Source organism: Giraffa tippelskirchi, chromosome Y (assembly GCF_054371585.1).
Source record: "Giraffa tippelskirchi isolate mGirTip1 chromosome Y, T2T-mGirTip1v1.2.pri, whole genome shotgun sequence".
Classification (NCBI taxonomy): domain Eukaryota; kingdom Metazoa; phylum Chordata; class Mammalia; order Artiodactyla; family Giraffidae; genus Giraffa; species Giraffa tippelskirchi.
Window position 1 is genome coordinate 13,678,650 of NC_137290.1, and position 144,179 is coordinate 13,822,828.

The 144,179-nt window shown below is 45.3% G+C and overlaps 2 protein-coding genes and 1 pseudogene across 2 annotated transcripts; all 3 read right to left on the bottom strand.

Moving 5' to 3' along the window:
* Positions 1 to 6,720: 6,720 nt before the first annotated feature.
* Positions 6,721 to 43,479, bottom strand: LOC145537712 (zinc finger imprinted 2-like). Its single transcript, XM_081568555.1, has 9 exons — positions 43,395 to 43,479; positions 40,067 to 40,156; positions 19,687 to 19,797; positions 19,610 to 19,654; positions 15,109 to 15,212; positions 14,456 to 14,503; positions 10,974 to 11,100; positions 10,687 to 10,779; positions 6,721 to 9,269 (listed from the first exon to the last, which is right to left on the bottom strand). The coding sequence occupies exons 1-9, from the start codon at positions 43,477 to 43,479 to the stop codon at positions 8,317 to 8,319; spliced, it is 1,656 nt and encodes a 551-aa protein (XP_081424681.1). The 3' UTR covers positions 6,721 to 8,316.
* A 3,571-nt stretch (positions 43,480 to 47,050) lies between these two features.
* LOC145537713 (uncharacterized) lies at positions 47,051 to 66,605 on the bottom strand. Its single transcript, XM_081568558.1, has 4 exons — positions 66,575 to 66,605; positions 57,284 to 57,796; positions 53,008 to 53,097; positions 47,051 to 48,043 (listed from the first exon to the last, which is right to left on the bottom strand). Exons 1-4 carry the CDS (start codon positions 66,603 to 66,605, stop codon positions 47,994 to 47,996), a joined length of 684 nt encoding a protein of 227 aa, XP_081424684.1. The 3' UTR covers positions 47,051 to 47,993.
* A 9,162-nt stretch (positions 66,606 to 75,767) lies between these two features.
* On the bottom strand, positions 75,768 to 89,157 carry LOC145537714 (zinc finger imprinted 2-like; annotated as a pseudogene).
* Positions 89,158 to 144,179: the final 55,022 nt, after the last annotated feature.

Here is a 144,179-nt window from a genome sequence, read left to right on the forward strand (position 1 = left end):
TCTGTTGTTCACTCGTTAAGTCGCGTCCAACTCTTTGTGGCCCCATGGACTGCAGCACGCCAGGCTTCCCTGTCCTTCACTATCTCCCAGAGTTTGCTCAAACTCATGTCCATTCAGTCGATGATGACATTCAACCCCCTGATCCGCTGTCACCTCCTTCTCCTCCTGCAATATCTGGATCTCCTTATATTAAGTGATGGTCCACTGAAGAGAGTGATGGTCCTTTTTTCTAGGCAAAGGACCTAGGAGGAAGTTCCAAGTAGGAAGGCCTGGAATTTTGTAGTGAACCGGGTTGGCTTTTTTTTTTTAATGTGGCTTAAAACTGTAAACCTAATTTTTGATTTGCATTCTATAATAGATTGAAACTACAAGAAAGCAGGAGACAGTGCTTCCCTGTGAGGCACCACCCTCTGGAGCACCGGCTGGCTTCTACAATTGGTAGGGAGAACTAAGATCCCGTAGGTCATGTGGTATGGCCAATCCTGCCCCACCCCACAAGAAAAACCAAAGCCCAAGTAAACAAACGATGAAGCCTATGGTCAACTGATCCAAACCAGTCTTTTATCTGAAAGGCTGAAGTGGGCCAGGTATCATAGTAATGAGTCCTGTACTTCTTCCCTCTTTCAGGGTCCCCCCTGGAGGAGACATGATAATCAGATGGCCTAGGTCCCAGCCCTGGAACCAGAGTGAGAGGAGATTTAAAACTGAGGCTGGGAGCGGGATATGGGGGTGGTATTTATAAGTTGTATGTATACATGTGCTCACATACTTAATGCTATGCTTTTTCTGCATTTTTCTTTGGAGAACATGTGGCCCCCACCTGCTTCTGGAAGCACAGGGTTTGGCTAGCTTGAGTGCATGCAGTGGGGCAACAGTAGGAATAGTAACCCCATCCCTAGGATGCTCGCATTTGAAGAAATTATAACCAACAAGAAAAAAGCCTACACAATGAAGCCTACAACTGCAACAGTATGTGGGAATAACTAAGGAAAACTTGTGAGAAAAACAAAAGCTTTGTTGAAAGAACAAAGCTTTACCACTTGATACAAATGCTTGAATATATAAAAGAACATCATATTCCTGGATGGTAATAAATGTAACAATGTCAATTCTTCCTGATTTGTAAGTTTACTTCAATAACCATCAAAAAGCTGTTTTTAATTGGTAAATAAATTTTTTATCCAGAAGAGTAACCATCATGTCTTTCTCATATAAGTACACATACATAGAAATACACTTTTTAAAGGTACAATGACAGAAAACTCACATAAGGCTATATACAAGTTAAAAATATAGATCTAGGATATGTAAAGGGTGACAAAACAAACAATTTGGATGATACAGATATAGAACTGCATTATAAAATAACATATTATGACTTGATGTGTCATTTATTATAATTGATATCAGGGCAGTTAATGGGAGACCATTTTTATTTTTACATAATACATTCAAATTAAATTCAATAATAGTTAAAGTATATTTTATAAGTAATAAAACCTGCAGAATAAAACATTAATGTTTAGAGAAGGTTAGATTTTGTAGGTTTAGCAAAGGTATCAGAAGAATTGAGCTATATTAAAATTTTAACCTTGTGAAAAAAATTATCCAAACAAACTGGGGAAGATGTTTATTGCCAAAATGAAGACAGATAATATCCTTATTATATAAAGAGACTGCTCAAATTGATTGGAAAATATTAAAGCCACACAATGAATGCAAAGAGGAGAAATATAATTGCTTAAGAAGCTCAGAGGAAAATATTCAGTGTCCTTAAAAACTAAATAAATACAATTAAAATTAGATGTCCTTTTCCTTGTTAAACTAGCAAAGGTGAAAAGTACTCTTAGTACATAATGCTAGCAAGAATGTGTGGAAAGCACCGTCATGAGTTAATGGTGGCAGTGCAAATTGATTTCTTTTCGAAAGAAAACTTAAATGTGTATCAGGAACCTTACACAAGTATACCCTTTCCAATACAATTATTCCCCTTCTGATACAGGAACTCCCCTTTGGCAAAAGCTTAAAGAATCCTAAATTTAGAAAAGTATTTTAAGGACCAAAGTGTTCATCACAGTATTCTTTACAATTGTGAAAATCCAGAACTAAATTAAACATTCAAACAGAGGGAGGGCCACACAGATAAATCTCTGGGCATACTGTGCAGCTATGAGCAAGGTAAAAACGACTGAACGGGGTGACAGAGAAGTATGTGAGGTGTACAATTACATGGAAAAGACATGCCATGCACACATGGGATGATCACAGCTAAATGAAAACTATGAATATCTTAAAATAGGTAATACGGCCACATGTGTGAGTAGGTAAGACAGAACAGAGGTACCATGGAAACCAGACTTCCTCCCCACTACTCCCTAGAGGCAAGCACCTCCATAGTCTGGTGATTATTTTTAAATTATAAGAAAACAGAGGCCTTCCCTGGCGGTCCAGTGGTTAAGACCCTGCGCTTCCCAACACAAGGGGCTCAGGTTCAATCCCTGTTTGGGAAACTAAGATCCCGCATGCAGTATATGCAGCCAAAAAAAATTATGAGAAAACCAACCAAAATGACCAAAATGTTAATGCTGTTTATGGTGTATTGCAGTTGGGGGTGAGGGACAGCAAGGCAGAGAGAGAGAGAGATCTACCTTTTCATAAAATTGAAATTGTTTTTAAAGAGTCAAGTACTGCTCTCAAATGAACAATAGGAATCCTTTTAAAAAAAGGAAATTCAGTTTGTGCAAATCAGTAAAAAATAAAAAAATCACAGACACAATCGTAAAATGGGCAAAAGGCCTAGATTATACACAGAGAAGTTTAAAAGCATACACAGGCAGGAGGGAATTCATGAGTGATTCAAGAATCACTTTTTTGGCTTATCAGGCAAACATTTTCTTAGTTTAAGTAATAAATATCCAATGCTGGCCAAGTTGTTCAAATGCTTATTCATAGCAGGCATGGCAAAGACATTTCTTTGCAAATATGAACTGCTCAGTCTGTCTGATATGGAGTGCTATGCTGAGAAAGGTTGTGAGCTATTCTGCAGGTTCAGGGCCAGTGTGACTGATTAGCTATACACATCCATGCCCACCTCCCTCCTGCCCTGCCCATAGCTGGCGGCTGTGAGTGCTGCCCCTCAGGAAACAAATTCTGCACCATCTTTTGAGAATCACAGAAATGCTTTTCATGTCTCATCTGGTAATACCACTTTTAGGAAATCTATCTTCAGAAAACAACTACAAATACAATGCTTTATGATCTGTTCATCGAACCTTTATATCACTGTCATTTTTAAATTATCATTACAAATTAGTGAGAAAAAGAAAACTCCAAATCTGTAATTATACGAAAAATGTTTACTCAGAAAAGTTATTTTAAGTACAGTGAATACTCAAATACGCTAAGGTGTGGTTGTATCTGATGTATGGTTGTGGTCTAGAATTCTGTGGTTTAGCAACTGTCACTAAGAGAACTTTAAGACCACCCCCTGAGTGCCTACTATGTACCAGGAACTGTTAGGCTCTGTTGTACAGACGAGCTCCAAGCCTTTCAAGAGTTCCAAGGGGAGGCACTGTTACCGCATTTCCTGAGAAAGTGAGGTTAATCAGCTTTGAGGAGGGGGCCGGCTCTGGCTTCAGGTTGGCCTGGCTCCAAAGCCCACACTCTCCCTGCCCTGCCAAGGGGGCTCCTCAGCCAGGGAACACAAGCATGGTCCTGGGTGTGTGCTCTGATGAGAGCACCCCAGAGTGGAGTTATTAGCCTGTTGTGCTTCTGAAATTTTATTTAAGAAGGTCTATTGCTGGGAACTTCTCCTTGGGGAACACAACCACATGCAAAGACATCAGAGCAAGATGCTGATGGAAATTCCAAGACTCAGGAGGTAGTGGGGAAGCAGTGCACATGTACGAGATAAGTTTCAGGTGTACAACACAGGGAGTGAGCATTCTTATACATTCAGCAACAATCACCACAATCAGCCCAGTTACCATCTGCCACCACAAAGCTGTCACAACAGTACTGACTATATTCCCTATTTGTACATTACATTCCTGTGACTTATTTTATAGCTGGAAGTTTGTACTTCTTAATCCCCTCACTTTTCCGGTCTATCCCCCCATCCTCATATAATACAATATGTTAATTATAAGTAAATAAAAAAAAATTAAAGGCTCGCAATGGAATAAAAAAAGAGATAAAGAACAGTAACCCCATTTTCCAAACCTAGAAGTCTAGTGAAATAAACTAGGCCACATCTATGCAACCAAGTATGAGGTAGTCCTGAAAGATGAAACTGGGGGATACATTTAGGAATGTGGGAAGATGTTCATGATATATTACAAGAAAAATTGCCACCTTTAAAATAGTATGTATTTTCTTTAAAAATCTATAGAAACCTATACACAGGAAAAAATGTCTGAACAGTGTATACCTCTTCTGGCAGCAAGTATATCTAAGACAGGGAAATACAAATATTAAAAAAACAAACAAACCAAAACCTCAAAGATGATAGTATTTTCTCATCGTCTTCAACAGATATGTATTACTTGCATAATCAAAGAAAGCTTAAAACATGAGTGTTTCTACATTAAAAAACATAGCCTGAGTATAAGAGCAGTGCTCACACTGTCTGATGTATCAGGAATTTTCTGGGAAAAGCCACAAATAGCATTAACCTTGAGGGCCCACTAGAATAGCAGCAAGAAACACAGCAAGGTGAAAGATAACAGGCTGAGGTTGCTGCCACCACAGGCAGCTAGAGTTCAGCTTGAAAAGTATGGAGGCAGTGGCTTGTGCATATTTTATAAATTCCAACTAGTCCAGGGATGACCGGCAGAGTTAACTATCCATGTTGTCACCGCTGCCATCTGTGGTATGAAAGCAGCATCGGAATAGAGTCAAGTCTGATGCTCCCTGGCTTTCTAGAGTTAAGGTCTCTTAAGAAGCCTTGGCCCAGGGCCCTCGACAAATGGCCCACAGCAGACCCCCTTGAGGAGTCTCCATCATCTCTTAATCCAAATATCTAAAGACCTGGATGGAGTAATGGGGGGAGGCACATAAAGAAAAGTCTAGAAGAGGTGGTGAAGAAGGAACATGCAGCTGGATCATGAAGAGTCCACGGATGGTGAAAACTCTGAAACCTTCCTGCCTGTGAATGATGCAGTGGTTTGCAGAATGATTTCAAGAGCCTAGACCTTTGGCAGGGCAAAAAACTTGACCGGGATATGATATAAAGTACACAAAACCACCTACGAGGTATTCCTGCCAAAGCAGCTGAAGATGAATCAAACTAAATTCTCCAGAGTTTAGCACTAACTTCCATTTACAGAAAATACAGGGAGAGAGGGACAAGGATACCACAGGAAGCAAACAGACACATTTACAAGGGGGAACATTCCACAGGACAACTGACTTAGTTTCTTTCAGGACTACTGGCTTAATCACACAAAGCTTTAAAAAAAATGAGAGCTAGAATGATGGCTGCCATGGCTGGAGGGACGGGGAAATGGGAAGTTCTTGTTCCATGGATACAGAATTTGAGTTTTTCAAGATGAAAAGTCCTGAGTATCCACTGCACAATAATGTGGCTCTACTTAACACTACTGACCACTTAAAAATATCTGAGATGGTTAATTTTATATCTTGTGTTTATCAGAATTAAAAATAAATTAAAAATGAGGGCTTCTAAATTTAAACAGTTAAACCTTAACATAAGGAATATAAAAGCTGTTAGCTATACTAGGAATTGGGTGGAGAGAGGGGGGAAATATATTTCTACATTATTCTTGGGGTCACACAAGGCATTAAAAAAAAGTGAGAAGAGATTGCTTTAGATTAAGAGAAACTTGAAATCAGACAACCAAATGCAATCAATAGAGCACATTTGGATCCAGGTTCAAACAAGCCAGCTATAAAAGCACATCTCGGCAATGACTAGGAAAATTTGATTACGGTCTGGGTAAGACCCTTTGTTTGAGTTGATTTAAAATTTTCCTTTTTAGGTAGATATACTGAAGTTTAAAAAACAGAGATGACACAATTGAAAGAAAGTGTGTTAAGCTAATAATAATTGAGGCAGTATGGAGATTTAGCAAAAATGGTGAAAGAAGAAATGCGATGGCAGACTGATAAGGGTGTGAGTAAAGCTATGATCCCAGGGAAAGCAGCAGATCTCACAAGGTAGTGGTGAGGTAGAAGTCATCATAAAGAAATGACAGGATCTTCCTGGAGTGCATGGAGGTTACAGTTACAACCATTGAGAAAAGGATGAGGTCTTGTTGAAAAGTCACAGGAGCCAACTCAAAAGGACTCCCAGTGGCCAGAGCTGGAACAATTCTAAAATAAGTAATGGTCATGTTGAATTACAGCCCGTGCCACAAATCCATGCTATATAAATAAATTACTGAATAAAAATCTAGGGGAGCAACTTTTCCTCACAGAATTCTAATTACTAAATGCAGAAGGGATGAGAAAAGTGAAAAAATCACCAGTACGACAGAGTAAAAACGGCTGTAGGTAAAACCCACTTGCTAGATTCTAGAATTCAGTAGGTAAAAGTTGGAGGAGAAATTGGAAGCTCTCCTGAAAGTTTCTCCTGAGAGATATTTATTAATCACCAAGAGAAACAAATGAAGGTTGATTAATAACATCAACAATAAGCCATACTGACATTATCTTCCCTTCAGGTAGTGGTGGCAGGATCAGAAACAAATATACAGTGAGTGGGAGGGTGGTCCATGGGAGGAAACAGGGCCAGTCAGTGAGGGCTGTTCCACCAGGAACTTGGGAAACAAGGACGAGGGGCTGTGTAGTGAGCACTCATGTGGATCAAGTGCTCATTTGGCTGGTGCAGGCCCTAATGACTCATGTTGGTTTTTAAGTTCATGACTTTGGAGCCACACATCATAGGTCAGAAACGGCAGGATGAGAAAAAGCACGGCAGTGAATAACGACAGACACAACCCACCCTGCCAGGCCAGGAGTCAGATTCTGAGACACTAGGTCACCTGGTTCCCAGGTGTGTTTGCATCTGACCATCATTCAAGTCAGTGATGCAAAACCTTTACATTAGAACACTATGGCATGAAAGAGATTTTTAGTGCAATTCATGGCTCATACTTTTGAGTGAGGTCTGCTCAGTACAGAAATAGGACTTTAGGTGAAGCTGGCTGTGCTGATGATGCCAGAGTCCAACAACAGAAACCGTTTTCAAATACTCCTTCTTTTTTCAAAAATACAAAACCCCAAGCCCTCAAATATAAAACTACAAAAAATTCTACTTGATCAGTAGCAGATTTATGATCTACAAGACCAATTATAACAAAGTGTTTAGCAAAAATATACTTCCCTGATCAGTGTCCCCAAAATTCATCTAATCCTAAATTGTAACAGAAATGGCTATGAGAACTTCACTTTAAAAATCTTTTTGACCCCCTAATACCACAAGTGTCCCCATCTGATTTAACATGAAACAACACTGAAATTACTAAAAAGAAAGGTGGCTTCGGTCAGTACAGATGTTACTTTTCTTCAGAGAGAATGTGGCAGGAATAAAACAAACCTGGGTTGAGCATCAAGATTTAAAATAAGTATCTCAGGGACTCTCAAAAACCAACGATCGAACCAAACCAAGCTGGGGTTCTGTTTTTGCCCCATCACTTACAACCCAGGTCAAATCAAATGACAACCTCGAGTTTCAAGTTTGCTCTATCTGTACATATGAAATAAATATCCTCAACACAGGTGCGGTGCAGCATTCCTTAACAGATCAAATAATACACATGGCAATGTTTTCAAAATTATGAACGTCTATGTAAGTACATTACCAATTACTTCAGCTTTGTGGATTATCACCATAGGTACACCTCACACACCTTTTTACGATGCCCTTTGCTGATAAATCCCATGTGGTAAAGATATTGTAGGTCAATACTTCTGTAAAAATTCAGGCAACAGAGTTCCTGTCTGGAGCACACCTGCCAGTCACACATTTTTTGTCAGGATGTCAAAATCGAGGTTCTCTATTCTATGGACACCACCAGAGAAGGACAAAATCTATCGGCTTCTTTCCCATGTGACAAAAATACCCTGTAAGGTTTTCTGCTTCAGTGACTGGCACACGTGCTGACTGTCCGTCTGCAAAAAGACTGTTCTATTCCCTTGCAACCGCTTGCTGTTTTCTGACTACAGCATGACACGTTTTCAAGTTGTTAACAAGGTGGGAGGGCTGGTGCAAGACCTTCTTTCATTCAGAGTGCTCCAAGGGTCTCTCTCCAGGAGAAAGCCTAAGAGGTTGAGAATGTTCTGACTGGACGTGTTTCAACAGTAATGGCACTCCAGGGGCTTCTCTTGAGAATGGAGTTGGTAATGTTGAGTGAGGCAGGAGGATCTGCTGAAACACTTCCCACACAGCTGGCACTGGTAAGGCCTCTCCTGAGCGTGAATCCTGTAGTGCTGGATGAGGCGTGAACTTTGACGGAACCTTCTGCCACAGTTGCAACACTGACGGGCTCTTTTTCCAACGTAGTTGTGCTGCCGCTTATATCGAATCAAATACATCTTGTCTCGGGGTAACTCACGTGGAAGGGCTCTTGCTGCTTCGTGGGCTTTGAGATGCTGGAGACGATGCACAGCCTGGATGAAAGCTTTGCCGCACTCGAGACGCTCATGGCAGTCCTGCCTCTGAACGCTCATGCGGCCGTAGACATCTGCACGCTGGGTCAAGGACTTCCCGTCCCAGTGAGTCTTCTGATGCCTGCTGAGGTGCGGCATGAGGTAGAAGGCCTCCCCACACCGTTTACATACAAAGGGCTTCTTCCCCGTGTGGATTTGCTGGTGCTTCTCCCGGCCTCCTCGGGTACTGAAGTCTCTCCCACAAAATTCACATCTGTAGTGTTTGTTCTCTCGGAGGAAAAACGAGTTGTGGGCCAGGCAGGACCTGGCGCAGACTCCAAGAGTACTGTGTTCCTGGGGACCCTCTCCTAGCAGACTCCCCGATGGTTTCTTAAGTTCTGAGCTTTTCTCTAGTTGATCACCCTCGTGGCTTCCTTCCTGAGTGAGGGTCTTGGGGTCACTCATATTTGTGGGACTCAAAACTTCTGCCGGCTTGACCTGGTGTGACTCCAGCAGATCATCAGCACAAGACTCTCTCGTGTGGGCACACAAGGAGTCACCTGCCTCCAAATCCTCTATTCTTGCCTCCGAGGATGATTTCTCTACAGGCGGGCTTTGCTCTGGAGTTAGATCTTTGGTTTTAGATTGGTCCTCGCAACCTAAAAGAAATGTAAAAGATCCTCTACTATTTTTTACTCAGAGAAAAACATCATTATAGTAGAAACAGAAGAAAGAGACCTCTCATTACAGACGCGTTCGTACAGAGGTTTGAGAGTTTTCCAGAAACCTAAGGAGAGAGTGGGAGAAGGATGCAGAGGACAGCAAGCAAGGATAGGTGAGGGTGAGGCAGAAAAGATCATCTAGGAGGACTGAACATTGACAAAGATTCCAGAGGCACTGACAAGAGAATGAGAAGGAAACCAGAGAAAGAGGGGGGACTGGGGTTTGGCTGCAACTTCCAGACCATGCTTGGTACATCACTGCGGTTTGGAGGAACTAGTACAACTGTGGCCATAAAGGGATTCTATTGTCAGGTCAATCCGGGAGATACCGTACGATGCAAGTCAGCTTTCACTTTTGTAGGACTCTTCAGATCCCTTAACCAGCATCTCAGATCTCAAAGAGGGGAAATGTAAGAGGTAGCATTTCTCGAACTGATCTTGTTAGGCAACACTTTTGGGTTTTTATTTTTTTGTAAAGAACCCCGATTATCATAATTCTGTAGGACTATTGGGGAAACACTGGAGTACACCGGTCAACACTTTCTCACTCAGAATAAAGCAACAGAATTCCAACTCTTTTCTTGGCTCCCAATCTCTTGTTTTACCCATTCAATTCAACATTTACTAAATGCTGATTCCGAGCAAAGCATTATCCACCTGGATGTTCGTAAGTCTGTACAAAGACTCTAATCAGGCTATAAATGTACAAAAGGAGAGTTTGGGAATTTCATCTGGGAACGGAAAAAGATCAGGCAGGGGAAGGCATTAGGGCTCAGAAAGCAGTGAAATGGGCGGCAATCTTATTCTGAGCAGACACTGACTATGGAAGTACACAGTCCTGGGGAGCAGCAATACAGGGTTCTACTAGGAGTATCTATGAGAGATGAAGCTGGATGTGACTTTTGGGCCAGACTGGCACGGATTTAAATGTTTTGCTAGAAGTCTGGATTTTCTTTTGGGAGTGGTAAGAACCTGATGTGTGCTTTATAACATCAACTCCCTGAGGGCTGGAAAGAGCAGTGGTATCACACCAAGGTTTTCGCTTGTCTCAGTGACAGAGGAAAGACCTCTGATTTCTAGCTGTCAGGGGAAAGGCACAAATGAATGCAGGGGCTTGAACATTAGAGGATAGGGAAACTGGCCTCCCTGGAGCTGAGCAGGAGAGGAAGAGATGAGCTTCAGAGAGGAGACAAAAGAAGTACTGAGTGAGCATGATGTGGCGTGGCCACACGAGCCCCTAAGGTGAAAGCACCTACTGGCCCTCTCCCTAAGCTGAGTGGGCTCTGAGGACCAGCTCCCAGCCCCTGCTCACTGAGCAGGGTTGTCTCCCCAAGATCCCGGTCTCACTGCTCACCTTGACATGTCACTGCACTCCCGTCTTCCTCCCTAGCATGTGACTCCTCCTCTTCCAGCTGTGAGATAATGTCAGGTTTAGGGAACTGGTACCCTGTTGAAGAAGGAGACTTATAACTTGGGGGTTCTGTCCTGTACCCTCAGGAACTCCCAGACTGGTTTCTAAAGGCTCTGAGATAACAGGCAAGTGCAAATTTACACACAAGAAAAATAAAGCCTGTTTCCAAAGATTCTGCCACTAGGGACATATGCCAATGTCTGGAAACAATTTTGGTCATCACGGCTTACCGAGGGAGACCAGGTTCCTGTAATTTTCCAGCATCACCTCCCGGTAGAGCTTCCTCTGAGAAGCACTGAGGTAGGGTAATTCCTCTGGACTGAAGTCCACAGCCACATCCTTGAAAGTCACCAATTCCTGAAATACCAGATATACTCCTAAATGATTGAAACCCGGAATTATCCCAAAGAGGGGGAAAGGTATCTGATAAGAGGGGACTGACCATGAAGCATACATTCAGACAAGCAGAAAGACTCTAATCCAAAGGTTTCAGGGACCTACAAGGGTTTCTTTCCTTTAAGTCTTTCTCATTAAAATGTTTTCTTCTCTGCAATCACCCTCTTGTTTTTTTCAGTCTTCTAACTTTATAGAGGCTTTCAATGGCTAAGTCAAAGATCTCTCTTGGGAAACGTCACACTGCACTTGAAAATATGTGGGTTATTTTCCAACATCTTTTGGTATTAACTTCTAACATAATTCCACAGTGATAAGAGAACAGACTGTATATGATTTCAATACCTTCAGGCCATGAAATTTTTGCACTTTATCTCCCTGGATATGTTCCAGTGTCTCCTAGTTTATAGTCTATGGGAACTTGAACAGAATTTGGATTCTCTTGTTGTGTGAAAACTATATAAATCTGAAGTATGTTGAATTTGTTCATACTGCTTTCAGATCTACCACAGACTTCTACTTTTATTCATCCTATTAATTTTGAGTTTGATATTGAAAGTCCAACTAAAAACCTTAATTTATCTACTTAAACATTAATTGTAATTTACAGTAGAACTTCCCTCATAGTTCCCTCATAGCTCAGTTGGTAAAGAATCTCCCTGCAATGCAGGAGACCCGGGTTTGATTCCTGGGTCGGGAAGACCCCTGGAGAAGCAAATGGCAACCCACTCCAGTATTCTTGCCTGGTCAGAGGAGCCTGGCAGGCTACAGTCCATGCAGTCACAAGAAGTCGACATGACTTAGTGACTAAACCACCAACCACCACTTAGTGGAATTATATGGAACTTTGTTGTGAACTCTCCAAGCCTCCTGTAAATGTGTTATCATATTTTCATAATTTAAAACATAGAAAAGAAAGAAAAAATAAGTATATCTGTCTTTTGTCTTGAAGTCTGAGAGAAGTGGGACTATTTCTAAGACAGCTCCTGCTGCGAATTTCTAGAGATCTGTGTGGGAGGAGAAAGATCCTTTTAAGTTCCTTAATAAAGAGAGAAAAATGCAAATAAAAGTTGAGCAGTATACCCCAGTCTCAGGAAAAAGAGACAGTTGGGTTTACGTTCTGGTTCTCTCTCATAGCTCAGTGAGTGTGGCTAGGTTAAGCCTCAGTGACTCATCCACAAAACACAAACAGCGCATAAATATGCAGAGATAGACAATCTTATCATAATGAGAAAATGCATTTCAAAATGACACAGTATGACTTTACACCCATTCAACTGACAAAAATTAAGAAGTTTGACAATATCAAATACTGTCTAGAATGGGGACTGTTGGTGGTGGTGGTGGTGTAGTTGCTCCGTCGTGCCTGACTCAAAATTTTGAGACCCATCCACTGTAGCCAAGTTCTTTTGTCCATGGGATTTCCAAGGCAAGAATACTACACAGTGGGTTCCCATTTCTTTTCCAGGGGATCTTTCTGACCAAGGATTGAACCTCCATCTCCTGCACTGCAGGCAGATTCTTTACTGACTGAGCCACCAACGAAAATCTTAGAATGTGGGCTTTTGAGACCTCTTAAAAGATGCTAAAAGTGAAGTTGCTCAGTTGTGTGTGAGCTCAGTTGTGTGTGACTCTTTGCGATCCCATGGACTGCAGCCTACCAGGCTCCCCCATCCATGGAATTTGCCAGACAAGAATACTGGAGTGGGTCGCCATTTCCTTCTCCAGGGGATCTTCTCGAGCCAAGGATTGAACCCAGGTCTCCCGTGTTGCAGGCAGATGCTTCATCGTCTGAGCCACCAGGGAAATGTAAATTGGTAAACCACTTTTGGGTCCAGAAAGATACCTATTCCTAGGTATATCTGCTCATGTGTACAGTCTTATAACCTCCAAAATCTAGGCAAGACCCAAACACTCATTTATGGTAGAAGAGATAAATGTATGATGATATTGGGGCTCCCCTCGTGGCTCAGATGGTAAAGAATCTGCCTGCAATGCAGGAGACCCAGGTTCAATCTCTCAGTCAAGAAGATCCCATGGTATAATGAATGGCAACCCACTCTAGTATTCTCACCTAGAGAATTCCATGGACATAGGAGACTGTCAGGCTACAGTCCCTGCGGTTGCAAAGAGTCAGACACAACTGACTCACTCAGTTCAGTTCAGTTCAGATCAGTCACTCAGTCGTGTCCAACTCTTTATGACCCCATGAACTGCAGCACACCAGGCCTCCCTGACCATCAACAGCTCCCAGAGTTTACCCAAACTCATGTCCATGGAGTTGGTGGTGCCACCCAAACATCTCATCCTCTGTCGTCCCCTTCCCCTCCTGCCCTCAATCTTCCCCAGAAACAGGGTCTTTTCCAGTGTGTCAGCACTTTGCATCAGGTGGCCAAAGGACTGGGGTTTCAGCCTCAACACCAGTCCTCCCAGTGAACACCCAGGACTGATCTCCTTTAGGATGGACTGGATGGATCTCCCTGCCATCCAAGGGACTCTCAAGAGTCTTCTCCAACACCACAGTTCAAAAACATCCATTCTTCGGCACTTGGCTTTCTTTACAGTCAACTCTCACATCCATACATGACTACTGGAGAAACTATAGCCTTGACTAGATGGACCTTTGTTGACAAAGGAACATCTCTGCTTTTCAATACGCTGTCTAGGTTGCTCATAACCTTCCTTCCAAAGAGTAAATGTATTTTAATTTCATGGCTGCAATCAACATCTGCCGTGAATTGGGAGCCCCCAAAAATAAAGTCAGCCACTGTTTCCACTCTTTCCCCATCTATTTGCCATAACGTGATGGCATCAGATGCCATGATCACTGGGCGACTAACACACACATAATCACACCTCAGAAAAATCCAGTAATACAAACTAATTAATTACAATTACATGCAACATTCTTGGTAACAGAAAGCTGGATGTAAAAAGCAGGTATTGGAAGACTACCGAAGACCATGATACCTATTTTACTAATATACGTCTTTTGTGTTTTCACGGAAACGTTATGCAGATCAATGAACTAGAGAGCATGTACTGACTGCCCAGCTTTTATACAGGGGTTTATTTGGCTCACATGTGTTCTTTATTCTTTCTTCAAAATTTGTTAGTTGCCAACACCAAAATATTAGTATAATTCATATTATTAGCTGGATTTTTTGACTTCACTTTAAAAAATCAGAAGATCTAGGGATCAGGGTCCACATTCTCACATGGCACCATCAGCTGAAGCTGAGTCATAGCTGCCCCTTAGATGGGGAAGATGCCCCCCAGTTTGTCACAATATACCCACTTACAAATTCTCTTTTATTACCTCAGTCGTCTCTGTGGGCATCTTCACTTGGGATCCTAGACACGGACACTGCAGGGACAGAGGGCTATTCTCAGGAACAGATCATCTAGAACAACGTTTCTCAACCCTTTTCCCCTTAGCTCTTCCTCAAGGAGCATTTTTTAAACACTTTCTTTTCCTAATTGTCAAACGCCTTCCCCCCACCCGTGAATTTTTTTCTAAAGGAAGTGCAGCACATTAGCTTCTTCTAGGTTTCAAAACATGATTTAACAAGAACATTAAGGAGCAAATTTTTAAAAATTCACAACAGTTATTTCTTATACAAAAAGGAGCATAATAATAGTACAAATCACACGAGGGTTGCTTTGACTAAGTCAAAAGTGGAGAGAAAATGGAATAATAAACAATGAAAAATTAATTCAAGAGATAGGAAGAGAGAAAATATTAAAGATGTGGTATGTGGTGGTGACAATAAGTGTGAGAAAAAGCAGGAAAGCAAATACAAAGAGTCAGAAGAAAATTCTGATACAGAAGCCAGGGAAAGGCTCAGTTACGTAAAGTTTACATAAAGACTTTAAGGAAATGAGGAAGTTTAATTAGATAGAGGAGGTCTAGAAATCAGAAAGGGGAGCTCCTCACACTGCAGAACTAAGTCAGAAGAAAACCTGACTCACCTGAGATCTAACAAATGGCTTCCTGTCAGACATCTTTGTGTCCTTCTTTTGGTGGTGTTTTGTGTTTCTCTCTTCTGCAAGGACACAGTTCGGAGCAGAGAACCCTAGAAGGGAGAAGGAATAACCACAGAGTTGAGTCCAGTCTGGCAGCACCCACAGACACAGAGAGTAGCCTGCCAACCCCTCACCTGCCATGGGCAGAAGCAGCACTTCCTATGACAAGAGAAAGACCAAAAAAATCATTTCTCAGCTCAGTGTGGCAATTCCAGAAAAGAGGTTTGGTTATCTCTCACCTCTAAATGCTTCCATGGATTTTCAGTGCCTTCCAAATAAAGCAAAAGTTCCCTCTTTATTTCTATCAATGGTCCTAGTTTCACCATCCATTTAGTCACCAGAGAACTTCAGTTTCTCAATTGTAACATGAAAATTACAATAATCTCTAGTTCTATGGGCGCCTGTAAGGGTTAAACATTACATATGTGGAGCACAAAGCAGGTATTAAAAAAAAAAAAAGACCACAACTCTTATTACTACATCTTTTTCACTCAGGGATCTAGAAGACAACCACCACCTTCCCTTAGGAAACCTGAAGTCCTTCCTTGTTTGTGGTCTCTTTCCAAGAGTACCTTTCACTATTCTATAGATTCTTTCTCATACCCTAGCAAGCTCTTTCCCTTCTCTTGAATTTCAGCTCCATCAAAGGCTCTGCCTTTGACCAAGTTTAAAAATTCTGTGGGACCATATGCCCTATGTCCACTGGAGGCAGTATTAACAGCCACGATTAATAAGATGACAGACTCTGGAGCCAGCCACGGAGGTCTGAATCCTGACTGCCAATTACTATTAATAATTGTGGACCACAGGCAAGTTGGGCTTCCCTGGTGGCTCAGACAGAATCCCTTGGAGAAAGAAATGACAACCCACTCCAGTCTTTTTGCATGGAGAATTCCACTGGCAAGGAGCCTGGCAGGCTACAGTCCATGGGGTCAAAAAGTCAGACACGACTGAACAACTAACATGTTCACAGGTTAAGTTATTCAACCTCCCTGTGCCTCTGTCTTCTCATTTGTGGAAGGAGGGTAATACCTATCTCAAGAACTACTAAGAGAAGTAAAGCACTGTTATAAAATATTTACAATGTAGTACATTTTAAGTGTCCAGCATGTTTACTATTAGCATCTTCAAAATTCTTTTAATGAATGCAGGTGCACAAAACTGGACTAATCATAATCCTTGATACATCACCATTCAGCCATACATGACCCTCATGTTTATTTCAAATTTACTTCTTTATATTTTTCAATGTAATCAACCCATCCCACTGGTCCACTTCCCCGTCTTGTGCCCTTGCCTTTCTCCCCTTGTCTATTTTTATATATGTGTATATATATATATATATATATATATATATATATATATATATATATACACACACAATGCTTTGCTTTTAGTATCAGTTTCATTCAAAGGGCTATTAGGAGTGAATGGCTTTCTTCTATCATCAGTGAGATGCCCTTAGTTCCAATCTAGTAACTTTGAGTTTCTAAGAGACCAGTCAAATTTTGGCAGAATTTAAATTTCAGGCCTCGTATCTCCCACACTGCATGCCTTTTTTTTTTTTTTTTTTTGACTGTGTATTTGTTTTGACTCCATCATCTGCTCCATGGTGCGGATCTTTGGCTGCAGCCATCGCCGGCAGAGATCCGGGATTTGGCTCACATCTTGGGGAGGTCCTGTAACCGACAGGGACTGAAAAGACCTAAAGTTTTGATGAGAAACTCTTGGAGCCTCTGGGTTTGTTTTTGGAGTGGTTTCTGGATTTTTTTTCTTGATTACATAGATGAACAAGCTGGGGATTCCTCGAGATATCCAAAACCTCTTTCACGTGGAGCATTTTTACAGCTTGACCCTTCAAAGGATGGAGATACTCTAAAAGGCAGGCTGCTTCAAAGCACACTGTTGTGGAAGATGGTGGGCTGAGTTTTATCAGATGAAGAAGACAGTCAGAAACCTTCAGATCTGCAGAAATTACACAGAGAGACTCACAAATGGCTTGCAGAGTTTAACTGGACAGTAGAGGTTATGTGAATCAAAGGAAGTTAGCTCATTTCACACAAATGCCTAAATGAATATTCACACAGATTTGCACATCTACAGAACGGTTGTTGCCTCAGTCAGTGTCAGGTCTAGAAGATTCACAGACACAGGCTGGAAAAATCTCAGAAATGGCACTGAAGGGAAGAGACTTGAAGCCCAAACCATAACGAACTGAACAAATTGATGAACCACCTAAGAAGATCCTTTTAAAAATGAGTTCATACAAAATGAGGAAAGATCATTACAATACATTCATCCTACAAAGGACTGGATCCCTATGCAAAACATATAAAGATATCATACAAATCTGTAGAAAAAGGCAGAGATCACTTAAATATTCGAATATATTTTCTTATTTCTTTATTTAAACATTTTAACTCTTGAGCTAGAAGTTAGTCTGGAATAACATATGCTGCTGCTGCTGCTGCTGCTAAGTCGCTTCAGTCGTGTCCGACTCTATGTGACCCCATAGACGGCAGCCCACCAGGCTCCCCTGTCCACAGGATTCTCCAGGCAAGAATACTGGAGTGGGTTTCCATTGACTTCTCCAGTGCATGAAAGGGAAAAGTGAAAGAGAAGTCGCTAAGTCGTGTCCCGGGATAACATATGAGAAGACTATAATTTTTTCTTAACACTTTTCCGCCTACCATGAATTTAAAATTTGCTATTACTTCCTTTTTTTGCATGTATGATACCCCCACTGAATTTCTATCTCTATAGGCTGCAGCGTAAGATTCTGAGAAAGGAGTAGCAGAAATGACTGTGAAATCCTGGCAGCCTGCTTCTCTAGGCTAGCCAGGTCCCAAGCTAGAGCAGAGAGTCACAATCCCTTCTCCTTGCCCAGAGAGGGAAAAGTAGGCATAAAAGCAGCTAATGTTAAATACTTGGGGGGAAAAAAGCCAAAGAGTCCCTAAAAAACGTGAGTGGTGGTAGGTTCCTTGATTTCAGAGTAGGGAAGAAAGTTCAGAGAAATGGGGATGAGTGCTGGGAGAAGGGAGTGGAGGCCAAGAGATTCCAGGTGAGCTGAGGCTGTGGGAGGAGGGAGCAGGGACTGAAGGGAGCCACCAAAAGAGAAGTGCGGAGGAATGGGGAAAGGAGGAAAGCAAGGCCAGGCAGAATGCAGAGCTGGACCAGAGGAGGAGGAGGGGGGCAAGGTAAAGAGGAAGAACCAGTCTGGGCTAGGAGAGGTGTCCAGGGAGTAGGTGCCCAGAGAGAAGGGGTGGGACTGAGGCAGAGGAGCAGAAAGGAGAGGCAGAACTAAGGAGAGGACGGGGGCCAGGACTGAGCGAAAGGATATAGAGAGGAGAGGTGTGATGGAGGGAGGAGGTCTGAAGCAAGAGGGGCAGGAAGGAGGGACCAGGGCCAGGGCAGAAGTGGGGGACCGCAGAGAGGCTGAGGGAGGGTAAGGGCTGGGAGAGGAGAGGTGGGCCAGAGCCAGGGGGAAAACACAGAGGAAGGTGGGACAGGAGGTAAAGGGGGAGCTGAACGAAGCAGCACCTCTGACATAAAGGGGGTGGAGCTCGGAGAGAGGCAGGAGCAGGACAGAGGGGAGGGATAATGGCAGGGCCAAGGCTGAGGGCACTGTGTTGAGGGGAGAGGAGGGGTCCTAAGAAAAAGGGGGAGTTTGAATGTGGGGGAGGCTGGGGGGAGGGGACAGGGGGTCTGGAGAGAAACGGGGGTCTTCAAAGGGGAAGAAGGGTGGTTTTGGTGGGGGACAGCGAGAGTGGGGTCCTAGAAGAAGAGGGCTGAGGGGCATCCTCGAAGGGGAGGGTGGAGGTCCTCATGGAGGAAGGAGGGTGTTCTGAGGGGAAGGCAGGAGGTCTCTGAGGGAGTAAACTGGGGGGATCCTCCAAACGGGGGGGGGGGACGGGAAGGGAAGGGAGGGGTCCTCAGCGGGGGAAGGAGGGTTTTCTAGGGAGGGAGTCCTTGAGGAGGCCCGGGTGTGTCTGAAGGAGAAGGCCCGTGGGGGTCCTCGACGGAGAGGGCAGGGATCCGAGAGGAGGACGGGGAGGGTCCTCAGGGACCAAGGAACGCGTTCTTGGGGGTGAGAGCGGAGAGGCCCTAAAAAGGGAGGGGCTGTGGGGTCCTGGGGCGGGGAGGAAGGTGCGACGCGGGAGGAGGAGGGCGGGTGGAAGGCCTTCCGGCTGGGGAAGCATTGGCAGGAAGCCGTGAGCAACAGGGAGGCCGCCGCGTCCTCCTCAGAGCTGACTTGGCCCGCGCGTCCTCCCGCACCCCTTCCCCTCAGGGCCGCTACTTCGCGCCTCCCTTTCCGTCGACTTCCCCGCCAAGAGGAGCGTGTGCCCCGGCGTCCCTGAGGGGACGCCCGCGCCTCCTTGCCCGCGAGCCGGGCCCTCACCCCCAGGGCTCCTCCCTCGCGTCCGGGCCCTGGACGCCGCGCGCTCACCTCGCAGACGGACACCCTCGCCTGACCGAACCTCTGCACCTCGGTCTTGCAGAGCAAACACGCCAGGCAGGCGCTACCAGCGGTCTGCGCATGCGCCCTGTGGGACGGCCGGTGCAGAAAGCGCCGCGCAGAAAACGCAGGCCGCTTCTGGCGGGCTCCGCTGGGCAGGCCCGCGAGGACCACGCGGCCTAGAGAGGGCTGGGAGGGGCCGGAGGACTACTTCCTTTAGATGCTTTACGAGTTTTGGCAGTAGTTAGCACGTGGTTTAAAACGGTTTCAAAATAAACAGTATGCAGTGAAAAGCCTTCTCACTTTGTGTGTGCCACCGACCAAATTCTCATGCTATAAAACCACGGAACACTCAGGTGACCGGTGCAATTATTTGAATATGTATGAATAATTATACTGAATAATTATGAAAGCGTGAACATGATTTCAGTGTCCTTCCACAGTGTCTTTATGTATATGTAAATAGAGATATGTGCGTATATACATATGTGCATTATACACACATACATGTGATTATCATTGATACATATTATAAATATCTATACTATAAATTCGGTAGATATTTATCTGTAATAGATATAAATATTTTAAAATATAAAATATATTTTCTAAATAAGAAATGTGACGACGTAACACAACCTATAATGTGACACAATGTGGTATATGCTGTAGCTTAAAATGTACTTAAGTGATATTAGTACTTCCTTGATAGTAATATAAGGCTTCCCTGGAAGCTCAGTTGGTAAAGAATCCGCCTGCAATGCAGGAGACGCTGGTTCGATTCCTGGGTCAGGAAGATCCACTGGAGGAGGGATAGGCTACCCACTCCAGTGTTCTTGGGATTCCCTTGTGGCTCAGCTGGTAAAAAACCGCCGGCAATGCAGGCAGACCAGGGTTCGATCCCTGGGTAGGGATGCTCCCCTGGAGATGGGAACGGCTATCCACTCCAGTATTCTTACCTGGAGAATTTCATGGACTGTTGAGTCCATGGGGTCTCAAAGAGTCAACTATAACACATATATCATGATGACACACAGATTCATATTATATGTAACTATTTGTTTGTACAAATACAGTAGAAATAGTTTTAGTTTGCAAAAATACTCATAGTCTCATTTCCTACTTTTTTTATACAAAAAGTGGCAGACTGTACCCATTGTTCTATGCCTTCATTTTTTCCTATCTTGGAGACCTTTTTATATCAGTACAAAGAGAATATGCCTAGTGTTTTTGAACAGCTATTTGAATTCTGTTGTACTGTTGTTGTGACTTGATTTACTTAACCCATTTCTGACTACTGGGTGGTTGCGTTGTTTTCAGCCCTTTGCTTCCAGTATTCTGTGCACAACTAGGAGCTTCAGCAGTTCTGCTGGTGTGTGGAATTGTTGAGTGGAATTGTTGAGCCACAATGCAAATGTGTGTGTCATTTTTACAAAGATTTCTAAACTGCCTTCCATAGACGCTTGCATATCAGACCCCCACCAGCCTGTGTGAGCAAACCAGCATTCTCAGTGTTATAGGATGCTTTTTCAGTTTTTCCAAAACTAGGATTGAGAAAGTTTTCATGAGCAAGGTAGAATATGTTTTCCTGTGTTGAGGAGCCATTTGTATTTAACTAAAGAACATGTATCAGGGCCTCGAGATATGTAGGGAAAGTATAGTGAAACGTGCAATAATTATGTTATGCATTGTGATGTTGATTATGATGATGATGGCATAATGGTTAATATTCTTGACACTGGCCTTATACCTGTGACAAAAATTAACTCAAAATGGATCACACACCCAAATGTAAAACCAAAACTAGAAAACTCCAGGAAGAGAACTTAAGAGGAAACCTATGACCCGAGATTTGGTGATGACATTTTAGGTATACACATGCAGCTCACAAACCCCTGGTGTTGGGGATTCCCCAGAAGTGCCCTTCTATGCATTTTATCTGAAAACCTACAATTTGGAGGTCATTCAAGCTCCCTGAGCCTCAGTTTGTCCTTCTACAATAAAAGGAAAGCAAGTTATTAAATGTAAGAATCAAAGTATGTATAGGTGGAAAATCTTTATTTCCACGTGCTGAGGGTCGCTGTGTGGGTCTGAAAATGAATCAGCAAAGACAGATTAACAGGAGACAAGCTTACAACTTATTTTAATATGCTTTGAGTGACAGAGGAGCCTTCCTAAGGAAATGAAGACCTAAAGAAACAGACCTGAGTATTTCAAGCTAGGTTTGATGAGGTGTGGACAGTTGTGGAAGAATATGATAGGTTAAGGAACAAGAGGTGAGTGTAATAAGAAACTTATTACAGAAACTTAGCAAGGCCTGTGTGTTAGGCTTCCTCTTGGAAGTGTTCCTCACCCTTTGGAGATAAGAACGCTCCTTTCCTCCTGCTATAGGGAGGGTACCTCTCCCATGAGGGGATTATGGCTTGTTTCATGGAAGAAGGGGGAAGGGGAAGAGAGTGAACCTCTTCCTTCTGCTGTTTTCTCAAACTGCTTCACCTTCAATATGCCAGGTGCCATATTTTGGAGTGAGGTATCCTGAACCCCATCACATGTCAAATGATTAAAGTGGTGTCTGAGATCCACACAGGCAGTTTATATATGTTGGCTACAATTCTATTCGAAGACTCTTGAGAGTCCCTTAGACTGCAAGGAGATCAAAGCGGTCAATCCTAAAGGAAATCAACTCTGAATATTGATTGGAAGGACTGACATTGCAGCTGCAGCTCCAATACTTTGGCCACCTCATGCGAAGAGTGGACTCCTTGGGAAAGACCCTGATGCTGGGAAAGACTGAAGGCAAGAGAAGAAGGAGGTGGCAGAGGATGAGATGGTTGGATGGCATCACCAACTCAATGGACATGGGTTTGAGCTAACTTCGGGAGATGGTGAAGGAGAGGGAAGCCTGGCGTGCTGCAGTCCATGCGGTAGCGAAGAACTGGACGTGACTTGGTGACGAACAACAACAGCAACCCAAAAAGTAAGAAATAACAGTGGTTGAGGGAGGAATGGAGGTAAGGGGGAAGCAACAAGGACATTTCCAACAGGGATCACTGATTCCTGATTAGAAGTCATCGAGGAATTAACACAGCTTGGGGTCCAGAGGAAAAATAGGTCAACAACCCAGCTTGGAGGGTCCCAGGGAGTCATGCACTAAATGTCAGACTTGATGCAAAGCTCTCTGTGGTTGTGTATATTTCCATCTAATTAAAGAAGCAGACATTTTTTCTCAGAATCCACATGAAACATCCAGAGGTCAGGAGACTCCCATCTCTAAGTCAGACACATACCTTAAGTGCACGTCAACTTCTTGGAAATTCATATCTTGTTCTGGATCTTGTTTTTCTCCCTTGTTCTTATTTTCTAGGCTGAAGGTAAGTCACAAATATTTTCTTATGTGTGGGTGTCTTGTCCAGGGTGCCTGGACACAGAGTCAAGTGTTGAAAAGCTGTATGTTCAGCTTATGGTTGCTGAGGGGAAGGATGCAGGGAAGGGATGATCAGGAGGTGTGGGACAGACATGTACACACGGCTGTATTTAAAATGGAGAACCAACAAGGATCTGCTGTAGAGCACAGGGAACTCTGCTCAGTGTTCAGTGGCAGCCTGGATGTGAGGGGAGTTTGGGGGAGAATGGATACATGTGTATCTGTGGCTGAGTCCCTTTGCTGTCCGCCTGAAACTATCACGGCATTGTTAACTTGCTATACTCCAATATAAAATAAAAAGTTAAAAGCTTCATGTTCGATTTATTAGTGGCACCTCTTAAGAGAACATAAGTAGGAGGTTACATTGTCTTAAAAGGTTTTCTAACTCCTTATGTTAAAATCAGAGCAGCGAGAGTAGATAAAGGGATTATATACTCATACATATTTAAGATGTCACAATATGTAATCATATAAAAGCAATTTATGCACATTTTAATCTTGATTTTTATTTGCTAAAAGAAACTATTATTAAGACAAAAGGGAAAATCATCCCCCTGAACATGATATCACCCCCGTTGTTCTTGCTCCCATGCAAATATTTCACTCAGTCATCATATCTTTATACAACTTAAAAAAAAAAAAAAAACTTTTTGTTTTGTATTGAGGTATAGCCAATTAACAATGTTGTGATAGTTTCAGGTAAACCACGAAGGAACTCAGCCATATGTATATATTTATCCATTCTCCCCCAAATTCCCCTCCCATCCAGGCTGCCACATAACATTGAGCAAAGTTTCCTGTGCTATACAGTAGGACTTTGTTGGTTATCCATAAGTTTATCCATAAGAACACAGCATAAGTTTCTTCTCTAAGTCCGAGAGTCTTTCTGTGTTGTAACTTCATTTGTATCATTTCATTTTAGGTTCCACATATGAGGGATGCCATATGATATTTCTCCTTCTCTGTCTGATTTACTTCATTCGGTATGACAGTCTCTAGGTCCACACATGTTGCTGCAAATGGCATTATTTCATTCTTTTTTTTTTTTTTTCATGATGTTCACATATACAAACACACATTTAAAGCTTTTCTTTTTTTTTTTTTAATAAATTTATTTATTTTAGTTGGGGGCTAATTACTTTACAATATTGTAATAGTTTTTGCCATACATTGACATGAATCAGCCATGGGTTTACATGTGTTCCCCTTCCCGGACCCCCCACCCACCTCCCTCCCCATCCCATCCTTCTGGATCATCCCATTGTCCCGGCCCTGAGCCCTTGTCACATGCATCGAACATGGAATGGTGCTCTGTTTCACATATGACAATACACATGTCTCAATGCCATTCTCCCAGAACGTCCCACCCTCACCTTCTCCCTCAGAGTCCATAAAATTGTTCCATGCGTCTGTGTCTCTTATTCTGTCTCGCATATAGGGTTATCGTTACCATCTTTCAAATTCCATATATATGCATTAGTATACTGTATTGTTGTTTTTCTTTCTGGCTTACTTCACTCTGTATAATGGGCTCCAGTTTCATCCATCTCAGTAGAACCGATTCAAATGTATTTTTTTTAATGGCTGAGTAATATTCCATTGTGTATATGTACCACAGCTTCCTTATCCATTCGTCTGCTGATGGACATCTAGGTTGCTTCCATGTCCTGGCTATTGTAAACAGTGCTGCAATGAACATTGGGGTACACGCGTCTCTTTCAATTCTGGTTTCCTCGGTGTATATGCCCAGCAGTGGGATTGCTGGGTCATATGGCAGTTCTATTCCCAGGTTTTTAAGGAATCTCCACACTGTTCTCCATAGTGGCTGTACTAGTTTGCATTCCCACCAACAGTGTAAGAGGGTTCCCTTTTCTCCACACCCTCTCCAGCATTTATTGCTTGTAGACTTTTGGATAGCAGCCATTCTGACTGGTGTGAAATGATACCTCATTGACGTTTTGATTTGCATTTCTCTAATAATGAGTGATGTTGAGCATCTTTTCATGTGTTTGTTAGCCATCTGTATGTCTTCTTTGGAGAAATGTCTGTTTAGTTCTTTGGCCCATTTTTTGATTGGGTCGTTTATTTTTCGGGAATTCAGCTGCAGAAGTTGCTTGTATATTTTTGAGATTAATTGTTTGTCTGTTGCTTCATTTGCTATTATTTTCTCCCATTCTGAAGGCTGTCTTTTCACCTTGTTTATAGTTTCCTTTGTTGTGCAAAAGCTTTTAATTTTAATTAGGTCCCATTTGTTTATTTTTGCTTTTATTTCCACTATTCTGGGAGGTGGTTCATGGAGGATCCTGCTGTGATTTATGTCGGAGAGTGTTTTGCCTATGTTTTCCTCTAGGAGTTTTATAGTTTCTGGTCTTACGTTTAGATCTTTAATCCATTTTGAGTTTATTTTTGTGTACGGTGTTAGGAAGTGTTCTAGTTTCATTCTTTTACAAGTGGTTGACCAGTTTTCCCAGCACCACTTGTTAAAGAGATTGTCTTTTCTCCATTGTATATTCTTGCCTACTTTGTCGAAGATAAGGTGTCCATATGTGCGTGGGTTTATCTCTGGGCTTTCTATTTTGTTCCATTGATCTATATTTCTATCTTTGTGCCAATACCATACTGTCTTGATGACAGTGGCTTTGTAGTAGAGCCTGAAGTCAGGCAGGTTGATTCCTCCAGTTCCATTCTTCTTCCTCAAGATTGCTTTGGCTATTCGAGGTTTCTTATATTTCCATACAAATTGTGAGATGATTTGTTCTAGTTCTGTGAAAAATACCATTGGTAGCTTGATAGGGATTGCATTGAATCTGTAGATTGCTTTGGGTAGAATACTCATTTTCACTATATTAATTCTTCCAATCCATGAACACGGTATATTTCTCCATCTGCTTGTGTCCTCTTTGATTTCTTTCATCAGTGTTTTATAGTTTTCTATATATAAGTCTTTTGTTTCTTTAGGTAGATATATTCCTAAGTATTTTATTCTTTTTGATGCAATGGTGAATGGTATTGTTTCCTTAATTTCTCTTTCTGTTTTCTCATTATTGGAGTATAGGAATGCAAGGCATTTCTGTGTGTTAATTTTATATCCTGCAACTTTACTATATTCATTGATCAACTCTAGTAATTTTCTAGTAGAGTCTTTAGGGTTTTCTATGTAGAGGATCATGTCATCTGCAAACAGTGAGAGTTTTACTTCTTCTTTTCCTATCTGTATTCCTTTTATTTCTTTTTCAGCTCTGATTGCTGTGGCCAAAACTTCCAAAACTATGTTGAATAGTAGTGGTGAAAGTGGGCATCCTTGCCTTGTTCCTGACTTTAGGGGAAATGCTTTCAATTTTTCACCATTGAGGGTAATGTTTGCTGTGGGTTTGTCATATATAGCTTTTATTATGTTGAGATATGTTCCTTCTATTCCTGCTTTCTGGAGGGTTTTAATCATAAATGGATGCTGAATTTTGTCAAAGGCTTTTTCTGCATCTATTGAGATAACCATATGGTTTTTTTCTTTCAATTTGTTAATGTGGTGTATTACATTGATTGATTTGCGGATGTTAAAAAAACCTTGCATTCCTGGGATAAAGCCCACTTGGTCATGATGTATGATCTTTTTAATATGATGTTGGATTCTGTTTGCTAGAATTTTATTAAGGATTTTTGCATCTATGTTCATCAGTGATATTGGCCTGTAGTTTTCCTTTTTTGTGACATCTTTGTCTGGTTTTGGAATTAGGGTGATGGTGGCCTCATAGAATGAGTTTGGAAGTTTACCATCTTCTGCAATTTTCTGGAAGAGTTTGAGTAGGATAGGTGTTAGCTCTTCTCTAAATTTTTGGTAGAATTCCGCTGTGAAGCCGTCTGGTCCTGGGCTTTTGTTTGCTGGAAGATTTCTGATTACAGTTTCGATTTCCGTGCTTGTGATGGGTCTGTTAAGATCTTCTATTTCTTCCTGGTTCAGTTTTGGAAAGTTATACTTTTCTAAGAATTTGTCCATTTCTTCCAAGTTGTCCATTTTATTGGCATATAGCTGTTGGTAGTAGTCTCTTATGATCCTTTGTATTTCTGTGGAGTCTGTTGTGATCTCTCCATTTTCATTTCTAATTTTGTTGATCTGATTCTTCTCCCTTTGTTTCTTGATGAGTCTGGCTAATGGCTTATCAATTTTGTTTATCTTCTCGAAAAACCAGCTTTTAGTTTTGTTGATTTTTGCTATGGTCTCTTTTGTTTCTTTTGCATTTATTTCTGCCCTAATTTTTAAGATTTCTTTCCTTCTACTGACCCTGGGGTTTTTCATTTCTTCCTTCTCTAGTTGCTTTAGGTGTAGAGTTAGTTGATTTATTTGATTTTTTTCTTGTTTCTTGAGGTACGCCTGTATTGCTATGAACCTTCCCCTTAGTATTGCTTTTACAGTGTCCCATAGGTTTTGGGTTGTTGTGTTTTCATTTTCATTCGTTTCTATGCATAATTTTATTTCTTTATTGATTTCTTCTGTGATTTGTTGGTTATTCAGAAGCGTGTTGTTTAGCCTCCATATGTTGGAACTTTTAATAGTTTTTTTCCTGTAATTGAGGTCTAATCTTACTGCATTGTGGTCAGAGAAGATGGCTGGGATGATTTCAATTTTTTTGAATTTACCAAGGCTAGATTTATGGCCCAGGATGTGATCTATCCTGGAGAAAGTTCCATGTGCACTTGAGAAAAAGGTAAAATTGATTGTTTTGGGGTGGAAACTCCTGTAAATATCAATTAAATCTAATTTGTCTACTGTATCATTTAAAGTTTGTGTTTCCTTGTTAATTTTCTGTTTAGTTGATCTATCCATATGCGTGAGTGGAGTATTAAAGTCTCCCACTATTATTGTGTTATTGTTAATTTCCCCTTTCATACTTGTTAGTATTTGCCTTATATATTGTGGTGCTCCTATGTTGGGTGCATATATATTTATGATTGTTACGTCTTCTTCTTGAATTGATCCTTTGATCTTTATGTAGTGTCCTTCTTTGTCCCTTTTCACATCCTTTATTTTAAAGTCTATTTTATCTGAAATGAGTATTGCGACTCCTGCTTTCTTTTGGTCTCCGTTTGCATGGAATATGTTTTTCCATCCTTTCACTTTCAGCCTGTGTGTGTCCCTAGTTTTGAGGTGGGTCTCTTGTAGACAGCATATATAGGGGTCTTGTTTTTGTATCCATTCAGCAACCCTTTGTCTTTTGGTTGGGGCATTCAACCCATTTACATTTAAGGTAATTATTGATAAGTATGATCCCGTTGCCATTTCCTTTGTTGTTTTGAGTTCGTGTTGAAACATCCTTTCTGTGTTTCCTGTTTAGAGAAGATCCTTTAGCATTTGCTGGAGAGCTGGTTTGGTGGTGCTGAATTCCCTCAGCTCTTGCTTGTCTGTAAAGCTTTTGAATTCTCCTTCATATCTGAATGAGATCCTTGCTGGGTACAGTAATCTGGGTTGTAGATTATTCTCTTTCATTACTTTAAGTATGTCCTGCCATTCCCTTCTAGCCTGAAGGGTTTCTATTGAAAGATCAGCTGTTATCCTTATGGGGATCCCCTTGTGTGTTATTTGTTGTTTTTCCCTTGCTGCTTTTAATATTTGTTCTTTGTGTTTGATCTTTGTTAATTTGATTAATATGTGTCTTGGGGTGTTTCGCCTTGGGTTTATCCTGTTTGGAACTCTCTGGGTTTCTTGGACTTCTGTGACTATTTCTTTCCTCAATTTAGGGAAATTCTCAACTATTATCTCCTCGAGTATTTTCTCATGGCCTTTCCTTTTATCTTCTTCTTCTGGGACTCCTATGATTCGAATGTTGGGGCGTTTCATATTGTCCCAGAGGTCCCGGAGGTTGTCCTCATTTCTTTTGATTCTTTTTTCTTTTTTCCTCTCTGCTTCGTTTATTTCCATCATTCTATCTTCTACCTCACTTATCCTATCTTCTGCCTCCGTTATTCTACTGTTGGTTCCTTCCAGAGTGTCTTTTATCTCCTTTATTTCATTATTCATTCTATATTGATTCCTTTTTATTTCTTCTAAGTCCTTGATAAACATTTCTTGCATCTTCTCAATCTTTGTCTCCAGGCTATTTATCTGTAACTCCATTTTGCTTTCAAGATTTTGGATCATTTTTATTATCCTTATTCTAAATTCTTTTTCAGATAGATTCCCTATCTCCTCCTCTTTTGTTTGGCTTTGTGGGCATTTCTCATTTTCCTTTACTTGCTGAGTATTTCTCTGTCTTTTCATCTTGTTTAGATTGCTGTGTTAGGCGTGGCCCTTCTGTATTCTGGTAGTATGAAGTTCCTCTTTGTTGTGGAGGTTTCTCACTGCGGTTGGGGTTGGACAGGTGGCTTGTCAAGGTTTCCTGGTTGGGGGAGCTTGTGTCGGTGTTCTGGTGGGTGGAGCTGGATTTCTGCTCTCTAGAGTGTAATGGAGTGACCAGTATTAATTTTTGAGATGTCTATGGATTTGGTGTGCCTCTGGGCAGCCTGTATATTGATGCTCAGGTCTATGTTCCTGTGTTGCTGGAGAATTTGCGTGGTATGTCTTGCTCTGGAACTTATTGTCTCTTGGGTGGAGCTTGGTTTCAGTGAATTTATGGAGGCTATTGGATGGTCTCTTATTAATTAATGTTTCCCCTGGTTTTCAATCTTATTCTTGCAGTAGCCTCAAGACTTCTCCTTCCATACAGCCTCAATAATAAAACTTTTAGGTTAATGGTGAAAAGATTCTCCACAGTGAGGGATACCCAGAAAGGTTCACTGAGTTACATGGAGAGATGAGGTGGGGGGGGTGGGTTGAGGTGACCAGGAGGGGAAGAGGGGAATTCAAATGTGGAGAGAGCAATCTAGCCAGTAAGCACTTCCCTCTGTGCTTTCCACAGTTTGGAACCCTCAGAGTGATTCACAGAGATACATAGAGAGGGGGGAGGAAGGTAACAGAGGTGAGCATGAGTAGAAAGGGAGGAATTAAGAGGGGAGAGAGAGATCTGGGCAGTATCCTGTTCCTGAAGTGTTCTCCGGTACCCAGAACACCCTCAGAGATTCACAGAATTGGGTTGAGAAGAGAAGGAGGAGGGTGGGAGATAGAGGTTCCCTGGGGGAGAAGAAAGAGCATCAATAGGGGGAGAGAGTGATCAGGCCAGTGATCACACTCCTGAGTAAAAATGGATCCTAAAGATTGGGTTCTTAAATGTACAAAGTTGATATCAAATATGTAAAACAAAGATTAAAAATCTAGAGTAGAGGTTAGACTCTTATAAAACTTACAATCTAAAAAAAAAAAAAAAAGAAAAAAGGAAACAGTGTAAAAAGAAAAAAAACAGTAAAACAGTAAAAAAAGAAACAGTAAAAAAATGTAGAACAGGAAAAAAACATTAAAAAAAAAGAAAACACAAAAGGTATAAGATACATGTATGTAGTTTGCTTCAAAAATAGGGTTGTTTTTTTTTTTTTGCAAGTTAATAGTGGGTTATGAAAATGAAAGTTAAAGGTGTAATAGAGGACTTGAAGAAAAAGGAAAGAAGAGAAAAAAGATTTTTTTTAATTAAAAAAAAAAATTAAAAAAAAAATAATAATAATAGTAAAAAATATATATATCCCGGACTTTCTCTGGAGCTGTTGTGAGCAGTGTGGGATCTGCTCAGTTTTAGATAGATCCTTATTCCTGCTTATACTTTTCAAGATCTATAGGTCCTTTTTAATGCAGTCGGTATTAACTACAGGGATCTTAATCTGTTGGCCTGTCCCTTCCAAAGCGCTTCCCTCTGTTTATTTGGCTTCTGTTTGGAGATCTCTTCGGTATCTAATTTCCGCCCTGCAACAAAGCGGTGGAGGTGATCTCTTTAGGTTCGCTTGTTCAGTCGTGCTGTGGGGAGGAAGGAACACTGCAATTCTGGCGTGTGTGTGGTAAGCTCGCAGTGTCTCGGCCGCACTGGGTTCGCCCCCGCTCACGGCGTGTGTGCTTTCCCCGTCTACCCTGCTCAGGCTTCAGGTTACTCGGCCGGGGAGCGGGCCCTGAGCTGCGTGCACTTCCCAGGTCTAAGCCGCTCAGGTTCAGGCTCCCGGTTACTCCACAAAGGCGCAGACTCGGTTTCGCCCGCGGCTTGTGCCGTTCCCGGTCGGAGCTGCCCAGGCGGCCAGGAGTTTGGCGAGGGCGCTGTCCCCTGTTGGGGCGGTGCGGCTTATCACCTCCCTGGTCCCCGCCTCGGTTTACGCGCGCGCCCGGCTCCGGTGTGCTTTGTGTCGGTTCTGGGGAGCTGGTCTCTGGCTGCGACCCTCCCGGCGGCTGTCGACCCTCCGGGATCTCAGGCAGTCTTTGCTTAGAAACTGGGAGCCTGATTGCAGTTTGGTAGGGGGTGCCCTCTCTGGAGCCGAGTTTGCCCCTTTCCGGCTCTGGCGGGCCCCGCCTGCCCGCTGTGTCCGGCGGGGGATGGGGCGGTCCGCAGCCGGCTAGCTCTCCTCTGGTATCGCTCAGTCCTTTGTTCTGTGAGCGGGCCGGCAGTGCCTTAGAGTTGGGCTTTTCGCGGGATAGTTCTCTCTCTCTCGCTGTCCCACAGTTTAGGTTACTATCTCACGTTAGTTCCCTCAGATTGCCCTCGGGGCACTCGGGCCGGTCCTTACCCTAGGCAATGCCGCCCGCTCCTCTCCGTTCAGCCCCCACTTGCTGGTGGCGGATGATGCGAGCGTCTGGGGTTCTTTGCTGGGAGTTGCTTTAGGCACGTAATCTGTGGATTTTATTTATTTTTTCCCTCCCAGTTACGTTGCCCTCCGAGAAAAAAAAAAAATCCTCCCCCACACCCGCTGGTGAGAGGGTTTCCTGGTGCTTGGAAATTCCTCCTCTTTTACGACTCCCTCCCCGGGACGGGTCTCCGTCCCTAACTCTTTTGTCTCTCTTTTTATCTTTTATAATTTCTCCTACCTCTTTTGAAGATAATGAGCAGTTTTTGTGAAAGCCTGACGTCCTCAGCCAGCCTTCAGAAGTAGTTTTGTGAAGTTTGGTCAGCGTTCAGATGTTCTTTCGATAAATTTGTGGAGGAGAGAGTGGTCTCCCCGTCCTATTCCTCCGCCATCTTAGCCCTTCCTATTTCATTCTTTTTAATGGCTAGTATTCCATTGTACTGTGTACAACTCTTATTGTATGTGTATATTTTATGCTTTGCATAATTTATTATGCTGTCTATTTAAAATTAGTATACCTAAGATCTACTAAGAATACATCATGAGGAATGCCGGGCTGGATGAAGTACAAGCTGGAATCAAGATTTCTGGGAGAAATATCGATAACCTCACATATGCAGATGACACCACCCGTATGGAAGAATGTGAAGAAGAACTAAAGAGCCTCTTGATGAAAGTGAAAGAGGAGAGTAAAAAGTTGGCCTAAAGCTCAACATTCAGAAAACAAAGATCATGGCATCCGGTCCCATCACTTCATGGGTAATAGTTGGGGAAATAGTGGAAACAGTGTCAGACTTTATTTTGGGGGGCTGCAAAATCACTGCAGATGCTGACTGCAGCCATGAAATAAAAAGACGCTTACTCCTTGGAACAAAAGTGATGACCAACCTAGACAGCATATTAAAAAGCAGAGACATTGTTTGCCAACAAAGGTCTGTCTAGTCAAGGCTGTGGTTTTTCCAGTATTCATGTATGGATGTGAAAGTTGGACTATGAAGAAAACTGAGCACCAAAGAACTGATGCTTTTGAACTATGGTGTTGGAGACGACTCTTGAGAGTCCCTTTGTCTGCAAGGAGGTCCAGCCAGTCCATCCTAAAGGAAATCAGTTCTGAATGTTCATTGGAAGGACTGATGTTGAACCTGAAACTCCAATTCTCTGGCCACCTGATGGGAAGAGCTGACACATTTGAAAAGATCCTGATGCTGGGAAAGATTGAAGGCAGGAGGAGAAGGGGATGACAGAGGATGCAATGGTGTGATGGCATCACCGACTCAATGGACATGAGTTTGAGTAAACTCTGGGACTTGGTGATGGACAGGGAGGCCTGACGTGCCTGGGGGTAACAAAAAGTCGGACATGATTGAGCGACTGAACTGAACTGATGATCTAATAAATACCCAAATCCATAGAAAAGCTGAATGTTCAAGTGAATTGTAGAACGCATCCCACTCAGTCTACTGGAGGCCTCCTTAAGTGCAGAGCGTTGTTCACGGGGGCCTGGGTGACTGGGGGGACGGCCTGGGCATCCCAGGCTGCTGGAAACAGCGTCTTCTGCCTCTTACCCACGGATGCCCTGTCCTGAAACTGTGATCAAATGCTGCCAGGCACCCTCCGGGGACAGACAACCACTCCCAGCTGAGACCCAGTGGGCTGAGTGCTATGCAGCATATGCTTTTGTACAGTGTGATAGTCTAGTGCATATCTTTGAACATGTATGAGCCCGAGCACGTACACAAACACACAGCACATCTGAAGGGCCGTGAGCCTAGGGATTGAGAATGTTCGTGCTGCTGCTAAGTCACTTCAGTTGTGTCTGACTCTGTGCGACCCCATAGATGGCAGCCCACCAGGCTCCGCCGTCCCTGGGATAATCCAGGCAAGAACACTGGAGTGAGTTGCCATTTCCTTCTCCAGTGTATGAAAGTGAAAAGTGAAAGTGAAGTCGCCCAGTCCTGTGCGACTCCTCCCGACCCTGTTGAGCGGCTGATAAACAGCACCCTGACCTCCGGTAAGGAGAAGGCGGCACAGGAGATGGAATTCAATCATGTCGCAAATGATTCAATCAACCAAGCCTCCATAATGAAATGCTAACAAAGACCCGGGACCCCCATAATGAAACACTAACAAAGACCCTGGACCCTCAATGCTTGAATGAGCCTCCCTGGAGACACTCCTGGATGTGCAGGAAGACGAGGCGCCCCGAGGACCACAAAGTGCAGTGCATCTCTGCATTGGAGCATCGCAGCGACTTCTCTGGTGGTCCCGAGACGGGGCCTCCCCGCTCCCAGTGCAGGGGGTCCAGGTTCAATCCCTGCGCAGGGAACTAGATCCCATATGCTGCCACTGAGAATTTGCCTTCTACCACTTAGACCGGGAGCAGCCAAATGAATAAAAATTGCTATTAATGTATATATCCATATATATACTATTACATTGTGAGCACGGCACTTTTCTGAATTCTGTGAGCCCCTCTAGTGAATAGCAGAACTTGAGGGAATTGAGGAATCCCAAACTTGTAGCCAATAGATCAGAAGTGTCGGCAGCCTGAGAATCCACAGAAAACTTGTCTGGTGTCTAGAGAGAGGGGAGTGTTCTGCCCTCCCCCAAATAAGTTAGGTAGATAGACCCCAACTTCTGTGAAAGAAACTGAGCCAAGACAGGTGAATGAAATCCAAATCAACAAAGATTTATTAGCATGTGTTTTGTCTAGTGTGAGACACAGGGAAGCACCCAGAGGTGAGTGCCTCAAAGAGGGGCTAGGATTTGCAGTCTATGTACCTAACTTGCAGGCTTCCTTGGTGGCTGAGACATTCAAGAATCTCTCCCTGGGGAGAGATTGGCTGGCTGGGGAGGCTGGGGATTGTTGTGCAGGTCTGTGCTGTGGATCAGCTTCAGGTGTACAGCAAAGGGCCTCAGTCAGACAGATACGTGAATCCATTCTCAGAAAGGCCATTTTGATACCTGGCCCAAAGGTGGCAAACATGAGTTCCTTTTTCCCTCTCTTGGACACACCAAACCCAGACTGCCAGGAGGCTGGTGAAAGGAGTCCCTCCCCGGACTCCCCGGGGAGAGGAGACCGGTAGGTTCTGCAGGAGGGAGACCTGCGAGCATGTGAGCCCAGGCCCTCATCTCCCCCTCGGGCCTCATTCCTCCCGAAAGCAGAGCGACATCATTTCCGAAGGCCCTCGAGGATTTCCCCAGTCGTGACTTCACATTCATCTCAGGAGGCTGTGCCTCTAGGTGACTTGAAACCCTGCACTGAACACCACCGTGAAGCGGATGGCATTGCTGAAACCAGAAGTCCATAGTCCCTGTTTAAAAATACACACGCGGCAGCTGACTCCTGACGTAGGTTTTGCACCCTCTCTGCTTCCCTCGCCACCCTGTTTTCTGCTCCTCAGGGGGTTCAGCTCAAGGATTCAGGGTCCCGCTTTGGGTGACTGCACCTGGAACATCTCCAGCAGGAGTTAGAATCCAGCCGCAGTTCCTTCGCCGCCAATCCCTTTGCTGCCCCCTCCCGGCTTGGGAACAGAAACAGTGTGGCGCTGCGCCCACCCCCGCTGCGACGCCCTGGGGGATTTCAGAGCCGCCTCTGCTTCTTTCATACCTAATTGCAAAAGTGAAAACTTCTTCCTGAGTCCGTGTCACTCAGGCTTCGCCTGTGGCACGGGGCTAAAGACCCTGCTGGCTAATGCAGGAGACGCGGGCTTGGTCCCAGGGTGGGGAAGATCCCCCGCAGGAGGGCATGGCCACCCGCTCCAGTATGCCTGCCTAAAGGAGCCCCTGGGCAGAGGAGCCTGGGGGGCTGCAGTCCACGGGGGTCGCACAGAGTGGCACACGACTGAGCGACTACACGGCAATTGTATTGTTCTCAGGGGATGAGGGGCGGAAGACCTCGTCCACCACCCGCTCCGCGGGGTCTCCGAGTCCCGGCTGTGGCCCCGGCCCTGAAGCCCGCGCTGGCCGCTGGCCGGGAAAACACAGCCGCGAGGGCCCCTCCGCGCCGGCCGCCGCGGGCCCGGCCCCCACCTCCCGCCGCTAGGTGGCAGCAGGCCTCCAGGCGGCCGGCGCGCCAGACCGGCCGAGAGACGCGGGCCTTCCCGCGCGCCCGCCCAGCCGGCCGGCCCCTCCCAGGCTGCCGGGCCGCGCCCCCTCGAGACCACCCCGCACCCGCAGACGCGCTCCCAGGGCGCCCCCTCGCCTTCGCTCTGCGCCTGCAAGCGCCTCCCCCTGCATCCCCGGTCCCCTCGGTCCCCCAGCCCTGAGCACCGTCCCCTACCCTTCAGAGCCGCGGCGCGGGACTGCCCCCCGCTGCCCCCAACCCGGCTGTGACTTGGCACGGGTGCCCAGGGGCACGGAATCGGGGTGGCGTGGGGCTTGGCGCAGTGCTGGACCGGGGCGTCCCGCGTGGGGCGGGGGTCCTCCAAACGTGCCTGGGAGCCACCAGGGCAAAAGCGCGGAAGGAGCGGCTCACGACCCCCTGCACACGGGTGCTCAGATCGAGCGCTTAAAACTGCCTGCAACAAGTTTGTTGTCATCAGGGTCGGAGGACTGGAAATTCTGGCCTCACACCCCCTCTGTGAGCCTAGAGTCCTGGCATCCCTGACTCCCTGGCGGGTCGTTCCCCCTGGTACCCAACCCCCACCCCTCCCCTCCTCTCCCCCACCTGGTCCCCGCCCGGACCCAGGGCTTCCAGGAAACGGGAGGTGGCCTTGCCAGGGAAGAACCGTGTTCTATTCGTGAGCTGCAGAGACACAAGGGCCTGGACGCCAGGGGGTGGGGCAGGGAGGCCCGGGGGCTGAGGTCCCGCCCTGCAGACTCACCAAATGCACAGTGACACCCAGGCTTGCGTGGACCCCTCTCCCAAACACCCACACACTCACTTCGGCTCACAATGGCCCACTCGCAAAACCCCCAAGATGGTGGCAAGCGACAGTCTTTTGGAATGGGCACACACTTGTAGTAACACACCCCACCTGGCCTGTTTATTGAAGATGGTCCTTACCCTTCAGGATAGACTCTCCTCAGAACTTAATCAAATGGAGTCCCAGCACAAAACCTGAGAAATGCTGCAGGTATTTGGGTAGCTGGCACTTTGGGCCTGTTATGAATGGACCTGTCAGGAACATTCTTTATACATATGCAGGTATATATGTAAAGTTTATACACACACACACATATATATATACACACAGACACACACATATATATGATTCATTGGAAACATCGATGCTGAAGCTGGAACTCCTATACCTTGGCCACCTGATGTGAAGAACTGACTCATTTGAAAAGACCCTGATGCTGGGAAAGAGTGAAGGTGGGAGGAGAACGGGACGACAGAGGATGACATGGTTGGATGGCATCACCAACTGGATGGATGTGACTTTGAGTCAACTCTGGGAGTTGGTGGTGGACAGGGAGGCCTGGTGTGCTGCAGTCCGTGGGGTCGTGAAGAGTTGGACATGACTGAGCAACTGGCCTGAACTGAACTGAGTCTATATATATGAGTTAATCTATAGTTTTGCAGGCAGATTCTTTGCTGTCTGAGACATGAGGGAAGCCTATATATACTGGTAGGCTGCAGTCCATAGGGTCGCAAAGAACAGACACTACCGAAGCGACAGCACGTGTATATATATGAGTTAATTTTTGGTTTTGTTTTGTAGAAGTATAGTGGATTTACGACAATGTTGTATTAGTTTCTGGTGCACAGCAAAGTGATTCGGATAGAAATATGTATGAATTTTCAGATTGGTTTTCATTACAGGATATCAGATAGAGCTCCCTGGACTATGCAGCAGGACCTTATGTATTTTTGTATATAGCAGTTTGTATCTGCTAATCCCAAAGGCCTAATTTATCCCTTCCCAAACCCCTTTCCCTTTCAGTAAGTATAAGTGTGTTTCCTATGTCTGCGAGTCTGTTTCTGTTTCCTAAGTCCATTTGTATGAATTTCCACCTATAAGTTATATCATAAGGTATTTGTCTTTCTCTGCCTGACTTCACTCAGTATGATAATCTCTAGGTCTATCCATGTTGCTGCAAATGGCATAATTTCATTCTTTTTGATGGCTTAGTGATACTCCGTTGTGTATATGTACCACATCTTCTTCATCCGTTCGTCTGCTGATGGACCCTGAGGTTTCTTCCATGTCTTGGCTGTTGTAAACAGTGCTGCTCTGAACATAGGGATGCATGGATCTTTTCCAAGTAGAGTTTTCTTCAGGTACGTGCCTGGGAGTGGGATTGCTGGCTCATACGATAGCTTTATTTTTAGTTTGTAAGGAACCTCCACACTGTTCTCTAGAGTGACGGCACCAGTTTATATTCCCACCAACAGTGTGAGAGGTGTCATGAAACATCATCGTACACACCCTCTGTTAGCTTAATACACATTTCTACTGGGAGTATACCCAAGAACGGGGTTGTTGGGGTTGGACATGCATATGTGCAGTTATGCCAGCCACCAGTTTTCTTTTCTAAAGAGCAGCACCAATTCACACTTCCATAACAATGCACAAGAGTTCCAGGGGTTTCACCGCCTCACCGACTCTCCTGCTTTTCCTTTAATCAGTCGGAGGATATGTGCTTGTACCCCTGGAATCTGGTTTTTGAAGGCAAAATTTTGAAAGAAATTTCTCAAGATGAATAGATTATAAATATCCACAAAATTAAAACTTCAAAAGTAGAAGGTAGAGAAAAAGAGATAAACTTTTTGTTTGTTTGTTTTAATGAATACACCTTGTTATGACTTGGGATTCTTGTGAAATGCATGCGTTATCTTAAAGAGAAAACTCACTCTATAGTCTTCCAAATTGTTGAAGTGCTGAAGCTCATGGGTGATCATTTGACTTCTCAGAAATGAGTGGGTGCTTTCCTAAGTAACAGAGGGCTGGAAACTGGTGATAATCTTAAAATCAGCCAGCACCAAAGAACTGTCATAAATATCTCATAAGCGGTGAAGTCAACAATACCTGCATGCAAGGAAGAACTGGAAAAGATGCTGATTGAATCAACAACAGAAAAACCCTGGAGGAAGGGCACTGCAGGGGGAGGAAACAGCCAGTGCAAAGGCCCTCAATCAGGGTTTCTGTTGCTTGCCACCAAAGGAGTCTGATACAGAGGCTTGTTGTTGTTGTTTAACTGCTAAGTCCTGTTGCCACAGTCTCTAGAGTCAGCCTCCTTGGATTTGAATCCTGGCTTGGCTCCTTATGTTCTGTGTGACCTGAAGCAAGCAACAGGAACTCTGTGCCTCTGTTCTCTTATCTCAGAAAGAGACAAAATAACAGAATTGGCCACGTGGTCGTGAGCATTAAGGGGATCGACATGTGTAAAGACACTGGGTTGGTGCCTACCGCATGGTCAATACCCAAGAAAACGTCCTCATTCTAATTATCTGCATAAAAAAACAGAGGAGAGGAGATTCTGGCCCATGGAGGAGAAATACAGAATTGAAGAATACATTTATTCACTCATGTGTTCATCATAACACGTGCTGGGGACAAATTAACGTAACACCCCCAGTCAGAGGTGGACACATTATTCATTCTCCTTTGCGATAGTTACAGAAGCTACTGGATGGCTAAGGACTACAGTTCCCAGCATCCCTTGCAACTAGCTGTCGCCATGTGACCCTCTCTGGCCAAGTGAGGAACAGTGATCCGGGCTTCTTGTAGGAGTCGCCCTTTGAAGGACTGAAGCGTGTCTTCCCCTCTCCTCATCCCCCACCTTGCCCCGAATATGGACTGGGTGTATGGGGGAGGGTGAGCCCTCTCCAGCCACGTGGCACAGAGCACCGAGGTCAAAGGACCCTGGCTGCCCAACTGCACCAAGCTGCACTGCCCCAGCCCTGGGAGTTTCACACACAGCCCACAGTCTTGAGAGAGACAGCAGTTGGGTTTATTGAAGCTGCCATACTTGAGACACTCAGTATGTTTATCATGAAGCCAGTGACAGACACTAACATGTGCTGAGTACCTGCCATGTCCAGGCACTCTCCTATTTTACATGTATTAGCTTAACTGATCGTTCATAATGACTCTCTGAGATGGATACTATCATTGTCCCGCTTTAGAGATGAGGAAACTGAGGCACAGAGAGGTGAGGACAGCTGCTCCAGGCTGCAGACTCTGAGCAGAGGAGTGAAAGACACACTGACATGAGGTGATGTCAGTGACTTCCATCCTGGGTGTCCTCAGGGCCCCCCACCCCAGGAGGAGACACGAGGAGACACTTGGGACTGGTCCAGTCTCCAGGGTCAACCCCTCCTCATCACCCTTGCCCTAGACCCTCCCCACTCCCACCGGCCTATACTTTCCACCCCACGTGTGTCTCACCTCCTTTCTCTGGAGGCTTGATCTGCGCCTCCTTGGTCTCCTTGTCCTCGATGTTGCTCAGAGGCAGCAACATGACGTGGCAGGCCCTGCCTGCAGACAGGAGAGAGAGCAGTCAGTGCCTGGGCGGTGGAGCCAGGGGGCCTGGGTCTGGACTCAGAGGTCAGGTGGACTCAGACAGCTCCATCCCCTCCCCATGTCTCCAGGTCCCCAATATCCAAGGGGACATGTTGACAATGCCTGTCTGCTGGTTCCTTCCAATGCTGAGCTTGTGATCTGGGGTGAGCGATTGTCATGGTGCCTGGCAAGGACAAGGGCAGGGCTCATGGTACCTGGGGTTTACCCCCCTCTAAAACTAGAAAACCTGTGACACCGAGTGCTGGGACCGGGAAGCTGCCACTCGGCTAACTGGGTATCAAAAGGACCTCAGGAGTCTGGCATACAGTAGGCACACAGTAAGTGCACTCAAGGAGCATTCCCAGGGCTGTCTTTCAGCTCCGTCAAAGGGCTACCAGGCAGCCTGACCAAGGGTTTCAGACAGGCCTGTCCCTCCCTGTCCTCGGGGCCGTCCAGGTACAGGGGGCATCTGTCCTGTCCTCAGGACTGCGGTGAAGGGGAGAGACCAGGTCCCAGACCCCCCAGTACAGCCCTGGGGAGGGGCCAGCATGCAGGGAGGGTGCTCGGCACAGGCGCAGTGTGGGGTCCTCACCTCTGCCCCAGCATAAACTCGGGCAGGATGTGTGCCAGCCTGTCTGAGAGTGAGTACTGCAGGGGATTCCAGCCTGCCAGTCACTAGCTGAGAGAGCTCGAAATTTAACAACAGGAACAAGAAAGACACAGCACACTGAGATTTGAGTTTCAGACACACAGATCTTTTTTTTTTTTTTAGTACACATCATATTCAAACACTACATGGGTCGTGTCTACTAAAAACTAATATTTTTAAATTTATTTGGCTGGATGATGTCTAAGTATATATGCAGGTCCCACGATATAGTTGGAGCAGTGGCAAGAATGTACAGAAGGACTGCATAAAAAAGATCTTCACAGCCCAGACAATCACCATGGTGTGATCACTCACCTAGAGCCAGACATCCTGGAATGTGGAGTCAAGTGGGCCTTAGAAAGCATCACCACGAACAAAGCTAGTGGAGATGATGAGATGATGGAATTCCAGTTGAGCTATTTCAAATCCTGAAAGATGATGTGAAAGTGCTACACTCAATATGCCAGCAAATCTGGAAAACTCAGCAGTGGCCACAGGACTGGAAAAGGGCACTTTCCATTCCATTCCCAAAGAAAGGCAATGCCAAAGAATGCTCAAACTATCACACAAATGCACTCATCTCACAGATTAGTAAAATAATGCTCAAAATTCTCCAAGCCAGGCTTCAGCAATACGTGAACCGTGAACTTCCAGATGTTCAAGCTGGTTTTAGAAAAGGCAGAGGAACCAGAGATCAAATTGCCAATATCCGCTGGATCACTGAACAAGCAAGAGAGTTCCAAAAAACCTTCTACCTCTGCTTTATTGACTATGCCAAAGCCTTTGACTGTGTGAATGACAATAAACTGGGAAATTCTTAAAGAGATGGAAATACCAGACCATCTGACCTGTCTCTTGAGAAATCTGTATGCAGGTCAGGAAGCCACAGCTAGAATTGGACACGGAACAACAGACTGGTTCCATATAAGCAAAGGAGTACGTCAAGGCTGTTTATTGTCACCCTGCTTATTTAACTTATATGCAGAGTCCATCATGAGAAATGCTGGGCTAGAAGAAACACAAGCTGGAATCAAGATTGCCGGGAGAAATATCAATAAGCTCAGATATGCAGATGACACCACCCTTATGGCAGAAAGCGAAGAAGAACAAAAGAGCCTCTTGATGAAAGTGAAAGAGGAGAGTGAAAATGCTGGCCTAAAACTTAACATTCCAAAAACTAAGATCATGGCATCTGGTCCCATCACTTCATGGGAAATAGATGGGGAAACGGTATAAACAGTGCCAAGACTTTATTTTTCTGGGTTCCAAAATCACTGCAGATGGTGCCTGCAGCCATGAAATTAAAAGACGCTTACTCCTTGGAAGGAAAGTTATGACCAACCGAGATAGCATATTTAAAAGCAGAGACATTACTTTGCCAACAAAGGTCCACCTAGTCAAGGCTATGGTTTTCCCAGTAGTCATGTATGGATATGAGAGTTGGATGGTGAAGAAACCTGAGTGTCGAAGAATTGATGCTTCTGAACTGTGGTGTTGGAGAAGACTCTTGAGAGTCACTTGGCCTGCAAGAAGATCCAACCAGTCCATCCTAAAGGAGATCAGTCCTGGGTGTTCATTGGAAGGACTGGTGTTGAAGCTGAAACACCAATATTTGGCCACTTCATGTGAAGATTTGACTCACTGGAAAAGACCCTGATGCTGGGAAGGATTGGGGGCAGGAGGAGAAAGGGATGACAGAGGATGAGATGGCTGGATGGCATCACCGACTTGACGGACATGGGTTTGGATAGACTCTGGGAGTTGGTGATGGACAGGGAGGCCTGGCGTGCTGCGATTCGTGGGGTCACAAAGATCGGACACGAGTGAGCAACTGAACTGAACTCTACCAGAAGATAATTCATTATTTATATGACATTCATATTTAAACAGGTGCCCTGTATTCTACCTGCAGCTCCTGATTCAGGTGTTATTTAACCTCCAGTGTTGTCAGCTATCCCCTCATGAAAACGAGGACTCTAAATGATTAAACATGAAAATTAAGTATAATTACATAGACACACAAACTCAGAACACTCTGGTAATGTAGAGTCAAACCTCTTCCTTTAAGGCTTTTAAAGAATCCTTTGACCCACCGCAGACTCTCACACATTAATTGTGCAAAAGCCAGGTGCAGAAGTGGGAACAGTCGACTAGTTACACACACCGAAAATTGTTAGTGATACACATTTTCACATGCAGACTGCGGAAACCAGGGCTTCATGACACAAACACACCTGAAGACAAGTCCAGGGAAATTCAGAAACCCCTACCACTCAGGTGGGCAGGCCTGCTTCTCAGAACTGAGCACACTCCTCACAGGCAGTCCTACACACACACACACACACACACACACACACACACCCTCCAGACAGGCACAAAGGCAGGTGCACACACACACACACACACACCCTCCAGACAGGCACAAAGGCAGACCCACAGACTGAAGGGACCCCTCACCCTCCCCAACACAACTTCCCTCTGGCGGACACCCAGGCCCACCCTCAGCCTCGCTCCAGCACCTCCCCCAGGGGCTGCCCCTCAAAACCGGGCCCTCCCAGCCCCCACCTGCAGCCATGCAGGTGCACAGAACCACCGGAGGCGCAAAAGCTGTTTCCCACGTGCCCTTCTCATCTGCAAGCCTCTGATGCATCTCAGCGCACCTGCAAACACGTCCAGAGGGCCTGCCTTGCTCCCTACCCCCCAAAGTGCCCCCCAGACTCCCCACAACATCCCCACGCCATCACTTCCCGAGGTCTACTTGGCTCATTTGCTCCCTGACCCCTGACACCCAGCTGGCTTCCCAGGTTGAGAGCAGCCCCGGTACCTCCTCCTCCTCCATCAAATTGCAAAGTCCCCGGGTCTGCCCCTCCCACCCCCAAAACCTCGGGACCAGAAAGCAAAGTCTGTCACTGTTTCCCCATCTATTTCCCATGAAGTGATGGGACCGGATGCCATGATCTTTGTTTTTGGAATGTTGAATTTGAAGCCAACGTTGTCACTCTCCTCTTCCACTTTCATCAAGAGGCTCTGTAGTTCCTCTTTGCTTTCTGCCATAAGGGTGTTGTTATCCGCGTATCTGAGGTTACTGATATCTCTCCCGACAATCTTGATTTCAGCTTGTGCTTCATCCAGCCCGGTATTTCGCATGATGTACTCTCCATATAAGTTAATGAAGCAGTGGGGCTATATACATCCTTGACGTATTGCTTTCCCAGTTTTGAACCAGTTCGTTTTCCCATGTCTGGCTCTAACTACTGCTTCTTGACTTGTATACAGATTTCTCAGGAGGCAGGTCAGATAGTCTGGTATTCCCATCTCCTGAAGACTTTTCCACAGTTTGTTGTGATCCCCACAGTCAAAGGCTTTAGCATAGTCAATGAAGCAGAAGTACATATTTTCTGGAGTTCTCTTGCTTTTTCTATGATCCAACAGATGTCAGCAATTTGATCTCTGCTTCCTCTGCCTTTTCGGAATCCAGCTTGAACATGCGGAAGTTCTCAGTTCATGTAGTGCTGAAGCCTAGCTTGGAGAATTTTGAGCATTACTTTGCTAGTGTGTGAGTTGAGTGCGATTGTGTGATAGTTTGAACACTCTTGGACTTTGCCTTTCTTTGGGATTGGAATGGAAACTGACCTTTTCCAGTCCTGAGGCCACTGCTGAGCTTCCCAAATTTGCTGGCATATTGAGTGCAGCACTGTCAGAGCATCATCCTTTAGGATTTGTAATAACTCAGTAAGAGGGAGTAGTAGTCCTAAACTTGTGCTTAGAGTGTGAAGAAATTCCACACAGGTAGAAACACATGTATGTGTTAATAGCATGTGTATTGGACTCAAACACAAAATATCTTTTACAGTGTGCCTCAGGGTCACGGTAGTTCAAGAGTTTCCCTCCTTTTTCTAACCATTCTCACACCCTCAGCCATATTGATTTCAGTTTGGCCTCCAATCATTTTGGGGCCAGTCACCTTTTTTGGCCAGGGTGTGTGGCAGGTATTTTGGAATCCTGGGCCATCAGGCCTGTGTCGCAGCTGCCCCTCTTTTGCCTGAAAGCATCCCAGACGGTGCCTATGGATGAGTGTGGCTGTGTCAACATGCCCTCATTTACACAAACAGTCTCTGGGCTGGATGGTCATAGTCTGCCCACCTCTGACCTGGAGAATTTTCTGTACCAGCCCCTGCAGTACATAAAACCAAGCTGCTCTCTGGCAAAAGGACAGTTTGTGAAGAAAAGTGAACAGATAAAATGCTTTAAAGAAAGAAATATTTTATGAACATTTGAATCCTATGAATTGAAAGAATGTAATACACAAATAGGCATATAGTGCGGAATTTGGCAGAAAATTTAAAATGGTAGTGTTTTTAAAAAGCTCCTCTGAGCCGTGTGTTTCTCTCCAATAAATTGGGGATCATATTAGCTCGTATTTCACAGGGCTCTGGTGACAGGTCCATGAGAGCATCTCCGTAAAGTGCTCAGCACCATGTGGGACAGGCGGAAGCTCTCAGGACATATTACCATTTATCTATCATCAGCAGTCGCCGACTGGTTAATCTGGCCCAGGCAGAGGAGGTGTCCTGTGGGCAGGGCACTGGCCACCGTGAGACTCAAAGTGCCCAGAGGGCCCTGCATGGACCCAAGAGTCCCCAAGATCCACCGATGAAGATGCTCCATAAGACTGTGCTCCTTCAGGCTCTCCCAGCAGCAAGCCCACAGCCTCACTTTCTGGGGCTACAGTGTGGGATCATTCTGATAATCTAAGAGACCTACAGGGTTTCCCTGGTGGCTCGTTGGTGAAGAATCTGCCTGCAGTGCAGGAGACGCAGGAGTCACGGGTTCGATCCCTGGATCAGGAAGATCCCTGGGGAAGGAAATGGCAACCCACTCCAGTATTCTTGCCTGGAAAATTCCATAGACAGAGGAGCCTGGCAGGCTACAGTCCATGGGGTCGCAAAGAGTTGGACACGGCTGAGCGCTCAGCACAGCACAAGCGGTCTAAGCCAGTCCTGACACCGATCCTTTAGTGACCACGGAAATGCTCTGTGTCTGCGGCGTCCAGTGCGGTAGCCACTGGCCACGTGGGGCCGCTGAAATGTCCTGGATTCCTTTACATTGAAGGATCTGCAGGAAGCTATTGTGCTGGAGGCAAGAAAACTAAACCTGGATCCCTCTCCAATGCAATTCTGTGGTCACTGAAAGGTCTGTGTCATGATTGGTTTCCTGGGCACTTTCCTTCTGTCAGGTGTGGTGCTGAGCACTGGACATGGACGAGCTCAAGTAACCCTCACCAGAGTCCTATGAAATAGGAACTAAAATGACCCCCAATTTGTAGGAAATTACCCAGGCTCATGAAAGCTGTTTTTAAAGGTGGTTGTTTCAAATTTTGCACATATATCAAGAATATATTATTATTTTCATATTACACTTCACAGGATTAAAGTTTTCATACACTATGTTTTTTACAAAAAGCATATCTGTTCACATTTCTGCCCAAACTGCACGTTTTACTTAGAAAAGCACTACAGTCTTTAATGCAGATGTCCACGCAACATAACCAACATGAACCTTGCAATGAGGGGTGCATGTGATCGCGTGGACCCCTTTTGCAAAAATTCCTTATAAACAGATCTCATACCGACCTGTTTGGAGCAGTTCCTCACCACTCTCTGAGAGGCTGTCAACTGGGCTATAAATCCCCCAGATAAAATGGGAACTCACAGCGCGCATGTTGTGCGTTTTCACCTCAGTGAACACCTTCTATGGATTTTGTGGTGGTGGTTGTTAACTGGCACTATTGTGGCTACACATACGTGCTACACACAATATTCCAAGTATTTCTGCAGCATCTGAAGAGGTAAATGAAGGGAGTGTTGGAAGGTCTAGGTGTCGAAAGAGGCTTTTTGACTCACAATTGTGTGACCGTCTGGGAATCTCCCCCCATGCACCTCTGTGAGGTGGATACCATGAAGGTTAAGGGCATAGACTCTGGAGGCAGCCTGCTCCAGAGGGCTTGAAAGTTGGCTTGACTCCTTCAGATCTGTGTGACCTGAAGCAAGTGACGTGGACTCTCTGTTCTCTTATCTCAGAAAGAGGGAGAATAATAGAATGCAACTAAGGGAATCAAAATGTGTAAAGACATCAGCTCAGTGCCTCCCACATGGACGGTGCTCTAAATATTCTAAATATCTGTGTAAAACGGGAGGAGATCCTAGTCAGTGGGAGAGAGATACAGAACTAAAGAATAACTTTATTCACTCCTGGATTCAGCACAGCCTGGTGGCTGGTGATAAATCATAACAGATCAACATAAACATGAAACATAACAGATCTCGTCAGTGGTGGAAACCGTAGCCATTCTCCTTTGCTATAAAAGGGCTTCCCTGATGGCTCAGTGGGTAAAGAATCTGCCTGCAATGCAGGAGACACAAGAGATGCAGGTCCAATCCCTGGGTCGGGAAGATCCCCTGGAGAAGGGGATGGCAGCCCACTCTACTATTGTTGCCTGGAAAAACCCATGGACAGAGGAGCCTGGTGGGCTACAGTCCACAGGGTCGCGGAGTTGCACTAAGTACATACACAACTTTCCTCTAGTGATGGCAGCTATTAGGTGACACAGGATTGCCGAGCTAGGGACTACACTGCATGTCGCCATGTGACCCGCTCTGGCCAACGAGAGGTGAGGAACAGTGATCTGGGCTTCTTGTAGGAGTCGCCCTTTGAAGGACTGAAGCATGTCTTCCCCTCTTCTCATCCCCCTACTTTCCCTGGAACCAGAAGCTGGACTGAGTGTAGGGGGTGAGCCCCCTCCAGACACGTGGCACAGAGCACCAAGGTCAAAGGACCCTGGCTGCCCAACTCCACAGAGCTGCACCGCCCCAGCCCTGGGAGTTTCACACACCGACCACAGCCTTGGGAGAGACAGCAAGTTGGGTTCATTCAAGCCGCCATATTGGGGGTTTCACATGACAGTAGCCCAGCATGCATGATAGGGGGGCATGCGGGTGGCCTGGAGTGGGAGGCCGGGGGGACCTCAGGTTTCAGGAGATGTAGAGGACGTTGAGACCGCACAGGGGACACTCCCAGGCCTGGATCTCCTGATACTTTGCACGAGGCTTCGAAGGGGAGGTGTACTTCGAGCCAGCTCTCGAACTTCCAGGAGAAGGTTGCGAGTCAAACTCGGAGTCGTTCGAATCCATGTAGAAGGTGAAGCAAAAACCCAGCTGGAAGGAAAGAAAGACCACAGAGAGGAGAGAGAAGAACTTTAGTGCCCAGGGGGGAGAGGGCCCCCCCCCCTTAGTTTGAGGAGCTGAGCATGGACTTCAGGGGCGACCCACCTGGGGTTGAATTCCTTCTTCGCCCAGTACAGCTGGGGATCCTGAGGCAGATAACCTGACCTTCCCTGGCCTCAGTTTGCATTTCTGTATAATGGACTATAAGTAACCGATCCCTCACAGAGGTGCATAAGGACTGATCAAAGTAATCCAAAAATGGATCATTAAATGTAACAAAGTTTGCCGCTTTGTGAGAGCTGGAAAGCCGTCAGCTGTGACAATGTTTGCTTTGCTGATTTTCTTAAAACCATCTGCTTTCCTAAAAAATTAAACACTTCTTCCCAACAGAAAGCTTCACCCACAGTGCTGGCAGTATTGAAGCTGTAGTAATTTCTGGGAGGACTACTATTTCCATCCCGCGGTTTTTGAGCATTTAGGACGCTTCAGCCTGAATGACATGTCAGCTCCCATTTAATCCTCATGAGGTGGCCTCTGATCTTATTTCTCCATCCTGCAGATGAGGAAATAGGGGTAGGGAGGCCCTGGTAAGCATTCCCACTCTGACATTTGATCAGACGTATAGGTTGGGAGCATGTGGCACTCAGGATTAGAAGTGAGTACATAACCTTCTTGATTCTCCAGGCAAGGATACGGGAGCGGGTTGCCATGCCCTCCTCCAGGGGATCCTCCCAACCCAGGGATCAAACCTGTGTCTCCTGTACTGGCAGATGGGTTCTTTACCACTGGCACCACCTGGGAAGCCCATTTTTCCAGGTAAGCGCGGCACAGATGTGAATTCATTTCATTTTCCTAGTAATCCCATGTGGGGTTCCTACTGCCCTGTTTCACAAATGAGGAAACTGAGCCACAGAGGAGTTCAGGAACTGGTCCCGGGTCCCACAGCTGGTAGTGGCTGAAGCTGGGTTTGAACCCAGCGCTGAGACCCTGGAGTTGGGGCCCTTAGCCTCAGAGGGCTGGGATGCCAGCTGGGAGGCTTGGGGTGGGCAGGACAGCATTCCCTCCACACGGTGCCCTCACCTCTGCAGAACCGGCCTTCTCCTGTTCCCAGGTTACCAGCCCTTCCCACTTGGGATATTTGGGGTCCAGATCCTTCTTGCGATGGGTGGGGCAGGGGTGTCCTGAGCATTGCAGAAATGCTAAGCAGCATTCCTGGCCACTGGATGCCATTAGCACGACCCCTTCAATTGTCACAAACAAAAATGTTTCCAGACATTGAAGGCGTCCCCTGAGGGGCAAACTGCCTCTGGAGGAGAATCACCACCTCATCCCTTCCTTGTGTTCTCCAGGTTTGGGGAAAGGGAGGGATCGTCTTCCCATTGCATTCCCATGGTCAGCTGACTTGGCCTGGGGCCATTAGGGTCCTGCATCACCTCAGTTCATGACTGGTTCTGTGGAGGACACAGGTGAGCAAGAGCCTGGAAGGCACAGTCAGAATTCTCTCTGCTTCTAGGTTATTTAGTGCATCTACAAGTGTCTCTCCAATGAGTCCCTATTAGAAAGGGGAAAGTCAGATATTATTCAGCAAAGAACTGGGACAAGCATCTTGGCCCAATGGCTCAAAATTCACATCACCAGTGATGGCGCACAGACCTCATGTGCATCAAAATGTGATGTTCTGAGAAGGACACGGCATCACTTAGGTGGTGCTCCAGAGATCAGAGCTTATCCTGAATCTCATTCATAGGGAGATGGCCAAAAATACAACCAATAAACCACAATATGGGATGGGGGTGACTCTGGACTTCAAAATGCCTTCATAAAAGGCAAACAAGGCTTAGGAGACTGTCTAGCGTAAAGAAAACTACAGATACGTTACTAAGTACAACCCCTGCATACACAACTAGACCTAGTGTTGGAGGGAAAAGAATGCCAAATGGACAGTATGTAGCATATTATTAATATCAAAACCGATACAGGGATAAGATGAAGTGTGTGTCAGGGCTGAATGCAGGAAGGTGACCATAGCCCCACCCTTAAATAACAGAATATTGTATTTCTCAGGCGATACACACTTAGGTATATTATGTGCAGATATACTGCAATAAATATACATATATATTACATTTTGTTAAAGAAAATACATAAACAGAGAAAATGTTAGCAATTGGCGAATTTGGGTGATCTTTACACCGTCTGTGACTCTCACGTTCTTTTCCAATGTGATTTCTAAGGAGTCCTTCCCAGGAGTGCTACAGGCACTAATAGGAAAGACATTCTCGCAGGCATCTGACACAGGGCCTCCCCTCACCCCACCTCACGGCTGCCCCTGGTTCTCACCAGGGTCCCTCCAGGCTCCCTTCTGGCCTGTTAAGAAGCCCAAAGACAGAGCAGACACCTCGTTGGCCAAGGGTGAGTCACGTGCCCAGCCCAGGTACAATCACAGGGAAGCTTGGCACCGCCGGCTCTGATTGGTCGGGGCGGACCTGGAGCTGGTCTGAGGATGGGATCAGATCCATCCAAAGAGCATGGAGACACGTGGTCTCCCCGGAAATGTCAAAGTGGTTAGTAGGAAAAAGAAGAATGGTACCCAGGTAGACAAGGCCATGCTTGCCTCCACAGGAGGGACCGTTCCCTAATTCATTCCTTCATTTAATCAGCCCGTGTGTATACAGAGCCTGACACTGGTTACACCTGATCTAGACAGGGGATGTGTCACTGAACAACACGGGGGTTCCTGCTGGCATCCTCCCCCTGAACTACTCTCCTAAGGGAGACAGATTAGGAGCAAATAGATACACAGTGTAATCTCAAGTAGCAGTAATAGTGCTGAAGAAACTCAGCAAGGCAAGGCATCGGGGAGGCAGTGTCAAGGGTGGCTTCATGAAGGAGGTGACACAGGAGCAGAGGTTGGAATCAGCAAAGAGAAGGAGGCAGGAAAGAGGGCAGCACCCTCAAGGAAAACCATCCCCTCCACAGGAAGGGGTCCCATCTGAGACGGCGGAGGGGCACAGGGCACCCAGGCACCCAAGGGTCTCTGCTGGGCGGAGAGGCTGGCCAATAAGCCTGACCTCTCAGGCCCAGGGTTCTCTGGGCAAAGGAGAAAACAACTAGACCCACCATGCCACACGTCGGCGCCCGTTTGGCTGACACTCTTGCATTCTTTCCGGTGGGCCCCCTTTGCCGACCGGTAGTGCTCTCAAAAGGCAGGGCTGAGCGAGGAAGAAAGAGGCATGAGGCTATCTCGCCCGCTGAGGCTTGAGAAACTCGATAATAATAAGATGTTCATCAGGAAACCAGTGAAGACGGCTAATACCTGTGGAGTACCTGTTATGTGTCATGTGTGCTTTTAAGTGTTTTTGCAGGCATTAGCTTGTTTGGCTGTTCATAATAACTCTCTGAGATGGGCACTGTATTCCTCCAACTTTAGCAATAAGGAAACAGAGAGCTTAGGACACTTGTGGGAGTTTGCACAGCAGTGCCTGCAGAGATGCATGAAGTTGCATCCTGAAGGTCCCCAGGGAACAGACAGGGCTTGTCAGTGAGTGGGGAGGCTAGAGTTAGACAACAGGAGCTCTGGAGATAGTGACACCCTGGGCGCCCGTGCCCAGGAGGAAGGCACAGCTGATACGCAGGTGCCAGTGGGGCACATCTCTCCAGAAAACACTAGGGTTTCCTCGAAGAAGACAGACATGTCAATTTGGAGTCAAAGTTCCTGCTATTTCAAAGCTGTGCACAAATCCATCTATTTCCTTATACACTCCTCCACTCCTGGCCTCTCTCTGGAGGAGCATCCAGGCCACCTGTGCAAACGTCCCCTCGGACACTGCCATCTCCCTTTCTAAACATATGGTCCTGGATCCACTCCCCTGTGTAATGTGACCCAAGTAGAGTCCTGTTTCTACTTGCATATATTGTCATCATCAAACACTGGGAATAACCCAAATGGCCACCTGCACGAACCTGGTTAAGCTTCCCTGATGGCTCAGTGGTAAAGAATCTGCCTGCCAGTGCAGGAGACACAGGAGACCTGGGTTCAATCCCTGGATCCAGGAAGATCCCTGGGAGAAGGAAATGGGAACCCACCCCAGTATTCTTGCCTGGAGGATTCCATGGACAGATGACCTTGGCAGGGTTACAGTCTGAAGGGTAGCAAAGAGTCGGACATGACCGAAGCAACTGAGCACACACACATAGCACAGAGAGACTGTGGAATCCCAGGCAGCTGGAACACAAACCAGGCATCCTGAGGGGGAGAGTCCTCGAGATGGACAGGGGACACAGTGCTTAAGGTCAAAGACTCCCAGGCCAGATGGCCAGGGTTCCGATCCCACTGTGAGCTGATTATTCACACTTGTCACCCTTCAGATTTCCCATCTGAAAAGGCGGTAATTCCTGTCCCTCCCTCACTGTGAAGCATGTGTGACTGGATGTGTGGAAAGACTTGGGACTGTGACTGGAAGATTCTCAGTGTCAGATCAGAACTAAATGAAACAAGACCCAGTATGAATGAAAGTGGTATGGGTGGTATGCACCCGTATATCAGACATAAATACACAGTAACAGATACATACACATCCTTGTCTCCATGAGTGAGCATAGAACATTCTAGAAGACTGGACAAGGAGCTAGAAAGTAGCTATGTCTGGGGAAGGAACTACAAAGCTGAGCGACGGAGAGGCATGCCTGTTGTTTTGTGTGATGGTTATAGGCTCCGACAGATTTGATAAAATACGTGGGGAAAGACACGGTGGATTGCGGCAATATCTGGCGTACCATCATCACGTCAGCTACAATGACTGGGTGTCCCCAGCCACCCCTCCTCCTTAAGAGGAGCCAGTGGGAGATACTTGGGTTTGGGGCCAGTCTTCAGGGTCATCCCTTCCCCATCAGCCTTTCCCTGAGGCCCTCCGCACTCCTGCCTGCCCACAGTTTCCGCCCCACGTGTGTCTCACCTGGTCTCTGTGGAGGCCTGGTCTGCACCTCCTCCCTTTCCTGGCCCCTGCTGGTGTTCAGAGGCAGCATGGTGACTCCACTGCTGCTCCCTGTGAACAGGAGAGACAGAAGTCAGTGCCTGGGTGGCAGAGCCAGGAGGCCCGGGTGTGAACCCAGAGGTCGGGTGCACTCAGACAGCTCCATCCCCTCCGCACGTCTCCAGGTCCCCAACATCCAAGGAACCAAGGGGACGTGTTGACAATGCCTCCCTCCTGGTTCCATCCAAAGCCCAGCATGTGATCTGGGGAGACCGGTTGTCATGGAGCATGGCAAGGAGAGGGGCAGGGCTCGTGGTACCTGGGACTTACCCCCTCTAAAACTAGAAAACCTGTGACATAAAGTGCTGGGGACAGGAAGCTGCAGTTTGGCTAAGTGGGAATCAAAAGGGCCTCAGGAGTCTGGCATACAGCAGGCACTCAGTAATTGCACTCCTGGGGCATTCCCAGGGCTGTCTTTCAGCTCCTTCCCAGGGCTACCAGGCAGTCTGACCGAGGGGTTCAGACAGGCCCTCCCCTCCCTGTCCTCGGGGCCATCCAGGTCCACATCAGGACTGTGGTCAATGGGAGGGGCCGAGCCCCAGACCCCCCAGCACAGCCCGGGGGAGGGGCCGGCCCTTCAGGGAGGCTTCTCTGCACAGGCTCAGTGTGGGGTCCTCACCTCCGGCCAGCATTGCCCTGGGCAGGACTTGGGCCAGCGTGTCTGGGGGTGAGAACTGGGGGGATTCCAGCCTGCCAGTCACTAGCTGAGAGAGCTCAAGGTTTACCAACAGCACAAGAAAGCACAGCACACTGAGATTTGAGTTTCAGACACACAGATCGTTTTTTAGAATAACTATCTCCAAACACTGCATGGGTCATGTCCTACATTACATAAAAATTCATTTTGTACTTATTCTGCTAAATTGTGTTTCAGTATTGGCATGTCCCATGGACTACTTTTGATGTACTTGTACTAAAAGGTAACTCATTGTTTACCTGAAATTTCAATTTAAGTATTTATCATGTATTTTACCTGGGATGCCCCAGTTTGGGGGTATTTAACCTCTTGTGCTGTCAGCTTTCCCATCCACAAAATGAGCAGAATGATGAAACGTGAGGATTAAATAGAATTAAATGCATGTCAAGTGTTGAGAACACAGTCTGACCCAGACTCAGGCAGTCCCGTGTCAGATCCAACTTTATCGCTGTTGGTGGCGGGGGGTGGGTCAGGAGGCCTCCCCCCCACCATCTCCCACTCACCTTCCCTGGATCACTGTCTCTAACCCTGGGACCCTCCAGCCTGACCTCTGACCTCTGATCTCTCCCTCATCAGTCCAGGGCCTCGTTCTGGGCCAGGTTGTCTGGGGGAGAGAAACCCTGCGGGAGGGAAAAGGCCCCTGGGTCACCAAGCAGCTGAGGCACAGGGACAAGGTGCTGGTCAGTAGGGCATGTGGGCTTCAGAACTGGGGCAGCCCTCCAGGACCCTCAGAGCTGGGACAACCCCCCAGGGATGGGGAGACCCCCTCGGGTCCTCTCACACACTCTGGCTCTCCATGACGTGCTCCAAGCATCTGGGGCACCAGGTGCGCCCAGAAGTTTATTGGAAAGAACTGAGAGCCGCAGGTGGACACACTGCCCTGCAGCCCCAGAGGGGAAGACACAAGAGCTGTGCGCCCACCGTCCCCTCTGGCTGAGCCTGGCCCCCCAGCCCCGGCGCCTCCCCCGGAGGCCGCCCCTCTGACACAAGGTGCCCTGTGCCCACTGTCCCCGCCCACTGACCCCGGCCCACCCGGGCCTGGCCCCTCCCCCAGAGGCTGCCCCTCAGAGAGGCACCCTGACCCCCAAAACCAGACACGACCCCCCAAAGTCCCTGGAGGTCGCCAAGCCCATTTCCAACGGCCGTAGTTAGCAGCACATCATCACAGCCATCCTCCGAGGACCTCCATATGCCTCCAGAAGTTTCTCTGTCCCTATTTGTCCCAACAGGCTCCCCCCAGACATAATTTCTCAATCTTCTCTTTGGTCAGGGCTGTGCCTGGACCCGTGATTCCCACCTGACCTCTCCTATGTCCTGCACAAAGTCCCGCCTCCTCCCCCAAACTAACAAGTCCACAGGTCTGTCCCTTGCGCTCCCTAAAACCTGGGGACCAGGACCCAGCTCCCCCTCTGCTGTCCTGCGGGTGGTCACCGCCATCCCCTCTTGCAGATACCCCAGCCTCCTCTGCCCACTGCAGTCGTGGCTCCTCCCGGTGACCCCAGAAACCCTCAGACTTGGGAGGGGCCGGGAGGCTCAGAAGGTGAGATGGCCCTCAGGGAGGCCTGGTTCCTCAAGGAGCGCCACCGCCCTCCCCATTGGGTCTCAGTGGCCCCCAGGTTGCGCCCCTGCGCCCCACTCCCCAGGAGGCCCCCGCACATCCTCCCCGGGTGCCCCTACCCCATGCTCCCTGCGGAGACCCCCGCAGCACCATCCTGCCCGAACGTGAAAGGTGGAGACCCTTCAGGACCGTGGCCAAGGAATTGACCTCGAGACTATCACCGCGACCCGGGTCTTCCACCCTGGGCGTAGGCGGGATGGGGCCCCAGTGCCTTTGCTTGATGCCCGGACAGGGCTGGCTCTGGGGATGCCCGCGGAGCCTGTGGACAAACGCAAGAGAATGAATGCGGCTGGGCTGCCCAGTCACACAAGGCCCCCGTCCCTGCCCCAACCCCCAGATATTAAGTCAAGAGGTTAACAGGGTCTCTGACACCCGCACAGGCGTCAGAATGATCACCACAATTCCGTTATTCGTGGGAAGGGTCCCGGGCCTCTTCCTCCAGGAAGACCCCCAGCCTGCCAGCATCACTGTCCCTCCTATGAGCTGTCCCTACTGGACCTCAGCGCCTGGCCCCTCGCCCAGCGCCCCTCCCCCACTGTGGGGCCAGGCCTTCCTGGGAAAGGCACAGAGGCTCAAGCTTCAGAGACCCAGGGGTGGGGGTCCTGCAGGATTACAGACACACAGTGACTCCCTCCCGCGAGCTGACCCCCTGCTCGGGACTCACAGGGGGACACTCTCAACAACTCCCAGCCACACCCCTGGCCCCAGAGTCCCACGTGTGCAAATAAAGACACACTTTGCACTTGTAGATCCTGAAACACACTCAAATGGGCAGTAACACATCGTGAGGTTCAGGAACGCTCAGGCATGCGCGCGCGCACACACACACACAGACGTGCAGATACACACAGCTTCAAATACTGGGCACTTCCAGGCACACACACTCAGGACACACATATTTGCACAATTCAATCTGAAACGACACTCTATGGGACACCCAGACCACCTCTGTCTGACACCCCAGGCTCCACCCCCAGTCTCACCTGGGGACCCATCCCCCAGAGGCTTCCCCTCTCAGACCACCCCCACCCCCGCCCGCAGGTTCACGCGCCTTTACACTCTCTCCAGATGGTGTTTTTAAACATCAGAATCACTGCTTTGGACTTACAGGCTTGGTAAACAGTGAAACCTACTAGGAAATCAAATCACACAGATAAGCAGAGAGAAACCCTGGCGTGTCTCTCTCAGACACTCTCGGAGACACCCAGCCGTGCACACAGACACACACATACCCACACCCACACCGCAGTCACAGACATTCCTGGAAAATCAGAGTCACCGCTTCAGCTCGCGGGCCTTTTGGAAACGCTAAGACCCGCTCACAGATCCACACACACAAACGTTCAGGTTTAGGTTCGTGGAGCTTGAAAGAGCAGACACTCTGGGCAGATACACACACAGACACACGCATGTACGGACTTGCAGAAACACCTATTTTCAAACAGACACTTTGGACACGGGGACATAAAGACACAGACGCCTTGGCAGACACGTTTGCAAAGCCGGAATCGGCCTCCAGACACAGGATCGCCTAGGGCTGGACCCGGGGGCCTACCCTCGGTCTCCCCCAGAGGTCGCCCACCTCAGATGCGCGTCCCCGGCGCGCTCCAGGCACCCGCCGGCCGCAGGCGCGGGCGCGGAGACACACGAGGCTCCATAACGCTCCAGCAAGCACGCTTCTCGCCAGCTAGCTCTGGTGCCCCCGAAAGGCTCCGGAGGGGTTCCACGCCCCTCCGCACTCCCCCAGGCCCCTGTCTAGGCTCTCCCGAGTCAGCCTCCTGAGCTGCCTCTGGCCGTTCCGGAAGGAGGCCCCGGCCCTGCCGCCTCCCCAGAGCGACTCGTCCCCCACGGGAGCCGCGCGGCCCGCAGACCCGCGCTCCTACCTCCTGGCGTCTTCGGGCCGGGCGCCTGCTCCTCCTGCACCTGCCCAGGGAGGAGGCCCAGCCAGGCCCTCACCCATACGGCCCAGTCCTCCTCGCTGCCCTCCAGCCTGCTCTCTTCCCGGCGGCCCTCGGAGCCCTCGGACCACGAATCGCCCGCCTCGCGCCTCAGAAGGGTCTGAGGACTGCGGCCGCCCTCGGGGAGCCCCGGCTCCTCGCGGGGCTCCTCGGCGCGCGCGCCCGCGCCCCGCCGCCGGAACGCACCCGCACCTCCGGGCGGGCCGCCTCCGCCCTCCCCGCGGCGACCTCGCAGCGCCAGCCCGCGGCCCGCCGCCCGCCGCCCTTCGCCCGCCGCCCCGCACTGCGCACTCGCCCAGATGGCGCAGACCCTTCGGAGCCCCGGCAGCGACTCGGCTCTGGGCTGCCCAGAGGCACAGAGTCGGGGCGGGCTTGCCCCGCGCCGCTTCCTGGCGTCCCGCGGGGGCGGTGTGGGCGGTGGGTTCCCGGAAAACCCGCCTGGGGACACCCTGCACAAAAGCACGGAAGGAGCGGCTCCAGACCACCGACCCCGCCCGGGCCCACAGGGACTCAGATCGGGTGGTTACAACAGTGCCCAAAACAGACAGCAACTGCTAGTGCTGGCTGTGGTTTTATGACCAGGGTTGGAGGGTTGGAAATGTTGCTCTCATACCTGCTGTGTGAGCCCAGCGTCCCTGGAATATTGTCTCCCTAGCGGGGGTTCCACCTGGGCCCCCCGCCCCCAGCGCCCCTTCCCCTCTCCGACCTCGACCCAGCTCGGGCCCAGGTCTTCCAGGAGGCAGGTGGGGTTGACAGGGAAGAACCAAGAACCGTGTTATACTGCCGAGCCGCGGAGACCCAAGGGCCTGGATGCCCGGGGGTCGGGGGGGTGGCACTGATGTCTGGGCCCTGGGGGCCCGCCCGGCGCCATCTTCAGATACACAGTGACCCCCAAGGCACGCCCACACATTCACTGCTGCTCACAGTGGCCTACTTTCAAACCCCCAAGATGTATTTCTCCTCCATGGACCAGAATCTCCTCCCCACTTTTTTGTTATGCAGATAATTAGAATGAGGAAGTTTTCTTGGGTATTAACCATGCAGTAGGCACCAACCAAGTGTCTTTACACATGTTGATCCCCTTAATGCTCACGACCACGTGGCCAATTCTGTTATTCTGTCTCTTTCTGAGATAAGAGAACAGAGGCACAGAGTTCCTGTTGCTTGCTTCAGGTCACACAGAACATAAGGAGCCAAGCCAGGATTCAAATCCAAGGAGGCTGACTCCAGAGACTGTGCCAACAGGACTTAGCAGTTAAACAACAACAACATGCCTCTGTATCAGACTCCTTTGGTGGCAAGCAACAGAAACCCTGATTGAGGGCCTTTGCACTGGCTGTTTCCTCCCCCTACAGTGCCCTTCCCCCAGGGTTTTTCTGTTGTTGATTCAATCAGCATCTTTTCCAGTTCTTCCTTGCATGCAGGTATTGTTGACTTCACCACTTATGAGATATTTATGACAGTTCTTTGGTGCTGGCTGACTTTAAGATTATCACCAGTTTCCAGCCCTCTGTTACTTAGGAAAGCACCCACTCATTTCTGAGAAGTCAAATGATCACCCATGAGCTTCAGCACTTCAACAATTTAGAAGATTACAGAGCGAGTTTTCTCTTTAAGATAATACATGCATTTCACAAGAATCCCAAGTCGTAACAAGGTGTATTCATTAAAACAAACAAACAAAAAGCCTCTCTCTCTCTACCTTCAAGTTTTGAAGTTTTAATTTTGTGGATATTTATAATCTATTCATCTTGAGAAATTTCTTTCAAAAGTTTTGCCTTCAAAAACCAGATTCCAGGGGTATAAGCACATATCCTTCCAACTGATTAAAGGAAAAGCAGGAGAGTCGGTGAGGCGGTGAAACCCCTGGAACTCTTGTGCATTGTTATGGAAGTGTGAATTGGTGCTGCTCTTTAGAAAAGAAAACTGGTGGCTGGCATAACTGCACATATGCATGTCCAACCCCAACAACCCCGTTCTTGGGTATACTCCCAGTAGAAATGCGTATTAAGCTAACAGAGGGTGTGTACGAAGATGTTTCATGACACCTCTCACACTGTTGGTGGGAATATAAACTGGTGCCGTCACTCTAGAGAACAGTGTGGAGGTTCCTTACAAACTAAAAATAAAGCTATCGTATGAGCCAGCAATCCCACTCCCAGGCATGTATCTGAAGAAAGCTCTACTTGGAAAAGAACCATGCATCCCTATGTTCAGAGCAGCACTGTTTACAACAGCCAAGACATGGAAGAAACCTCAGGGTCCATCAGCAGACGAACGGATGAAGAAGATGTGGTACATATACACAACGGAGTATCACTAAGCCATCAAAAAGAATGAAATTATGCCATTTGCAGCAACATGGATAGACCTAGAGATTATCATACTGAGTGAAGACAGGCAGAGAAAGACAAATACCTTATGATATAACTTATAGATGGAAATTCATACAAATGGACTTAGGAAAGAGAAACAGACTCACAGACATAGGAAACACACTTAAAATTACCAAAAGCAAAAGGGGTTGGGGAAGGGATAATTTAGGCCTTTGGGATTAGCAGATACAAACTGCTATATACAAAAATACATAAGGTCCTGCTGCATAGCCCAGGGAGCTCTATCTAATATCCTGTAATGAAAACCAATCTGAAAAATCCTACATATTTCTATCTGAATCACTTTGCTCTGCCCCAAAAACTAATACAACACCGTAAATCCACTATACTTCTATAAAACAAAAACAAAAATGAACTCATATATATATATATATATATATATATATATATACATGTATATATGTGCTGTTGCTTCGGCAGTGTCTGCTGTTTGTGACCCTATGGACTGCAGCTTGCCAGTATATATAGGCTTCCCTCATGTCTCAGACAACAAAGAATCTGCCTGCAAAACTACAGGTTAACTCATGTATATATCCGTTCAGTTGAGTCCAGTCACTCAGGCATGTCCAACTCTTCGCAACCCCACAGACTGTAGCACGCCAGGCCTCCCAGTCCACCACCAACTCCCAGGGTTGACTTAAAGTCATGTCCATCCAGTTAATTATGCCATCCAACCATCTCATCCTCTGTCATCCCGTTCTCCTCCCACTTTCAATCTTTCCCAGCATCAGGGTCTTTTCAGATGAGTCAGTTATTCACATCATGTGGCCAAAGTATTGGAGTTTCAGCTTCAGCATCAGTGTTTCCAATGAATCATATATATACAGACACACACATATATATATATATATGTAAACCTTACATATATGCCTGCACATGTATAAAGAATGTTCCTAACAGGTCCATTCGTAATAGTCCCAAAGTGCCAGATACCCAAATGCCCACAGCATTTCTCAGCTTTTGTGCTGGGAATCCATTTGTTTAAGGTCTGATGAGAGTCCATCCTTAAGGGTAAGGACCATCCTCAACACACAGGCCAGGCGGGGTGTGTTTCGGCTAGTGTGTGCCCAATCCAAAAGAGTGTCATTTGCTACCATCTTGGGGGTTTTGTGAGTAGGCCATTGTGAGCAGCAATGAATGTGTGGGTGTTTGGGAGAGGGGTGACTGCGTGCCTGGGGGTCACTGTGCATTTGGTGATTCTGCAGTGTGGGACCCCAGCCCCCGGCCCTTCCTATCCCCACCCCCAGGCATCCAGGCCCTTGTGTCTCCGCAGCTTGGCAGTATAACATGGTTTTCCCCTGTCAGTCCCACTTCTGGCCTCCTGGAAGACCTGGGCCCGGGCAGGGACAAGGTAGGAGAGGGGAGGGATGAGTGTGGGGGCCCAGGTGGAACCCCCGGCCAAGGAGACAGTGATGCCAGGACGTTAGGCTCACAGAGTGGGTGTGAGGCCAGAATTTCCAGTACTGCAACCCTGATAACAACAAACTTGTTTCAGGCAGTTTTAACCGCTCGATCTGAGAAACCGTGTGGAGTGGGGGTGTTCGGGGGTTGTGAGCCGCTCCTTCCCCGCTTTTGTCCTTGTGGTCCTCAGGCACCTTTTAGGAAAAAGGTCCCTTTTCCTAAAAGGTGCCCTTTTCCTAAATAATTGAAGCAGATGTACAATGCGTATCAGTTCAGTTCAGTTCAGTCGCTCAGTCATGTCCGACTCTTTGTGACCCCATGAATTGCAGCACGCCAGGCCTCCCTGTCCATCACCAACTCCCAGAGTCCACCCAAACCCATGTCCATCGAGTCGGTGCAATGCATATAAGGGAGGCCAAAAAGATGCTATTTTAGTGAGTTCGAGTTTGCTCAAACTTATGTCCATTGAGTCGGTGATGCCATCCAAACATCTCATCCTCTGCTGTCCCCTTCTCCTCCCGCCCTCAATCTTTCCCAGCATCAGGGTCTTTTCCAGTGAGTCAGTTCTTCCCATCAGGTATCCAAAGTATTGGAGCATCAGCTTCAGCATCAGTCCTTCCAATGAATATTCAGGATTGATTTCCTTTAGCATAGACTGGTTTTGTCTCCTTGTGTTCAGGGGACTCTCAGGAGTCGTCTTCAGCACCATGTATGAGACCTCGGCAAATTGTTCAACCTCTGTGCCTCAGTTTTTCTATCTGTGAAAGGGGGAATGATAAAATGGGTCCTGCCTCCTGGGGTGGTTGGGAGAATTAAGTGTGTCATGTGTAAAAGAACTCACTCGGGTTGGTATCTGGCTTTCAAGAACCAATATTTATCTTTTAAACATTTTTTAAAATGTGGACCATTTTGTAAATTTTTTATTGAATTTGTTTTACAATATTAGTTCTCTTTTATTGTTTGTTTTTTTTTTTTTTTGGAACAACGTATGTGGGATTTTATCTCTCCGAACAGTGATTGAACCTGCACCCCTGCATTGGAAGGGGCAGTCTTAAGAAACGATATTTAAATCCTCGTTATCATTCTGCTGATGTAGTATCAGGTTAACCCATGTATGAGCCGGAACGGCTTCCCTAGATCTCAATATGTGAAAACTTCTTTATTTCCAAAAGCCACAAGGAAAATGTGAGGCCTGTGAGGCTGAGTTTCTGGATCCCTCCCCTGTCCTGGGGCTTACCCATGTGGCCCAGTGGTAAAGCATCTGCCTGCCAGTGCAGGAGATACAAGTTTGATCGCTGGGTCAGGAAGAATCCTGGAGGAGGAAATGGCAACCCACTCCAGTATTCTCGCCTGGAGAATCCCCTGGATAGGGGAGCCTGGTGGCTACAGCCCTCAAGGTCTCAAAAAGTCGGAGGCCTCTCAGCATGCCCACACACACACACACAAAGGAAACTGAAATCAGCCATCCTCTGTAACATAGGCAGGACTGAATTAAAGATTAGTATGGCTAGGCTCCTAAAAAACAAACAAAAAGAAACAGACAGCCAAAACCACACATGCGTGATTTGTCGTCCCTGGAAGTCTGAAAATCTAATATCTGCAGAGTCTGGGCAAAGACATCCAGTGAATTATTAGTGAATTAGTGAATCCAGCCAATTGATAGAATAGCGAGTGATGGGGGCCCTGGAGAAACGGAATCTGTTGCAATGAGGCGGCCATTCCAAGCTCCTGCCAACTGGTGGTGGTGGACCAAGCACTGCCAGATTCTCTGATACTATTCAAGAGAACCCAAATTCCAGGTTGTTATTTAAACTTCTTGACTTGGCAGTTAACTCAACTATCAAGGGCTTCTCAGGTGGTGGTAAAGAACCTGCCAAGGGCTTCTCAGGTGGTGGTAAAGAACCTGCCCGCCAATGCGGGAAGACAAAAGAGACTCGGGTCCATTCCCTGGGTTGGGAAGATCCTAACCAACCAGAGGGAAGAAGAAAAGGAAATGGCACTGTGCATGTCAAATACCCACCTCCAAGGCTCAATCCTAGCCCAGCCACGTACCAGCTGTGTGACGTTAGGCAAGTTGCTTAACCTCTCTGTGCTTTGGTTTCTTTATCTGCAACATGTAGGTATAACAATGTCCCCTCACCCACCATAGAATTGTCATCCTGCTGCTGCTGCTAAGTCGCTCAGTCATGTCCAACTCATGGACCACAGCTTACCAGGATCCCCCGTCCCTGGGACTCTCCAGGCAAGAACACTGGAGTGGGTTGCCATTCCCTTCTCCAATGCATGAAAGTGAAAAGCGAAAGTGAAGTCGCTCAGTCCTGCCCGACTCTTAGAGAGCCTGTGGACTGCAGCCCGCCAGGCTCCTCCGTCCATGGGATTTTCCAGGCAAGAGTACTGGAGTGGGGTGCCATTGCCTTCTCTGAGAATCATGAGGATTAAGTAAAGTTAGTACAGGTGTAACTGTGAGAATCGTGCCTGGTATGTAAAACCCTGTGTCTCTACTGCTTTCTCCAAATGGGTGAGTCTGTGTTTCTCAGAACTGTGTGGGACGGTCTCTTCATGGATATAAATAACAATACTGCAAACATCACGACTGGGGACTTCCCTGGGTGTCCAGTGGTGAAGAATCCGCCTGACAATGCCGGGGGCCCAGGTTCGATCCCTGGTCTGGGAAGATTCCACATGCTGCAGGGCAGCTGAGCCCGTGCGCCAGCCACGACTGCTGAGCCCGTGTGCTCTAACTACTGAAGCCTGTGGACTCTGGAGCCTGTGCTATGCAACAGAGAAGCCGCCGCCATGAGAACACCACACATCGCAACCCCAGGATAGCCCCCGTTCGCTGCAGCTCGAGAAGGCCCTTGTGCAGCAACGAAGACCCCGTGCAGCCAAAAGCAAATACATAACTTAAGAAGCATCACAATCTGAAGCAGTGGAGAGGAACAGACACCCTGGGTTTGAGCCATCGGCCGATGCGAAACGTCAGCTTGGCTGCTGAGTGGCATGGAAGCATCGCTTCGGGGGTAGGGTGAGATTTTAGCAACTGCCTCTCCATGAGCGCTGCCCGCAGTATTTCCATCCTGCTGTCTCACAGCTCTGGCTTACATGCCTCCACTCACGGGGATCTCACGTAGAACAGTGGTTATTCAGACAAGGATGGCCATGCTCCTCTAAAAGGGATCTGTGGCCCCATCTGGAGACACTTTTGGGTAGAGACAGGGGATATTGGTCAACCTCCTGCAGTGCACAGGACCACCCCCCAGCAAAGACGGATCCAGGTCCCATGCAACAGAAGCACCAAGCTGGCCGCTTTGACCCTTCAGTCTTGAATCCCTGATACTGCATCAGCAGAGTGACAACGAGGATTTAAATATCCTTTCCTAAGAATTCCCCTTCCAATGTAGGGGGTGCAGGTTCAAGGCCTGGTCGGGGAGATACAATCCCACATGCCTTGTGACCAAAAAAACCCCATAAAACAGAACCAATATTGTAAAAAAAAAATAAATAAATAAACAACTCAATAAAAATGATCCACATTTAAAAAATCTTTAAAAAAATAAATAAATATTGCTTCCTGAGAGCCAGATACCAGCCTGAGTGAGTGCTTTTGCATATGAGACACTTAATTCTCCCAACCACCCCAGGAGGCAGGACCCATTTTTTCATTCCCCCTTTCACAGATAGAAAAATGAGGCACAGAGGTTAAACAATTTGCCGAGGTCTCATACATGGTGCTGAAGACGACTCCTGAGAGTCCCCTGAACAGCAAGGAGACCAAACCAGTCCCTCCTAAAGGAAATCAATCCTGAATATTCATTGGAAGGACTGACGCTGAAGCTGACGCTCCAATACTTTGGACATGTGATGGGAAGAACTGACTCACTGGAAAAAGACCCTGATGGTGGGAAAGATTGAGGGCAGGAGGAGAAGGGGAAAACAGAGGATGAGATGGTTGCATGGCATCACTGACTCAATGGACATGAGTCTGAGCAAACTCGAACTAACTAAAATAGCATCTTGTTGGTCTCCCTTATACGCATTGTACATCTGCTTCAATTATTCAGGAAAAAGACACCTTGACCAGAAATAATGTCCATATTAAAAATAAAGATTAATCAGCCATTAAAAAAAATACATTTGAATCGGTTCTACTGAGATGGATGAAACTGGAGCCCATTATACAGAGTGAAGTAAGCCAGAAAGAAAAACAACAATACAGTATACTAATGCATATATATGGAATTTGAAAGATGGTAACGATAACCCTATATGCGAGACAGAATAAGAGACACAGATGCATAGAACAATTTTATGGACTCTGAGGGAGAAGGGGAGGGTGGGACGTTCTGGGAGAATAGCATTGAAAAATGTATATTATCATATGTGAAACGGAACACCATTCCATGTTCGATGCATGAGACAAGGGCTCAGGGCCGGGGCAATGGGATGACCTGGAGGGATGGGATGGGGAGGGAGGTGGGTGGGGGGTCCAGGAAGGGGAACACATGTAAACCCATGGCTGATTCATGTCAATGTATGGCAAAAACTGTTACAATATTGTAAAGTAATTAGCCCCCAACTAAAATAAATAAATTAAAAAAATAAAAATAAAGATTAAAGACCCTCCTTCTGGGTCACCAGTGTTTGTTCTTCTTTGATAGGAAGACTCCCTTCCCAGGTGCCAGGTCCACACTGACTCGATATGTATGTGCTGGTCTCTCTTTTAACACTGAAGAAATATAACCCCCCTGACTCGTTTAATGTTTTTGTTCTGTTGTTTTGCAGTGGCTAAGTTATGTCTGACTCACCGTGACATCATGGACCGCAGCACACTAGGCTTCCCTGTCCACCATCTTCCCGAGTTTGCCCAAACTCACGTCCATTGAGTTGGTGATGCCATCCAACCATCTCATCCTCTGTGGCCCCCTTCTCCTCCTGCCTTCCATCTTTCCCAGTATCAGGGTCTTTTCCAGAGAGTCAGTTGTTTACATCAGGTGGCCAAAGTATTAGAGATTCAGCTTCAGTCCTTCCAATGAATACTGAGGGTTGATTTCCTTTAGGATTGACTAGTTTGATCTTCTTGCAGTCCAAGGGACTCTCACGAGTCTTCTCCAGCAACACAGTTCAAAAGTATCAATTCCTTAGCACTCAGCCTTCTGGCAGCCTTTGTTCTGACAATATATAAAACTGTGCTGAAAACTTGGAGCAGCTTGTCAGAATAATCTGGGAAGATGACTTTCAGGTTGGCCATGTTTGCCTTATAGAAATCAAGACTTTTTTCTATCATAAGTAAACACAACTCTTCTCTCTTCTTATTATAGACTACTATTATTTTCATTGGTGCTGCTTGGCATACACAGCAGGATATCTGAAAAGCCCACCTGAGTTCACCTGGAGTCTACTTTGGACCAGTGCTCGGTACCAAGCTCGGGGCCCTTGAGCCCCTTCGGCATCACAGCGCCCTTAGGTGACTCTGTGAGTTTTCCCTTGTATCTGTTGTTGAGTTGTTAAGTCGTGTCCAACTCTTTGCGACCCCATGGACTGCAGCATGCCAGGCTTCCCTGTCCTTCACTATCTCCCAGAGTTTGCTCAATCTCATGTTTGTTCAGTCGATGATGACATTCAACCCCCTCATGTGCAGTCACCTCCTTCTCCTCCTGCAACATCTGGATTTCCTTATATTAAGTGAGGGTCCACTGAGGAGAGAGATGGTCCTTTTTTCTAGGCAAAGGACCTAGGCAGAAGTTCCAGGTAGGAAGGCCTGGAATTTTGGTGTGAACCGGGTTGGCATTTTTTGTTTTTTTTTTAATGTGGCTTTAAACAGGAAATCTAATTTTTGATTTGCATTCCATAATAGAATGAAACTAAAAGAAAGCAGGAGACAGTGCTACCCAGTGAGGCGCCACCCTCTGGAGCACCGGCTGGCTTCTACAATTGGTAGGGAGAACTAAGATCCCGTAGGTCATGTGGTATGGCCAATCCTGCCCCACTCCACAAGAAAAACCAAAGCCCAAGTAAACAAACGACAAAGCCTATTGTCAACTGATCCAAACCAGTCTTCTATCTGAAAGGCTGAAGTGGGCCAGTTATCATGCCAGTGGGTCCTGTACTTCTTCCCTCTTTCAGGGTCCCCCCTGGAGGAGACATGATAATCAGATGGCCTGGTCCCAGCACTGGAACCAGAGTGAGAGGAGATTCAAAACTGACGCTGGGGGCGGGGTATGGGGTGGTATTTATAAGTTGTGTCTATACCTGTGCTCACATACTTAATGCTATGCTTTTTCTGCATTTTCCTTCGGAGAATCTGTGGCCCCACCGGCCTCTGGAAGCACAGGGTTTGGCTAGCTTGAGTGCATGCAGCGGGGCAACACTAGGAATAGTAACCCCATTCCTAGGATGCTGGCGTTTGGGGGAATTATAACCAACGAGAAAAAGCCTACACAATGAAGCCTACAACTGCAACAGTATGTGGGAATAACTAAGGAAAACTGATGAGAAAAACAAAAGCTTTGTTGAGAACACAAAGCTTTACCAGTTGATAAGAATGCTTGAATATATGAAAGAACATCATATTCCTGGATGCTAATAAATGTAACAATGTCAATTCTTCCTGATTTGTGAAGTTCACTTCAATAATCATCAAAAAGCTGTTTTTAGTTGGTAAACAAATTTTTTATCCAGAAGAGTAACCATCATATCTTTCTCTTATAAGTACACATACATATAAATACACTTTTAAAGGTATGATGACAGAAAACTCATCGAAGGCTATATACAAGTTAAAAGTGCAGATCTAGGATGCATAAAGGGTGACAAAACAATTTGGATGATACAAATATAAAACTGTATTATAAAATAACATATTATGACTTGATGTGTCACTTATTAAAATTGATGTTGGGGCAGTTAATGGGAGACCATTTTTATTTTCACATAATACATTCAAAGTAAATTCAGCAACAGTTAAAGTATATTTTATAAGTAATAAAAACTGCAGAATAAAACATTAATGTTTAGAGGTGGTTAGATTTTGTAGGTTTAGAAAAGATAGCAGAAGAATTGAGCTATATAAAAATTGAAACCTTCTGAAAAAAATTATCGAAACAAACTGGGGTAAAATGTTTATGGCCAAAATGAAGACAGTTAATATCCTTATTATATAAAGAGACTGCTCAAATTGATTGGAAGATATTAAAGCCACACAGACAATGAATGCAAAAAGGAGAAATATAATTGCTTAAGAAGCTCAGAGGAAATTATTCAGTGTCCTTAAAAATGAAATAAATAAAATTAAAATTAGATGTCCCTTCTCTTGTTAAACTAGCAAAGGTGAAAAGCACCATCATGCGTTAATGGCAGCAGTGCAAATCGATATGTTTTCGAATGAAAACTTAGTTGTGTATCAGGAACCTTAAACAAGTATACCCCTTCCAATACAATGAATCCCCTTCTGATACAGGAACTCCCTTTTGGCAAAATCTTAAAAGACTCCTAAGTTTAGAAAAATATTTTAAGGACCAAAATGTTCATCACAGTATCCTTTACAATTGTGAAAAACCAGAACTAAATGAAACATTCAAACAGAGGGAGGGCCACACAGATAAATCTCTGGGCATACTCTGCAGCTATCAGCAAGGTGAAAACGACTTCCCCGGGACAGAGCAGTGTGTGAGGTGTACGGTTACATGGAAAAAACATGCCATGCACACATGGGATGATCACAGCTAAATGAAAACTATAACCATCTTAAAATAGGTAACACACCCACATGTGTCAGTAGGTGAGACCGAACAGAGGTACCACGGAAGCCAGACTTCCTCCCCACTACTCCCTACAGGCAAGCACCTCCTTAGTCTGGTGATTAGTTTTAAATTATAAGAAAACAAGAGGACTTCTGTGGCGGTACAGTGGTTAAGACCCTGTGCTTCCCAACACAGGGGACTCAGGTTCAATCCCTGTTTGGGAAACTAAGATCCTGCATGCAGTATGTGCAGCCAAAAAAAAAAAAAAAAAGATGAGAAAACAAACCAAAATGACCAAAATGTTAACGCTGTTTATGGTGTATTGGAGTCAGGGGCAGGGGACAGCAAGGCAGAGAGAGAGAGAGATCTCAGTTCAGTTCAGTCGCTCAGTCATGTCTGAGTCTTTGTGACCCCATGAATTGCAGCACGCCAGGCCTCTCTGTCCATCACCAACTCCCAGAGTCTACCCAAACCCATGTCCATCGAGTCGGTGATGCCATCCAACTATCTCATCCTCTGTCATCCCCTTCTCCTCCTGCCCTCAATCCTACCCAGCGTTAGGGTCTTTTCCAATGAGGTAGAGAGATCTACCTTTTCATAAAACTGAAATTGTTTTTAATAAGTCAAGTTAGTGCTCTCAAATGAACAATAGGAATCCTTTTAAAAATCCTTTAAAAAAAAGGAAAACCAGTTTGTGGAAATCAGTAAAAAAGAAAAAAAGCACAGACACAATAGTAAAATGGGCAAAAGGCCTAGATTATACACAGAGAAGTTTAAAAGCATACACGGGCAGGAGGGAATTCATAAGGTAGCAAGAATCACTTTTTTGGCTTATCAAACAGGCAAACGTTCTCTTGGTTTAAGTAATAAATATCCAATGCTGGTAATGTTGTTCAAACGCTTCTTTATACCAGGCATGGGAAAGCCATTTCTTTGCAAATATGAACTGCTCAGTCTGTCTGATAAGGAGTGCTATGCTGAGAAAGGTTGTGGGCCAGTCTTCAGGTTCAGGGCCAGCGTGACTGATTAGCTATACACATCCCTGCCCACCCACCTCCTGCCCTGCCTGTAGCTGGTGGCTGTGAGTGCTGCCCCTCAGGAAACAAATTCTGCACCATCTTTTGAGAACCACCGAAATGCTTTTCCTGTCTCATCTGGTAATACCACTTTTTGGAAATCTATCTTCAGAAAACAACTACAAATACAATGCTTTATGATCTGTTCATCCAACCTTTATATCACTGCCATTTTTAAATTGTCATTACAAATTAGTGAGGAAAAGAGAACTCCAAATCTGTAATTATATGAAAAATGTTTACTCAGAAAAATTATTTAAACTACAGTGAATACTCCAATGTGTTAAGGTGTGGTTGTATCTGATATATGGCTGTGGTCTATAATTCTGTGGTTTAGCAACTGTCACTAAGAGAACTTTAAGAACACCCCCTGGGTGCCTACTATGTACTAGGCACTGTTAGGCTCTGTTGTACGGAAGACCTCCAGGCCTTTCAAGAGTTCCAAGGGGAGGCACTGTTACCGCATTTCCTGAGAAAGTGAGGTTAAGCGGCTTCTGAGGAAGGAGCCGGCTCTGGCTTCAGGTCAGCCCAGCTCCAAAGCCCACACTCTCCCTGCCCTACCAAGGGGCTCCTCAGCTAGTGAACACAAGCATGGTCCTGGGTGTGTGCTCTGATGAGAGCACCCCGGGGCAGGGGAGTGTATTAGCCTGCTGTGTTTCTGAATTTTTTTTTTAAATATGCTTACTACTGTTTAATGAGGAAAGTAAACCTAACACAACTGGTAAAATGAGGGTGTGAACAAACTACTTCATCTGTGGATCTTTCCAGGCCTAACATCAGGCCTCAGGTGGGCATCAACCCCTCCCTAAGCGGGGTTAAGAGTGCAAATTCTTCACAGACAAAGTGAGTATAGGGGAGAGTTGAGTAGTTCAGTTGCTCCCAAGAGAAACAAAAAAATCTACACATCTTTTAGACCTTTGAGGAGAGAAGGCCAGGGGTGCTTCAAAAGCCTTCAAGATACATATACGTTTTGGCCCAGAAAGTCTATTGCTGGGAACTTCTCCTTGGGGAACACAACCACATGCAAAGACCTCAGAGCAAGTTGTTGATGGAAATTCCAAGACTCAGGAGGTAACGGGGAAGCGGTGCACATATACGAGATAAGTTTCAGGTGTTCAACACAGGGAGTGAGCATTCTTATACATTATGAAACAATCATTACAATGAGCCCAGTTACCATCTGCCACCACAAAGCTGTCACAATAGTATTGACTATATTCCCTATTTGTTCATTACGTTTCTGTGACTTATTTTATAGCTGGAAGTTTGTACTTCTTAATCCCCTCACCTTTCCGGTCTATTCCCCTATCCTCATATAATACAGTATGTTAATTATAACTAAAAAAAAATTTTAAAGGTTCACAATGTAATTAAAAAAGAGATAAAGAACAGTAACCCCAGTTTCCAACCCTAGAAGTCTAGTGAAATAAACTAGGCCACATCTTTGCAACCAAGTATCAGGCAGTCCTGAAAGATGAAACTGCGGGATACATTTAGGAATGTGGGAAGATGCTCATGATATAGTAGAAGAAAAATTGCCACCTTTAAAATAGTATGTATTTTATTTAAAAAATCTGTATAAACCTATACACAGGAAAAAATGTCTGAACAGTGTATACCTCTTTTAGCAGCGAGTATATCTAAGACAGGGAAATACAAATATTAAAAAAAAAAAAAACCCTCAAAGATGATAGTATTTTCTGATCGTCATCAATGGATATGTATTACTTGCACAATCAAAAAAAGCTTAAAACATGAGTGTTTCTAAATTAAAAAAAAAATAACCTGAGTATAAGAGCAGTGCTCAAACTGTCTGATGTACCAGGAATTGGTTAGGAAAAGCCATGAAGAATAGCATTATCCTTGAGGGCCCACTAGAATAGCAGCAAGAAACACAGCAAGGTGAAAGATAACAGGCTGAGGTACCTGCCACCACAGGCAACTAGAGTTCAGCTTGAAAAGTATGGAGGCAGTGGCTTGTGCATATTTCATAAATTCCAACTAGTCCAGGGATGACTGGCCGAGTTAACTATCCATGTTGTCACTGCTGCCATCTGTGGTATGAAAGCAGCATCAGAACAGAGTCAAGTCTGATGCTCCCTGGCTTTCTAGAGTTAAGGTCTCTTAAGAAGCCTTGGCCCAGGGCCCTCAACAAATGGCCCACAGCAGACCCCCTTGAGAAGTCTCCATCACCTCTTAATCCAAATATCTAAAGACCAGGATAGAGCAATGGGAGGAGGCACATAAAGAAAAGTCTAGAAGAGGTGGTGAAGAAGGAACATGCAGCTGGATCATGAAGACTCCACAGATGGTGAAAACTCTGAAACCTTCCTGCCTGTGAATGGTGCAGTGGCTTGGAGAATGACTTCAAGAGCCTAGACAGGGGCTCTTTGGCAGGGGCAAAAAACTTGACCAGGATATGATATAAAGTACACAAAACCACCTACGAGTTATTCCTGCCAAAGCAGGTGAAGATGAATCAAACTAAATTCTCCAGAGTTTAGCGCTAACTTCCAGTTATAGAAAACAGACAGGGACAAGTTAAGGATACCACAGGAAGCAAACAGACATATTTAGAAGTGGGGACATTCCACAGGACAACTGACCTAGTTTCTTCCAGTACTACTTGCATAACCACAGAAAGCTTTAACAAAAAAAATGAGAGCTAGAATGATGGTTGCCATGGCTGGAGGGAGGGGGAAATGGGGAGTTATTGTTTAATGGATACAGAATTTGAGTTTTTCAAGATGAAAAAGTCCTGAGTATCCACTGCACAATAATGTGGCTCTACTTAACACTACTGTACACTTAAAAATGTCTGAGATGGTTAATTTTATGTCATGTGTTTATCAGAATTAAAAGTAAATTAAAAAATGAGTGCTTCTAAATTTAAGAAGTTAAACTTTAATATAAGGAATATAAAAACTGTTAGCTTTATTAGGAATTGGGTGGAGAGAGGGGGAAAATATATTTCTACATTATTCTTGGGGTCACACAAGACATTAAGAAAAAGTGAGAAGAGATTTCTTTAGATTAAGAGAAACTTGAAATCAGACAACCAACTGCAATCAATAGAGCACATTTGGATCCCGATTCAAACAAGCCAGCTATAAAAGGACATCTCAGAAATGACTAGAAAAATCTGATTATGGTCTGGGTAAGAGGCTTTGTTTGAGTTGATTTTCCTTTTTAGGTAGATATACTGAAGTTTAAAGAACAGAGATAACACAATTGAAAGAAAGTGTGTTAAACAAATAATAATTGAGGTAGTATGCAGATTGAGCAAAAATGGTGAAGGAAGAAATGAAATGGCAGACTGATAAGGGCGTGAGTAAAGCTATGATCCCAGGGAAAGAAACAGATTTCACAAGGTAGTGGTGAGGTAGAAGTTATCATAAAGAGATGACAGGGTTTTTCTGTATTTGCATGGAGGTTATAGTTACAACTGTTCAGAAAAGGATAGGGTCTTGCTGAAAAGGCACAGAAGCCAACTCGAAAGGACTCCCAGTGGCCAGAGCTGGAACAATTCTAAAATGAGTAATGGTCATGTTGAATTACAGCCCATGCCACAAATCCATGTTATATAAATAAATTACTGAATACAAACCTAGAGGAGCAACTTTTCCTCACAGAATTCTAGTTACTAAATGTAGAAAGGATGAGAAAAATGAAAAAATCACCAGTATGACAGAGTAAAAACGGCTGTAGGTAAAATCCACTTGCTAGATTCTAGAATTCAGTAGGTAAAAGTTGGAGGAGAAATTGGAAGCTCTCCTGAAAGTTTCTCCTGAGAGATATTTATTAATTACAAAGAGAAACAAATGAAGGTTAATTAACAACATCAATAATAACCCATATTGACATTATGTTCCTTTGAGGTTGTGGTGGCAGGATCAGAAACAAATATACAGTGGGTGGGAGGGTGGTCCATGGGAGGAAACAGGGCCAGTCAGTGAGGGCCGTTTCACCAGGAACTTGGGAAACAAGGATGAGGGGCTGTGTAGTGAGCGCTCATGTGGATCAAGTGCTCATTTGGCTGGTGCAGGCCCTAATGACTCATGTTTGTTTTTAAGTTCATGACTTTGGAGCCACACATCATAGATCAGAAACGGCAGGATGAGAAAAAGCACGGCAGTGAATAACGACAGACACAACCCACCCTGCCAGGCCAGGAGTCAGATTCTGAGACACTAGGTCACCTGGTTCCCAGGTGTGTTTGCATCTGACCATCATTCAAGTCAGTGATACAAAACCTTTACATTAGAACAGTATGGTATGAAAGAGATTTTTAGCGCAATTTGTGGTTGATACTTTTGAGTGAAGTATGCCCAGTGTAGAAATAGGACTTTAGGTGAAGCTGGTTGTGCTGATGATGCCAGAGTCCAAGAACAAAAACATTCTCAAATACTCCTTCTTTTTTCAAAAATACAAAACCCCAAACCCTCAAATATAAAACTACAAAAAATTCTACTTGATCAGTAGGAGATTTACGATCTACAAGATCAATTATAAGAAGGTGTTTAGCAAAAATATACTTCCCTGATCAGTGTCCCCAAAATTCACCTAATTCTAAATTGTAAGAGAAATGGCTATCAGAACTTCACTTTAAAAATCTTTTTGATCCCCTAATACTATAAGTGTCCCCATCTGATTTAGCATGAAATAACACTGAAATCAGAGAAGGCAATGACACCCCACTCCAGTACTCTTGCCTGGAAAATCCCATGGATGGAGGAGCCTAGTAGGCTGCAGTCCATGGAGTCGCTGAGAGTCGGACACAACTGATCGACTTCACTTTCGCTTTTCACTTTCATGCACTGGAGAAGGAAATGGCAACTCACTCCAGTATTCTTGCCTTGAGAATCCCAGGGACGGTGGAGCCTGGTGGGCTGCTGTCTGTGGGGTCGCACGGAGCTGGACACAACTGAAGCGATTTAGGAGCAGCAGCAGCAACATTGAAATTACTAAAAAGAAAGGTAGCTTCAGTCAGTACAGATGTTACTTTTCTTCAGAGAGAATGGGGCAGGAATAAAACAAACCTGGGTTGAGCATCAAGATTTAAAATAAGTATCTCATGGACTCTCAAAAACCAACCAATCAAACCAAACCAAGCTGGGGTTCAGTTTTTGCCCCATCACTTACAACCCAGGTCAAATCAAATGACAACCTGGAGTTTCAAGTTTGCTCTATCTGTAAATATGAAATAAATAGTCGCAAACTAGGTGCAGTGCAGCATTCCTTAAAAGATCAAATAATACACATGGCAATGTTTTCAAGATTATGAACTACTATGTAAGTACATTACCAATTACTTCAGCTTTGTGGATTATCACCATAGGTACACCTCACAAAGTTTTTTATAATGCCCTTTGCTGATACATCCCATGTGGTAAAGATATTGTATGTGAACACTTCTGTAAAAATTCAAGCAACTGAGTTCCTGTCTGAGCACACCGGCCAGTCACACATTTTTTGTTGGGATGTCAAAATCGAGGTTCTCTATTCTATGGACACCACCAGAGAAAGACAAAATCTGTTGGCTTCTTCCTCATGCGACAAAAATACTATGTAAGGTTTTCTGCTTCAGTGACTGACACACGTGCTGACTGTCAGTCTGCAAAAAGACTTTTCTATCCCCTTGCAACCGTTTGCTGTTTTCTGACTACACCATGACACGTTTTCAAGTTGTTAACAAGTTGGGAGGGCTGGTGCAAGACCTTCTTACATTCAGAGCACTCCAAGGGTCTCTCTCCAGGGGAAAGCCTAAGAGGTTGAGAATGTTCTGACTGAACGTGTTTCAACAGTAATGGCACTCCAGGGGCTTCTCTTGAGAATGGAGTTGGTAATGTTGAGTGAGGAAGGAGGGTCGGCTGAAACACTTCCCACACAGCTGGCACTGGTAAGGCCTCTCCTGAGCGTGAATCCTGTAGTGCTGGATGAGGTGTGAACTTTGACGGAACCTTCTGCCACAGTTGCAACACTGACGGGCTCTTTTTCCAACATAGTCGTGCTGCCGCTTATATCGAATCAAATACATCTTGTCTCGGGGTAACTCATGTGGCAGGGCTCTTGCTGCTTCGTGGGCTTTGAGATGCTGGAGACGATGCACAGCCTGGATGAAAGCTTTGCCGCACTCGAGACACTCATGGCAGTCCTGCCTCTGAATGCTCATGCGGCCGTAGACATCTGCATGCTGGGTCAAGGACTTCCCATCCCAGTGAGACTTCTGATGCCTGCTGAGGTGCGGCATGAGGTAGAAGGCCTCCCCACACCGTTTACATACAAAGGGCTTCTTCCCCGTGTGGATTTGCTGGTGATATTCCCGGCCTCGTCGGGTACTGGAGTCTCTCTCACAAAATTCACATCTGTAGTGTTTGTTCTCTTGGAGGAAAAACAAGTTATGGGCCAGCCGGGACCTGGTGCAGACTCCAAGAGTAGCGTGTTCCTGGGGACCCTTTCCTAGCAGACCCTCCGATGGTTTCTTAAGTTCTGAGCTTTTCTCTAGTTGATCACCCTCGTGGCTTCCTTCCTGAGCAAGGGTCTTGGGGTCACTCATTTCTGTGGGACTCAAAACTTCTGCCGGCTTGACCTGGTGCGACTCCAGCGGATCATCAGCACAAGGCTCTCTCGTGTGGGCACACGAGGAGTCACCTGCCTCCAAATCCTCTATTCATGCCCCCGAGAATGATTTCTCTACAGGCAGGCTTTGCTCTGAAAGTTAGATCTTTGGTTTCAGATTGGTCCTCCCAACCTAAAAGAAATGTAAAAGATCCTCTACTATTTTTCACTCAGAGAAAAACATCATTATAGTAGAAACAGAAGAAAGAGACCAAACATTACAGACACGCTAGTACAGAGGTTTGAGAGTTTTCCGGGAACCTAAGGAGAGAGTGGGAGAAGGATGCAGAAGACAGTGAGCAAGGATAGGTGAGGGTGAGGCAGAAAAGACCATCTAGGAGAACTGAACATTGACAAAGATGCCAGAGGCACCGACAGGAGAATGAGAAGGAAACCAGAGAAAGAGGGAGGACTGGGGCTTGGCTACAACTTCCAGACCATGCTTGGTATATCACTGCTGTTTGGAGGAACTAATATAACTGTGGCCATAAAGGGATTCTATTGTCAGGTCAATCTGGGAGATACCATGCGATGCAAGACAGCTTTCACTCTTGTAGGACTCTTCAGATCCTTTAACCAGCATCTCAGATCTCAAAGAGGGGAAATATAAGAGGTAGCATTTCTCTAACTGATCTTGTTAGTGAACATTTTTTTTTTTTTAAGAACCCCTATTATCATAATTCTGTAGGACTATTGGGGAAATACTGGAGTACACTGGTCAACAAGTTCTCACTCAGAATAAAGTGAAGAGAATTCCAACTCTTTTCTTGGCTCCCAATCTCTTGTTTTACCCATTCAATTTAACATTTATTAAACAATGATTTTGAGCAAAGCATTATCCAACTGGATGCTCGTAAGTCTGTATAAAGACTCTAATTAGGCTATAAATGTACAAAAGGACAGTTTGGGGCATTAATTTCATTTGGGCACATAAAAAGATCAGGAAGGGGAAGGCATTAGGGCTCAGAAAGCAGTGAGTGGGCACCAAGCTTATTCTGAGCAGACACTGACTATGAAAGTACACAGTCCTGGGGAGCAGCAATACAGGGTTCTACTAGGAATATCTATGAGAGATGAAGCTGGATGTGACTTTTGGGCCAGACTGGGACGGATTTAAATGTTTTGCCAGAAGTCTGGATTTTCTTTTGAGAGTGGTAAGAACCTGATGTGTGCTTTATAAAGTCAACTCCCTGAGGGCTAGAAAGAGCAGTGGTATCACACCAAGGTTTTCGCTTGTCTCAGTGACAGAGGAAAGACCTCTGATTTCTAGCTGTCAGGGGAAAGGCACAAATGAATGCAGGGGCTTGAACATTAGAGGATAGGGAAACTGGCCTCCCTGGAGCTAAGCAGGAGAGGAAGAGATGAGCTTCAGAGAGGAGATAAAAGAAGTACTGAGTGAGCATGATGTGGCGTGGCCACACGAGCCCCTAAGGTGAAAGCACCTACCGGCCTTCTCCCTAAGCTGAGTGGGCTCTGAGGACCAGCTCCCAGCCCCTGCTCACTGAGCAGGGTTGTCTCCCCAAGATCCCGGTCTCACTGCTCACCTTGACATGTCACTGCACTCCCGTCTTCCTCCCTAGCATGTGACTCCTCCTCTTCCAGCTGTGAGATAATGTCAGGTTTAGGGAACTGGTACCCTGTTGAAGAAGGAGACTTATAACTTGGGGGTTCTGTCCTGTACCCTCAGGAACTCCCAGACTGGTTTCTAAAGGCTCTGAGATAACAGGCAAGTGCAAATTTACACACAAGAAAAATAAAGCCTGTTTCCAAAGATTCTGCCACTAGGGACATATGCCAATGTCTGGAAACAATTTTGGTCATCACAGCTTACCGAGGGAGACCAGGTCCCTGTAATTTTCCAGCATCACCTCCCGGTAGAGCTTCCTCTGAGAAGCACTGAGGTAGGGTAATTCCTTTGGGCTGAAGTCCACAGCCACATCCTCGAAAGTCATCAACTCCTGAAATATCAGATATACTCCTAAATAATTGAAATCCAGAATTATCCCAAGGAGGGGGAAACATGCCTGATAAGAGGGGACTGACCATGAAGCACACATTCAGACAAGCAGAAAGACTCTAATCCAAAGGTTTCAGGTACCTACAAGGGTTTCCTTCCTTTAAGTCTTTCTCAGTAAAATGTTTTCTTCTCTGCAATCACCCTCTTGTTTTTTTCAGTCTTCTAACATTATAGAGGCTTTCAATGGCTAAGTCAAAGATCTCTCTGGGAAATGTCACATTGCACTTGAAAATATGTGGGTTATATTCCAATATTTTTTAGTAGTAACTTCTAACATAATTCCACAGTAATAAGAGAACAGACTGTATATGATTTCAATACCTTCAGGCCATGAAATGTTTGCACTTTATGTCCCTGGTAGGCTGCAGTCCATGGGGTCACTAAGAGTCAGACACGACTGAGTGACTTCACTTTCACTTTCATGCATTGGAGAAGGAAATGGCAACCCACTCAAGTGTTCTTGCCTGAAGAATCCCAAGGATGGTGGAGCCTGGTGGGCTGCTATCTATGGGGTCGCACAGAGTCAGACATGACTAAGGCGACTTAGCAGTAGCAGTATGTCCCTGCATATGTTCCAGTGTCTCCTAGTTTATAGTCTATGAGAACTTGAACAGAATTTGGATTCTCTTGTGTGAAAACTATATAAATCTGAAGTATGCTGAACTGGTTCATACTGCTTTTCAGATCTACTATATCCTTCTACTTTTATTCATTCTATTAATTTTGAGTTTGATGTTGAAAGTCCAACTAAAAACCTTAGTTTATCTACTTACAAATAATTGTAATTTATAGTAGAACTTCCCTCATAGCTCCCTCATAGCTCAGCTGGTAAAGAATCTCCCTGTAATGCAGGAGACTTGGGTTTGATTCCTGGGTCGGGAAGCCCCTGGAGAAGAAAATGGCAACCTACTCCACTATTCTTGCCTTAGAATCCCATGGACATAGGAGCCTGGTAGGCTACAGTCCATGCAGTCACAAGAACTGGACATGACTTAGGGACTAAACCACCAACCACCACATAGTGGAAATATATATACCTTTGTTCTGAACTCTCCAAGCCTCCTGTAAATGTGTTATCATATTTTCATAATTTAAAACATAAAAAAGAAAGAGAAACAATAAGTCTATCTTTCTTTTGTCTTGAAGTCTGAGAGAAGTGGGAATATTTGTAAGACAGCTCCTGCTGCTAATTTCTAGAGAGGGTGTTGGAGTTCTCCTCCTTTTAAAGTTCCTTAATAAAGAGAGAAAAATGCAAATAAAAGCTGAGCAGTATACCCCAATCCAAGGCCAAAGTTGCCTGTTACGCCAGGTGTTTCTTGACTTCCTACTTTTGCATTCCAGTCCCCTATAATGAAAAGGACATCTTTTGGTGGTGTTAGTTCTAGAAGGTCTTGTAGGTCTTCATAAAACCTTTCAACTTCAGCTTCTTCGGCGTTACTGGTCGGGGCATAGATTTGGATTACCGTGATATTGAATGGTTTGCCTTGGAAACGAACAGAGATCATTCTATAGTTTTTGAGATTGCATCCAAGTACTGCATTTTGGACTCTTTTTTTGACCATGATTGCTACTCCATTTCTTCTAAGGGATTCTTGCCCACAGTAGTATAATGGTCATCTGAGTTAAATTCACCCATTCCAGTCCATCTTAGTTCACTGATTCCTCGAATGTCGACGTTCACTCTTGCCATCTCCTGTTTGACCACTTCCAATTTGCCTTGATTCATGGACCTAACATTCCAGGTTCCTACGGAATATTGCTCTTTACAGCATTGGACTTTGCATCTATCATCAGTCACATCCACAGCTGGGTATCGTTTTTGCTTTGGCTCCATCCCATTATTCTTTCTGGAGTTATTTCTCCACTGATCTCCATTAGCATGACCTGGGGAGCTCATCTTTCAGTGTCCTATCGTTTTGCCTTTTCATACTGTTCATGGGGTTCTCAAGGCAAGAATACTGAAGTGGTTTGCCATGCCCTTCTCCAGTGGACCACATTCTGTCAGACCTCTCCACCATGACCCATCCGTCTTGAGTGGCCCCACACGGCATGGCTTAGTTTCATTGAGATAGACAAGGCGGTGGTCCGTGTGATCAGATTAGCTAGTTTTCTGTAATTTTAGATTCAGTGTGTCTGCCCTCTGATGCCCTCTCGCAACACTTACCATCTTACTTGGGTTTCTCTTACCTTGAGCCTTGGGTAATTCCTCTTGCTGCTGCCACCAGCCACCAGCCCCCAGCCCGGCCTAGCCCCTGTCGGCCGCCGCCCCCGGCTCCTGGCCCCCGGCCTGGCCTAGCTCCACTCGGCCACGCTTCTGCGCTGAGCCGTCGCAGCTGGAGTACAGAATGAAGCAGGGCAAAGGCTAATAGAGTTTTGCCATGAGAACGCACTGGTGATAGCAAACACCTTATTCCAACAACACAAGAGAAGACTCTACACGTGGACATCACCAGATGGTCAACACCGAAATCAGATTGATTATATTCTTTGCAGCCAAAGATGGAGAAGCTCTATACAGTCAGCAAAAACAAGACCGGAAGCAGACTGTGCTTGGATCATGAACTGCTTATTGCCAAATTCAGACTTGAATTGAAGAAAGTAGGGAAAACCACTAGACCATTCACGTATGACATAGATCAAATCCCTTATGAGTATGAAGTGGAAGTGACTAGATTTAAGGGACTAGACCTGATAGACAGAGTGCCTGATGAACTATGGACAGAGGTTGATGACACTGTACAGGAAACAGGGATCAAGAAAATCCTCATGGAAAAGAAATGAAAAAAGCAAAATGGCTGTCTGAAGAGGCCTTATAGATAGCTGGGAAGAGAAGAGAAGTGAAAAGCAAAGGAGAAAAGGAAAGATATTCCCATCTGAATGCAGAGTTCCAAAGAATAGCAAGGAGAGATGAAAAAGCCTTCCTCAGAGATCAGTGCAAAGAAATAGAGGAAAACAACAGATTTGGAGAGACTAGAGATCTCTTCAAGAAAATTAGAGATATCAAAGGAACATTTCATGCAATGATAGGCTCGATAAAGGACAGAAATGGTATGGACCTAACAGAAGCAGAAGATATTGAGAAGAGGTGGCAAGAATACACAGAAGAACTGTACAAAAAAGATCTTCACGACCCAGATAATCACGATGGTGTGATCACTCACCTAGAGCCAGACATCCTGGAATGTGAAGTCAAGTGGGCCTTAGAAAGCATCACTATGAACAAAGCTAGTGGAGGTGATGGAATTCCAGTTGAGCTATTTCAAATCCTCAAAGGTGATGCTGTGAAAGTGCTGCACTCGATATGCCAGCAAATTTGGAAAATTCAGCAGTGGCCACAGGATTGGAAATGGTCAGTTTTCATTCCAATCCCAAAGAAAGGCAATGGCAAAGAATGCTCAAACTACCGCACAATTTCACTCATCTCACATGCTAGTAAAGTAATGCTCAAAATTCTCCAAGCCAGGCTTCAGCAACACGTGAACCGTGAACTTCCAGATGTTCAAGCTGGTTTTAGAAAAGGCAGAGGAACCAGAGATCAAATTGCCAACGTCCGCTGGATCATTGAAAAAGCAAGAGAGTTCCAGAAAAACATCTATTTCTGCTTTAAAAGCTTTTGACTGTGTGGATCACAATAAACTGTGGAAAATTCTGAAAGAGATGGCAATACCAGACCATCTGACTTTTCTCTTGAGAAACCTGTATGCAGGTCAGGAAGCAACTGTTAGAACTGGATATGGAACAACAGACTGGTTCCAAATAGGAAAAGGAGTACATCAAGGCTGTATATTGTCACCCTGCTTATTTGACTAATATGCAGAGTACATCATGAGAAACGCTGGGCTGGAAGAAACACAAGCTGGAATCAAGATTGCCGGGAGAAATATCAATCACCTCAGATATGTGGATGACACCACCCTTATGGCAGAAAGTGAAGAAGAACTAAACAGCCTCTTGATGAAGGTGAAAGAGGAGAGTGAAAAAGTTGGCTTAAAGCTCAACGTTCAGAAAACTAAGATCATGGAATCTGGTGCCATCACTTCATGGGAAATAGATGTGGAAACAGTGGAAACAGTGTCAGACTTTATTTTTTCAGGTTCCAGAATCACTGTTGATGCTGATTGCAGCCATGAAATTAAAAGACGCTTACTCCTTGGAAGGAAGGTTATGGCCAACCTAGATAGCATATTTAAAAGCAGAGACATTACTTTGCAACAAAAGTCTGTCTAGTCAAGGCTATGGTTTTTCCAATGGTCATGCATGAATGTGAGAGTTGGATGGTGAAGAAAGCTGAGCACCTAAGAATTGATGCTTTTGAACTGTGGTGTTGGAGAAGACTCTTGAGAGTCCCTTGGACTGCCAGGAGATCCAATCAATCCATCCTAAAAGAGATCAATCCTGGGTGTTCATTGGAAGGGCTGATGTTGAAGCTGAAACTCCAATACTTTGGCCACCTCATGCAAAGAGCTGACTCATTGGAAAAGACCCTAATGCTGGGTAGGATTGGGGGCGGGAGGAGAAAGGGATGACAGAGGATAAGATGGTTGGATGGCATCACCGACTCGATGGACATGGGTTTGGGTAGACTCCGGGAGTTGGTGATGGACAGAGAGGCCTAGTGTGCTGCAATTCATGGGGTTGCAAAGAGTGGGACACGACTGAGAGACTCAACTGAACTGATACCCCAATCCCAGGAAAAAGAGACAGTTGGGTTTATGTTCTGGTTCTCTCTTATAAGCTCTGTGAGTGTGGCTAGGTTAAGCCTCAGTGACTCATCCACAAAACACCAACAGCTCATAAATATGCAGAGATGGCCAATCTTAGTACAATAAGTAAATGCATTTCAAAATGACAAGTATGACTTTATACACATTCAACTGACAAAAATTAAGACGTTTGACCATACCAAATACTGTCAAGAAGGGGGACTTTTGGTGGTGGTGGTGTAGTTGCTCAGTCGTGCCTGACTCAAAATTTTGATTCCCATACACTGTAGCCAAGCTCTTTTGTCCATGGGATTTCCAAGGCAAGAATACTAGACAGCGGGTTCCTATTTCTTTTCCAGGGGATCTTTCTGACCAAGGATTGAACCTCCATCTCCTGAATTGCAGGCAGATCCTTTACTGACTGCGGCACCAAGGAAAATCTTAGAATGTGGACTTTTGAGACCTCTTAAAAGATGCTAAAAGTGAAGTTGCTCAGTTGTATGTGACTCTTTGTGATCCTGTGGACTGTAGCCTACCAGGCTCCCCCATCCATGGAATTTGCCAGACAAGAGTACTGGAGTGGGTTGCCATTTTCTTCTGCAGGGTATCTTCTCAATCCATGAATTGAAACCAGGACTCCCACTTTTCAGGTAGATGCTTCGCTGTCTGAGCCACCAGGGAAATGTAAATTGGTAAACCACTTTGGGTCCAGAAATATGCCTATTCCTAGGTATATCTGCTTGTGTGTACTGTCTTATAACTTCCAAAATCTAGGAAAGACCCAAACATTCATTTATGGTAGAAGAGATAAGTGTATTATGATATTGGGGCTCCCTGGTGGCTCAGATGGTAAAGAATCTGCCTGCAATGGAGGAGACCCGGGTTCAATCCCTGAGTCAAGAAGATCTCATGGAAAAAGGAATGGCAACCCACTCCAGTATTCTCGCCTAGAGAATTCCATGGACATAGGAGACTGGCAGGCTACATCCCTGCGGTTGCAAAGAGTCAGACACAACTGAGCGACTCAGTTCAGTTCAGTTCAGATCAGTCACTCAGTCATGTCAGACTCTTTACAATCCCATGAACTGCAGAATGCCAGGCCTCCCTGTCCATCACCAGCTCCCAGAGTTAACCCAAAGTCATGTCCATGGAGTCAGTGATGACATCCAACCATCTCATCCTCTGTTGTCTCCTTCTCCTCCTGCCCTCAATCTTTCCCAGCAATAGAGTCTTTTCCAGTGAGTCAGCTCTTTGCATCAGGTGGCCAAAGGATTGGAGTTTCAGCTTCAACATCAGTCCTACCAATGAACACCCAGGACTGATCTTCTTTAGGATGGACTGGTTGGATCTCCCTGCAGTCCAAGGGGCTCTCAAGAGACTTCTCCAACACCACAGTTAAAAAGCATCAATTCTTCGGCACTTGGCTTTCTTTACAGTCAACTCTCACATCCATACATGACTACTGGCAAAACCATAGCCTTGACTAGATGGACCTTTGTTCACCAAGTAACATCTCTGCTTTTCAATACGCTGTCTAGGTTTGTCATAACCTTCCTTCCAAGAAGTAAGTTGTCTCTTAATTTCATGGCTGCAATCACCATCTGCAGTGATTTGGGAGCCCAAAATATAAACTCAGCCACTGTTTCCCCATCTATTTGCCATGAAGTGATGGGACCAGATGCCATGATCACTGGGCGACTAACACACATATAATCACACCACAGAATAATCCAGTAATACAAACTAATTAATTACAATTACACAAGGCTATGGTTTTTCCAGTGGTCATGTATGAATATGAGAGTTGGACTGTGAAGAAAGCTGAGCACCACAGAATTGATGCTTTTGAACTGTGGTGTTGGAGAAGACTCTTGAGAGTCCCTCGGACTGCAAGGAGATCCAATCAATCCATCCTAACAGAGATCAATACTGGGTGTTCATTGGAAGGGCTGATGTTGAAGCTGAAACTCCAATCCTTTGGCCACCTCATGTGAAGAGTTGACTCATTGGAAAAGACCCTAATGCTGGGTAGGATTGCGGGCGGGAGGAGAAGGGGATGACAGAGGATGAGATGGTTGGATGGCATCACCAACTCGATGGACATGGGTTTGGGTAGACTCTGGGAGTTGGTGCTGGACAGGGAGGCCTGGCATGCTGCAGTTCATGGGGTCTCAAAGAGTCAGACACGACTGAGCGACTGAACTGAACTGAACATGTAACATTCTTGGTAACAGAAGGGTGAATGTAAAAAGCAGGTTTTGGAAGACTACTGAAGACCATGATACCCATTTTACTAATATACATCTTTTGTGTTTTCAGGGAAACATTATGCAGATCAACAAACTAGAGAGCATGTAGTGACTGCCAAGCTTCTATAGAGGGGTTTATTTTGCTCACATGTGTTTTTTGTTCTTTCTTCAAAATTTGTTAGTTGCCAACACCAATATATTGGTATAATCCATATTATTAGTTGGATGTTTTTACTTCTCTTTAAAAAAATCAGAAGATCTAGAGATCTGGGTCCACATTCTCACATAGTGCCATCAGCTGAAGCTGAATCATAGCTGCCCCTTAGATGGGGCAGATGCCCCCCAGTTTGTCACAATCCACTCACATACAAATTCTCTTATATTACCTCAGTAGTCTCTGTGGGCATCTTCACTTGGGATCCTAGACACGGACACTGTAGGGACAGAGGGCTATTCTCAGAAACAGATCATCTAGAACAACGTTTCTCAACCCTTTTCCCCTTATCTCTTCCTCAAGGAGCATTTTTAAATACTTTGTTTTCCTAACTGTCAAATGCCTTCCCCCCACCAATGAATTGTTTTCTAAAGGAAGTGCAGCACATTAGCTTCTTCTAGGTTTCAATACATGACTTAACAAGAAAACTAAGGAGCAAGTTTTTAAAAATTCACAACAGTTATTTCATATATAAAAAGGGGCATAATAATAGTACAAATCACACGAGAGTTGCTTTGACTAAGTCAAAAGTGGAGAGAAAATGGAATGATAAACAATGAAAAATTAATTCAAGAGATAGGAAAAGAGAGAAAATATTAAAAATGTGGTATGTGGTGGTGGCAATAAGTGTGAGAGAAATCGGGAAAGCAAATACAAAGAGTCTGATACAGAAGCCAGGGAAAGGCTCAGTTAGGTAAAGTTTATATACAAACTTTAAGAAAATGAGGAAGTTTAATTAAGTGGAAGAGGTCTAGAAATCATAAAGTGGAGCTCCTCACACTGGAGAACTAAGTCAGAAGAAAACCTGACTCACCTGAGATATAACAAATGGCTTACAGTCAGACATCTTTGTGTCCTTCTTTTGGTGTTCTTTTGTGTTTCTCTTTTCTGCAAGGACAGAGTTCTGAGCAGAGAAACCTAGAAGGGAGAACGAATGACCACAGAGTTGAGTCCAGTCCGGCAGCACCCACAGACACAGAGTAGCCCACCAACCCCTCACCTGCCATGGGCAGAAGCAGCACTTCCTATCACAAGAGAAAGACCAAAAAAATCTCAGCTCAGTGTGGCAATTCCAGAAAAGAGGTTTGGTTATCTCTCACCTCTAAATGCTTCAATTGATTTTCAGTGCCTTCCAAATAAAGCAAAAGTTCCCTCCTTATTTCTATCAATGGTCATAGCTTCACCATCCATTTAGTCACCAGAGAACTTCAGTTTCTCAATTGTAACATGAAAATTAAAATAATATCTCTAAATCTATGGGTGCCTGTAAGGGTTAAACATTACATATGTGAAGCACAAAGCAGGTAGTAAAAAAAAAAAAACAAAACAAAACTCTTATTACTACATCTTTTTCACTCAGGGATCTAGAAGACAACCACCACCTTCCCTTAGGAAACCTGAAGTCCTTCCTTGTTTGTGGTCTATTTTCAAGAGTACCTTTCACTATTCTATAGTTTCTTTCTCATACCCTAGCAAGCTCTTTCCCTTCTCTTGAATTTCAGCTCCATCAAAGGCTGTGTCTTTGACCAAGTTTAAAAATTCTGTGGGACAATATGCCCGATGTCCACTGGAGGCGGTATTAACAGCCATGATTAATCAGATGACAGACTCTGGAGCCAGCCACTGAGGTCTGAATCCTGACTGCCAATTACTTTTAATAATTGTGGACCAAAGGCAAGTTGGGCTTCCCTGGTGGCTCAGACGGAATCCCTTGGAGAAAGAAATGACAACCCACTCCAGTCTTTTTGCATGGAGAATTCCATTGGCAAGGAGCCTGGCAGGCTACAGTCCACGGGGTCAAAAAGTCAGACACGACTGAATGACTAACATGTTCACAGGTAAGTTATTCAACCTCCCTGTGCCTCTGTCTTCTCGTTTGTGGAAGGAGGGTAATACCTATTTCAAGAAGTACTAAGAGAAGAAAAGTACTATTATAAAATATTTAGAATGTAGTACATTTTAGGTGTCCAACATGTTTACTATTAGCATCTTCAAAATTGTTTTAATGAATGCAGATGCACAAGACTGGACTGATCATAATCTTTATTTATTTTTTTTTTAATTTATTTATTTTAGTTGGGGGCTAATTACTTTACAATATTGTAATATTTTTTGCCATACATTGACATGAATCAGCCATGGGTTTACATGTGTTCCCCTTCCTGGACCCCCCACCCACCTCCCTCCCCATCCCATCCTTCTGGATCATCCCATTGCCCCGGCCCTGAGCCCTTGTCACATGCATCGAACATGGAATGGTGTTCTGTTTCACATATGATAATATACATGTTTCAATGCTATTCTCCCAGAACGTCCCACCCTCACCTTCTCCCTCAGAGTCCATAAAATTGTTCCATGCATCTGTGTCTCTTATTCTGTCTCGCATATAGGGTACATCACCATTCAGCCATACATGACCCTCATGTTTATTTCAAATTTACTTGTTTATATTTTTCAATGTAATCAATCCATCCCACTGTTCCACATCCCCATCTTGTTCCCTTGCCTTTCTCTCCTTGTCTATTTATATATACATATATATATACAAACAGTGCTTTGTTTTTAGTATCAATTTCATTCAAAGGGCTATTAGGAGTGAATGGCTTTCTTCTATCATCAGTGAAATGCCCTTAGTTCCAATCTAGTATCTTTGAGTTTCTAAGAGACCAGTCAAATTTTGACAGAATTTAAATTTCAGGCCTCCTATCTCCCACACTGCATGCCTTTTTTTTTTTTCTTTGACTGTGTATTGTTTTGTGTTGACACTAAGGTTTAGGCTCAAAATGAAATGTGGAAGGGTAGGGAACAAAGCAGAGGAAAGGCATACTCTCAGAAAATAGCATTAAAAGCAAAAGCCAAATCTCAAGTTTCTTTCATTTCACATAGGATTAGGCAGATTAGACTGGAGATTATGAAATTCATTCATTCATTCATTTAACAAGTTTTTATTTAGCTCCCTCTTACATGCCAGGCATACAGCAAATATTCAAAAAGTCCCTCCTCTCACCTTCCTCCTCACATGCTTGGATCAAGTCTGCCACCAGGTCACCTGCTTCCTTGCTGCTCTTGGGCTGCTTTGACTTCACCCATGTCTGAACCTCCCCTAGCAAGGTGTTCAGAAACTGCTCCAGCACCAGCTGCTCCATCATCTGCTCCATGGTGCAGCTCTTTGGCTGCAGCCATCGCCAGCAGAGCTCCTGGATTTGGCTCACAGCTTGGTGAGGTCCTGTCACCGACAGGGACTGAAAATACCTAAAGTTTTGATGAGAAACTCTTGGAGCCTCTGGGTTTCTTATGGGGGTGGTTTCTGGATTTTTTTCTTGATCATGTAGATGAACGAGCTGGGTATTCCTCGAGATATCCAAAACCTCTTTCATGTGGAGCATTTTTACAGCTTGACCCTTCAAAGGATGGAGATACTCTAAAAGGCAGGCTGCTTCAAAGCACACGGTTGTGGAAGATGGTGAGCTGAGTTTTATCAGATGAAGAAGACAGTCAGAAACCTTAGGATCTACAGAAATTATACAAAGAGACTCACAAATGGCTTGCACAGTTTAACTGGACAGTAGAGGTTATGTGAATCAAAGGAAGTTAGCTCATTTCACACAAATGCCTAAATGAATATTCACACAGATTTGCATATCTACAGACCGGATGTTGCCTCACAGTGTCAGGTCTAGAAGATCCACAGACACGGACTAGAAAAATCTCAGAAATGGCACTGAAGGGAAGAGACTTGAACCCCAAACCATAATGAACTGAACGAATTGATGAACCACCTAAGAAGATCCTTTTAAAAATGAGTTAATACAAAATGAGGAAAGATCATTAAAATACATTCATCCTACAAAGGACTGGATCCCTGTGTAAAACATATAAAGAAATCATACAAATCTGTAAGAAAAAGGCAGAGATCACTTAAATATTCAAATATATTTTCTTATTTCTTTAATTAAACATTTTAACTCTTTAGCTAGAAGTTGGTCTGGGATAACATATGAGAAGCTTGTAATTTTTCCTTAATACTTTTCCGCCTACCATCAATTTAAAATTTGTTATTACTTCCTTTTTTTGGATGTATGATACCCCCACTGAATTTCTGTCTCTACAGGCTGCAGCATAAGATTCTGAGAAAGGAGTAGCAGAAATCACTGTGAAATCCTGGCAGCCTGCTTCTCTAGGCTAGCCAGGTCCCAAGCTAGAGCAGAGAGTCACAATCCCTTCTCCTTGCCCAGAGAGGGAAAAGGAGGCATAAAAGCAGCTACTGTTAAATACTTGAGGAAAAAAAAAAAGCCAAAAAGTCCCTAAAAAACATGAGTGGTGGTAGGTTCTTTGATTTCAGAGTAGGGAAGAAAGTTCAGAGAAATGGGGATAAGTGTTGGGAGAAGGGAGTGGAGGCCAAGAGATTCCAGGTGAGCTGAGGCTGTGGGAGGAGCAAGCAGGGACTGAAGGGAGCCACCAAAAGAGAAATGCTGAGGTATGGGGAAAGGAGTAAAGCAAGGCCAGGCAGAATGCAGAGCTGGACCAGAGGATGAGGAGGGGGGCAAGGTAAAGTGGAAGAACCAGTCTGGGCTAGAAGAGGTGTGCAGAGAGTAGGCGCCCAGAGAGAAGGAGTGGGACGGAGGCAGAGGAGCAGAAAGGAGAGGCAGAACGAAGGAGAGGAAGGGGGCCAGGACTGAGCAAAAGGATATAGAGAGGAGAGGTGTGACAGAGGTGGAGGAGGAGGTCTGAGGCAAGAGGGGCTGGAAGGAAGGACCAGGGCCTAGGCAGAAGTAGGGGACCGCAGGAAGGCTGAGGGAAGGTAAGGGCTGGGAGAGGAGAGGTGGGCCAGAGCCAGGGGGGAAACACAAAGGAAGGTGGGACAGGAGGTAAAGGGGGAGCTGAACGAAGGAGCGCCTCTGACATAAAGGGGGTGGAGCTCGGAGAGAGGCAGGAGCAGGACAGAGGGGAGGGATGATGGCAGGGCCAAGGCTGAGGGCACTGTCTTGAAGGGAGAGGAGGGGTCTTAAGAAAAAAGGGGGGTTTGAATGTGGGGGAGTTTGGGGGGAGGGGACAGGGGGTCTGGAGAGGAACGGGAGTCTTCAAAGGCGAAGAAGGGTGGTTCTGGTGGGGGGAGAGGAGAGTGGGGTCCTAGAAGTAGAGGGCTGAGGAAGGTGTTCTGAGGGGAAGGCAGGGGGTCTTTGAGGGGGAGAACTGGGGAGATCCTCAAAACGGGGGGGAAGGGGGACGGGAAGGGAAGGGAGGGGTCCTCGAGGGGGAAGGAGGTTTTTCTAGGGCGGGAGTCCTTGAGGAGGCCAACAGGTGTGTTTAAAGCGGAAGGCCCGTGGGGTCCTCGAAGGGGAGGGCAGGGATCCGAGAGGAAGATGGGGGGGGTCCTCAGGGTCCAAGGAACGCGTTCTTGGGGGTGAGACTGGAGAGGCCCTAAAAAGGGAGGGTCTGTGGGGTCCTGGGGCGGGAAGGAAAGTGCTCGATGCGGGACGAGGAGGGCGGGCGGAAGGCCTTCAGGCCGGGGAAGCATTGGCAGGAAGCCGGGGCGTAAGCAGCAGAGAGACCGCCGCGTCCTCCTCAGAGCCTACTTCGCCCGCGCGGCCTCCCGCACCCCTTCCCCTCAGGGCCGCTAATCGCGCCTCCCTTCCCATTGACTTCCCCGCGAAGAGGAGCGTCTGCCCCTGTGTCCTCTCAGGGACGCCCACGCCTCCCTGCTCGCGAGCCGACCCCTCACCCCAAGGGCCCCTCCCTCGCGTCTGGGCCCCGGTAGCCGTGCGCTCACCTAGCAGACGGACATCCTCGCCTGACCGAACCTCTCCACCTCGGACTTGCAGCGCAAACCCGCGAGGCGTGCGCTACCAGCAGTCTGCGCATACGTACTGTGGGACGGCCGGTGCAGAAAGCACCGCGCAGAAAACGCAGGCCGCTTCTGGCCGGCTCCGCTGGGAGGACCCGCGAGGACCACGCGGCCTAGAGAGGGCTGGGAGAGGCCGGAGAACTATTTCCTTTAGATGCTTTACGAGTTTTTGCAGTAGTTAGCACGTGGTTTAATTTTTTTTTAAATAAACAGTAAGTAGTGAAAAGCCTTATACTTTGTGTGTGCCACCGACCAGATTTTTGTGCTATAAAACGACGGAACACTCAGGTGACTGGTGTAATTATTTGAAAATTTATGAATAATTTTATTGAATAATTATGAAAGCTTGAACATGTTTTCAGTGTCCTTCCACAGTGTCTTTATGTATATGTAAATAGAGATATATGTGTATATACATATGTGCATTATACACACATACATGTGGGTATCATTGATACATATTATAAATATCTATACTATAAATTCGGTACATATTTATCTGTAATAGATATAAATATTTTAAAATATAAAATATATTTTCTAAAGAAATGTGACGATGTAACACAACCTATAATGTGACACAATGTGGTATACACTGTAGCTTAAAATGTGTATTTAAGTAATATAAATTCTTTCTTGATAGTAATATAAGGCTACCCTGGAAGCTCAGTTGGTAAAGAATCCTCCTGCAATGCAGGAGACGCTGGTTCGATTCCTGGGTCAGGAAGATCCACTGCAGGAGGGATAGGCTACCCACTCCAGTGTTCTTGGGATTCCCTAGTGGCTCAGCTGGTAAAAAAATCCACCCTCAATGCAGGAGGCCTGTGTTCGATCCCTCGGTAGGGAAGCTCCCCTGGAGACGGCAACGGCTATCCACTCCAGTATTCTTACCTGGAGAATTTCATGGACTGTCCAGTCCATGGGGTCTCAAAGAGTCAGACATGACTGACCAACTATATAACACACATATCATGATGACACACAGATTCATTTATATGTAATTATATGTTTGTACAAATATAGTAGATATATTTTTAGTTTGCAAAAATACTCATAGTCTCATTTCCTACCTTTTTGATACAAAAGGTGGCAGACTGTACACATTGTTCTATGCCTTAAGTTTTTCCTATCTCGGAGAGCTTTTTATATCAGTACAAAGAGAATTTGCCTACTGTTTTTGAACAGCTGTTTGAATTCTGTTGTACTGTTATTGTGACTTGATTTATTTAACCCATTCCTGACTATTGGGTGGTTGAGTTGTTTTCAGCCCTTTGCTACCAGTATTCTGTGCACTACTATGAGCTTCAGCAGTTCTGCTGGTGTGTAAACCTTCTGAGAAGATACATCCCCTGGAGTGGAATTGTTGAGCCACAGTGCACATGTGTGTGTCATTTTGACAGAGATTTCTAAGCTGCCTTCCATAGACACTTGCATATCAGACCCCCACCAGCCTGTGTGAGCAAACCTGCATTCTCAGTGTTATAGGATGCTTTTTCAGTTTTTCCGAAACTAGGGTTGAGAAATTTTTCATGAGAAAGGTAGAATATGTTTTCCTGTGTTGAGGAGCTATTTGTATTTAACTAAAGAACATTTATCAGGGCCTCGAGATATGTAGGGAAAGTATAGTGAAACGTGCAATAATTATTTTATGCATTGTGATGTTGATTATGATGATGATGATGACATAACGGTTAATATTCTTGACACTGACCTTATACCTGTGACAAAAATTAACTCAAAATGGATCACACACCCAAATGTAAAACCAAAACTAGAAAACTCCAGGAAGAGAACTTAAGAGAAAACTTATGACCTGAGATTTGGTGATGACATTTTAGGTATACACATACAGCTCACAAACCCCTGGTGTGGGGGATTCCCCAGAAGTGCCTTTCTATGTATTTTATCTGAAAACCTACAATTTGGAGGTCATTTAAGCTCTCTGAGCCTCAGTTTGTCCTTCTAGAATAAAAGGACAGCAAGTTACTAAATGTAAGGATTAAAATATGTAGAGGTAGAAAATCTTTTCTTCCACGTGCTGAGGGTTACTGGGTGGGTCTGAAAATGAATCAACAAAGACGGATTAACAGGAGAAAAGCTTACAACTTATTTTAATATGTTTTAAGTGACACAGGGGCCTTCCTAATGAAATGAAGACCTAAAGAAACAGACCTGAGTATTTCAAACGAGGTTTGATGAGGTGTGGACAGTAGTGGAAGAATATGATAGGTTAAGGAATAAGACGTAAGTGTAATAAGCTGGCAGAAAGAGATGTGAACAGTTGTGGAAGAATATGATAGATTAAGGAATAAGAGGTGAGTGTAATAAGCTGGCAGAAACTTAGCAAGGCCTGTGTGTTAGGCTTCTTCTTGGAAGTGTTCCTCACCCTTTGAAGATAAGAATGCTCCTTTCCTCCTGCTATAGGGAGAGTACCTCTCCCATGAGGGGATTATGGCTTGTTTCATGGAAGAAGGGGGAGGGGAAGTGAGAGTGAACTTCTTCCTTCTGTTGTTTTCTCAAACTGCTTCACCTTCAATATGCCAGGTGCCATATTTTGGGGTGAGGTATCCTGAACCCCATCACATGTCAAATGATTAAAGTGGTGTTTGAGATCTATACAGACAGTTTATATGTTGGCTACAATTTTATTAGAAGACTCTTGAGAGTCCCTTAGACTGCAAGGAGATCAAAGCAGTCAATCGTAAAGGAAATCAACTCTGAATATTGATTGGAAGGACTGACATTGCAGATGAAGCTCCAATATTTTGGCCACCTGATGCGAAGAGTGGACTCCTTGGGAAAGACCCTGATGCTGGGAAAGACTGAAGGCAAGAGAAGAAGGAGGTGGCAGAGGATTAGATGTTTGGATGGCATCACCGACTCAATGGACATGGGTTTGAGCAAACTTTGGGAGATGGTGAAGGAGAGGGAAGCCTGGTGTGCTGCAGTCTGTGGGGTAGCAAAGAAGTGGACGTAACTTGGTGACGAACAACCACGGCAACCTAAAAAGTAAGAAATAACAGTGGTTGAGGGAGGAATGGAGATAAGGGGGAAGCAACAAGGGCATTTCCAACAGGGATCACTGATTCCTGATTAGAAGTCATCGAGGAGTTAACACAGCTTGGGGTCCAGAGGAAAAATAGGTCAACAACCCAGCTTGGAATGTCCCAGGGAGTCATGCACTAAATGTCAGACTTGATGCAAAGCTCTCTGTGGTACACTTCCATCTAATTAAAGAAGCAGACATTTTTTCTCAGAATCCACACGAAACATCCAGCGGTCAGGAGACTCCCACCTCTAAGTCACACACATACCTTAAGTGCACGTCAACTGCTTGGAAGTTCATATCTTCTTCTGGATCTTGTTTTTCTTACTTTTTCTTATTTTCTAGGCTGAAAGTAACTCACGAATATTTTCTTATCTGTGGGTATTTTGTCCAAGGTGCCTGCCAGGGGCACGATACAGAGTCAGTGTTAAAAAGCTGTATGTTCAACTTATGGTTGCTGAGGGGAAGGATGCAGGGAAGGGATGGTTAGGGAGTGTGGGACAGACATGTACACACGGCTGTATTTAAAATGGAGAACCAACAAGGACCTGCTGTAGAGCACAGGGAAATCTGCTCAGTGTTCAGTGGCAGCCTAGATATGAGGGGAGTTTGGGGAGAATGGATACATGTGTATCCGTGGCTGAGTCCTTTTGCTGTCCACCTGAAACTATCACAGCATTGTTAATTGGCTATACTCTAATATAAAATAAAAAGTTAGAAACTTCATGTTCGATTTATTAGCAGCACCTCTTAAGAGATCATAAGTAGGAGGTTACATTGTCTTAAATGATTTTCTAACTCCTTATGTTAAAATCAGAGCAGCAAGAGTAGATAAAGGGATTATATGTTCATACATATTTAAGATGTCACAATATGTAATCATATAAAAGCAATTTATGCACATTTTAATCTTGATTTTTATTTGCTGAAGGAAAATATTATTAAGACAAAAAGGAAAATCATCCCCCTGAACATGATATTACCCCCTTGGTTCTTGCTCCCATGCAAATATTTTACTCAGTCAACATATCTTTATACAACTTAAAAAAAAACTTTTTGTTTTGTATTGATGTCTAGCCAGTTAACAATGTTGCGATAGTTTCAGGTAAACAGTGAAGGGACTCAGCCATATGTATGTATTTCTCCATTCTCCTCCAAATTCCCCTCCCATCCAGGCTGCCATGTAGCATTAAGCAAAGTTTCCTGTGCTATACAGTAGGACTTTGTTGGTTATCCGTAAGAACAAACCATAAGTTTGTTCTCTAAGTCTGAGAGTCTTTCTGCGTTGTAACTTCATTTATATCATTTCATTTTAGGTTCCACATATGAGGGATGCCATGTGATATTTCTCCTGCTCTGTCTGATTTACTTCACTCGGTATGACAATATCTAGGTCCATGCATGTTGCCGCAAATGGCATTATTTCATTCTTTTTAATGGCTAATATTCCATTGTACTGTGTACAACTCTTATTGTATGTGTATATTTTACGCTTTGCATAATTTATTATGTTGTCTCTTTAAAATTAGTATCCCTAAGATCTAATAAGAATACATCATGAGAAATGCCAGGCTGGATGAAGTACAAGCTGGAATCAAGATTTCTGGGAGAAATCTCAATAACGTCAGATATGCAGATGACACCACCCTTATGGCAGAATTTGAAGAAGAGCTAACGAGCCTCTTGATGAAAGTGAAAGAGGAGAGTGAAAAAGTTGTCTTAAAGCTCAACATTCAGAAAACAAAGATCATGGCATCCGGTCCCATCACTTCATGGCAAACAGATGGGGAAACAGTGGAAACAGTATCAGATTTTATTTTTGGAGGCTCCAAAATCACTGCAGATGGTGACTGCAGCCATGAAATAAAAGACGCTTACTCCTTGGAATAAAAGTGATGGCCAACCTAGACAGCATATTTAAAAACAGAGACATTGCTTTGCCAACAAAAGTCCGTCTAGTCAAGGCTGTGGTTTTTCCAGTATTCATGTATGGATGTGAAAGTTGGACTATAAAGAAAACTGAGTGCCAAAGAATTGATGCTTTTCAACTGTGGTGTTGGAGAAGACTCTTGAGAGTCCCTTGGACTGCAAGGAAGTCCAGCCAGTCCATCCTAAAGGAAATCAGTTCTGAATGTTCATTGGAAGGACTGATGTTGAAGCTGAAACTCCAACTCTCTGGCCACGTGATGTGAAGAGCTGACTCATTTGAAAAGACCCTGATGCTGGGAAAGATTAAAGGCAGGAGGAGAAGGGGATGACAGAAGATGAGATGGTTGGATTGCATCACTGACTCAATGGACATGAGTTTGAGTAAACTCTGGGAATTGGTGATTGACAGGGAGGCCTGACGTGCCTGGGGGTCACAAAGAGTTGGGCGTGACTGAGCAACTGAACTGAACTGAAGATCTAATAAATACTCAAATCCATAGAAAAGCTGAATGTTCAAGTGAAGTTTATAACACTCCCACTCAGTCTAGTTCAGGACTCCTCAGAGCGTTGTTCACTTGGGCCTGGATGACTGGGGGGCTGGCCTGTGCATCCCAGACTGTCGGAAACAGCGTCTTCCGTCTCTACCCACTAATCCCCTGTCCTCAAACTGTGATCAAATGCTTCCAGGCACCCTCAGGGGAGAGACAACCACTCCCAGCTGAGACCCAGTGGGCAGAGTGCTGTGCAGCATATGCTTTTGTACAGTGTGATCGTCTAGGGCACTTCTTTGAACATTTACGAGCCTGAGCACGTACACAGACACACACCACATCTGAAGGGCCGTGGGCCTAGGCATTGAGAATGTTGAGCGGCTGATAACAGCACCCTGACCTCCGGGGAGGAGAAGGAGGCCCCGGAGGTGGGGTGCAATCGTGTGGCAAATGATTAAATCAACCCAGCCTGCATAATGAAATGGTAACAAAGACCCGGGACCCTCATAATGAAACACTAACAAAGACGCGGGACCCTTAATGCTTGAATGAGCCTCTGTGAAGACGCTCCTGGATATGCAGGAAGAGGATGCACCCCGAGGACCCCAAAGTGCAGTGCATCTCTGCATTGGAGCATCACAGCAACTTCTCTGGTGGTCCCGAGATGGGGCCTCCCCACTCCCAGTGCAGAGTTCCATACCTGGTCAGGGAACTATATCCCACATGCTGCCACTGAGAGTTTGCCTTCTTCCACTTAGACCGGGCACAGCCAAATGAATACAAACAGCTATTAATGTATATATTCATATATATACTATTACATTGTGAGCATGGCACTTTTCTGAATTCTGTGAGCATCTCTAGTGAATAACAGAACTTGAGGGAATTGAGAAATCCCGAATTTGTAGCCAATTGATCAGAAGTGTGGGCAGCCTGGGAACCCATAGAAAACTTGCCTGGTGTCTAAAAAGAGGGCAGTCTTGTGCACCCCCTCACCAAGTTAGGTATATAGACCCCAAATTCTGTGAAAGAAACTGAGCCAAGACAGGTGAATGATAGCAAAATCAACAAAGACTTACTAGCATGTGTTTTCTCTAGTGTGAGACACATGGAAGAACCCAGAGATGAGTGACTCAAAGAGGGGCCAGAATTTGCAGTCTATGTATCTAACTTATGGGCTTCCCTGGTGGCTGAGACTTTCAAGAATCTCTCCCTGGGGAGAGATTTGCTGGCTGGGGAGGCTGGGGACTGTTGTGCAGGTCTGTGCTGTGGATCAGTTTCAGGTGTACAGCGAAGAGACTCAGTCATTCAGATATATGAATCCATTCTCAGAAAGGCCATTTTGATACCTGGCCAAAAGGTGGCAAACATGAGTTCATTTTTCCCTCACTTGGACACACCCAACACAGATTGCCAGGAAGCTGGTGAAAGGAGTCACTTCCCGGACTACCTGGGGAGAGGAGATGGGCAGGTCCTGCAGGTTGGAGACCTGCAAGCACGTGACCCCAGGCGCTCATCTCCCCCTCGGGCCTCATTACTCCCGAAAGCAGAATGCCATCATTTCCGAACGCCCTCGAGGATTTCCCCAGTCGTGACTTCATATTCATCTCAGGATGCTGTGAGATTCACATTCATCTAGATGACTTTAAACCCTGAACTGAATGCCACTGTGAACCGGATGGCATTTCTGAAACCAGAAGCCCATATTTATTGTTTTAAAATGACACACTTCACAGCTGATGTCTAATGTAGGTTTTGCACCCCCTCTGCTCCCCCAGCCACCCTGTTTTCTGCTCCTCAGGGGGTTCAGCTCAAGGATTCAGGGTCCCGCTTTGGGTGACTGCACCTGGAAAATCTCCAGCAGCAGTTAAAAACCCGCCTCAGTTCCTTCACCTTCAATCCCTTTCCTGCCCCCTCCGGGCTTGGGAACAGAAACAGTGTGGCGCTGCGACCACCCCCGCTGCAACTCCCAGGAGGATATCAGAGCACCCTCTGCTTCTTTTACACAGATTTGTAAAAGTGAAAAATTCTTACTAAGTACGTGTCACTCAGGCTTCGCCTGTGGCACAGGGGTAAAGAATCTGCTCGCTAATGCAGGAGACGAGGGTTTGATCCCTGGGTGGGGAAGATCAGCTGGAGGAGGGCATGGGAACCCGCTCCAGTATTCCTGCCTGGAGGATCTCGTGAGCAGGGAAGCCTGGGGGGCTGCAGTCCACGGGGTCACACAGAGTGGCACACGACTGAGCGACTAAACGACAATTTTTCTTAGGGGATGAGGATCAATAGATGTCTTCCACCACCCGATCTCCAGGGTCTCAGATTCCCTGCTGTGTCCCCGGCCCTGAACCCCGCGCTACCCGCTGGCCGGGAAGACACAGCCGCCAAGGCCCCTCCGCACCGGTCGCAGCGTGCCCGGCCCCCGCCTCCCGCCGCTAGGTGGCAGCAGGCCTCCGCAGGAGCCCAGGCGGCCGGCGTGCCCAGACCAGCAAAGAAACTGGGACCTTCCGGGTCAACCAGCCCGCGCGCCAGCCCAGCTGGCTGGCCCCTCCCAGGATCCCGGGCAGCGTCCCCTCGAAAGCACCCGGCACCCGCAGGCCCGCTCCCAGGGTGGCCTCTCGCCTTCCTCTGCGTCCGAAGCGCCACCCACTGCAGCCCAGGTCCCCTGAGGCTCCCAGCCCTGAGCACCGCCCCCCACCCTTCAGAGCCGCAGCGGGGGACTGTCCCCAGCTCCCCACAACCCGGCTGTCGCTTGGCACGGATGTCCAGGGGTATGGAGTCGGGGTGGGGTGGGATTGGCGCAGTGCTGTACCCTGGCCTCCTGCGCGGGGCGGGGTCCGAAAAAACGTGCCTGCGGACCACCAGGGAAAAAGCGAGGAAGGAGCGGCTCACGACCCCCGCACGCCCCCGGTCCACACGGGTGCTCACATCCAGCAGTTAAAACTGCCTGAAACAAGTTTGTTGTTATCAGAGTTGGAGGACTGTAAATTCTGGCCTCACACCCTCTCTGTGAGCCTAGCGTCCTGGCATCACTGTCTTCCTGGTGGGGGGTTCCACCTGGGCCCCCACCCTCGCCCCTCCCCTACCCAACCTGGTCCCTGCCCGGGCCCAGGTCTTCCAGGAGACGGGACGTGGGGTTGACAGGGAAAAACCGTGTTCTACTGCCGAGCTGTGGAGACACAAGGTCCTGGATGCCTGGGGGTGGGGGAGGGGAGGGGAGGGGGCTGGGGTCCAGCCCTGCAGAATCACCAAATGTACAGTGACCCCCAGGCACGCGGTTACCCCTCTCCCAAACACCCACACACTCACTGCTGCTCACAATGGCTTACTCGCAAAACCCCCAAGATGGTGGCAACTGACACTCTTTTGGAATGGGCACGCACTTGCTAAAACACACCCCGCCTGACCTGTGTATTAAGGATGGTCCTTACCCTTAAGGATGGACTCTGGACAGACCTTAATCAAATGGACTCCCAGCACAAAAGGTGAGAAATTCTGTAGGCATTTGGGTAGCTGGCACTTTGGGACTATTATGAATGGACCTGTTATGAACATTCTTTATACATATGCAGGTATATATAATTCATTGGAAACACTGATGCTGAAGCTGAAACTCCAATACTTAGGCCACCTGATGTGAAGAACTGACTCATTTGAAAAGACCCTGATTCTGGGATATTGCTCTTTACAGCACTGGACTTTGCTACTATCACCAGTCACATCCACAGCTGGGTATCGTTTTTGCTTTGGCTCCATCCTATCATTCTTTCTGGAGTTATTTGTCCACTGATCTCCAGTAACATATTGGGCACTTACTGACCTGGGGAGTCATCTTTCAGTGTCCTATCTTTTTGCCTTTTCATACTGTTCATGGGGTTCTCAAGGCAAGAATACTGAAGTGGTTTGCCATGCCCTTCTCCAGTGGACCACGTTCTGTCAGACCTCTCCACCATGACCCATCTGTCTTGGGTGGGCCCACACAGCATGGCTTAATTTCATTGAGATAGACAAGGCTGTGGTCCGTGTGATCAGATTAGCTAGTTTTCTGTAATTTTAGTTTCAGTGTGTTTGCCCTCTGATGCCCTCTCACAACACCTACCGTCTTACTTGGGTTTCTCTTACTTTTGACATGGGATGTTTCTTCACAGCTGCTCCAGCAAAGTGCAGCCATTGCTCCTTACCTTGGACAAGGGGTATCTACCCACGGCAGCCCCTCCTGACCTTGAATGTGGAGTAACTCCTCTCGGTCCTCCCGTGCCCATGCAGCCACTGCTCCTTGTGCCTGGGGTAACTCCTCTTGCCGCCACCCCCGGCCTCCGGTCTGGCTTAGCTCCTCTCGGCCGCCCCCTCAGACCCCGGCCCCCAGCTCCCAACCCGGCCTAGCTCCTCTCAGCCATGCTTCTGCACAGAGCCGTCCCAGCTGCCTCGCTTCTGTTCGGAGCCATCAAGTGGGCCTTAGAAAGCATCACTATGAACAAAGCTAGAAGAGGTGATGGAATTCCAATTGAGCTATTTCAAATCCACAAAGGTGATGCTGTGAAAGTGATGCGCTCAATATGCCAGCAAATTTGGAAAACTCAGCAGTGGCCACAGGACTGGAAGAGGTCAGTCTTCGTTCCAATCCCAAAGAAAGGCAATGACAAAGAATGCTCAAACTACCGCACAATTGCACTCATCTCACATGCTAGTAAAGTAATGCTCAAAATTCTCCAAGCCAGGCTTCAGCAATACATGAACCGTGAACTTCCAGATGTTCAAGCTGGTTTTAGAAAAGGCAGAGGAACCAGAGATCAAATTGCCAATATCCGCTGGATCATCGAAAAAGCAAGAGAGTTCCAGAAAAACATCTATTTCTGCTTTATTGACTATGCCAAAGCCTTTGACTGTGTGGATCACAATAAACTGTGGAAAATTCTGAAAGAGATGGCAATACCAGACCATCTGACCTGTCTCTTGAGAAACCTGTATGCAGGTCAGGAAGCAACAGTTAGAACTGGACATGGAACAACAGACTGGTTCCAAATAGGAAAAGGAGTACGTCAAGGCTGTATATTGTCACCCTGCTTATTTAACTTCTATGCAGAGTACATTATGAGAAACGCTGGGCTGGAAGAAACACAAGCTGGAATCAAGATTGCCAGGAGAAATATCAATAACCTCAGATATGCAGATGACACAACCCTTATGGCAGAAAGTGAAGAACTAAAGAGCCTCTTGATGAAGGTGAAAGAGGAGAATGAAAAAGTTGGCTTAAAGCTCAACGTTCAGAAAACTAAGATCATGGCATCTGGTCCCATCACTTCATGGGAAATAAATGGGGAAACAGTGGAAACAGTGTCAGACTTTATTTTATTGTGCCCCCAAATCACTGCTGATGGTGATTGCAGCACTGGTGCAATGGTGAAAGCACCATTTCACTTTTAATGAAATTAAAAGACGCTTACTCCTTGGAAGGAAGGTTATGGCCAACCTAGATAGCACATTTAAAAGCAGAGACATTACTTTGACAACAAAGGTCCATCTAGTCAAGGCTATGGTTTTTCCATTGGTCATGTATGGATGTGAGAGTTGGACTGTGAAGAAAGCTGAGCGCCACAGAATTGATGCTTTTGAACTGTGGTGTTGGAGAAGACTCTGGAGAGTCCCTTGTACTGCAAGGCGATCCAACCAGTCCATCTTAAAAATCAGTCCTGGGTGTTCATTGGAAGGACAGAAGTTGAAGCTGAAGCTTCAATACTTTGGCCACCTCATGCAAAGAGTTGACTCATTGGAAAAGACCCTAATGCTGAGAAGGATTGGGGGCAGAAGGAGAAGGGGACGACAGAGGATGAGATGATTGGATGGCATCACCGACTCGTCGGACATGGGTTTGGGTAAACTCCGGGAGATGGTGATGGATAGGGAGGCCTGGCGTGCTGCGATTCTTGGGGTCACAAAGAGTCGGACAGGACGGAATGACTGAACTGAAGTGAGGAGTTTTCAATGGACAAGAAACTGCTCTTAAAAAAAAAAAAAGGAAATGATAACTATGTGACGTGACAGAGGTTTTAGCTGAGGGGACAGTGGTGAGTCTGTTGTGACACATAAATGTATTAGCCCAAGACGTCACCTGCTGTTAACCTATACAAGGGTATAGTTCAGTTCCATCTCAATGGAAAGAAATTTTTAAGTCCAAAGATAAAAAAGAGAAGGTTTTCTGGAATGCAGAAATGTGGTCCCGCGTGCGATCGCTTGTGCAGAGGATGGCGGGAGGGGCTCTGCTGGCGAGCCTAGGCTGGGCTGTCCCCATCCCCGCCAGGCAATGTCATTATCGCTGGCTCTGCTTAGTTCTCCACAGTACCCAGGCGGCCGCGGGCAGGCTTATCGGTCACCATGGAATCTGCCTCCTGGAGTAGGAGGGGCGGGAGCTGGTGGAAGCGGCGGAGAGGAAGCCTCCGAGGCTGGAATTTTCCAGGCTCCGGAGGTAAACACCTTCGTGTTTGAGAAACACAGGCCAGTACGTCGCCGTCACGGCTTTGTGCTTCTTGACAGAGGAGGGGTACGGCCCATCTAATTGCTCGAGGATTAGAATCTTCCTGGGAGGGTCGGCAATCCCGCGAGTGGGCATCTCATTGCAGCAGACAGGCGACTTCCGGAACCGCCCTTTTTAATTGAATTATGGCTGGTAGGAGGCAAAACAATAAGGAGAGCTGTAAACACACAGAGAAAGAAGATGGATGGGCGCGACTAGAAATGCTCGCACTCAGCGAAGCCAGCCAGGTGGGGAAAGACAAATAACCCTGGACGCAGCCTAGAGGTGGAGTCTTTGAAAAATGATAGGGATGAGTTTGTTTACAAAACAGAAATAGATCCACAGATATGGAAGGCTAACTTACCGGGTTACCAAAGGGGAGAGGGGCCAGAAGGAGAAATTAGGGGTCTGGGAGTAACATGAATATGCTAATATACACAAAATACATCACCAACAAGTAATCTGTAATAATCTAGAAGGAAATGTAATCTGAAGTAGGATATATCCGTTCTGTATTTTTTTTTTTTCAAAAAAGAGAAGATGTAAAGCTTTTACATACTTGTTGTTTAGTCACTCAGTCGTGTCTGACTCTTTTGCGACGGTAGCCCACCAGGCTGTTCTGTCCTTGGGACTCTCCAGGCAAGAATACTGGAGTGGGTTGCCATTTCCTCCTCCAGGGGATTTTTCCTACTGGGATCGAATCCGAGTCTCCTGTGTTTCCTGCACTGACAGACAGGTTCTTTACCACAGAGTCACCAGGGAAGCCCCCAGGCTTTTTTATGTAGAATGAGTAAACAACAAGTTTCTTCTGCATAGCACAGAGAACTATATTTGGTATCCTATGATAAGCCACAATAGAAAAGAATATATACAAGAGAATATATATATAACTGAATATATATGAATATATATATGTATACACGTATATATATACATATATATATCTGAATCACTTTGCTCTACACCTGAAACTAACACAACTTCGTAAATCAACTGTGGGCTCCCCTGGTGACTCAGATGGTAAAGAATCTACTTGTATTGCAGGAGATTCATTCAAGTATACTCCAATTCCACTATACTATACTCATTCAATTCTATTCAAATTAAAAAAAAAGAAAGGGGAAGAAAAAAAAAAGAAGAAGACTGTTTACAACAAGTGAAATGAGAAAGTGTTGTTGGGGAGGTGATCAAGAGCATCCATCAGTGATGGCATCATGTTGGGGCTTCATCTCCACAAGCAGTAATTATGTCACCCAAGTACGTTTGTGTGGCAGCTTAGAGCTCCAGTTTATCCATTCGAATGGCTGTGTAGTGTGTGAATATACTCTGTTTTGTTTAACTTATCCATTCTCTCCTTGGTAACATTAGGCTTCCACACCCCCACAAGGTTTTTGCTAGTAGCACCACACGAATCTTCGTCAGATAAATAACAGTTGCAGTGTTCATCCTGGTATTTTTCTCCTTCCTCCACGTGGAGAGTCTCTCCAGGGTGTTTGTCCAGGAAGGGAATTAGTGGCTGATGTTGGAATTCATCATTTCAACGTGTTTATACATTGTGACATGGCTGTCTCAATGCGTGGTTTGTTTTCTGTTAAAAGAAAGCCCCCGGAGGGCAGAGACGTTTTCTATCTTCCCTTTCCATCATGTCAGAACACCAGGTACACGGTCAATACCCAAGACAATTTGTAGACGAATAATGAAAGTGTGAATTTTTTTTTGCCCAAAATTGGGATCATGGCACATACGTGAATTTTAATTTTTCTTTATATAACATGCTCTTACGATATTAAGTATTTTGTTAAAAGTTGTTTTCATTTTTTAAAAGCTTCTTTTCAATTGGAGGGTAATTCCTTTACAGTGTTATGCTGGTTTCTGCCATACATCAACAAGAATCAGCCATGGGTGTACATATGTCCCCTCCCTCTTGAAATTCCCTCCCACCTCCCACCCCATCCCACTGCTCCAGGTTGACACAGAGCTCCCTGTGTTATGCATTAGCTTCCCATTAGCGATTCGTTTTACACATGGTGCTGTATATATGTCAACGCTACTCTCTCAATTTGAATTTGAAAGCAAAAAAGCAGCCAGTTTGTTTCAAAAACACTGATAAATCCGTCAATCTGTAGGAATGCATCTTATGCCCCTCATTCCCTTGATCTTGGCAGAGAAAGAGGCACCTTACAGGGTCTGAGGTTGCTGACTGTCTCCATGTGTTGCCAGAACAGTTACATCTTTACTATCTGGGGCTCTCATCTCATTTTTACCATTTTTAAGTGGTGGAAAAATGCACATCACATGACTTTTACCTTTGAAACCAGCTTTTATGTACAGTTGTGCACTGCTAGATATGTTCACGTTGTTGTGAGGCCAAGGTTGTTATCTTGCCAAACTGAAACTCTGTACCCATTAAACTCTTTACCGTTCACCCCCTAGGAACCACTGTTTTCCCTCTGAATCTGACTCTGGGGACCTCATATAAATGGGATCATACAGCTGTTGTCCTTTTCGTCTAATCATTCTGGAGCAAAATTATTTTCATAAGAAGAGGCAATGCAGCCAAAACCTACAAGCAAACTTGCACAACACACAGGAGAAAAGCATTCCAGGGCTGTGCCAGGCCGTTGATTACTAAAATACTTTATGTCACTTATGTGACACTTTTTGTTATTTGAGCCATTTCATGGTGTTTGGGGGGTGATTCTATGCTGACTTCTACACTCATCTGAGCACAGTTTCACTTGTGTATCAAGTTTTCCTATTTGTTGTTTTGTATTCTCTTCCTCGGGAGAAGGAAATGGCAACCCACTCCAGTGTTCTTGCCTAGAGAATTCCGTGGACAGAGGAGCCTGGTGGGCTGCCATCTATGGGGTCACACAGAATCAGACACAACTGAAGAGACTTAGCAGCAGCAGCATTCTCTTCTTCAGAGAGGCTCCCCACCCACCACCCACCCAAATTGCCAGGCTTCAAAACCCACTCGGCCCGGGTGTCCCCTGGGTCAAGTGCTAAACTGTTCCTCAGTGCTAGCGGAGCTCCCTGTGCTGGACACCAGCTCCTGTTATGATCTGTTTTACATGCAGTGGTGTGTGTATGTCAGTGCTTCTCTCAGCTTATCCCCACTGCACCCATAAGTCTCTTCTCGACGTCTGCCTCTCCACCGCTGCCCTGCATAGAGGTTAAAAGTTATTGTTGAAGTGCGTACTCTGACTCACTTGAGGGTGTATTACATGCCCTTGTTCTTGGTTTCTTTACTGTCAGAGTCAAGGCCTTGCCTCACCCCTGTGTAAGTGGGTGATCTTGTGTGGATGCAGACGGGCAGGGACAGAGTCTCAGAAGTGGAATTATGGGATCAAAGGGTAATGTGCATTCTAAACTCGTTTAATCCCCACCAAAATGTTTGCTAGGAAGGATGAACCAGCCATCACTCTCTGACACCCCTTCCTCCAGTCCCCTGTCAACCTTGGGTGGTATCAGTTCTTTCATCTTTATCTGCCTGATAAGGAGGGAAATGACATCTTCGTTTGGTTTCAAAGTCTGGGTTTTGAAACATAAAAGAGAAATTATCGAACACTTGACCCAGTGGAGATCTGGGCTTAGTGGGCTTTGAAGTTGGGCAGTTGGGGTAGGGTGGGGTGGGGAGTCTCTCTGAGGAAGAGAATGCATGGATTCTTTGTAAATATTACTGAGATTACACTTTGAAGGGAAGAAAACCAAGTTGAATGAAAGATGGCTCATTGCAACAGTTCATGATGAAAGCTCAAAGTCCTAACCAAAATCAGCAATTTTTCTTCCAGCTTATTTTTTTGTTTTAGGTTTTAGTGAGAAATGATTGACATACCTGACTGTCTAAGAAGGACAGTATGATGGTTTGATTTACGTGTATTGTGAAATGATTATCACAGGAGGTCAGCTGACAACCGCCTTCTTATACAGATATGAGAAAGAGAAAAGGAGAAAAGAATAAGGGAGAAATATTCACCTTCTGTTTAGAATTATTAGGATTTTTCTCTTAAGAACTTTCCTATATATCATACAATACTGTTAGCTATGGGCTTCCCTGGTAGCTCAGCTGCTAAAAATTCTGCCTGTAATGAAGGGGACCCTGGTTCAATTCCTGGGTGAGGAAGATCCCCTGGAGAAGGGATAGGCTGCCCACTCCAGTATTCATGGGCTTCCGTGGTGGCTTGGATGGTGAAGACTCGACCTCCAATATGGGACACCTGGGTTCGATCCTGGCTTGGGAAGATTTCCTGCAGGAAGGCATGATAACCCACTGCAGTAGTCATCTTGTATATTATGTCCCTTCCACATATCGTTGTTGTTCAGTCACTAAGTCGTGTCCTACTCTTTGGGACCCTATGGACTGCAGCACAGCAGGCTCCTCTGTGTTCCACTATATCCCAGAGTTTGCTTAGGTTCATGTCCATTGGATCATGTCCCTTCCACATAGTTATAAATGGAGGCCCATAACTTTTGCCCACCTGTCTCTAATTCCTCCTCCTTCCCACTCTGCCTCTGCTAATCACAAGTCTATTGCTTCCTGGTTCAGTCTTGGTAAATTGTATGGTTCTGAGAATTTTTCCATTCCTTCTAGGTTGTACAGTTTGTTGATGTATAGCTGTTCATACAACGTCTTACAACCCTCCGGTGTTGGTGGTATTAGTTGTCATAATCATATCTCCTACAAAATCAGCATAAGTTTATGGAAACAAAGTTATTTCTGACCTCCTGGCCCATTTTTTGGTGACCCAGAAATTGTAGTTTGTATTTGATCTCATGTCCATGTTTTCTTCTGCTTTTAATTTCCTGTTTGGAAGAGTTCTGGGTTCTTGTAATGAGAGGAGGGAAAAAAAAATCTCCTGCAGTTGTTTTCATGACTTCTATTTTTTTGGCTGTCGTAGCTCTGTTTCTTTTCATCATGACTCTTGTCTAACAGCGTTTTCAGTTATCTTCAAATTTGGAAGCCTCTGCCAGACTCTCTTTCTTTCAGACTGAAACTTGGCTTCTACAGGCATGTTTCAATCTCTGGCACATTTGAATTCTGATGTGATTGATAATTCTGAAAAAAAAAAGTATATATATATATGTATGTGTATGTGTGTGTGTATATATATATGTATATATATATATACATATGTATGTATGTATGCATAAATCTTATCTGAAACTAGATCATACCCAAGGGCAGTTCAAATGCTCTTTTAAATTGTCATCGTGTTGTACAGGGTGGTGATGAAAAACCGTGCAATCAGATTACTGTTCCACTAGTGCCGTAGTTGATGGACAGACTGATGAGTGAAGACTTCACTGTAGCTCAGACGGTAAAGAATCTGCCTGCAATGAGAGAGACCCTGGTTTGATCCCTGGGTTGGTAAGATCCCCTGGAGAAGGGAATGGCAACCTGCTCCAGTCTTCTTGCCTGGAGAATCCCATGGGCAGAGGAGCCTGGTGGGCTACAGTCCATGAGGTCTGAAAGAGTCGGACACGACTGAGTGACTAACACTTTCACTTTCACTTTCTGATGAATGAACACATAGAAAAACTAGATCACTGAAGCACTTCCTTCTTTGGTTGTCATCTGTGTTGGAGGGACTTGTATGTAACACTTTGACTGAAACCACCAGACCTCGTCGGGATCACGTGCATCAGACACTCATCTGTACATCTTCACAGATGGTCTTATTTGCTGTTTGTCCATCAAGTCTGACCCAATTAAAGCAGAGATTCTACTAAAAATCTATTCCACAATTCACCAAAATGGCATCATCACAGACACTGCCCTGAAGAGGGGCAAGCGGCTGGCAGGGAGTGACTGGTGTGTGGCCAGGCATTGGTGATGATTGAATCTTTGCTTACAGGCTTCACATTTCTCATGTTTAGAAGAATTTTCTATGAACTGGCTTCCACTTTGTGCCTCTCCAACCTTATTTCTTTTCACATTTCTGGTGCCCTGAAACAAGAGACAGGTTCATAGCAGGAGGACTGAAGCTGAATCTCCAATACTTGGCCTACCTAATGCAAGGAGCTGACTCATTGGAAAAGACCCTGATGCTGGGAAAGACTGAAGGCAGGAGGAGAAGGGGGAAACAGAGTGTGAGATGGTTGGATGGCATCACCAACTCGATTGGCATGAATTTGAGCCTACAGTGAAGGACAGGGAGGCCTGGTGTGCTGCGGTCCACAGGGTGGCAAAGAGTTAGACACAAAGGAGTGACTGAACAACCACAACAACAACAGTTAGGGGTCATGTGTCATAGCAGCCTTCAAAAACCAAGACAGAGTCACCACTCCTTGCTAATCTGTGACTGAAATGCACACAGCTAGTGACTGAGGCAGGGGATCTGACTGTCAGACGTGTTGGGGACGGGTTTGCCCAGCACGCCATTGAAACTCTTCTCACGGTGACTGTGTGTGTTTCCTTGGGCTGCTGTACAAAGTGCCACAGACCAGGCGCCTTAAACATGAGAAGCATTTTATCTCCTGGCTCCAGAGGCTGCAAGGCTGAGATGCAGGTGTCGACAGGGCTGGCTCCTTCTGAAGTCCTGTGGGAAGGGGGCCACGGGGCTCTCCCCTTCTGATGACTGACAGTTGTCATCTCCCTGTCTCTTCCCTGGCCCTCTCTCTGAACCTGTCTATCTGCAGATCTCCGCTGCAGATTCCTCGGGGCTTTTGCCCTCAGTAGGGCAAGGATTCTGTGTACGTGCTAAGTCACTTCAGTCACGTTTGACTCTTTGTGACTCCCATGGACTGTAGCCCACCAGGCTCCTCTCTCCATGGGATTTCTCAGGCAAGCATACCAGAGTGGGTTGCCATCTCCTTCTCCTGGGGATCTTCCGGTCCCAGAATTGAAACCATGTTTCTAACGTCTACCTACATTGGCAGCCAGGTTCTTTACCACTAGTGCCACCTGGGAAGCCCTCTTCCATCCCCATCTGTCCTGGAATCTCTTCTTAAAAGGACTCCAGTCATACTGGACTGGGGTCTACCCTATTATCTCATTTTAACTCGATTACCTCTGCAAAGACCCCCTGACCAAATCAGGTCACATTTTGAGGTTCTGGAGGTGAATACTTCAACGACTGAATTGCCAGCTGGGGGAGCGGCATAAGGTCCCAGTTGAAAAGAATCCACTTGTCAGTGCAGGAGACACAGGAGAACTGGGCTCCATCCCTGGGTGGGAAAGAGCCCCTGGAGAAGGCCACCCACTCCAGTCTTCTGGCCTGGAGAATCCCATGGACAGAGGGGCCTGGCAGGCTACATCCTACGGGGTTGCAAAGAGTTGGACATGACTGAGTGACTGAGCGTGTACACCCACGCGTGTGCGCTGACACACACACACACACACACACACATTTTCCGATTTTTTTCCATTGTTGGTTATAAGATGTTGCATATAGTTCTCTGTGCTATGCCGTGGATCTTTGCTGTTTACCTGCTTCTAATTTGCTTTAACTTTTGGCTGCACTCGGTCTTCCCTGCAGCACTCAGGCTTCTCTAGGTGTGCCCTGCCAGCTCAGTGCCTGTGGCACCTGGGCTTGGCTGCCCTGTGGCCTGGGGGGCCTTAGTTCCCCACCAAAGATGGAACCCATGCCCCCTACATTTGAAGGCAGATCCTCAGCCACTGGACCACCAAGGAAGACCCCCTGTTTATACATATACATATACATATACATATACATATACATACACATACACATACACATATACATATACATACACATATACATACACATATACATATACTATACATATACATATAAAAGATAATATATTTTTATCTATGTTTATATATATATAAACAATAATATATAAAAATTAATATATTAATAGTAATGTGAGTATCCTATTCCCTATCTCCTAATTTTGTTATACTTTAAAAATATATATAGACACATATTTAATTTATTCAGATTTCTGTTTTTGCCCTTGGCTGGGCAGGGGTTTCCCCACTTTGCTGAAGTGGATCTGTGGTGGGAGATGGTGCCCTTCTGGCAGGGGGCCCAGTCTGGGCGGGTTGGTTTTCAGGGCCAACAGTGGCTGGTGGTCCTCATGGCTATGCCCTCCCCAGAACAGTCTGATGGTTGCTTGTGCAGCTACAGAAACTCCCTGCTGCCACATTTTCAAATGTAGGTTTTATCACTCTTCATGTATGGGAAACCAGATAGATTCCTCCTGTCTTCTCCAAAAGGCAGGCAGGAGAGACTAGCAGTTATGAGGGTTTCTTCTGTTGTTCAGTCACTCAGTCATGTCTGACTCTTTGCGACTCCATAAACTGTAGCATGCCAGGCCTCCCTGTCCTTCACTATCTCCAAGAGTTTACTCAAACTCATGCTCATTGAGTTGGTGATGCCATCCAACCATCTCATCTTCTGTCGTATTCTTCTGCTCCCACCTTCAATCTTTCCCAGCATCAGGGTCTTTTCCAATGAGTCAGCTCTTCGCATCAGATGGACAAAATATTATAGCTTCAGAGGGTTTACCATGTGCTAATCATTTTGCATGTCTAAATTATTTCAGTTAAGCTGCAACATCACCTTGATAGGTGAGGTGCTCAAGAAGAAAGGTGTAACACGAGACACGAGAGTCACCAAACCATAGCCAGCATACAGTAGGTGCACAACTAATATGAAACATATGCCCCCCCCAAAAAAACAAAAAGAAAGAAAACAATATACATTCGTTTCAAGTGCACATGAGACAGTCTCTAGGACTGGCTGCCTACTAGGGTGTGAAACAAGCCTCAACAAATTTAAGAGGATAGACGTTACATCTCAAGCATCTTTTGTGACCACAGTGCAATGAAAGAAATTAACTACAGAAAACGAGATGAGAAAAAAATTTGAGAAAGTAGCATTGACATATCCACACTGCTATGTGTAAGACAGACAGCTAGTGGGAAGTTGCTATATTGCACAGGGAGCTCAGCCCAGTGCTCTGTGATGACCGAGAGGGGTGCATGGGGAGAGGAGGGGAACTCAAGAGGGAGGGGACATATGTGTAATTATGACTGATGTGCATTGCCATATGGCGGAAACCAACACAATTTTGTAAAACAATTATCCTCCAATTAAAAAATAAATTAAAAAAAATGATTACATGGCAACTAAACAACATTCCACAAAAAATAACCGAGTCAATGATGAAATCAGAGAGGAAATTTTAAGAAAGATGAATCATATGGACACTCCAAGCTTCCAAGTTTGCTCGGTGGTAAAGAATCCACCTGCAATGAAGGAGGTACAGGAGATGTGGGTTGATCCCTGGGTCAGCAAGATCCCCTTGAGGAGGAAATGGCAACCCGCTCCAGTGTGACTGCCTGGAGAATCCAAAGGACAGGGGAGTCTGGTGGGTTACAGTCCATGGGGTCGCAAAGAGTTGGACAAGACTGAGGACCACAGACACCAGAAAGCACAGATGCTCAATCATTTCTCACTTAGTTCATAGATGCCAGAGTGGGCACTCTGAGTGCAGGGCCCTGCCACCTCCAGCCTGCACCCTGCCAGCCTCAGCTCACTCTGCTCCAACTGGCTCCCTTTGATGCCTGCTCCCACCTCAGGGCCTCTGCGGCGCTGTGTGCTGTGCCCTCTGTGGGGAGGCTCCTCCTCTTATCTACCCCAACTCTGTGCCCCTGGAGAGAGCTGCCAGACCTCCTTCTCTTAGCTGACCCCCGTGTTTCATCGTCTGTGCCAGGACCCTGGGCTAGTCTTCATCTTAGGACTCCTCACCCTACTGTCACCTCACATATGTGTTCACAGCCCACTACCTGGACTAGAGTATGAATTCCCAGTGACCCAAGGCTTCTCCCACTGCTTTCAGAGCATTCCTGGTCTCCAGCAAGTGAGAACTTGTGTAAGAAAGAGTAAATGAAAGGACACTTTTTGAATGAGATAGTGTCTCCTGTGGCTGAGACTCCTAGCCCTAAGTGTGGCAAACAGAAAGGACCCAGCCATATTTTACCAAGTGAATAAATGCAAGAATGTGTGAACGGTGCAATAGACAGTGTTGGTTACCCCTGGAGCTTTTGGGGGGTTGGGAGGGTTGTGTTCTGAGACCTCGGAGAAACCGGTTTTGTTACCTCTGCAGAGACGCTGTCTGATGCTTCTGCTATTTCAGACTGTGTCCCAGGCACAGAGGCTGTGCCTGAGACGTGCCTGGGGGTGGAGGCACCCGCTGGACCCTTCCCCTGGCCAGCTGCATTGGTTTAGCTGCTTTGCTCTGTCCATCCCTCAAGAGCATTCTCGCTGCAACTGTTGCCATAGAAACCGGAGCCAGGGCCATGGCAGAGATGTGGGGCTGTGGAGACGGAGAAAGACCTGCAGAATCTGGAATTTTCCAGCCTCTAAAGGTGAACACAGGTGGCTTCAAAGGTGTCTCAACACACACTAGATGTGGGACATCAAATATGGTAGCCACTGGCCACCCTCAGCTCATGGAGAGCTTGAAATATATAAGATTCATTATATGTGGACTCTAAAATAATATGGTACAGGTGAATTTATTTACAAAACAGAAATAGAGTCATAGGTGTAAAAAGCAAACTTATGATTACCAGGGGACAAGGGTGAGTAAGGGATAAGTCCGGAGTTTGGGACTGACATGCACACTACTATGTATAAAATAGGTAGCTGGTAAGGACCTGCTGTGGAACACAGGGAAGGATAGTCAGGACTCCATAATGATCTAAATAGAAGAAGAATCTAAAAAAGAATGAATATATGTATACACATAACTGCTTCACTTTGGTATACACCTGAAACCAAGACAACATTGTAAATCAACTCCAACCCCAATAAAAATATTTTTAAAAAGAGAATCTGGTTCAATTTGAGATGTACTCTCATTGCAAAACACTCAATAAGTTTCAAAAATTAAGTGCAAAAAATTTTAAATTCCTTGTTCAGTATTTTGTATTCTTAATTTCATATTTTTTTTTTGGTATGAAAGCGGTCACTAGAAGATGTAGAGTTTCATATGTGGCTTGAATTTGTGGCTGTTATATCTCTATTGCACAGAGCCCTTCAAAAGTATATGCAAGTGAATGAATGAATGAAAGATTATTGGTCAGAGCTGGAATTGTCATGTACTATTTTCTATCCTGCTTTCTTTCTCAAGCAATTTATTGCTTCAGTGGGTAATTAAATATCTTTGTTGAAGAGTTTATAGATAATAGCTTTCAGTAGTGAATTAAAGTGGGAGTTAATTATAATTTTCCAACCCCAGCATTAAAATGCCATTTGTATTTTTTAAAAAGGAGCCTTCTGTTCCTGATTGTAAGACACTATACCATCACGGCAGTTGACTCCTCATGGATTCAGTCCACGCACCCGCTTCTGCTGCCTCCTGTCATTTACAGTGTCAGCATGGCCACCGTGTACACAGGCAGGCCTTCCCGATTTTCATATTGACCAGATTCCCAGAAGCAGGGTTGCTGAGCCCAAGGGCACCCCTGGACACCTGACACTTTGAGACTTGTTGCTGAAATCCCCCTGTAAGGCCACACCTGCCTGTACCTGGACCTGTTCCCACTGACCTGGTCTAAAAGGGTCCATTGACCCTCCCTCCTTACTCCTGCCAGCGCTGAGTGTCATTGTTCATCTCTGTCAGAGCAATGACCTTTCATTTGGGCTTTGACGTCTAAGTTTCCTTTTTCCCCCTAATTTTTATGTCTTCCAGCTTGAGATCTATTTGACCTATAGCACATATGGGTAGAGCATAGTGATTTGACTAATACATTATTAAATGATGATCATAATAAATTTAGTGAGCATTCATCATCCAATATAGATACAAAATTAAAACAGTGGAAAAATATATATTCTTCTGAGAACTCTCTTAGCAATTGCATATACAACATGCTGTTGTTGTTCAGCTGCTAAGTTGTGCCTGACTCTTTGCAACTCCAAGAACGTCGGCACACCAGGCTTCCCCTGTCCTCACTATCTCCTGGAGTTTGCTCAAATTCTTGTTTTTAACCATACTGTATATCCATCTCATCCTCTGTTGCCCCCTTCTCCTTTTGCCTTCAATGTTTCCCAGCATCAGGGTCTTTTCCAGTGAGTCAGCTATTCATATCAGGTGGCCAAAGTATTGCCAATTCAATTTCGGCATCAGTTCTTCCAACGAATCTTCAGGGTTGATTTCCTTTAGGATGGACTGATTTGATCTCCTTGCAGTCCAAGGGACTCTCAAGCGTCTTCTCCAACACTACAGTTCAAAAGCATAAGTTCTTTGACCCTCGACCTTCCTTATGGTCCAACAGTCTTGCTAGTTTGTTATGGTCCAGGTTCCCTCTTGCTGCTCCTTCCCATATTTGAAGTTACGATATATTACAATCCTTCATCTTACAGAGCTGTATACCTGGTACATTGTTTCAAGTCACCTAGTCATCATTCCTGGTACATTGTTTCAAGTCACCTAGTCATCATTCCAGAGAAGGCAATGGCACCCCACTCCAGTACTCTTGCCTGGAAAACCCCATGGATGGAGGAGCCTGGTAGGCTGCAGTCCATGGGGTCGCTAAGAGTCAGACACGACTGAGCGACTTCACTTTCACTTTTCACTTTCATGCATAGGAGGAGGAAATGGCAACCCACTCCAGTGTTCTTGCCTGGAGAATCCCAGGGACGGCGGAGTCTGCTGGGCTGCCATCTATGGGGTCACACATAGTCAGACACGACTGAGCTGACTTAGCAGTCATCATTCACTTTATGGAGCCTCAGTCACACATTTGGTAACTGAAGGAACAATCATCTCATAAAAGAGATAGAATACAAGTAACATATGTCATAACACTAACAAGGTCATGAACAAATGTTTGAATTAAGATCTTCTATTAGGTGCAGCTCAGATTCTCCCCGGGTCATCTGATCAGTCAATTCTGTACCAGTCTTTAAGGGGAAAAGATTTATTGTTCTTGCCCATTAAACTCAGGTCTGAACAATTGATGCTTTCAGTCTGTGGTGCTGGAGAAGACGTTTGAGAGTTCCTTGGACAGCAAGGAGATCAAACCTAAAGGAAATCAACTCCAAATATTCAGTGGAAAGAATGATGCCAAACTGAAGCTCTGGTACTTTGGCCACCTGGTATGAAGAGCTGACCCACTGAAAAAGCCCCTGATGCTGGGAAAGATTGAAGGCAGGAGGAGTAGGGGACGACAGAGGGTGAGGTGGTTGGATGGCATCAGCAACTCGATGGACATGAGTTTGAGTAAACTCCGGGAGATAGTGTAGGACAGGAGAGCCTGGCATGCTGCAGTCCATGGGTTCGCAAAGAGTCGGACACGACTGAGTGACTGAACAATAAAGTTCCTCAAAGATGTCTGCACGTACCGGCAAGTGGTGGCTCATCTTGACCCCTTCCAGGACTGAGGAAGGAATGTTATCTTCTGAAGAGCCGCATGGCTGGCTCCAGAAGGAGGAAGGTTGATCTCGATGGTGGAACAAGTATTTCTGCTTTTGAGGAGAGGAAGTCAACACAAAGTGCCAAGACACAGCACGGCAGTGGGGAAGGAGGAGGCCAAAGGGCAGAGGAAAGGCTCTCTGTCTGCTTCTCTCTTGTCTTGCCTTCCTTAAGTGTAAGTGCTCATTTCATTAGTCATTAAAGCTTCCTTGTGATGGGGGTTTCATGTTCTTGCCTTAGTGTTTATGGATGGAAGCAGGTGAAGCACTCTCTCTGTGTTTGTTGATGTTTGGATTACCTGTTTTGTTTTTTTTTTCAGTTCAGTTCAGTTCAGTTGCTCAGTCATAGCTGACTGTGACCCCAATGAACTGCAGAACTCCAGGCCTCCCTGTCCATCACCAACTCCCAGAGCTTATTCAAACTCATGTCCATTGAGTCAGTAATGCCATCCAACCATCTCATCCTTGTCATCCCCTTCTCCTCCTGCCTTCAATCTTTCCCAGCATCAGGGTCTTTTCAAATGAGTCGGCTCTTCACATTAGGTGGCCAAAGTATTGGAGCTTCAGTTTCAGCATCAGTCCTTCCAATGAACAGTCAGGACTGATTTCCTTTAGGATAGACTGGTTTGATCTCCTTTCAGTCCAAGGGACTCTCAAGAGTCTTCTCCAACACACAGCTCAAACATCAGTTCTTTGGTCCTCAGCTTTCTTTATAGTCCAACTCTCACATCCATACATGACTATTGGAAAAACCATAGCTTTGGCTATGCAGAACTTTATCAGAAAATTAATGTCTCTGCTTTTTAATATGCTGTCTAGGTTGGTCATCACTTTCCTTCCCAGGAATAAGTGTCTTTTAATTTCATGGCTACAGTCACCATCTGCAGTTATTTTGGAGCCCCCCAAAATAAAGTCCCTCACTGTTTCCATTGTTTATCTATTTGCCATGAAGTGATGGGACCAGATGCCATGATCTTAGTTTTCTGAATGTTGAGCTTTAAGCCAACTTTTTCACTCTCCTCTTTTACTTTCATCAAGAGACTCTTTTGTTCTTCTTCATTTTCTGCCTTAAGGGTGGTGTTGTCTGCATATCTGAGGTTACTGATACTTCTCCTGGCAATTTGACTCCAGCTTGTGCTTTTTTTAGATTTATTTTTTTCATTTTTTAAGGGATAGACTACCCACTCCAGTATTCTTAGGCTTCCCTTGTGGCTCAGTTGGTAAAGAATCCAATTGCCATGCAGGAGACCTGGGTTTGATCCCTGGGTTGGGAAGATTCCCTGGAGAAGGGAAAGGCTACCCACTGCAGTATTCTGGCCTGGAGAATTCCATGGACTGTACAGTCCGTGGGGTCGCAAAGAGTCAGACACGACTGAGTGACTTTCACTTCACATTCCTTTTTGCCTGTGCTGGGTCTCTGTTGCCGTGCATGGGCTCTCTCTAGGTGTAGAGAGTGGGGGCTTCTCCCTAGCTGCGGTGAGCCTGGACTCTCAATGCAGGGGCCTCTCTTGGTGCACAGCACAGGCTCACAGGCTCAGTAGCTGCTGTGATGGGCTTAGTGACCCTGCGGCATGTGGTGTCTTCCTGGACCAGGGCTTGAACCTGTGTCCCCTGCAGTAGCAGGTGGATTCTTAACCACTACACCTCCAGGGAAGCCCTGGATTGTCTTCAACAAAGCATTGCTCCCCCCACACACACACACACCACAGTCAGAAACATATTCCCTGGCAGCCTCTGTGTGTGTGTGTTTAGCTGCACCTTTCCCAGTCAGGGATGTGACCCAAGCTCTTGCAGTGAAACTGCAGAGCCTTGACCACTGGGCCATGGGGGAAGTCCCTCTCCTATACTGTATTGAGTTGGGCTCAGAAAAGAACCCTCCCTCTGTTCAGTCCCTGTTCCTCCTTCCTACACTGAGAAAGTCTAGTCCTTACGAAGGCTCCCCAATCTCAGTGTTACAGAAGGGACTGGGCCACACTTGCACTCAGTCAGGAGTTGTCATTGTTTAGTCACTCAGTCGTGCCCGACTCTTTGTGACCCCTTGTGCTGGAGCCCGCCAGGTTCCTCTGTCCATGGGATTCCCCAGGCAGGAATACTGGAGTGGGTTGCCATTCCCTTCTCCAGGGGATCTTCCCGACCCAGGGATTGAACCCATGTCTCCTGCATTAGCAGGTGGATTCTTTACCATCTGAGCCACCAGGGGAGCCCCTCAGTCAGGAGACAAACATCTAACTGGTAACTGGTGGTCCTGGATAGGAAGGAGCTGGGATGTCGCTTCCTGGCCCAATCATTGTTATATTTTAGTTCCGAGACACACCATGGCTCATCAGTTCAGCCAAACAACACATACTCTGCCTCCCTCGCAGGAAGCAATTGAACTTCTTGGAAATGACTCAACGTTGACCTCTGTTCTGAAGACATGAGTTTTCAAATCATGAAAATATTTCACTCCAGCCATCTCCTTTCCAGACCCCACTCTTTCACGTTCTTCTTCCTCAGCTGTTGTATCAGCTTTCTGGGGCGAAACCCCTGCCTCCTCTTTTTCTTCCTGATGGAATGGGGGTCTGCTTGGGTCCTGGCTGCAACACAGTGGGGGCTTGTGTTCACACATGGCAGGTTTTTATACACAAAAGTCACCGGGTTCTGGATATGCTTGGTGCAGCTGAATTACACAATGCACGGCCATCGTGGCTGGGTCAGTGATGCCAGGCTCCCCTGTCCTTCACTACCTCCTGCTCAATCAAATTTCATGTATGTTGAGTCAGTGATGGTGACTGCAGCCATCAAATTAAAAGACACTTGCTCCTGGGAAGAAAAGTTATGACCAATCTAGACAGCATATTAAAAAGCAGAGACATTACTTTGCCAACAAAGGTCCATCTATCAAAGCTATGGTTTTTCCAGTAGTGATGTATGGATGTGAGAGCTGGACTATAAAGAGAGCTGAGCACTGAAGAATTGATGCTTTTGAACTATGGTGTTGGAGAAGACATTGAGAGTCCCTTGGACTGCAAGGAGATCCAACAAGTCCATCCTAAAGGAAATCAACCATGAACATTCATTGGAAGGACAGATGGTGAAGCTGAAACTCCAACACTTTGGCCACCTGATGTGAAGAGCTGAATCATTTGAAAAGACCCTGATGCTGGGAAAGATTGAAGGTGGGCGGAGAAGGGGATGAAAGAGGGTGAGATGGCTGGATGGCATTACTGACCCGATGGACATGAGTTTGAGCAAACTCCGGGAGCTGGTGAAGGACAGGTGAGCCTGGCATGCTGCAGTCCATGGGATCACAATGAGTTGGACATGACTTAGCTACTAAACAATAACAACAACATATAATGTATCAATACAACACCAGCAATGCATCACAATGTAACCCAAGGACTTTAACAGACAGTGACTTGCCACTCTAGTTCATTGACTGAAACAAACATCCCACCCTTGGTTGGGGGGAGAAGATGTCAGTAGTGGGCTTTTGTGTAGTGGGGCCAGGGATGTGGGAAGTCTTCATACTTTCTGCTCAACTTTTCTGTGAACCTAAGCTGCTATCAAAAATAAAGTCCACTAGAAAAAAACAACAACTGGGTTTGTTTGTGTGTGGCACGGTTTTCTAACCCAGCTTTCCCATTATGCATATTCCCTGAAGGCTCTAAATGTGAGTGTCTGCCCCAGGTCTGACTCACACTTATTATTCAGTGACCTACTTTCTTCTAGATTCTATCATCTGTTACTGTAGAGTTGTGGCTCTCAAAGTGTGTTCCCTAGGCCAGCCAAAAATGTGTTATAAGTACACATTCTTTGACCTTATCCCAGACCTGTTGATTCAGAAATTATGGGGGTGGGAGCCACCACTCTGAGCACAAACTGGCCCCTCTGGGGATTCTCATGACCTTCAGGTTTGAGAAATGCTGGCCTAGAAATAGCCTCTCTTTACCGGGTTCCTCTTGTGAACCATACAACTCTGACAGCGGTGTTACAACCTCTATTTCTCAACTATCCCAAGGGTGCTGTTTGCCTAAAACCATTCTAGGTGCAGAGGAGAAAAGCCCATTCATTGACTTCATCCAGTGGTTAGAAAATCAGAGGCTCATGTTGAAGCATTGCAGAAACCAACACAATATTGTAAAGCAACTATCCTTCCATTAACAATAAATAAATTAAAAAAAAAAGAAAATCAGAGAAGCAAAGAAAGTAAAGGATAGCTTCATACCAAAGAGATCAGGGTCTTTTCCCTGGTGGTCCAATGGTTAAGACTCCCCACTCCCTCTGCAGGAGGCCTGGGTATCAAACCCTGGTCAGGGAACTAGAGCCCGTGTGTCAGTGCTAAGAGTTCACATGCCCCAGCTAAGATCCAAGACAGCCAAATAAATAAGTACATAAATGATAACTTTGAAAAACTTTATTTAAAAAAAGGAAGGGAGGGTATATATGTATACCAATGGCAGATTCATGCTGAGGTTTGACAAAAAACAGCAAAATTCTGCAAAGCAAATATCCTTCAATAAAAAATAATTTTTTTTTAAAAGGAAAATGAGATCAGATTTGTGGTTACCAGAGTTGGGGAGTGGAGAGGGAGGATTGGATGAAGGGGATCAAAAAGTACAAACAAACTTCCATTGTAAGATAAATAAGTACTAGGGTGTTATGTACAATGTGATCAATACTGTTGACACTGCTGTGTGTTACATTTGAACGTTAAGAGGAGTAAATCCTGGGAGCTCCCTGGCGATCCAGTGGCTGGGACTCTGTGCTTTCGCTGCCAAAGGCATGGGTTCAATCCCTGGTCATGTAACTAAGATCCCACAACCCAGGCGGCGTGGCCAAACAGATAAATAGATAGAATCCACTTTATTTTTTTTTTTTTTCGTTGTTGTTGTTTTTATTTTATTTTATTTTTTTTTTATAAATTTATTTATTTTAGTTGGGGGCTAATTACTTTACAATATTGTAATAGTTTTTGCCATACATTGACATGAATCAGCCATGGGTTTACATGTCTTCCCCTTCCCGGACCCCCCACCCACCTCCCTCCCCATCCCATCCTTCTGGATCATCCCATTGCCCCGGCCCTGAGCCCTTGTCACATGCATCGAACATGGAATGGTGCTCTGTTTCACATATGACAATACACATGTCTCAATGCCATTCTCCCAGAACGTCCCACCCTCACCTTCTCCCTCAGAGTCCATAAAATTGTTCCATGCATCTGTGTCTCTTATTCTGTCTCGCATATAGGGTTATCGTTACCATCTTTCAAATTCCATATATATGCATTAGTATACTGTATTGTTGTTTTTCTTTCTGGCTTACTTCACTCTGTATAATGGGCTCCAGTTTCATCCATCTCAGTAGAACCGATTCAAATGTATTTTTTTTAATGGCTGAGTAATATTCCATTGTGTATATGTACCACAGCTTCCTTATCCATTCGTCTGCTGATGGACATCTAGGTTGCTTCCATGTCCTGGCTATTGTAAACAGTGCTGCGATGAACATTGGGGTACACGCGTCTCTTTCAATTCTGGTTTCCTCGGTGTATATGCCCAGCAGTGGGATTGCTGGGTCATATGGCAGTTCTATTCCCAGGTTTTTAAGGAATCTCCACACTGTTCTCCATAGTGGCTGTACTAGTTTGCATTCCCACCAACAGTGTAAGAGGGTTCCCTTTTCTCCACACCCTCTCCAGCATTTATTGCTTGTAGACTTTTGGATAGCAGCCATTCTGACTGGTGTGAAATGATACCTCATTGTGGTTTTGATTTGCATTTCTCCAATAATGAGTGATGTTGAGCATCTTTTCATGTGTTTGTTAGCCATCTGTATGTCTTCTTTGGAGAAATGTCTGTTTAGTTCTTTGGCCCATTTTTTGATTGGGTCGTTTATTTTTCGGGAATTCAGCTGCAGAAGTTGCTTGTATATTTTTGAGATTAATTGTTTGTCTGTTGCTTCATTTGCTATTATTTTCTCCCATTCTGAAGGCTGTCTTTTCACCTTGTTTATAGTTTCCTTTGTTGTGCAAAAGCTTTTAATTTTAATTAGGTCCCATTTGTTTATTTTTGCTTTTATTTCCACTATTCTGGGAGGTGGGTCATGGAGGATCCTGCTGTGATTTATGTCGGAGAGTGTTTTGCCTATGTTTTCCTCTAGGAGTTTTATTGTTTCTGGTCTTACGTTTAGATCTTTAATCCATTTTGAGTTTATTTTTGTGTACGGTGTTAGGAAGTGTTCTAGTTTCATTCTTTTACAAGTGGTTGACCAGTTTTCCCAGCACCACTTGTTAAAGAGATTGTCTTTTCTCCATTGTATATTCTTGCCTCCTTTGTCGAAGATAAGGTGTCCATATGTGCGTGGGTTTATCTCTGGGCTTTCTATTTTGTTCCATTGATCTATATTTCTATCTTTGTGCCAATACCATACTGTCTTGATGACTGTGGCTTTGTAGTAGAGCCTGAAGTCAGGCAGGTTGATTCCTCCAGTTCCATTCTTCTTCCTCAAGATTGCTTTGGCTATTCGAGGTTTCTTATATTTCCATACAAATTGTGAGATGATTTGTTCTAGTTCTGTGAAAAATACCATTGGTAGCTTGATAGGGATTAAAAAGAAACGTAAATCCTAAACGTTCTCATCACAAGAAAAATACGTTTGTTTGCTTTTTTCTTTTTCTATTCTTCAGCTAATGAGATGATGGATATTCACTAAACGTACTGTGATAGTTGCTTCACGATGTTTGTGAGTCAAATCTTGACACTGTATGCCTTACTCCTACATGCTGGATGTCAGAGGTATCTCAGTGCGACTGGAAGAAAAAAAATAAAGAAAAGGAGAGTTCTCCATGGTGTTCTTCCTTTGTCCACAAAGACATAGGTTTTGAAATTGGTAGAGGTGGAATTCCATCCAGTTACATGTATGGTGTGGTGTAGAATGCAGTGGAATTCAAGAGTCAGGTCTGGGCTGGGGTGGAGACATGGGCACTTTAGGCTGAGCAGAACTGGGGAGAGGATGACGTGGTGTGGGTAGAGGAGAGAGAGAGGGAATAAAATAAACATTCATGAATTTTTTTTTAATGAAAAAAGCTTATTAATAATCACCTCCTTCAACACAATAATTTTGGAGTATGCAACTCCATCCATAACAGAAGATCTGGGGTGGGGTTCTGAGATCCTGCTTTTCTATAAAGCCCCTCTGGGGTCACCCGTGCTGCTGGTCTGTGGACCACAACCAAGCAGTGAGGCCCAGAGAGGTAAGCTAGGCTGGGTCGTTCAGTCGCTCATCCGTGTCCGACTCTTGGTGACCCCATGGACTGTAGCCCGCCAGGATCTTCTGTCCATGTGATTTCCCAAGCAAGGATGCTGGAGTGGGTTGCTATTTCCTCCTCCAGGAAGAAGTTACTTTCTCTCCAGATCTTTTGTGACCCCATGGGATGAAGCTCAACAGATTCCTCTGTCTATGGAGTTCTTCAGGCAAGAATACTAGAGTGGGTTGCCATTCCCTTCTCCAGGGGGATCTTCCTGACCCAGGAATTGAATCCAGGTGTCCTGTATTGCAGGTAGATTCTTTACCGCTGAGCTTCCGGGTTAAGGCCAGTCATTCGGGAAATGTGGCCCATTTGAAGCATCCCACAGGAGCAGGTTAGAAATGCAGGTTCTCGGGCCCAAATCAGATTTAATGGCGTGGAAATTCCAGGGCATTCATGCATGGTTCAGCCACGTGTCTCTCATCCCCACCGTTCACTTCCCACCTAACCTCAGCTGTGTCAGATTCCCCAGGTCACCATATTCTCCTCATGGATGGCGTTTCCAGCCACGGAAATGCTGGAAATGGGGATGCGGAGACCTGGTTTCCTATGAAGTCGACTCCGAACGTGGGACCGTGGCACGCACTCCTGTTGGGGTTCCGTGGGCTGCAGCCTGTCCTGGAAGGCCTCAGCTTTCCCCACTGGAGTATTTCACCGTCTACCTGCAGCAGGTGAGAGACTCAGGCTCAGGCTGTTGCCATGGGAACAGCTCCAAGGTCAGGAAGAACCTTCCGAGACTGGAGTTTTCTAAGCCCAGCAAAAATGAATACCTGCAGGTTCAAAGCAGCATCTGGGCACATTGTGGGGCATCATCTACACGTTTCTGAAAAACAAGCCACCCAGCCCACCCTCCGCCCACCCCCATAAGCCAGGGCATCTTCCTAGCCCAGGGATCGAACCCCTGTCTCTTACATTTCCTGCATTGGCAGGCATGCTCTTTACCACTGAGGCCCCTGGGAAGCCCCAAATGATGGCAGAGCAATGAGGAAAATTAAACCAAGCCGTGACACAACAGTGACCACCTGTGGGCGTCACACCCGTGGGGTCCTGGGGGTGAGGTCTGTGATGCTCCTCAGCGTACAGTTTGCTGCCTTTGGATGGTGTCCTATTCTTGAGACTTGTCCCTGTCGATTTGGATGGCATTGGCTGTATGTGGTGATTGCCGTGTGACCATATCATCATTCATTTACTCCTTCCCCTCGTGGTGGGCATTGGGTCTGCCCCACATCCTGATTTTTTAACTTTTTACCGTTGGTATCGCAGTCCCTCCAAATATCTCACATGGTGCCCAGTGCAGATATTTACTGAATGAGCAGAGTTTGCAGGGAACATGCTATGTGTTTTTTTTTTTTATCTACGTGACAGGGAATTTCTCCAGGTCAGATAGGCATAAAGGGAAAAAATTCTATTTTTAATTGTGCCAGATTTCTCTCTAAGGATGGGTTTTCTCTTAGCAGCTCCATATCCAAGGACCTGCCTTGTTTTCGTCCTTTAAAACATTTCCAGCATCTGTTGCAAAGTGTAATAGAGCCTTGATTTGTGTATCTCAAGTATGGGTGAGTACATGAATGGATGCATTTTTCTTTTCCCTCAAAATTGGCATTGAGGCGTCTACTCATATATTTATCCTGCCTTTTCATTGAACTTATTTTGATATCTGATGTTCCTCAAGAGAAAATATCTTTTAGGAGGAAAGAGTTCATTTCATGCAATGATCACATGCATGCGTTGTATACACTTGTTGCCAACTTCTTGCTGTCCCAAAGAGGTGATAACCGCTGTGTAGATTTCTGAGTATTTGAGAATGTTCATAGACTTTAGATTCCCAGAAATGGACTTGCTAGATAAAAGCACACACACTTATCTATTTGTAAATTTATTTTTAATTGAAGGATAATTGCTTTGCAATATTGTGTTGGTTTCTGCCATACATCAACATGAATCAGCCATAGGTTTACATATGGCCCCTCCCTCTTGAATCTCCCTCTGGCCTCGCACCCCATCCCACTGCTCTAGGTCGTCCCAGAGCACAGAGTTTGAGCTCCCTGTGTTATACAGCAGATTTCCACTGGCTGTCTAATTTTACACATGGTAATGTCGATGTTTCAATACTACTCTCTCAATTCATCCCACTGTCTCCTTCCCTGCCTGCCATGTCCAAAAGTCTGTTATCTATGTCTGTATTTCCATTGCTGCCCTACAGATAGGTTCATCAGTACCATCTTTCTAGACTCCATATATAGCGCTAATATGTGATATTTGTCCTTCTCTCTCTTTCTGACTTACTTCACTGTGTATAACAGGCTCTAGGCTCATCCACCTCTTCAGAACAGAGTCAGAGGGTTCCTTTTTATGGCTCAGTAATATTTCATTGTGTTTATGTGCCACAACTTCTTTATCCACTCACCTGTCCTTGGGCATCTCGGTTGCTTCCACGTCCTGGCTGCTGTATGTAAAAAGTGTGCACACTTTTCAAGCTACGGCACCTGTGACCAAATACGTGCTCGACCACCAGCACTTGAGAATGTTAATCTCAATGGAACCTTCCTGACTTTTTTCCTCAACTTTGCCACATCGAAATATCACCTTACCCAAGCCTTTTTGCCCCAGATGTCTGGTTTGGTATTGGAACTGGGATACTGTGTGGTTGTGTGTATCACACATGCGACCATCCTCCTGTAAATAGTCGATTCATGTCCTCTGCCCCTTCTTCTACTTTTGGCGTTCGGCTTTTTCTCTGATGGGACTCTGCATGTACTGGTAAAATAAAGCCCTGTACTGCCGCCTCTGTTTCTGTCTAGTTGCCCTGGGTTGGCCATTACAGTGGAAGTTCACCTCATGCATAGGTTTTTCAATTCTTGTGGTGTCAGCATTACAGGTTTGTTACTACTTCATGCTCATTGGCTCTTTGCTATGTTTAGTAAACCCTCCTTCATTCTGTTGCTTCAAAAATATTCTCTTCAGTTTTCTTGCCATGACTACGAGTAGAAAGCCAGGAGTCCTGTCCTCTGCTCCAGACACTGCTGTTCCTACTCAGAAAAAAACTCTCGGGCCAGACTGCTCAGGAGAATGGCCACTGGGCACTTGTGGCTGTTAAGGATTCAAAAATGACTGGGCTGAATTGGGAGGTGCCACATGGTGGGTTTCAAAGATTTGGTATGAATGTGCCTGTTCAGTCATGTCTGACTCTTTGCAGCCTGCCATGGACTGCAGCATGCCAAGCTCCTCTGTCCATGGAATTTTCCAGACAGGAATACTGGAGTGGGTTGCCATTTCCTTCCCCACTTGGTCTGAATAAAAGGATGTAAAATATCTCATCACCAACTTTAATATCAACAACATGTTGAAACAGTAGAATTTCTGATATATTGGGCTACATGCAATGTATTAGTAAAATCAATTCCACCTCTTTTTTTTTTTTTTTTTTTGGTGAATTAGGTTGTATTTATGTGGGTTGGGAGAAACAGGTCTGACTTTAGTTTAATGTTGTTGTTCAGTCACTAACTCTTGTCTGACTCTTTGCAACCCCATGGACTGCAGAGCACCAGGCTTCCCTGTCCTTCACCAACTGTCAGAGTTTACTCAGACTCATGTCCATTGAGCCGGTGGTGCCATCCAAACAGCTCATCCTCTGTCATCCCCTTTTCCTCCCTTCAATCTTTCCCAGAATCAGGGTCTTTTCCAATGACTCGTCTCTTCAGCTCAGGTGGCCAAACTATTGGAGCTTCAGTTTCTGCATCAGTCCTTCCAACACCCAAAATAATAAACTCTGGCCCACGATAAGTAGTCCTCAGCATGCTGTGCTCTACAGAGAGAGTATCTTGCTAAAGCTGTGTCAAATATGAATTAGAAAGGCAGATTTAGAGAATGTTTTATATCAACTGAGACCTTTTTTTATATTTCTGAAGTCTGTGCCAGAAGTTGAGCTAAGTCATTAATCCTTTTTTAAAAATTAATTTTTACTGAACTCTAGTTGCTTTACAGTATTGTGTTAGTTTCTGCTGTGCAGCAAAGTGAATCAGTCACACGTGCACATGTATCCTCTCTTTTTTGGATTTCCACCGCGTTGAGGTCAGCACAGAGCACTGAGTAGAGGTCCCTGAGCTCTACAGTTGGTTCTCATTAGTTATCTGTTTTATACAGAGTATCAGTAGTGGACATGTGTCCACCCCAGTCTCCCAGCTCATCCCACCTCCCCCTTCCCCACCTTGCTGTCTGTACATTTGTTTTCTATGTCTGGGGCTCTTATTTCTGCTCTGCAGATGAGTTCTTCTGTACCATTTTCTCAATTCCACATATAAGCGATATTACGCGATGTTTGGTTTTGCTCGGTCTGCCTCATTCCGTCCTGTATGACAGCCGCTCCGTCCATCCGTGTCTCTTCAGATGGCAGTATCGTGTTCCATTTTATGACTAAGTAACCCCACTTCTTTTAAAACAGGTAGTAAAAAATAAAGGTGGTGTGCCCTCTCGGCTAATAGAAAGCTCAGTTTGCATTGCTCTAGGGCCCTCAAGACAGCGTCAGCCCTGTATTCGAGACAGCAAAGGAGATGTAGATGTAAACGGCAGACTTTGGGACTCTGCGGGAGAAGGTGAAGGTGGGATGGTTTGAGAGAAGGGCATTGAAACATGTATATTAACATATGTGAAATAGATGACCAGTGCAAGTATGGTGCATGCAGAGCACTGAAAGCTGGTGCTCTGGGACAACCCAGAGGGATGGGGGACACATATGTACCCAAAGCCAATACATGTTGACGTTTGGCAAAAACCACCACAATATTGTAAATAATTAGCCTCCAATTAAAGTAAATAAAATAATTTTTTTCAAAAAAAGACAGCATCTATAGCCACAGGAAGGATCTGGGCCCAACTGAAACAAATCAAAGAGGTTCAGATGGCATAAGCCTTTCTGACTGGACACTCCCAGTCTAGCAGAAGTCGTCTGAATGTCAACATCAGGCCCTGTTGCCAGATAAAACCCTGGTTCCACGACCCACTGTGGAATTTTCTCCCTGATTAACGAGCTGGGTGCCGGACTGGAATCCGAGAAATATATACATTGCCATCCAACGCGGGGAGGGGCTGACTTTCTTAGAAAGAGCACAACACAGCCAGTGTTCTGGAAACCTCTTTCCAGACCACAAAAAGATGGAATGTGGACTGTGTCCCTAATTTTCGCCCTTCACTGATTCCCTTCCCCCCACCCTCTTCACTTTCTGGGGGTGAGTGTCCTGCCCTCTCAGATCCTGCTTCCTGTCTCGAGGGTCTCTTGGGGGTCCCTGTACGCAGATAACAGTTGCATGTGGATCTCTCACCTTGAGGTGCCTAATGCCACCCTATGCCCAGCTGAAGGAAACTGTCATGCATTCAGAGCAAAACTGCACATGTAGGAATCCACCTCTGTATGTTTTCATAACAGCTTTACTGAGATGTCCTTCACAGACTCTACCATTCATCCAGAATATTCACAGTCATATAGTCACCACTACAATGAATGTTATTGTATTTAATTACTTTTAATTTGTTTATGTGGTTGTGCAGGGGCTTAGCTGTAGCACGTGGGAACTTCAGTTGCTGCATTGCGATCTAGTTAACCAACCAAGGATCAAACCCGGGCCCCCCACACTGCGAGCTTGGAGTCTTAGGCACTTGACCACCAGGGAAGTCCTGTCACAATGAATTTTAGGACGTTCTCTCCAAAAAGAAATCCTGGGCTCATTGGTGGTCACTTTCCCTTTCTTTCAACTCCCCTGGGCCCTAGGCAGCACACTGACCTACCTTCTGTCTCTGTAGATTTCCTGTCCTGAATCACATACAACATTTCATGTTCAGCTTCTTTTACTTATCTTGATTTTTCAAGTTCATCTATGTTGTAACATGTTATTACATGCAACATGGGATTTTCCATGCAAGAATATTGGAGTGGGTTACCATTTCTTTCTCCAGGGGGTCTTTCCGACCCATGGATCGAACCTGCGTCTGCCACATTGCAAGTAGATTCTCTTCCACTGAGCCACCAGGGAAGCCCCTATTCTAACATGTCTCAGCACTTAATTTCTCTTTATGGATAAATATTCATTGTATGGCTAAACCATGTTTTATTTATCTGCTCATAATTGGATGGACATTTCAATTTTTTCACATTTTGGCTATTCTGGATAATGCCACTATGAATATTTACATACACATTTTTATAAATAGTTAGGTTTCATTTCTCTAGGAGTGGAAAACCTGGATCATACAGTAACCCCATCCATAACCTTTCAAGGGGCTGCCACTGTTGTCCAAAATGCCTACACTAATTTGCATCCCCACCAGCATTTACAAGGATACCGGTTTCTCTACATCCTTACCAATACCTGTTTAAATACATCTCTTTTTTTTTTTTTGCCACATAGCACAGCTTCAGGATCTTAGTTCCCCCAAGGATGGAGCCTATGCCCCCTGCAGAGGTAGCATGGATTCCTAACCCCTGGGTCACCAAGGAGTTCCCTCAGTTCAGTGCAGTCACTCACTAGAGTCCGACTCTTTGCAACCCCATGAACTGAAGCAGGTCAGGCTTCCCTATCCTTCAACAACTCTCAGAGCTTACTCATACTCATGTCTATTGAGTTCATGATGCCATCCAACCATCTCATCCTCTGTTGTCCCCTTGTCCTCCTACGTTCAATCTTTCCCAGCATCAGGGTCTTTTCCAGTGAGTCAGCTCTTCACATCAGCTGGCCAAAGCACTGAAGCTTCAGTTTCATTACCAGTCTTTCCAATGAATATTCAGGGCTGATTTCATTTAGGATGGACTGCTTGGATCTCCTTGCAGTCCAAGGGACTTTCAACAGTCTTCTCCAGCACCACAGTTCAAAAGCATCAATTCTTCGGTGCTCAGCTTTCTTTATGGTCCAACTCTTACATCCATTCATGACTACTGGAAAAACCATGGCTTACAGAGTTCCCTAAATCTGTCTTAATTATAGCCACTCCAATAAGTATGAAGCAGTATCTCATTATGGTTGTGACGTGAATTTCCTTGATAGCTAATAATAGCAAACATCTTTTCATGAGCTCATTGTCCACTGAGAACCTTTGTTCACTGATCACCTTAGCACCCATCCAGTTTTGGAGCAGCTGGTCTACCTGTGACAGGTTAAAATTTGAATTTCTGTGTACAGTGCAATCAGGGAAAACAGAAAGGTTGCAAGAGCAATTTAGACAGTAACCAGAGAGATCATTGACAGACAGCCTTGACTGGATCTGCTGATGTATGAGCTTTGCTGAACATGATGAGATCAATTTGAACTTGGTTGTGGTTCAAGCACCCAAACTCACCCGGTTCAGAAAGTCTTCTGGTTAAGGCTACAAGGCTGAAAGATCACTCTGGCTTCAGGGAAGGAGGGGGCAGGAGGAAAAGAAGGGGACAGAGAGATACCAGGGGAGCTGGCTGGAAATAAAGGATGGAGTTAATTCTTATCATAGGCCTTTATGAATTTATTCATAAATGGTATTCACACAAAAATGTTACATGCAAAGTAAAACTTAGGAAACTTCTAGTGTGTGTGTGTGTGTGTGTGTGTGTGTGCACGTGAGTGCTCATTCATGTTCAATTCTTTGTGACCCCATGGACTGTAGCCCACCAGGCTCCTCTGTCCGTGGGGTTCTCCAGTCAAGAATGTTGGAGTGGGTTGCCATTTTCTTTTCCAGGGGATCTTCCCGATCCAGGGATCAAACCCGCATCTCTTCACCTCCTGCATTGGCTGACCACGTTTGAGTCCACGGGTCTAAAATACAACACTGTGGAGGGAGGCTAGGGTGATGGCATATTTTTAAGAGAGGATGGGGGGCGGGGCTAAGATGGCGGAGGAATAGGACGCGGAGACCACTCTCTCCTCCACAAATTTATCGAAAGAACATCTGAACGCTGACCAAACTTCACAAAACTACTTCTGAAGGCTGGCTGAGGACGTCAGGCTTTCACAAAAACTGCGCATTATCTTCAAAAGAGGTAGGAGAAATTATAAAAGATAAAAAGAGAGACAAAAGAGTTAGGGACGGAGACCCGTCCCGGGGAGGGAGTCGTAAAAGAGGAGGAATTTCCAAGCACCAGGAAACCCTCTCACCGGCGGGTGTGGGGGAGGATTTTTTATCTCGGAGGGCAACGTAACTGGGAGGAAAAAATAAATAAAATCCACAGATTACGTGCCTAAAGCAACTCCCAGCAAAGAACCCCAGACGCTCGCATCATCCGCCACCAGCAAGTGGGGGCTGAACGGAGAGGAGCGGGCGGCATTGCCTAGGGTAAGGACCGGGCCCGAGTGCCCCGAGGGCAATCTGAGGGAGCTAACGTGAGATAGTAACCTAAACTGTGGGACAGCGAGAGAGAGAGAACTATCCCGCGAAAAGCCCAACTCTAAGGCACTGCCGGCCCGCTCACAGAACAAAGGACTGAGCGATACCAGAGGAGAGCTAGCCGGCTGCGGACCGCCCCATCCCCCGCCGGACACAGCGGGCAGGCGGGGCCCGCCAGAGCCGGAAAGGGGCAAACTCGGCTCCAGAGAGGGCACCCCCTACCAAACTGCAAACAGGCTCCCAGTTTCTAAGCAAAGACTGCCTGAGATCCCGGAGGGTCGACAGCCGCCGGGAGGGTCGCAGCCAGAGACCAGCTCCCAAGAACCGACACAAAGCACACCGGAGCCGGGCGCGCCCGTAAACCGAGGCGGGGACCAGGGAGGTGATAAGCCGCACCACCCCAACAGGGGACAGCGCCCTCGCCAAACTCCTGGCCGCCTGGGCAGCTCCGACCGGGAACGGCACAAGCCGCGGGCGAAACCGAGTCTGCGCCTTTGTGGAGTAACCGGGAGCCTGAACCTGAGCGGCTTAGACCTGGGAAGTGCACGCAGCTCAGGGCCCGCTCCCCGGCCGAGTAACCTGAAGCCTGAGCAGGGTAGACGGGAAAGCACACACGCCGTGAGCGGGGGCGAATCCAGTGCGGCCGAGACACTGCGAGCTTACCACACACACGCCAGAATTGCAGTGTTCCTTCCTCCCCACAGCACGATTGAACAAGCGAACCTAAAGAGATCACCTCCACCGCTTTGTTGCAGGGCGGAAATTAGATACTGAAGAGATCTCCAAACAGAAGCCAAATAAACAGAGGGAAGCGCTTTGGAAGGGACAGGCCAACAGATTAAGATCCCTGTAGTTAATACCGACTGCATTAAAAAGGACCTATAGATCTTGAAAAGTATAAGCAGGAATAAGGATCTATCTAAAACTGAGCAGATCCCACACTGCTCACAACAGCTCCAGAGAAAGTCCGGGGTATATATTTTTCTTACTATTATTATTATTTTTTTTTTAATTTTTTTTTTTTTTAATTTTTTTTAATTAAAAAAAATTTTTTTTCTCTTCTTTCCTTTTTCTTCAAGTCCTCTATTACACCTTTAACTTTCATTTTCATAACCCACTATTAACTTGCAAAAAAAAAAAAAACCCTATTTTTGAAGCAAACTACATACATATATCTTATACCTTTTGTGTTTTCTTTTTTTTTAATGTTTTTTTCCTGTTCTACATTTTTTTACTGTTTCTTTTTTTACTGTTTTACTGTTTTTTTTCTTTTTACACTGTTTCCTTTTTTCTTTCTTTTTTTTTTAGATTGTAAGTTTTATAAGAGTCTAACCTCTACTCTAGATTTTTAATCTTTGTTTTACATATTTGATATCAACTTTGTACATTTAAGAACCCAATCTTTAGGACCCATTTTTACTCAGGAGTATGATCACTGGCCTGATCACTCTCTCCCCCTATTGATGCTCTTTCTTCTCCCCCAGGGAACCTCTATCTCCCACCCTCCTCCTTCTCTTCTCAACCCAATTCTGTGAATCTCTGAGGGTGTTCTGGGTACCGGAGAACACTTCAGGAACAGGATACTGCCCAGATCTCTCTCTCCCCTCTTAATTCCTCCCTTTCTACTCATGCTCACCTCTGTTACCTTGCTCCCCCCTCTCTATGTATCTCTGTGAATCACTCTGAGGGTTCCAAACTGTGGAAAGCACAGAGGGAAGTGCTTACTGGCTAGATTGCTCTCTCCACATTTGAATTCCCCTCTTCCCCTCCTGGTCACCTCAACCCACCCCCCCCACCTCATCTCTCCATGTAACTCAGTGAACCTTTCTGGGTATCCCTCACTGTGGAGAATCTTTTCACCATTAACCTAAAAGTTTTATTATTGAGGCTGTATGGAAGGAGAAGTCTTGAGGCTACTGCAAGAATAAGACTGAAAGCCAGGAGAAACATTAATTAATAAGAGACCATCCAATAGCCTCCATAAATTCACTGAAACCAAGCTCCACCCAAGAGACAATAAGTTCCAGAGCAAGACATACCACGCAAATTCTCCAGCAACGCAGGAACATAGACCTGAGCATCAATATACAGGCTGCCCAGAGGCACACCAAATCCATAGACATCTCAAAAATTAATACTGGTCACTCCATTACACTCTAGAGAGCAGAAATCCAGCTCCACCCACCAGAACACCGACACAAGCTCCCCCAACCAGGAAACCTTGACAAGCCACCTGTCCAACCCCAACCGCAGTGAGGAACCTCCACAATAAAGAGGAACTTCATACTACCAGAATACAGAAGGGCCACGCCTAACACAGCAATCTAAACAAGATGAAAAGGCAGAGAAATACTCAGCAAGTAAAGGAAAATGAGAAATGCCCACAAAGCCAAACAAAAGAGGAGGAGATAGGGAATCTATCTGAAAAAGAATTTAGAATAAGGATAATAAAAATGATCCAAAATCTTGAAAGCAAAATGGAGTTACAGATAAATAGCCTGGAGACAAAGATTGAGAAGATGCAAGAAATGTTTATCAAGGACTTAGAAGAAATAAAAAGGAATCAATATAGAATGAATAATGAAATAAAGGAGATAAAAGACACTCTGGAGGGAACCAACAGTAGAATAACGGAGGCAGAAGATAGGATAAGTGAGGTAGAAGATAGAATGATGGAAATAAACGAAGCAGAGAGGAAAAAAGAAAAAAGAATCAAAAGAAATGAGGGCAACCTCCGGGACCTCTGGGACAATATGAAACGCCCCAACATTCGAATCATAGGAGTCCCAGAAGAAGAAGATAAAAGGAAAGGCCATGAAAAAATACTCGAGGAGATAATAGTTGAGAATTTCCCTAAATTGAGGAAAGAAATAGTCACAGAAGTCCAAGAAACCCAGAGAGTTCCAAACAGGATAAACCCAAGGCGAAACACCCCAAGACACATATTAATCAAATTAACAAAGATCAAACACAAAGAACAAATATTAAAAGCAGCAAGGGAAAAACAACAAATAACACACAAGGGGATCCCCATAAGGATAACAGCTGATCTTTCAATAGAAACCCTTCAGGCTAGAAGGGAATGGCAGGACATACTTAAAGTAATGAAAGAGAATAATCTACAACCCAGATTACTGTACCCAGCAAGGATCTCATTCAGATATGAAGGAGAATTCAAAAGCTTTACAGACAAGCAAGAGCTGAGGGAATTCAGCACCACCAAACCAGCTCTCCAGCAAATGCTAAAGGATCTTCTCTAAACAGGAAACACAGAAAGGATGTTTCAACACGAACTCAAAACAACAAAGGAAATGGCAACGGGATCATACTTATCAATAATTACCTTAAATGTAAATGGGTTGAATGCCCCAACCAAAAGACAAAGGGTTGCTGAATGGATACAAAAACAAGACCCCTATATATGCTGTCTACAAGAGACCCACCTCAAAACTAGGGACACACACAGGCTGAAAGTGAAAGGATGGAAAAACATATTCCATGCAAACGGAGACCAAAAGAAAGCAGGAGTCGCAATACTCATTTCAGATAAAATAGACTTTAAAATAAAGGATGTGAAAAGGGACAAAGAAGGACACTACATAAAGATCAAAGGATCAATTCAAGAAGAAGACGTAACAATCATAAATATATATGCACCCAACATAGGAGCACCACAATATATAAGGCAAATACTAACAAGTATGAAAGGGGAAATTAACAATAACACAATAATAGTGGGAGACTTTAATACTCCACTCACGCATATGGATAGATCAACTAAACAGAAAATTAACAAGGAAACACAAACTTTAAATGATACAATAGACAAATTAGATTTAATTGATATTTACAGGAGTTTCCACCCCAAAACAATCAATTTTACCTTTTTCTCAAGTGCACATGGAACTTTCTCCAGGATAGATCATATCCTGGGCCATAAATCTAGCCTTGGTAAATTCAAAAAAATTGAAATCATCCCAGCCATCTTCTCTGACCGCAATGCAGTAAGATTAGACCTCAATTACAGGAAAAAAACTATTAAAAGTTCCAACATATGGAGGCTAAACAACACGCTTCTGAATAACCAACAAATCACAGAAGAAATCAATAAAGAAATAAAATTATGCATAGAAACGAATGAAAATGAAAACACAACAACCCAAAACCTATGGGACACTGTAAAAGCAATACTAAGGGGAAGGTTCATAGCAATACAGGCGTACCTCAAGAAACAAGAAAAAAATCAAATAAATCAACTAACTCTACACCTAAAGCAACTAGAGAAGGAAGAAATGAAAAACCCCAGGGTCTGTAGAAGGAAAGAAATCTTAAAAATTAGGGCAGAAATAAATGCAAAAGAGACAAAAGAGACCATAGCAAAAATCAACAAAACTAAAAGCTGGTTTTCGAGAAGATAAACAAAATTGATAAGCCATTAGCCAGACTCATCAAGAAACAAAGGGAGAAGAATCAGATCAACAAAATTAGAAATGAAAATGGAGAGATCACAACAGACTCCACAGAAATACAAAGGATCATAAGAGACTACTACCAACAGCTGTATGCCAATAAAATGGACAACTTGGAAGAAATGGACAAATTCTTAGAAAAGTATAACTTTCCAAAACTGAACCAGGAAGAAATAGAAGATCTTAACAGACCCATCACAAGCACGGAAATCGAAACTGTAATCAGAAATCTTCCAGCAAACAAAAGCCCAGGACCAGACGGCTTCACAGCGGAATTCTACCAAAAATTTAGAGAAGAGCTAACACCTATCCTACTCAAACTCTTCCAGAAAATTGCAGAAGATGGTAAACTTCCAAACTCATTCTATGAGGCCACCATCACCCTAATTCCAAAACCAGACAAAGATGTCACAAAAAAGGAAAACTACAGGCCAATATCACTGATGAACATAGATGCAAAAATCCTTAATAAAATTCTAGCAAACAGAATCCAACATCATATTAAAAAGATCATACATCATGACCAAGTGGGCTTTATCCCAGGAATGCAAGGTTTTTTTAACATCCGCAAATCAATCAATGTAATACACCACATTAACAAATTGAAAGAAAAAAACCATATGGTTATCTCAATAGATGCAGAAAAAGCCTTTGACAAAATTCAGCATCCATTTATGATTAAAACCCTCCAGAAAGCAGGAATAGAAGGAACATATCTCAACATAATAAAAGCTATATATGACAAACCCACAGCAAACATTATCCTCAATGGTGAAAAATTGAAAGCATTTCCCCTAAAGTCAGGAACAAGGCAAGGATGCCCACTTTCACCACTACTATTCAACATAGTTTTGGAAGTTTTGGCCACAGCAATCAGAGCTGAAAAAGAAATAAAAGGAATACAGATAGGAAAAGAAGAAGTAAAACTCTCACTGTTTGCAGATGACATGATCCTCTACATAGAAAACCCTAAGGACTCTACTAGAAAATTACTAGAGTTGATCAATGAATATAGTAAAGCTGCAGGATATAAAATTAACTCACAGAAATCCCTTGCATTCCTATACTCCAATAATGAGAAAACAGAAAGAGAAATTAAGGAAACAATACCATTCACCATTGCATCAAAAAGAATAAAATACTTAGGAATATATCTACCTAAAGAAACAAAAGACTTATATATAGAAAACTATAAAACACTGATGAAAGAAATCAAAGAGGACACAAACAGATGGAGAAATATACCGTGTTCATGGATTGGAAGAATTAATATAGTGAAAATGAGTATTCTACCCAAAGCAATCTACAGATTCAATGCAATCCCTATCAAGCTACCAATGGTATTTTTCACAGAACTAGAACAAATCATCTCACAATTTGTATGGAAATATAAGAAACCTCGAATAGCCAAAGCAATCTTGAGGAAGAAGAATGGAACTGGAGGAATCAACCTGCCTGACTTCAGGCTCTACTACAAAGCCACAGTCATCAAGACAGTATGGTATTGGCACAAAGATAGACATATAGATCAATGGAACAAAATAGAAAGCCCAGAGATAAACCCACGCACATATGGACACCTTATCTTCGACAAAGGAGGCAAGAATATACAATGGAGAAAAGACAATCTCTTTAACAAGTGGTGCTGGGAAAACTGGTCAACCACTTGTAAAAGAATGAAACTAGAACACTTCCTAACACCGTACACAAAAATAAACTCAAAATGGATTAAAGATCTAAACGTAAGACCAGAAACAATAAAACTCCTAGAGGAAAACATAGGCAAAACACTCTCCGACATAAATCACAGCAGGATCCTCCATGACCCACCTCCCAGAATAGTGGAAATAAAAGCAAAAATAAACAAATGGGACCTAATTAAAATTAAAAGCTTTTGCACAACAAAGGAAACTATAAACAAGGTGAAAAGACAGCCTTCAGAATGGGAGAAAATAATAGCAAATGAAGCAACAGACAAACAATTAATCTCAAAAATATACAAGCAACTTCTGCAGCTGAATTCCCAAAAAATAAACGACCCAATCAAAAAATGGGCCAAAGAACTAAACAGACATTTCTCCAAAGAAGACATACAGATGGCTAACAAACACATGAAAAGATGCTCAACATCACTCATTATTAGAGAAATGCAAATCAAAACCACAATGAGGTATCATTTCACACCAGTCAGAATGGCTGCTATCCAAAAGTCTACAAGCAATAAATGCTGGAGAGGGTGTGGAGAAAAGGGAACCCTCTTACACTGTTGGTGGGAATGCAAACTAGTACAGCCACTATGGAGAACAGTGTGGAGATTCCTTAAAAACCTGGGAATAGAACTGCCATATGACCCAGCAATCCCACTGCTGGGCATATACACCGAGGAAACCAGAATTGAAAGAGACGCGTGTACCCCAATATTCATCGCAGCACTGTTTACAATAGCCAGGACATGGAAGCAACCTAGATGTCCATCAGCAGACGAATGGATAAGGAAGCTGTGGTACATATACACAATGGAATATTACTCAGCCATTAAAAAAATACATTTGAATCGGTTCTACTGAGATGGATGAAACTGGAGCCCATTATACAGAGTGAAGTAAGCCAGAAAGAAAAACAACAATACAGTATACTAATGCATATATATGGAATTTGAAAGATGGTAACGATAACCCTATATGCGAGACAGAATAAGAGACACAGATGCATGGAACAATTTTATGGACTCTGAGGGAGAAGGTGAGGGTGGGACATTCTGGGAGAATGGCATTGAGACATGTGTATTGTCATATGTGAAACAGAGCACCATTCCATGTTCGATGCATGTGACAAGGGCTCAGGGCCAGGGCAATGGGATGATCCAGAAGGATGGGATGGGGAGGGAGGTGGGTGGGGGGTCCAGGAAGGGGAACACATGTAAACCCATGGCTGATTCATGTCAATGTATGGCAAAAACTATTACAATATTGTAAAGTAATTAGCCCCCAACTAAAATAAATAAATTTATAAAATTAAAAAAAAAAAAAAGAGAGGATGGGAGGATTGGGGAGTTATTTAGGGTGAGTGGAATGGCTGAAGGTATTAATCCACTATCAGGGAGGGTGTGACTGGATATGACATACCAGTGGACTTGGTCTCTCATTTCTCATGAGACCAATTTTGAACGTCTCTAGATGGAAATGTCAGACCTCTTCTGATTTGGAGTTTATCTCCAACTCCAAAGGGGTTTCTGGGCTGTGGGGTCATTGGGGTAGGAACCATGGAGAAACAAGCTGATAAGTGTAAGCAAGGGAGAGGAGGAGATGGTAGCAGGGAGGAAGAACCAACCCAAGAGCCACATCAGCTCCTGAAAACTCCACCTGAAGACACACCTCTGGGCCTGTAGCCTCCTAGAGAGTCTGGGATCTGCCCAAGGTCCTCTCAGTAACTCCATTTGCTGTGGAAGCTGGGCAGAGCTCTTCCTGTTGAGAACCTGGAATTGTTGCTCAGACAAGAAGCAGTGGCTCCCACACCTCCATGGCCTTCTCCTCCCTAAAGAACTCACTCGAGAACATATTTTAAGAATGAGAAAAACACTCCGTGAGCACTAAAGTCTTGGGTCCCCTCCCCATCTGTTTTATGAGCTCTGATCTGCTGGGATCAGCATATTCACATGCCAGCCATTCATGGAAACCAAGGCTGGAGAAATGACACTTGTGAGCATTCCAGAGGCAGCTGTCTGTGGGTTCAAGGGTCCAGCCTCGCATACAGTGGGCTTTGCAGAGGAAACGTATCTCTACCTCCCCCACCCCCTATGACACCCTCAACATTCTGTTCCCTATGAACCGTCTTCTCATCATGAAACAAATATTTGTGAGGCTGAAATTTTTAAAAAATCCTTCAAGTCTTTGAGGTATGATTTATACATACTGCAATTTTTCCATTTTTAGTGTACAATTTGCTGCCTTTGTCATGGTGCTCAGTTGTGCAATAGCCATTGCAGTCAAGATGTTGTTGTTCAGTCACTAAGTCATGTCCAACTCTTTGCAACCCCATGGACTAAAGCACACCAGGCTTCCCTGTCCATCACCATCTCCTGGAGTTTGCTCAAACTCATGTCCGTTGAGTCAGTGATGCCATCAAACCAGCTGATCCTCTGTCACCCACTTCTCCTCCTGCCTTCAATCTTTCCCAGCATCAGGGTCTTTTCCAAGGAGTCCAATCAGGTGGCCAAAGTGTTGGAGCTTCAGTTTCAGCATCAGTTCTTCCTGTGAATATTCAGGACTGATTTCCTTTCAAATTGACTGGTTTCATCTCCTTGCTGTCCAAGGGACTCTCAAAAGTCTTCTCCAGCATTTAAGGGACTCCCTTGGTGGCCCACTGGCTAAGACTCTGCATGTCCACTTCAGAGGACACGACTTTGGTCTCTGGTTAGGGAACTCATGGGCTTCCCAGGTGGTGCTCATGGTAAAGAACTCACCTGCCAGTGCAGGAGTCCTCAGAGACTCAGGTTCCATCCCTAAGAATATCCCCTGGAGGAGGGCATGGCAACCCACTCCAGTATTATTGCCTGGAGATTTCCACGGAGACAGAGGAGCCACAGTACACAGAGTGGCAAAGAGCTGGACACAACCCAGCTGCTGAAAAGCAACAATTTTTAACTGGATGATAATTACTTTATAATATTGTGTTGGCTTCTGCCATACCTCCACATGAATCAGCCACAGGTATACATGTGTCCCCTCCCTCTTGAACCTCCCTCCTCCCTCCCACCTGATCCCACCCCCTCTAGGTCATCACAGAGCAGTGCGTTTGAGCTCCCTGTATCATATAGGCAATTCCCACTGGCTGTCTATTTTACACGTGGGAATGTACGTGTTTAACAGGAGGGGAATCTGGTGTTTTCTCTTGCTCATTACAGTGCTATGTTCTCATCTGATATGCCATTATAAAAAAAAAAAAAAAAACTATTGGTTGTTATTTTGGCTGTGCTGGGTGGCATGGAGGATCTGAGTTCCCCAAGCAGGGCCCAAACTCATGCCCCCTTCAGTGGGAGCACAGAATGCTAACCACCGTGCTGCCAGGGAAGTCCCTGACACGCCACCCTTGTGGTTATGGTTTGTACTGTTGTTCGCTGTAGAAGACATGAATAAACAGGTTGCACAGATCGTAGGCAAAGATGAGATGTCATGATAAAACGTTTTTGGTTCTCTTTAAATGTTTTTGTGGATTCAGTAAAATGTCAAGGGCTAAGAATAGCCAAAGACACTTTTGAAAAACAAGGTAGGGCAAATTGTCTTTTAAGGTGTCAAGATATTGTAAAGCTCCAATAATTAATGCACACAGATAAATAGATGGGCCAATGGGGCAGACTAGAGTTTAAAAACAGGTCCACTGGTATAGAAACATGATATATATCAGGAGAAAAAAGAGATCCATACCACAGAACATATATAAAACTAAACCTAAAAAAACTTAAACTAAGGGTATTGTGTCTTTATGACTTGAGCATGGAGAGGGATTTCTTAAGGTATAAAAAGCAGAAATCTGAAGGAAAAGATTATTAAATTTTACAGCACAAATATTTAACATTCTTCCATGACAAAAGATATTGATGCCTTTTCTTTTAACTCTGTTCATGGTATGGATTTTAGACATATTGACATGTGATTGGGGTCAAGACTAGGAGGTAATTCAAGCTGCAACACGATGTCTTATTTATGCTTAAAGAAGATGCTATCTAGAAAATACTAGAGGGAAGTCAAAGCAGGGAGTCAAGTGAATAGGCTAATATTTAGGGGGTAATGATTAGGACTATCATTCAGAGCACAAAGGGGACAAATTTGGAGTGTATCTTGGTTGTAGAGCCAGAAGAACCTGCTGATGAAAATTGAATGTCGGTGGTAGGGATCCAAGAATCCAGAACAATTGCAAGATTTTTGGCTACTGCAACTGGTGCTGTTTATAGAAACAGGGAAAAGGGAAATTACTGTTTGTTTTCAGTGTTTTGAGTTGGCCATTAGACATCCTGGTAGAGCACTCAGCTGTTAAGCAGGTAGTTGGGTATATAAGACTGGGCTTCTGTAGAGTGTTCTGTGCCAGAGGGAGCTGTTGGCATGCAGGTGGCATTTAAACCATGCAGCTAGGTGAGACTGCTGCCCAGGGAGTACATGTTGACGGAGAAGGCTAGTGACTGAGTTCTGAGCATTGGGAACTTGAACAGAGCAGAAACAAGCTAAGGGAACAAAAGGGGGACACCAGGGCAGTGTACTGTCCCTGAAAATCAGATGGTGTGAGTTTTTGTTATCATTGTTTTATTGAGAATGTTGAATATTACTGAAAGATCAAGTGAGATTAAGAACAAGTTCTCCATATAGAGAACTGCTGAAATTGACAAGTGGTTTCAGGAGTGTGGAAAGGAGGAAGCCGCTGGTATGGCATGCTAAGGGGAGAGAATGTGCAGTAAGGCTGTTGAGTCGGTGACAGAGACCACTCCATCAAGAAGGCTTTTTTGGCGGATGCCAGAAGAGAGTGCTGAGAAAGGGGAGATGCTCTGAGAACATGTGCTATCTGATGGGAATGAATGATGCGGGATCCAGAGAAAAACCTGTGTTGCAGATAGAGGTGTCTGAAGAAAGAGGGGATGGAGGGGTTCTTTGAATGTGTTAAATCACCTCCGAGACCCAAAACAGACTTTAAATTCCCCTCCTGGGTCCGGAAAAAACACCTCTGTGGGACGCTGGGCACCGGCAGCGTCCAACAGCTCCCCCAGCGGCTCTTCACGTGTGTGACCAGATTTGAAAACCGCTGCCCTAAGCTTGGAGAAGGCAATGGCACCTCATCCACTCCAGTATTCTTGCCTAGAGAATCCCAGGGACGGGGGAGCCTGGTGGCCTGCCGTCTATGGGGTCGCACAGAGTCGGACACGACTGGAGCGACTTAGCAGTAGCAGCAGCAGTCCTAAGCTTAGGACCGCCTTCACTCTCAGTGGTCCCTATAGAATTTCCATGGATGCTCCTGGGGTGTACGTTTCAAGGGAGCAGAGCAAAGGCGTTTCATTCATGTTTTCTGTTTACGTGGCACTGCTGGCTGACCAGAGACTGT

What these genes read in the sequence shown, in the direction of transcription:
- LOC145537713 (XM_081568558.1), bottom strand. Translation starts at nt 66,605, where the DNA reads ATGCCGAAGGGGCTCAAGGGCCCCGAGCTTG. An exon ending in GCTCAAGGGCCCCGAGCTTG is followed by an intron (nt 57,797 to 66,574) that starts GTACCGAGCACT and finishes GGGTGTCCCCAG; the next exon opens with GCGGGTTTTCCGGGAACCCA. An exon ending in CGGCCCGAAGACGCCAGGAG is followed by an intron (nt 53,098 to 57,283) that starts GTAGGAGCGCGG and finishes TCCTGTTCACAG; the next exon opens with GGAGCAGCAGTGGAGTCACC.
- LOC145537712 (XM_081568555.1), bottom strand. Translation starts at nt 43,479, where the DNA reads ATGCATCAGAGGCTTGCAGATGAGAAGGGCACGTGGGAAACAGCTTTT. An exon ending in GGCGCATGCGCAGACCGCTG is followed by an intron (nt 19,655 to 19,686) that starts GTAGCGCCTGCC and finishes TTGCTCTGCAAG; the next exon opens with ACCGAGGTGCAGAGGTTCGG. An exon ending in CGAGGGTGTCCGTCTGCGAG is followed by an intron (nt 15,213 to 19,609) that starts GTGAGCGCGCGG and finishes TCTCCCTTCTAG; the next exon opens with GGTTCTCTGCTCCGAACTGT.